The sequence below is a fragment of the Saccostrea echinata genome, unplaced genomic scaffold (assembly GCF_033153115.1).
Source record: "Saccostrea echinata isolate AGI-Se365-2 ecotype Australia unplaced genomic scaffold, CSIRO_AGI_Sech_v1 ptg000056l, whole genome shotgun sequence".
NCBI lineage: Eukaryota > Metazoa > Mollusca > Bivalvia > Ostreida > Ostreidae > Saccostrea > Saccostrea echinata.
In genome coordinates, this window is record NW_026889805.1 from 22174949 (window position 1) to 22319127 (window position 144179).

At 32.8% G+C, this 144179-nt stretch overlaps 2 protein-coding genes across 2 annotated transcripts; one reads left to right on the forward strand and one right to left on the reverse strand.

Annotated features, from left to right (window-relative positions):
- Positions 1-40748: 40748 nt before the first annotated feature.
- On the forward strand, positions 40749-42116 carry LOC133173960 (uncharacterized). Its single transcript, XM_061309021.1, has 2 exons — positions 40749-40793; positions 41164-42116. Exons 1-2 carry the CDS (start codon positions 40749-40751, stop codon positions 41959-41961), a joined length of 843 nt encoding a protein of 280 aa, XP_061165005.1. The 3' UTR covers positions 41962-42116.
- Positions 42117-43080: 964 nt separating this feature from the next.
- LOC133173961 (uncharacterized) lies at positions 43081-110328 on the reverse strand. The gene is made up of 9 exons (XM_061309022.1): positions 110325-110328; positions 109948-110055; positions 105505-105615; positions 100845-100934; positions 69627-69645; positions 69285-69341; positions 53836-53871; positions 48285-48323; positions 43081-43300 (listed from the first exon to the last, which is right to left on the reverse strand). Exons 1-9 carry the CDS (start codon positions 110326-110328, stop codon positions 43081-43083), a joined length of 684 nt encoding a protein of 227 aa, XP_061165006.1.
- Positions 110329-144179: the final 33851 nt, after the last annotated feature.

A 144179-nucleotide genomic window follows, 5' to 3' on the forward strand; every position in this document is an offset into this window, starting at 1 on the left:
AGATACAATTGCATAGGTATCTAGCTACATATACATTGTACCAACATGTTTTCCTCGTTTTGTCATATCACAATTGCATCTATGCACATTAATTAGTGCAAAATTCAACTGCAAACTTTTTATGAGGGAGTAAAAAGACACGCTGATATTGTGCCGTCAAACACCGCTGCTCTGACGTCGAACGACATAGCCCCCCCCCTTTAAAGATAAAATCTTATATTTGAGCCCCAAAAAGTGAGAAAAAATTCGGACATTCTTTGGATTGAATCCGGATCGCCCACGTGAAAATTCAACATGCTAACCATTACACTATCAAATATCATCGCTTAAAATTGAAAAATGATAAATATTTAGAGTATGGATTAATCAATTTTTAAACAAACTACATATCTAGCATTCTTGTAAGACTCTTTATTCAGCCTATCAACATCATAAAAAATAATGAAAAACAAAAAAGTTCAAAAAATTACCCTTTTTAAATCACTTCCTGTGACGACCGGAAGTGACGACGACACATGAAATGTTTCCATCACACATCTACAAACCAAGTTCTATCATACCTGAAAGTTTCAGACTCCTACCTTTAACAGTTTCTGAGAACATTCATGGACTAGATTTTTAGTGGAAAAAATGAAAAATCGTAATAATTCCCGACCGGAAGTAACTTTTTCCGAACTTTTTCAATATTTCAAAATGGCATGAGATAACACATCATTCCTGAAAATTTGAATGAAAATGAATGAGTAGTTTTTGAGATATCGCGATTTGAAAAGGTCAAAAAAAATAAAAATGAAAAATAATAATAATAATAATAACTAGATACTTATTGCCAAGGCAATAACAGGTCTTCCGTTTTCTTGACTTCTTTGAAAAAAAAAAAACAATCTTCTCAATAAGATTACTCTAAAATTAACAAAAGTTATCACAAGGTTTCCAAAGATATGTAAATACAGATAAAAACAAACGGAATTACTTTTCTGTTTTCTTTATGTACTTCGTCATGAACGAAAGTGCTCCAAACGAATAAAATGTTCATTCTACACCTAAATTATTCACAACTGATCATCCATAAAAGTTTCCATGAAAAACTACTCATGTTTGAGACAACTTCTTGTTTTTCGGTTGGCACTTCCGATGAAAATAATTTGCATGGTCATGATCTATCTAACATCTGCATTAGCAAAACATTTCTGTAAAAAGAAAAAAAACTTTAAAAATTCACTTTTTTTGCATCGCTTCCTTCACGACCGGAAATGACGGCAACGTACGATTTTTACATGATGTAGATAAACTGGTGACTGACTTTCAGTTCTGAAAGTTTTATACTTCAGTTATGTACTGTTTTTGAGCAATTAGGTGAACAAAATCTCAATTTGAGGACAGAAAAACACGTGACCGGAAGTGCATTTTGCTAAGATGGTTGACTTCACACTAGACAATTGCAGTCTCAAATAACATATGTAAAAATCATTTCAAAAACTTTATCAATAAGTGATATTATTGGGAAAGTTAAAAATACCAATTACATAGTTTCTCTCTTATAACCGGAAGTTGTCGTTTTTTGTTTCCAGTGAGACCAACACATATAGAAACTGAGAAAGAGACTCAATTATATGATGAAAGTTTTATTTCAAAAGAGACAAGTTTTATTTTTTGATTCCTTTGATCACTTCCTGTAACAACCGGAAGTGACGGCTGACGCTATTAACCCAAGGGTTTTGCCTACTCATTAAGTTCTATTACTCATATAAGTTTGATGTCTTAATCTCTTACCGTTTCTGAGATTTCACTTTGACAAGTTCTTATTTTGCGGACAGTAAAACACGCGACCAGAAGTGAATTTTACCAAGATATTTGACGTTACTCTAGACATTTGCAGTCTAAATAACATATCTAAAAATCATTTCAAAAACTTCATCTATAAGCGACATTCATGGGAAAGTAAAATACTCAAATTTTGTAGTTTTTCGCTTATAACCGGAAGTTGACGTTTCTGTTTCCGGTGGGACCAACATATTTCGAAACTCCGAAACAGATGCAACAATGTGATGCAAGATTTAATTAAAATAAGAAAAGTTGAAATTTTTGATTTTTTTTATCACTTCCTGTGACGACCGGAAGTGACGGCTGACAAATTGAAACATATTCTGCAAACGTACTTGTCATGATCTATAATCCCTGAAAGTTTGAGGTCTTAATCTTTTACCGTTTCTGAGATATCATCCGGACATGATCTCTTTTAAAAAAAACGGAAATCAGACATATCTAACGACCGGAAGTGAATTTTGCAAAATCCTTAAAAAAGTTTTTAGTTTATTTTATTTGTCATAATCCCTGAAAGTTTCAAGAAAATCCATTGAGCCATCACTGAGAAATCGCTTGGACAAAAAATGGGTAAAAAATAATAATAATAACTAGATACTTATTGCCTAGGCAATAACAGGTCTTCAGTTTTCTTGACTTCTTCGGAAAAAGAAAAAAAAAACACAATCTTGCCAATAAGATTACTCTAAATAATTAACAAAAATTATCTCAAGGCTTCCAAAGATATGTAAATACAAATAAAAACAAACGGAATTACTTTCCTGTTTTCTTTATGTACTTCGTCATGAACGAAAGTGCTCCAAACGAATAAAATGTCCATTCTACACCTTAATTATTCACAACTGATCCTCCCTAAAAGTTTCCATGAAAAACTACTCATGTTTGAGACAACTTCCGGTTTTTCGGTTTGCACTTCCGGTGATAATAAATTGCATGGTTATGGTCTATCTAACATCCGCATTAGCCAAACATTTCTGTAAAAAGAAAAAAAACTGTAACAATTCACTTTTCTGCATCGCTTCCTGTCACGACCGGAAATGACGGCAACGTACGATTTTTACATGATGTAGATAAACTGAGGACTGACTATCAGTTCTGAAAGTTTTAGACTTTAGCAATGTACTGTTTCTGAGCAATTTGGTGAACAAAATCTCAATTTGAGGACAGAAAAACACGCGACCGGAAGTGCATTTTCCTAAGATGATTAACGTCACACTAGACAATTGCAATCTCAATAACATATATAAAAATCATTTCAAAAAACTTTATCTATAAGCGATACTTTTGGGAAAGTTCAAAAATCCCAATTACATAGTTTTCTCTTATAACCGGAAGTTGTCGTTTTTTGTTTCCAATGAGACCAACACATATAGAAACTGTGAAAGAGATTAATTATATGATTGAAGTTTTATTTCAAAAGAGAAAAGTTGAAATTTTTTATTTTTTTGATCACTTCCTGTGACGACCGGAAGTGACGGCTGACGCTATTAACCCAAATGGTTTTACCTACTCTTTAAGTTCTATTACTCCTATAAGTTTGGTGTCTTAATCTCTTACTGTTTTTGAGATCTCACTTGCACAAATTCTTATTTTGCGGACAGTAAAACACGCGACCGGAAGTGAATTTTACCAAGATATTTGATGTAACTCTAGATATTTGCAGTCTAAATAACATATTAAAAAACTATTTCAAATACTTAATCTATAAGCGATATTTATGGGAAAGTAAAATGCTCTAATTATGTAGTTTTTCGCTTATAACCGGAAGTTGACGTTTTTCTTTCCGGTGGGATCAACATATTTCGAAACTGCAAAACAGATACAATAATGTGATGCAAGACTTAATTAAAATAAGAAAAGTTGAAATTTTCGATTTCTTTGATCACTTCCTGTGACGACCGGAAGTAACAACTGACGGATCTAAACCAATTCTGCAAACCTACTTGTCATGATCTATCACTCGTGAAAGTTTGGTATTTTAAGCTTTTACCGTTTCTGAGATCTCGTCCGGACATGATCTCTTTTGAAAAAACGGAAATCGGACATATCTGACGACCGGAACTGTATTTTGCAAAATCCTTCAAAATGTTTTAAGTTTATTATATTTGTCATAAACTCTGAAAGTTTCAAGAAAATCCACCAAGCCATCTCTGAGAAATTGCTTGGACAAAAAACGGGGAAAAAAAAATAATAATAATAAACAGTAGAATCACTATAAGGTCTTCCGTCTGAAACGGAAGACCTTAATAAACAGTAGAATCACTATAAGGTCTTCCGACTGAAACGGAAGACCTTAATAAACAGTACAATCACTATAAGGTCTTCCGACTGAAACGGAAGACCTTAACTAGATACTTATTGCCTAGGCAATAACAGGTCTTCCGTTTTCTTGATTCTTTTGTCAATTGGTTTGAAAAAAAAGCTGAAAATGAAAAAAAGAAAAAAAAAAAAAAAAAAAAAAAAAGAAATGTTCTCCCAGCAGGGATCGAACTCAAAACCTTTGGTTTGTAAGGCAGGCGCGCTAACTACTAGACCAAGTATACCGATGAAAATGGAGGTAGTAAATTAGTTGTTTAGGAATAAATAGGAATAAAAGCACGTGTTCTTTTGTTTGTTATGGAATGTAGTAATCAGTATTGAATAGATAGAGAAACATGATTGGTGTATAATGCAAATGCAGATTTTCTGTTTTAAAAAAATATTTGAGTTTGTCTATATTTGGAATGCATTGAGTTAATCATTCAGAGCATATGATGCATTAGAACTGCAGTGTCTAGACTTTGTTTACATATATGAAAATGTCGGATCGGGTTCGGATGGACTGAATATCCTGAAATAATAGGTAAGATTAAAATAAGCATCTCTGTGTGGAATGAATTAAATGTAAGTAGCATAAATTAAAATTTCAGATATGCATTTTAGGAAGAAAAAGGTGTCAATGAGAGCGTGAAAATTTATTTGCTAGGAAAAATCGCTGTTTTCGAAATTCATTCGATGAATATTAATTCTAAATAAAATTGAAATAAATTCCACGTACTAGAGAAATCAAGAATGCTTGGTATTAAAATATCATATTATATCAAGAAAATCGACTGCTATTCATAACAACTGAAGAAGTATCCGAGAAAAGCTTAATTAATTTTTATGTTCATCGGCACCTAAATTTCAGATACGAAATAAATGTAGTGTTTGCCGTTAAGATTCTATAATTTCAATATACTTTGGAGATTCACCGTCAAACTTTCAGGAAACTTTCTTTTAGGTCTCTTCTATAGCTAACCGAAATTTTATGTCGATCTAAGATGCTGTATGAGTATAAGAGACATATTCAAGGTTGATATTGGTTTGATTTTTTTTTATTTGAGAAGAGGAGGAAATTAATTATTCTGACCTCTTGGTCATAGGTCAAGGTCATCAAAGTTCAAGGTCATCAAAGTTGAAGGTCAAGGTCATGACCCCCCGATATAACTCTGCCTTCTATGTGTTTTTCTTTACTTCATCATGACCGAAATTACTCCAAACAAATAAAATGTTCATTCTACACCTAAATTATTCACAACTGATCATCCCTTAAAGTTTCCATGAAAAACTACTCATGTTTGAGACAACTTCCGGTTTTTCGGTTTGCACTTCCGGTGATAATAAATTGCATGGTTACAGACTATCTAACATCTGCAGTTAGCCAAACATTTCTGTAAAAAGAAAAAAAGAAACGTGGAAAATTCTTTTTTTTTTTTATTTTTTGCATCGCTTCCTGTCACGACCGAAAGTGAAGCAACGTACGATTTTCACATGATGTAGAAAAACTGGTGACTGACTATCAGTCCTAAAAGTTTTAGACTTCAGTCGTTTACTGGTGCTGAGCAATTATGTGAACAAAATCTCATTTTGAGGACAGGAAAATACGCGACCGGAAGTGAATTTAACTGAGATGCTTGACGTCACTCTAGACATCTGCAGTCTCAATAACATATATATATATATATATATATTATTTAAAGAATTTTATCTATAAGCGATATTTATGGGGAAGTAATAAAAAACCTCTATTACGTAGTTTTTCTCTTATAACCGGAAGTTGTCATTTTTAGTTTCGGGGGGGGGGGGGTCAACACATATCGAAACTGTGAAAAAGATACAATTATATGATGCAAGTGTCATTTCAAAAGAGAAAAGTTTAAATTTTCGATTTTTTGATCACTTCCTGTGACGACCGGAAGTGACGGCTGACGCTCTTAACCCAAATGGTTTTGTCTACTCCTCAAGGTCTAATACTCCTGTAAGTTTTGTGTTTTAATCTCTTACCGTTTTTGAGATCTCACTCGGACAAGTTCTCATTTTGCGGACATTAAAACACGCGACCCGAAGTGAATTTTACAAAGATAATTGACATTACTATAGACATTTGTAGTCTCAATAACATATTCAAAAATCATTTAAACTTCATCTATAAAATATATTTATGGGAAAGTAAAATACTCAAATTATGTAGTTTTCCTCTTATAACCGGAAGTTGTAGTTTTTGTTTCCGGTGGGACTAACATATTTCGAAACTACAAAAGAAATGCAATAATGTGATGCAAGTTTGAATTAAAATAAGAAAAGTTGAAAATTTCGATTTCTTTGATCACTTCCTGTGACAACCGGAAGTGACGGATGACACTCTTAACCCAAATGGTTTTGCCTACTCCTCAAGTTCTATTACTCTTGTAAGTTTGGTATCTTAATCTCTTACCGTTTTTGAGATATGACTGGGACAAAATATTTTTAAAAAAGACGGAAATCGGACATATCTGACGACCGGAAGTAAATTTTGAAAAAAAGAAAAAAAACATCTGGGCGTATTTTCATTTTCTATCATCCCTGAAAATTTCAAGAAAATCCGTCCAGCCATCTCTGAGAAATCAAGGGGGACAAGAAAAGGGGGAAAAAATAATAATAAACAGTACAATCACTATAAGGTCTTCCGTCTGAAACGGAAGACCTTAATAAAAAGAAAAAGAAGAAACAGTAGAATCACTATAAGGTCTTCCGTCTGAAACGGAAGACCTTAATAAACCGTACAATCACTATAAGGTCTTCCGACTGAAACGGAAGACCTTAAATATAACAGAATGGCGTGTAAGGTTCACGTCAAAACATGGCTGACGCAAAACAATTCCTGAATTTTCCCCTTCAGTTCGAGCATTTCTGTATTGGATAGGGTGATGTTTGTTTATGAGACGATAAACTATGTGTAAACTTTCTTAGTTTAGCGGAATCATGAACATTTTCGGCGTGATGAATAATTTGTTTACAGTAGTGATGAGGCTTTCGCGCACCTGCAGGAGCGGATCCAAGGATTTACGAATTTAATAAAAACGATGGAAATGAAGTTTTAATACTTATATATGTTATTTAATGAAATTATTAATATGCAAGTAATAGATATACAAGAAAATGCTAAGGAATGCAGTTGACAATCGCTACTTTCTAAAAGATAAATTAATTCTAAATAAAATAATTATAAATTCTTTAGACGAAACAGAAGAAGAATGAATGGTAGCAAAATATCAAATCACATCAGGGGAACTGAATTTTATTAATGAACCTCTTAAGAAGTTCCTTATAAGTTGTATATTTTATATAAGCCTATTCCACCTGGCTGCTTCGAGTGGGGGGGGGGGGGGGTCTAGAACATAAACATGTAAATTACAATTATTTTGTAGAAAGAATTAAGCCTTATCATTTTGAAAACTTCAAGAAGAGTTGCTTGTGATATGAAGGTCAAGGTCATTTTATTTATAATCCAAAACATAAAAGCGACATTTGCATTCATTACAATAAAAGAGAAGGGGGGGGGGGTCTGTAAAGATGACAATGTCTTCTACAGTTGACAAAATAAAAGTGGGGTGAATAAAATGTGCACACATGATATATATCATATTGAACCATTTTTATTTAATATAAACTTGTTTCCATGGCAACAGGAAGATTTTTCTGGCCCATCTCAATCACCAGAGAAGTGTTACCTCTACACTTCATCCTAAGCGAATGAGCCCTGAGCAGTCCCCGTAAACTATATATACGACAAAAAAATCAATATTTTGTAGTGTTTAAGAAACGTTGGTCCTACGTTTTCAGAAATTCTAAGATATTTCAAGATATTAAATTCCTTCTTAATCAAATCAAGAAACTGGCAATACGTGAAATCTTCAAAGAGGGGCCTTTACATACCCTGTGAATATTACAGAAAAAAGAAGTTAGAAAGACGAAGAAATTGAAAAAATCGACTTTTAAATCCACTTTTTGTGACGACCGGAAGTATTGACGACGGAAAAAATGTTCATGGTGACATCTACAAGTCATTATCTATGATATTTGACAGAGTTAACTTTCATATCTTAAGCTGTTCTGGAGAAATGGAGCGGACAAAGTTCTTTACAAAATTTCGTCTATACAATAATATTAAGAATACTAGATACTTATTGCCGAGGCAATAACAGGTCTTCCGTTTTCTTGACTTCTTTGAAAACCAAACACAATTTTCTCAATAAGATTACTCTAAATAATTAACAAAAGTTATCTCAAGGCTCTCAAAGATATGTAGATACAGATAAAAACAAACAGAATTACTTTTCTGTTTTCTTTATGTACTTCGTCATGAACGAAAGTGTTCCAAACGAATAAAATGTTCATTCTACACCTAAATTATTCACAACTGATCATCCCTAAATGTTTCCATGAAAAACTACTCATGTTTGAGACAACTTCTGGTTTTTTGGTTGGCACTTCCGATTTAAATAATTTGCATGGTCATGGTCTATCTAACATCTGCATTAGCCAAACATTTCTGTAAAAAGAAAAGACTTTAAAAATTCACTTATTTGCATCGCTTCCTGGCACGACCGGAAGTGACGGCAACGTACGTTCTTTACATGATGTAAGTAAACTGGTGACTGGCTATCAGTTCTGAAAGTTTTAGACTTCGGTGATATACCGTTTTTGAGCTATAAGGTGAACAAAATCTCAATTTGAGGACAGAAAAACACGCGACCGGAAGTGCATTTTCCTAAGATGGTTGACATCACACTAGACAATTGCAGTCTCAAATAACATTTTGTGAAAATCATTTCAAAAACTTTATCAATAAGTGATATTTTTGTGACAGTTAAAAATTCCAATTACATAGTTTCTCTCTTATAACCGGAAGTTGTTGTTTTTTGTTTCCAGTGAGACCAACACATATAGAAATTGTGAAAGAGATTCAATTATATGATGCAAGTTTTATTTTAAAAGAGAAAAGTTTAAACTTTTGATTTCTTTGATCACTTCCTGTAACGACCGGAAGTGACGACTGACGCTATTAACCCAACGGTTTTTGCCTACTCATTAAGTTCTATTACTCATATCAGTTTGATGTCTTAATCTCTTACCGTTTCTGAGATTTCACTTTGACAAGTTCTCATTTTGCGGACAATAAAACACGCGACCGGAAGTGAATTTTACCAAGATATTTGACGTTACTCTAGACATTTGCAGTCTAAATAACATATCTAAAAATCATTTCAAATACTTTATCCATAAGCGATATTTATGGGAAAGTAAAATACTCCAATTATGTAGTTTTTCGCTTGTAACCGGAAGTTGACGTTTCTGTTTCCGGTGGGACTAATATATTTCGAAACTGCGAAACAGATGCAATAAAGTGATGCAAGATTTAATTAAAATAAGAAAAGTTGAAATTTTTGATTTTTTTTATCACTTCCTGTGACGACCGGAAGTGACGGCTGACAAATTGAAACATATTCTGCAAACGTACTTGTCATGATCTATAATCCCTGAAAGTTTGAGGTCTTAATCTTTTACCGTTTCTGAGATATCATCCGGACATGATCTCTTTTAAAAAAAAACGGAAATCAGACATATCTAACGACCGGAAGTGAATTTTGCAAAATCCTTCAAAAAGCTTTTAGTTTATTTTATTTGTCATAATCCCTGAAAGTTTCAAGAAAATCCATTGAGCCATCACTGAGAAATCGCTTGGACAAAAAATGGGGAAAAAAAATAATAAAAAGAAAAATAAACAGTACAATCACTATAAGGTCTTCCGACTGAAACGGAAGACCTTAATAAACAGTAGAATCACTATAAGGTCTTCCGTCTGAAACGGAAGACCTTAATAAACAGTAGAATCACTATAAGATCTTCCGTCTGAAACGGAAGACCTTAATAAGAAACAGTAGAATCACTATAGGTCTTCCGTTGAAAACGGAAGACCTAACTAGATGCGTTTCTTGTTGCTAGGGCAACAAGTGGTCTTCCGACCGAACTTTTCTCCAGAACGCTATGCTATCTCAGTTCATTTAATACTTTATTGAAGGTATTTTTCGTTTGCGTTTACGTAACACAGTCTTTCAACATAGATCATAATTATTAAAGGATTTCTGTAGAATCTCTGTAAACAAAGCTTTAAAAAATAAGCAAAAACTTTCATACATGTGTTCACGGAGAAAAATATTATTTTCAACTGAAAAAAGAGAGAAACAATCTCCCGCCCCAGACAGGATCCGAACGCGCAACATACGAGGAAGTTTGGATCGGTCATATCTTTGCAATAAATGCATCAATCAAAATGATGAAAACATACATAGAACTCTTAAAAGACTCTCTATTAACCCTGTAAATTTCAAAGAAAAATATTGAAAAACAAAAAAGTTGCAAATTTAACATTTTTGAATTCACTTCCGTTCGCGACCGGAAGTACGAACGACGAAAAATAAAGGTCGATCACCATATCTCCATTTAATGTTCTATCACGTCCGTGAGTTTCAATTTCATATCTTTAGCCGTTCTCGAGAAAATTAACGGACAAAATTCCATTTAAAAAATACAATTTTCCCCAAAAATCGCGAACGGAAGTGAATTCAAAAAGTGAGGGACACCCCTGGAGATAAATTCATGATGCATCTTCCCTGAAAAAATCTTTTAAATTGAACTACGCATAGCTGAGATATGGCCTGTACTATGAAAAAAAGAATAATAATAATAACTAGAAACTCATTGCGAGCAATGAGAGGTCTTCCGTCCGATTTTGAAAGTAAAAACGTATAAATTCAAGCTGAAAAGGTGATAAAAGAAATTCAGACACTCTGGAGATTTAACCCTGGTTGTCAGCGTGAAAATTCAACGTGCTAATCATTAACCATTCACTTTTTTGCATCACTTCCTGTCACGACCGGAAGTAATGGCGATACAAGATTTCCTCGCGATTCAAATAAACTGATGACTGATTATCAGTTCTGAAAGTTTTAGACTTCAGTCGTTTACTGTTGCCGAGCAATGTTGTGAGAACAAATTCTAATTCTGAGGACGGGTAAACACGCGACCGGAAGTGAACTTTATAAAAAATCTCTGACGTTTCTCTGTACATTTGCAGTATCTACAAAATGCATAAAAACATTTCAAGTACTTTATCGATGAGCAATATTTATGAGAAGGTTAAATATCGAAATAACGTAGTTTATCACCTAAAACCGGAAGTTGACGTTTTTGTTTTCAGTGCAATCTAACATGTTTCAAAACAGCGAAAGAGATGCAATAAAGTGATGCAAACTTTAATTTAAAAAAGAAAAATTAAAATTTTTGATTTCTTTGATCACTTCCTGTGACGACCGGAAGTTACGACGGACGCGTTTAACCAAAATGGTTTTGCCTACTCCTCAAGGTCTGCTACTCATAAGAATTTGGTGTTTTAATCTTTAACCTGTTTTTGAGATCTCGCTCAGACAATTTTTCATTTTGAGGACAGAAAAACACGCGACCGGAAGTGAATTTTTGAAAGATATTTAAGGTTACTCTAGACCTTTGCAGTCTGAATAACATATTTAAAATTCATTTCAAATACGTTATCTATAAAGAATATTTATAGGAAAGTAAAATACTCAAATTTTGTAGTTTTTCTCTTATAACCGGAAGTTGTCGTTTTTGTTTCCGGTGGGACCAACATCGTTCGAATCTGCGAAAAAGATGCAATAAAGTGATGCAATTTTAAATAAAAAAAGAAAAGTTGAAATTTTCGATTTCTTTGATCACTTCCTGTGACTACCGGAAGTGACGGCTGACGCTCTGAACCCAAGTGGTTTTTGCTACATCTTAAGGTCTGTTGTTCATATAAGTTTGGTGTCTTAATCTCTTACCGTTTCCGAGATCTTGATCAGACAACTTCTCATTTTTAGGACAGAAAAACACGCGACCGGAAGTGAATTTTTGAAAGATATTTGAGGTTACTCTAGACATTTGCTGTCTGAATAACATATTTAAAATTCATTTCAAATACTTTATCTACAAAAGATATTAATGGGAAAGAAAAATACTCAAATTATGTAGTTTTTCTCTTATAACCGGAAGTTGACGTATTTGTTTCCGGTGGGACCAACATATTTCAAAACTACAAAAGAGATGCAATAAAGTGATGTAAGAATTGATTTAAAAAAGGAAAGTTGAAATTTAACGATTTCTTTGATCACTTCCGTAAGCGACCGGAAGTGCCGACGACAGACGAAAAGGTGCCCTCTCCAATCTAAAAATCATGTTCTATCATCTCTAACAAGTCTCCAGTTAATATCTTGAGCCATTCTTGAGAACACTCGCGGACAAAATTGCATTTTAAAATCAGAAAATTGTCCATAACTTGGCACTGGAACCGAGTTTACCAAAAAACGGAATTTTATATAAAATTCATATAAGGACCTTTTATCCCTGAAAATTTTAAAAAAATTCATTGAATAGTTTTCGAGAAATCGCGTGCACAAAATTTTGTCTAAAAAAAAAAGAATAATAATAATAACTAGACCTTTTTTGTCGTTCAACAAAAACGGAGGGCTTTTCGACCCCTAAAAAATTTGGGAGCTTTAAGAGAAATCAATCTTTCATTATAAAAAATGTATAGGGTTCATAAACCAAAAGGTAGTTTGGGATCCCTACTGAACTGGAAACATATCAAGTATAAATGTCCATCAAGGGCTATTCAAAGAGACATAACTCTGTCATGGCTATTTAAAAATTAAAAAAAAAGTACGATACTTCAATCCACTAAAACTCCTATAAGGGGTACAAAAGTGACCCCACAGACCATGATTTTTACATAGTACCCTTAATACTAAACTCAAAACCGAAAACGGTTTAAAAATTGGTTAGGAAATAAAAAATAACAGAGGAAAATGTGTTTTCAGGCCCCTTGAAATCCCTTATTTTCCCGAATTTCAATTTCAAAACTTAATCAGTTTGGAACAATGTCACCGTCATTCTATATTCTGAATTTCACAAGGATACCTTGTTTACTTTTAGAGAAAACGTGAAATGCGTGATTTCAAATTTAACATAGAAACTCCCATAGACAATTTTCAAAGACTAATAGAAACCGGAAGTACTTCTTGTATGTGCACCAAAATTGAAACTTGTACAGTACATAAGCGTACTAAGAACCATGCAAAGAGAGATAACTCTTACTTTATATTTATTTTAACAAATACAAATTACGTTTTTTCAGTCCTCAGAAACTCCTATAAGGGGTACAAAAGTTACCTTACGGACCATAATTTTTACGTTGTACTCTTAATGCTGAAGCCAAAACCGAAAACGGTTTAAAAATTGGTTAAGAAATAAAAAAGTTACAGGGAAAAGTCTGTTTTCAGGTTTGGCCCCTTGAAATCCCTTATCTTCCCGAATTTCAATTTCAAAACTTAATCAGGTCGGAACAATGTCACAGTCATTCTATATTCTGAATTTCACAAGGATATCTTGTTTACTTTTAAAGAAAACATGAAATGCGTGATTTCAAATTTAACATAGAAACTCCCATAGACAATTTTCAAAGACTAATAAAACCGGAAGTACTTTTTGTATGTTAACCGAAATCGAAACCTGTACAGTACATAAGCGTACTAACAACCATGCAAAGAGAGATAACTCTTACTTTATATTTATTTTAACAAATACAAATTACGTTTTTTCAGTCCTCAGAAACTCCTATAAGGGGTACAAAAGTGACCCTACGGACCATAATTTTTACGTTGTACTCTTAATGCTGAAGCCAAAACCGAAAACGGTTTAAAAATTGGTTAAGAAATAAAAAAGTAACAGGGAAAAGTCTGTTTTCAGGTTTGGCCCCTTGAAATCCCTTATTTTCCCGAATTTCAATTTCAAAACTTAATCAGATCGGAACAATGTCACAGTCATTCTATATTCTGAATTTCACAAGTATATCTTGTTTACTTTTAGAGAAAACGTGAAATGCGTGATTTCGAATTTAACATAGAAACTCCCATAGACAATTTCAAAGACTCATAAAACCGGAAGTACTGATCTGATTGACATGAAACTTACAGTGTAACTTGTATTTATCATGCTTAACAATCTGCAATGCTCAGTATATCTTTTCGACCATTATTTATCACTTTTGGAATTTTCATCCCCCCTTCTTCAATGTTTGGAGTCTTATAGCTCGAAAAGTATCTGTGGTCAAAAATCACTGCCGCTGACTTTTTTGTAGGAAATAGTATCGTGAATCTATTCCTTAAATTTTAAAGAAATTATCTGTAAATTAACAAAGATATTGGCTCCTATTGAAAAGAAAGGTTTTGACTTCCAAAGACCGGAAGTGACGTAACCGGAAGTCCAAAACCTTACATTCCAGAGACATGTAGATGGTCTATTAGTTGTTTATCAAATAATAAATATATCTCTTAAAGATTTCTTTAAATCCTTGACATAAAAAGTGTCAGAATAATAATAATAATAATAATAAAACAAGACGAAAACAATAGGGCTTTTCGCCTGAAAGCGAAAAGCCCTAATAATAATAATAACTAGAAACTCATTGCGAGCAATGAGAGGTCTTCCGTCCGATTTTGAAAATAAAAACGTAAATTCAAGCTGAAAAGATGATAAAAGAAATTCAGACACTCTGGAGATTTAACCCTGGTCGTCAGCGTGAAAATCCAACGCGCTAACCATTAACCATCTATCAGTCCTGAAAGTTTTAGACTTCAGTCGTTTACTGTTGCTGAGCAATATTGTGAGAACAAATTCTAATTTTGAGGACAGGTAAACACGCCACAGGAAGTGAATGTTATTAAAAAAGAAAAAATCTCTGACGTTTCTCTAGACATTTGCAGTATCTACAAAATGCATAAAAACATTTCAAGAACTTTATCGATAAGCAATATTTATGAGGAAGTTAAATATCGAAATAATGTACTTTATCACCTAAAACCGGAAGTTTCTGTTTTTCTTTCCGGTGGAATCTAACATATTTAAAAACAGCGAAAGAGATGCAATAAAGTGATGCAAATTTTAATTTAAGAAAGAAAAGTTAAAATTTTTGATTTCTTTGATCACTTCCTATGACGACCGGAAGTGAAGACTGACGCGTTTAACCAAAATGACTTTGCCTACTAATCAAGGTCTGTTACTCATAAAAATTTGGTGTTTTAATCTTTAACCTGTTTTTGAGATCTCGCTCAGACAATTACTCATTTTGAGGACAGAAAAACACGCAACCGGAAGTGAATTTTTGAAAGATATTTGAGGTTACTCTAGAGATTTGCAGTCTGAATAACATATTTAAAATTCATTTCAAATACTTTATCTACAAAAGATATTGAAGGGAAAGAAAAATACTCAAATTAGGTAGTTTTTCTCTTATAACCGGAAGTTGTCGTTTTTGTTTCCGGTGGGACTGACATATTTCAAAACTACGAATGAAATGCAATAACGTGATGCAAAAAAAGATTCAAAAATGAAAAGTTGAAATTTTTATATTTCTATTATCACTTCCTTTGACGACCGGAAGTGACGGCTGACGCTCTTAACCCAAATGGTTTTGCGTACTCCTCACGATCTATTAACCACAAAAGCTTGGTGTCTTAATCTCTTACCGTTTCAGAGATCTTACTCGGGAAAGTTCTCATTTTAGGGACATGATAACGCGCGACCGGAAGTGAATTTTACAAAGATATTTGAGGTTACTCCAGACATTTGCAGTCTGAATAACATACTCAAAAATCATTTCAAATACTTTATCTATAAAAGATATTTAGGGGAAGTAAAATACTCAAATTATGTAGTTTTTCTCTTATAACCGGAAGTTGTCGTTTTTGCAATTATGTGATGCAAGAAAAACTTCAAAAAAGAAAAGTTGAAAATTTCGATTTCTATGATCACTTCCTTGAGCGACCGGAAGTGCCGACGACGAACGAAAAGTAGCGACCAAGCTAGTATCTATCACGATCTATAATCCCTGAAAGTTTGACATTGAAATATTCAGCCGTTCTTGAGATTATCTGTGGACAAAATCTCATTTTGAAATCAGAAATTCGTCCGAAACTAGGAACCGGAAAGTGAGTTTTCCAATTTCCTCCCGCATAAAATAACTTCAGATTACAACACACTGTTCCTGTGAATTTCATTCAAATCCACCAAATAGTCTTCGAGAAATCGCGTGCACAAAATTTTGGGCGGAAAAATAATAATAATAATAACTAGAAACTCATTGCGAGCAATGAGAGGTCTTCCGTCCGATTTTGAAAATAAAAACGAAAATTCAAGCTGAAAAAGAGATAAAAGAAATTCAGACACTCTGGAGATTTAACTCTAGTCGTCAGCGTGAAAATCCAACGTGCTAACCATTTACCATTCACTTTTTTACATCACTTCCGGTCACGACCGGAAATACCGAAAGTAACGGCGATACAAGATTTTCTCACGATTCAAATAAACTGATGACTGACCATCAGTCCAGAAAGTTTTAGACCTTAGTCGTTTACTGTCGTTGCCGAGCAATATTGTGAGATCAAATTCTAATTTTGAGGACAGGTAAACACGAGACCGGAAGTGAATTTTATAAAAAATCTCTGACTTTTCTCTAGACATTTGCAGTATATACAACATACATAAAGTCATTTCAAGTACTTTATCGATGAGCAATATTTATGAGAAAGTTAAATATCAAAATAAAGTAGTTTATCTCCTAGAACCGGAAGTTGACGTTTTTATTTCCGGTGGAATCTAACATATTTCAAAACAGCGAAAGAGATGCAATAAAGTGATGCAAGCATTAATTTAAAAAAGAAAAGTTAGTTTTTTTTAGATTTCTTTGATCACTTACTGTGACAAGCGGAAGTGACGACTGACGCGTTTAACCCAAATGGTTTTGCCTACTCCTCAAGGTCTATTACTCATAAAAGATTGGTGTTTTATTCTTTTACCTGGTTTTGAGATCTCGCTCAGACAACTTCACATTTTGAGGACAGGAAGACATGCGACCGGAAGTGAATTTTTGAAAGATATTTAAGGTTACTCTAGACATTTGCAGTCTGAATAACATATTTAAAATTCATTTCAAATACTTTATCTAGAAAAAATATTGATGGGAAAGTAAAATACTCAAATTATGTAGTTTTTCTCTTATAACCGGAAGTTGTCATTTTTGTTTCCGGTGGGACCAACATCTTTCGAATCTGTGAAAAAGATGCAATGAAGTGATGCAATTTTTACTTAAAAAAAGAAAAATTGAAATTTTCGATTTCTTGGATCACTTCCTGTGACGACCGGAAGTGACGGCCGACGCTCTGAACCCAATTGGTTTTGCCTACATCTTAAGGTCTGATGCTCATATAAGTTTGGTGTCCTAATCTCTCACCGTTTCCGAGATCTTGCTCAGACAACTTCTCATTTTGAGGACAGGAAAACACGCGACCGGAAGTGAATTTTACAAAGATAATTAATGTTACTCTAGATATTTGCAGTCTAAATAACATATGTAAAATTCATTTCAAATACCTTATCTACAAAGGATATTAATGGGAAAGAAAAATACTCAAATTACGTAGTTTTTCTCTTATAACCGGAAGTTGACGTTTTTGTTTCCGGTGGGACCAACATATTTCGAAGCTACGAAAGAGATGCAATAATGTTGTGTAGGATTTGATTTGAAAATGCAAAGTTGAAATTTTACGATTTCTTTGATCACTTCCGTAAGCGACCGGAAGTGCCGACGACGAACGAAAAGGTGATTCTGTTCACCTATAAGTCATGCCCTATACTCTCTTACAAGTCTCCAGTTCATATCTTTTACCATTTTTGCAAAAAAGGGGCGACAAAATTTCATTTTAAAATCAGGAAATTGTCCATAACTTGGCACCGGAAGCGAATTTTCTAAATTCCTCCAAGATGTATCAAGTTCCTATAAATGCGCATTATTCCTGAAAATTTCATAGAAAACCACTGAATAGTTGCTGAGAAATCACGTGCACAAAATTTAGGAAAAAAAATAAGAATAATAATAATAATAATAATAATAAGAAACAGTAGAATAACTATAAGGTCTTCCGTGAAGACGGAAGACCTTAACTAGAAACTCGTTGCCTCTCTGTCATCAGACGTCATAGGAAAATTCATTCCTCACTTATAACACACCATGTATTACCTTTGTGCAATCCTTTACAGTCCTTCGTATAAAAAATAAACACACTGAAAAATTGTTATGAAATTCAAGTAATTCAACCTCAACTTCACTGAAACAACAGAACGAGTTCTGATATAGTTTTCGCTTTATAATTCTACTTTAAAGACTCCCATGCTCTTGGTCAGGAGTGTAACAAATATGTTAGAATTATTGCTGATCAAATATGAATAAATGTAAAGAAAAAATTGATGAATATACATTAAAATTTAAAAAAAGTGTAAAAAATATCCAAAATTCAAACAGCAATAAATACCAGACAACACTTTAAAGATAAAGTCGTAAATTTAAGCTAAAGAAAAGTGATGAAAAATTTCAGACATTCTTGAGATTGAACCCGACTCGCCCGCGTGAGAGGCACGACGTTAATCACTATGCTATTGGGGACGCACGCTTTGAGAGGAAAAGTAGTTTATTTCTAGAATAAGGATTTATTAAAATAAAGTATATATTTAGCATTCAGGTAAGACTTTCTATAATCCCTACTTAAATCATTAAAGAATATTGAAAAGAAAAAAATTGAAAATTGATTCTCGAAATTCGCTTCAGATGGCGACCGGAAGCATCGGCGACGCATTAAAAATTAACTAAACATTTATAAGTCATCGTCTAAGATCTCTGATATGTCTTACATTCACATCTTTAGCCGTTCTGGATGAGTTTGGAAGACAAAAATCCATTTTAAAATCAGGAAATTGTCCATAACTTGGAACAGGAAGTAAATTTTCCAATATTTCTTTGTGGTAAACAAAGTTATCATTGTCCATTATCTATGAAAATTTCACTGAAATCCACTTTTCGAGAAATTCCCTGCACAAATTTGTGGGAATAAAAAGAATAATAAAGAGATATATTGATTTTAAATCAAATTTTTTTTTTCTCAAATGAAAGTCTATTATCAATACTAATATCATAAAAAAAAATGGAAAAAACAAAAAGTTTGAAAAAAAAAATGCTTTTTGAAGTTTGCTTCCGGCGGCGACCGGAAGAAATGGTGACGCCAAAAAAAAAAAAGACTTTGAACATCTACAACTCATGCTCTATAATCTTTGACATGTCTCAAGTTCATATCTTTAGACATTTTGGAGGAGTTGTGAAAACAAAAATCCATTTTAAAATCAGGAAATTGGCCATAACCTGGAACCGGAAGGGAATTTTCCAAATTTTCTTTGTGATGAACAAATTTCATATCATTGCCCATTACCTCTTAAAATTTCATTTAAATCCAAAAAATACTGTTTGAGAAATCGCCTGCATGAAATTGGGGGGGGGGGGGGTTAATACCTGGAATATGGATAAATTAAGTTTAAACCAAATCATATATTTAGATTTCAAATGAAAGTCTCTATTATTCCTACTAATATCATTAAAAGAATTGGAAAAACAAAAAAGTTGGAAAAATTGACTTTTTAAATTCGCTTCCGGTGGCGACCGGAAGTTAGACGATCCCAAGAAAAAAAGACTTTGAAATCTACATGTCATGCTCTATCATCTTTGACATATCTTCAGTTCATATCTTTAGCTATTCTGGAGGAGTTGTGAAAACAAAAATCCATTTTAAAATCAGGAAATTGGCCATAACATGGAACCGGAAGGGAATTTTCCAAATTTTCTTTGTGATCAACAAAGATCATTCCATTGCCCATTACCTCTTAAAGTTACATTTAAATCCAATAAACACTGCTTGAGAAATCGCCTGTATAATTTTTTTTTGGGGGGGGGGAGGTAATAACTGGAATATGGATAGATTAATTTTAAACCAAATGATATATTTAGCTTTCAAATGAAAGTCTCTATTATCCTTTCTAATATCATAAAAAAATGGAAAAACAAAAAAAGTTGGAAAAATTGACTTTTGAAATTCGCTTGCGGTGGCGACCGGAAGTAATGACGACACCAAATAAAATAACGTTGAAGATCTTCTACTCATGCTCTATCATCTTTGACATGTCTCCAGTTCATATCTTTAGCCGTTCTGGAGGACAACAATTCATTTTAAAATCAGGAAATTGGCCATTTCATGGAACCGGAAGGGAATTTTCAAAATTTTTTTTGTGATGAACAAAGTTCACATCATTGTCCATTACCTCTGAAAGATTCACTGAAATCCAATAAATACTGTTTGAGAAATCGCCTGCACAAATTTGGGGGGAGTCGAATATAATAAATGAAATATGGATAAATTAATTTCAAACCAAATTATATATCTAGTTTTTAAATGAAAATCTCTAATATCCCTACTAATATCATTTAGAAAATTGGAAAAACAAAAAAGTTGGAAAAATTGACTTTTCAAATTCGCTTCCGATGGCGACCGGAAGTAATGACGACGCCAAAAAAAATAACGTTGCAGATCTACAACTCATGCTCTATCATCTTTGACATGTCTCCAGTTTATATCTTTAGCCGTTCATGAGGAGATGCGAAGACAAAAATCCATTTTAAAATCAGGAAATTGGCCATAACTTGGAACCGGAAGGGAATTTTCCAAATTTTCTTTGTGATGAACAAAGTTCATATCATTGTCCATTATCTCTGAAAGTTTCACTGAAATCCAGTGAATAGTGTTTGAGAAATCGCGTGCACAAATTTTTGGAAAAAAAAAAAGAATAATAACTAGACTCTTGTTGCCATGGCAACAAAAAAGTCTTCCGTTCTTCTAAATCTGTAAGAATTTGCTTTTTTCTGTGTAAAAACCATACATATCATATTTACTGTGAAAGAAAAAAATAACTGGAAAAAAGTCCTTTCAGTACTTAAGGTACTTTGATTTTCATTATCAATCTTGTATAATACATTTGGCACCTATGAGAGATATACGTATATCATTAGCAATTTAAAAAAAAAAATGTTTGCAATTATTTCTAAGACAAACAAACAGACGAACGAACACCGTACTATCATAAACTTCACTGTGTGTATGTTTTGGCATAATTGTGATGGTGTTATAAAAAAATATAATGAATTAAGTTAGTATCACATTAAACGTAAAGTCACTGAGTTTTGTAAAGTTAGAATATCAAGATTTGACAACATACCTATAAGACAGATTATTCAATTACAGTAATTCTTCAGCAATCGATTGATTGATTGATTGATTATACGTATGTTGTTTAACGTCCCTCTCCAGAATTTTTCACTCACATGGAGACGCCACCACTCGCCGGTGGAGACTGTAAATTTTTGTCCTATACTTTGGCATTTATCGCAATTGAGCAGTGGGGAATCTTTTTTTTGCCAGCATCTTCTGCGACAAGGGACCTCGATTTATACGATCTCATCCAAAGGACCGGTCTCCACGTCCCACAGTCGAAGTTCATAATACCGAAATATTTTATTTTTTATTTTATTCTATTTTTTTCACAAGTTTGTTGCAGCAGATTTACTTAAAGATCATACTTCAAGATCATTTCGAACTCAGGCTACTTAATTGCAGTGCATACAGCGTCAAGTGGTTTTGATTGACAGGTCAACACAGGTGCACTTCGTGTGATACTTTTTAAGCTGAAAAATATACAGGATGTGACCATGACTGACTATGAAATCAGAAAACATCTAATAAAGAATGGGTGTGACCGATAAAGAACTAATTTTTGGTCTGGATCGGGATTAAGAGGGAATCTCTCCTCTCTCTCTCTCTCTCTCTCAGACATGTAAATTGAACATTTCATAATTATAAAATATGAAATTCTGTATACATGTAAATGGTAATGTTATTCACATGTTCCAGATTTAAATCTAAAACGAATATATAATTCAAATTCAAGACGGGGGGGGGGGGGGGCTTCAAAGGAATTAGATAATTTTATGAATTACAAGGAAAAGTACGGACGTCAGTTGCATGTACATGATTATATATCATTGCATAAAATTGTGTTCATTCAGATATACTTATCCCACATATCAACAGACTTGTACAATTTTTTTATCATGTTTTTTTTTTTCAAAAGAAACATATAGCGTACCATTATTTCACACACTCTTCAACTCTTTGAGTATTTCACAAAAATCCAAGAGTCGCCTTTTCACATCTTTTATAATTCCTTGGGTATATAGAGTATAGATCATGTGTCATAAATAATTTAACCTTTTATCAAATATATATGTAATAACCAAATCTAATCTATAGATTGATTTTCTTTCTTTTCAGTGACAGATATCAATTTATTTATAAAGGCTTTAAAACAGTACTGTATTACAATTTTCTATCGCTTAATTCCTTTTTTGAGTGTATGTAATATTTTTTAATATCGAAAGTAAAACTCGGAAATCGGGATAATTTCGCATTCAGATCATAGAGAATAATAAATCGTCTGCATTATAGAAGGCTTATAACTATCGTATTCTGAACTTAATATACGAAATAGATAAAACTGCATGCCTGTCCATCACTATAAATGTATATTCAGTGCTTATAATATATTTACTTGAATTAGCTACCTAGCATATATATATTAATTTTTTTTTTAGATATTCATGTGTAAATTAACTAACTGTCAATACAGACTTACACTACACTGGCAACTTCAAACTTTACATGCACTGGAAGCGGTAACCAACGTCCTCTTAAATTTTGAAGAGTGAATATAGAACGTCTAAATATTTTGATATGGAGAGTGTATATGTCTCTAACGTCATCGATACTATTTCCGCCTTTATCTCGAAAGTTCTATTCTCACTTACAAGTCAGAGTTATCTTTCTTTGCCCATTGTCTACACACTAGATAAATAGGGAAAATGAGGGTACCGAAAATCTGCAAAATATGGAATCTGATTTCAAAACAAATTATATATTTAGTATTTGTAGAATAACCTCTGTTATACATAATAATATCTTGAAAAAATATTAAAAAACAAAAAACTTGAAAATTGACCAAACACAAGTTCACTTCCGGTTCGGACAGGAAGTACCGGAAACACACGAAAACAACTTCGAAACAAAGAGAATGTCATGATCTAATACCCCTGTAAATCTCACATCTTTACCTCAAACCGTTTCCGAGAAAAATTCCGGACAAAAGTCCATTTAAAAATTGGAAATTCGGCCGTAACTTCGGACCGGAAGTGAATTTTTCAAAAAACGGAATTTTATATAAACTTCATATATCAGCCTACTATCATGTGAAAAATTGTGAAAATCTATCCAACCATCTCTGAGTAATCGCGCTCACAAAATTTGGGAGGAATAATAATAATAATAATAATAATAACTAGACTCTTGTTGCCATGGCAACAAAAAAGTCTTCCGTTCTACTAAATCTGTAAGAATTTGCTCTTTTTTTGTGTAAAAAACATACATATCATATTTTCTGTGAAAGAAATAAATAACTGGAGGAAATTCCTTTCAGTACTTAAGGTACTTTGATTTTCATGATCAATGTTGTATAATGCATTTGGCACCTATGAGAGATTTACGTATATCATAGAGCAAGGATAATTAGCATTTTAAAAAATGTTTGCAATCATTTCTAAGACGAACGAACACCGTACTATCATAAAATTTACTGTGTATATTTTCTTGCATACTTGTGATGGTGTTATGAAAAAAATATAATGAATTAAGTTAGTATCAAATTAAACGTAAAGTCACTGAGTTTTGAATATAATATAATATTAAGATTTGACAGCATACCTATAAGAAAGATTATTCAATTACAGTAATTATTCAGCAATCGATTGATTGATTGATTGATTGATTGACTATTCATCTTCTTCTCTTAGAATCATTTGGCCCATTTATCACACTGGTCAAATCCTCACATTATATGACAAAAAAAACATTTAGCGTATTAGATAATCAAACGCTCTCGTGTTATGATGAATCCATTCTATTCATGTAAATGATATGTAGAATTCAAACGTATGCTGGAGATGCCCGTTTTCATACTTGTATTAAATGTTTAGTCAGTAACACGTCTTCCCAATGATGGAAAATTCACAGCTAATTAATTACCTATTTAAAATTCTAATATAAGCCTCGTATTGCACCACCGAAACACTAAATCTGTGTCAGAGTCAAGTGATTTTAGTGCGTTACTGTTGGGACCCACTTTCTTTGAAACAGGTCAAAGTGTTAACAATGAGTAGGCTGTTTGCTTAGTTCATTAAAATTTCTAATTAAATTTTTCTTGGTCATCCTTCCAAAGTTTAAATAAAAGTGATGCACCAACTACGGGTGTATATATGATAAATTCTCAAATTTGCTTTTTGTTTGTTTGTTTGTTCTTTAACGTCCCTCTCGGGAATTTATCACTCACATGGAGACGCCAGCACTCGCCGGTGGAGACTGCAGATTTTTGTCCTATACTTTGGCACTTATCGCGTGAGGGATCTTTTTTGTGCCAGCACCTTCTGCGACGCGGGACCTCGATCCAAAGGACCGGTCTCCACGTCCCACAATCGAAGTTTATAATACCGAGATATTTTATTTTTTTTTTTATTTTATTTTATTTTTTCACGTTTGTTGCATTGGATTTACTTAAAGATCATCATTTCGAACTCAGGCTATTTTATTGCAGTGCATACAGCGTCGGGTGATTTTGATTGACAGGTTAACACACGTGCACTTCGTGTGATACTTTTTAAGCAGAAAAATATACAGGATGTGACCATGACTGACTATGAAATCAGAAAACATTTAATAAAGAATGGGTGTGACCGATACAGAACTAATTTTTGGTCTATGTAAATGGATAGGAGGATCGGGATTAAGAGGGAATCTCTCTCCCCCCCCCCCTCTCTCTCTCTCAGACATGTAAATTGAACATTTCATAATGACAAATCTACCATTATAGAATATGAAATTCTGTATACATGTAAATGGTAATTATATTCATATGTTCCAGATTTAAATCTAAAACGAATATATAATTCAAATGCCTAGCTGCACGAACGTCTCCAAATATTAATCAAGACGGGGGGGGGGGGAGGCTTCAAAGGAATTAGATAGTTTTATGTTTTATGAATTATATAGCGTACCATTATTTCACACAGAATTTTCACATATTTTTTTTTAACTCTTTGAGTATTTCACAAGAATCCAAGAATCGTCTTTTCACATCTTTTATAATTCTTTGGGTATATAGAGTATAGATCATGTGTCATAAATAATTTAATTTTTTATCAAATATACATGTAATAACCAAATCTAATCTATAGATTGATTTTCTTTCTTTTAAGTGGCAGATATCAATTTATTTATAAAGGCTTTAAAACAGTATTGTATCACAATTTTCTATCGCTCAATTCCTGTTTGAGTGTATGTAATATTTTTTAATATCGAAAATAAAACTCGGAAATCGGGATAATTTGGCATTCAAATCATAGAGAATAATAAATCGTCTGGAAAGGTGTAGAAAGGTATAGAAAGCTTATAACTATCGTATTCTGAACTTACTATACGAGATAGATAAAATTGCATGCCTGTCCTTCACTATAAATGTATATTCAGTGCTTATAATATATTTACTTGAATTAGGTACCTAGCATATATATTAATTTTTTTTTTAGATATATTCATTTGTAAATCAATTAACTGTCAATACAGACTTACACTACACTGGCAACTTTAAACTATACATGCACTGGAAGCGGTAACCAACGTACTCTTACATTTAGGAGAGTGAATATGGAACGTCTAAATATTTTGATATGGAGAGTGTATATGTCTCTGACGTCATCGATACTATTTCCGTCTTTATCTCGAAAGTTCTATTCTCACTTACAAGTCAGAGTTATCTTTCTTTGCCCATTGTTTACACACTAGGTAAATAGGAAAATGACGGTACCGAAAATCTGCAAAATGTGGAATCTGATTTCAAAACAAATTATATATTTAGTATTTGTAGAATAACCTCTGTTATACATAATAATATCTTGAAAAAATATTAAAAAACAAAAAACTTGAAAATTGACCAAACACAAGTTCACTTCCGGTTCGGACAGGAAGTACCGGAAACACACGAAAACAACTTCGAAACAAAGAGAATGTCATGATCTAATACCCCTGTAAATTTCACATCTTTACCTCAAACCGTTTCCGAGAAAAACACCGTACAAAAGTCCATTTAAAAATTGGAAACTCGGCCGTAACTTCGGACCGGAAGTGAATTTTTCAAAAAACGGAATTTTATATAAACTTCATATATCAGCCTACTATCATGTGAAAAATTGTGAAAATCTATCCAACCATCTCTGAGTAATCGCGCTCACAAAATTTGGGAGGAATAATAATAATAATAATAATAATAAAAAGAAACAATACAATCACTATAAGTCTTCCGTTGTGAACGGAAGACTTAAAAAGAAACAATACAATCACTATAAGTCTTCCGTTGTGAACGGAAGACTTAATAATAATAAGAAACAATAGAATCACTATAAGGTCTTCCGTGAAGACGGAAGACCTTAATAAGAAACAATAGAATCACTATAAGGTCTTCCGTGGAGACGGAAGACCTTAATAATAATAATAGAAAACAGACGGAAAACAATAAGGTCTTCCGAAGGAAGTCGGAACACCTTAATAATAATAATAATAAGAAACAGAGTAAAAACAATATGTTCCCAAACTTCGTTTGGAGAACATAATTAGTGTGCATGAAAGAAAACTATGTTAGCTTTGGAACAAAGACTTAAATTTTCTCGCAATTTCTAACGTTTGTATCTCATATCCTGTAGTTAATAATTAATTGAAAAAGTACTTCATAAAGGACAAGGTATGGTAACGGCCGAATCTGGCCCTTTATTTGATGTAAAAATCAGAACACAGTTAAAATTATGATGGTTTCTAATTAAAAACTTAAAATGATGCTTGTTTTAAAACCAGCACTAATTTTGATTCAAAGCTTACACGGAGGCCATAAGGGGGTGCAGAAGTAGGACATTTTCCCGAATTTCCTCAATTCCTCTGGAATTTCGTCAAATTTGAGATACATTTTACTTCGGGAAACATAGAGCAAAAGCTTGCCTATCTGAGATTTTTATATATAAGATGCATCTGATACTAGTGTATAAAATATATAAATTTGGTAGATAGGCAAGCTTGTGCTCTAGGTTTTCTGAAACAAAATATGCTGTAAAATCGATGAAAATTTGCATAAAAATGAGAAAATTCGGAAATTGACATATTTTCTGACCTTCCTGTGACTTCTGTGTTTCCCATAACTTAGAACCAATATTCATTTTGTGGCAGGGGTAACAAAAGGTTTCTATTGATAAACTGTTGCATCATTCTGAAGGACACCCAAAACCAGGGGCCAAAAAGGGGCCTTAGCCTATCTTGTCCTTTTCAACTGGTTATGAACTTACATGAAAATTTTTAAAATTAAAAGACGAAAACATTTTTTTATACTGTCATATGCGTTTGTAAACACGGGCACGAGCTCTGTATTGTTTATGTTTGGCTGTGTTTCATTTCCATTTTTAGTCCCCTACCGGTGAAACCGGAGGGGACTATAGGTTTCCTCTGAGTCTGTCCGTCCGTCTGTCCGTCCGTCTGTCTGTCTGTCTGTCCGTCTGTCTGTCTGTCAGTCCCTCTGTCTGTCTGTCAGTCTGTCCCACTTGGTTTTCCGCACTTTTTTCCTAAACGCTTGCAGATATTGAGCTGATTTTTGGTATGTGAGTGTATCTTGATGAGTTACAGATCAAGTTTGCATTTCGTTCCGCTTCATTGATTTTTGACGGAATTACGGCCTTTTCAATTTTTATGGGTTTTCCGCAATTTTCTTCTAAATGCTTGTAGATATTGAGCTGATTTTTGGTATGTGGCTTTACCTTGATTAGTTATAGATCAAGTTTGCATTTCGTCCCGTTTCATTAATTTTTGACGGAATTATGGCATTTTCAATTCTTACGGGAACCAGATTACACTTGCCGGTAGGGGACTAGTATTGCTAATGCAATACTCTCAGAATGCTTGTTTTTTCTAATTTTCATTATTTCATTTCCGATTTTTTTTTTATTATTTCATTTCCGACATCTCTTAGTTTTCGTTACCGACATTTTAAAATTTTCATCTATGAGGCGACATTCCTCATAAAGTACTTTTACGCCAATGAAAACAGAACTGAAGACTTCTCTTATTGAAAAAAAGAATAAATCAAGAAAAAATATTGATATCCAATATAAATTCGGAACAGCCACTGTCATGCAGTGGAAATTAAATTTAGTGAACAGAAATTGCATGCTCATTTAACTTTTACAAAAACTTCAAATCTGTGTCTCCAGACTCCTTTAACTAAGCATGTTTAATGATGATTACAGTTGTTAATAATTCTACAAAAAGTCAAAAGCCAAACCTATACTTTTGCTAAGTAAAGATGTTAACGGGTTATTGTAATACAAGTTCTAGTTTCATTCCTCAGTAAATTTTAGAAGCGTGAAGGGCGACCATGTATATATATATATATATATATATATATATATATATATATATATATATATATATATATATATATATATATATATATATATATATATATATATATATATATATATATATATATATATGTGTGTGTGTGTGTGTGTGTGTGTGTGTGTGTGTGTGTGTGTATGTGTGTTTGTGTGTGTGTTTATTTATTGTTACAATGTTTGGTATATTCATCATGTATAGAAGCGCCATACCAAGCAGATTTGTTCTACATGTATAGAAGCGCCATATCACACCATTCTGATTTTTCTGTGTATATTGTAAGGAAATTGTGATAAAACGTATGTATTAAGCAAATAAAGAATAATACAGATCTGATGACAGACGTGTCAAAAATATTGAATATCATACCCCCTGTAACTTTTTGCATGGGGTATAATAATTGGTCAGAAAAGTACCATAACTGACATTTTTCATTAATCCAGTGTTAGTCATAGGATATGAGAGACATATACTTGAATAAATTTTTGTAGATCTATACCACAAAAAATTGTGACGCCGGTTGGAAATAAACCTTGAGCTAATGTGATTTAATGGTTTTCATGGCTGCGACTTTTAACTTTGAGTCTTTAAAAATTATGTTGAATATTTTAACTAAATTTATCTTTCAAAAAATTAGATATGTATTAATGGTATATTATGATTGTGATTGAAGGCTGACAAGGTAATTTCCATATAGGTATAACCTTTTTATGTGTATATTTATTGTAAACAACAAACCAGCTGGTTCTGGGGATGCGACCTCCATATTTATAAGATTATTATATGCACATGTAAATGCCATTGCTCTCACATTGGAGTCTGTTTATTATTTTAACTGAATTACTTAACTAATTAATACGACGTATCTATGTTACGAATGTTAAGTCTATAGGAATAATTTTATTGATCAATATACATAGACTTTTTTATAATGATTAATCCAACAATTAGGCATAGTCAAAACAAAAAAGAAAGATTAACTTTTAAAGAAATAATCTGTCAATGATAACACAAAAGTAAATTGATAAGTTGATCTGAAAACTAAAAAAAGATGTCAAAATAATTTTGTAGACTTTTCCAATGGACGTTGTAATTTCTAATACAAACACTGACAAATTTATGCAGAGACAGTTTTCACATTTACATTGCGTCTTCACTTCCCGCCATTTTTTCACTTGTTACTCCAGATAAACTGAGGAGTATACTCGTGTAACACGGGTTGGTCACCCGTGACGAAGATGTCTTATTTTATTTACAACTCTTGTAACTCGTGTCACTAAATCGAATACACCAAAGATTAAAAATCTAATGCAATTATTTTGTTTTTGTGGCATAGTGGTTCACTAGAAGAATTGGAATACATGAACTACACATTTTCCTTTGGATTTTACTTCCGTTAAAAAGTGTTGTCTTACAAAATGTTACAGAACATATCATTTAATGTTAAAGATATAACTTGTTTTTTAAGTTGATTTTATTTCATCAGATCTAAACACATATCCAATTCCTTTCCTTGTTCTCCAGCCATTGGTGAGGCTGTCATTGTATAGGGTCTATGTATATATATATATATATATATATATATATATATATATATATATATATATATATATATATATATATATATATATATATATATATATATATATATACATATATATATATATATATATATATATATATATATATATATATATATATATATATATATATATATATATATTAGGGATGTCAACGAGTACCCGGTTAACCGGGTACTCGATCGAACGTCCGAGTATCGAATACTAAAAATGGTACTCGGTTACTCGGATGTGTATTTTTTCTTATTTCAAAGTACATATTTTTATCAAAAACTTTTCAAAAAATAACTTAAATATGCACACGGTAATTAGTCGTCATCTACACCTGTAAAACACCCATTATCGCCTGTGGCTGTGTTTATACAGTAACAAGCTTATCTTTTAAAAAGATTGGTGAGCTAGCGCTGTAGCATAATAAAATACAGAAGAAGATATCTAAACCATTTGTTAAATTTGCTAAATCGATTAATTATTAATAGGAAGGCAGATTGGTGCACTGGGGGTTGAGTTTGTGGGGGGTGGGGGTGTTACAATTCAGGATGGTGAATCTAAGAGTGTGCTTCACGTCGGCAATGGCATAACTCCTATCTGTGCTTTAAGCATTCTGTATTTAAATGTAATTTCAATTTCGAGGTGAAAAATAAAAGGTCAGTAGAACCAATGAGCACCTTCGGGCCTTTCCGGCAAGCTCGGAAAACATATCCGAGGTTGCCGCGGTTTTCCGAGCTTGCTGGAAAGATCCATGAAGGTAGATTAGAAAAGCTATGTATTCATTACAGCTTTAGAAATAACAGTCTTGGTTTTATAAGACCCGAGTTACTGTTACTTTTTGTTCATTTACGTGCAGGTTAGACAACAAAACACGAAACTTCAGATCATATGTATTTTCAGATGATAAACAATAAATTGACATGTCTTTCCGACATACTCTGAAAAAAGATTTTTGTTGTTATTGTTTTTTCCGAGCTTGTCGGAATTATCCACTAAGGTGGTAAAACTGTAAGGGAAGCTAGATGTCTAGAATCTTGGCATTATATATGGCCAAATTTTTTCTTGTACTTTTATGTGTAGGTTAGACAATAAATTAAAAAAAAAAATTCAGAATCCGGATCTAGACTGGTATTGACTGTCTCTAACCTATGAAATGTATATCGCGCATATCAGACAGGAAAGGCCAGTGTAAATTCGGATCATTTCTATTTTTGTATGACAAAACGAAATTGTTATCGTACAGTCTATGTACAGTTTTCCCAGAATCCCCGACCGTGAAGTCGAGCATGCGTATTTCAGAAATATAGACTAACGTAGTTGCTAGCGCTCGAGAGCGCTAGCAATTAGTGACCAATAATTTGGTACACAGCTGTTCTCACCTATTGTGGCCCTTAATTTTTGGATGGCTTCAATGATTGTTTTCAGTGAACATCGTTTAAGTATGATCTATTATCCTCAAATAATTTTTAAATTATTTAATTAATATACGACAGCGAAATCGGACATGCATTAACCCACTTCAAAAGTTAATAAATAACTAAAGATTAAAAAAAAAAAAAAAAAATTAAATCAGTTTGCGTAGTAAGTTAAGTGTATGGGGAGGGGGGAAACAACAAATGAAATAATATTATACTAGCGATCCCAACAACGTCCGTTTCTTCTCTTTCGCTAGTCTAATAATCACAATGCAAACCTGCGTAACAGATTGTCCTAGCTCCTTTTGCGTTGATGAAATAGATCCTAAACAAGAACTGTAAAGCATTTGTAATTTTTTGTCTATTAATTGTGTCTTTCGTGTTTATTTGATAAATAAAGAAAGGGGTGTACAAGGCGAGGAAGGTCCCCCGCTCTGGGACAATATATTTCTCATTTATCAAAGTTCATGGAAAAGTTATATTTTTCTAAAATAATGTTTCAGTAATGTCATCTTCAACACATTTAATTCAATTATTTTATTGAATGACTTTTTGATTGATTATTTGTTTTTTAAGTTGACAGAAAAGCATATTTAGTGGAAAGTGGGTTTATTAGAGACATAAAAAATGATTTTTGAATACGAATGGTTCAAGTTTCTATTTATAAACTTGATAAAAACAGCTTTGGGGTTAAACAGAGCTTAACGGGGCTCAAGAAAATTAACACACTTGTATTTACATTTTTACCGGGTACGGAAAAACGTCCGAGTAACCGATTATCAAAAATTGACCGATTTGACATCCCTAATATATATATATATATATATATATATATATATATATATATATATATATATATATATATATATATATATATATATATATATATATATATATAAGATAGGACATACGAAGAATGAACCACAACTTTTTTTCATTTTATAACTTAAAAGCTAAATGCAAAAAATTCGAAATTACAAAGCTCGGAAGAGTTTTGGACACTCAGTAATTGAACTAGTTTGAATGCGGATGATTTTTTCCAGTAATAACATTTTAATATATTTACTTCTCAATTCTTTGTATAGGGGACAAATCAAAACAAAATGAAATTCATCTTCTATGTTGGTTTTACAAAATTCACAAAATCTTCGTTCCGTTACAATATTTCTATGACGCCCATTTTTAATTGCAAGGTTATGTGAAGACATTTTTATTCTACTTTTTTGTTTTTTATAAATAGAAGGTATTGACTTTCTTAAATAATATTGCAAGGTAAAATAATCTACAATATGCCTATAAAAAATACATTTTGTTGGTCAATTAATTTCAGCCATGAGGTTTTGTATGAAATTATCTGTTATTCTTTGTTTGATACTCCAGTAATTAAAAATTGTTTATTAGTCATTTGTTTGTCTTGTTCAAACCAGATAAATCCAAGTCCATTTTCAAAAAAAATTTCTATGATTTTTACAACCCAGTTGTCAGAGTGTCTGCTGGAATATACACATTTTCAGGATATAATTGTCGGTTTTTGATCCGTTTTTATACACCCGCTGATATACTGTTTTACCCGCCATATCTAAATAAACACTGTACAACACGAGATGTTTTATTTTGATTTCTAGAGTTCAACTAGTAAGCATGCGCATATTGAACACTAGTTGGACACGGGTTGTCTTAATCAGGTCGGGTGCACTACCTTTTGTGGAAGACAATTTTAAACACATGACGATGTTTTCGTCAAACCTATTCTCCAATCAATTGAATGAGTCGAAAGCATGACGGTCGATTCAACAGCGACACGTGGATTTCGTAGGTTTTTTGCATTATATTTACATGGTCAACGGCTTGGCCAAGATCAGGTGCCCATTCCCAACTAAATGATGTTATATAGATGTAACTCTTTATAGTTACATCTAATCTAAATGTCTTTTGTTGCATTGCAAAGATCTGAATGAGAGCTTTCCATTGGTATATAATATCATATATATAGTATAGGCATTTTTGAAAAAAACAACAGAATAAAGTCAAAGATTCATAATTTTTGAAGCGTTATGCTGTTGCACTTGAATTTTTACGTTTTAAATAATGGTTAATTAAAATTATTTTGAATGAAACATTCCAAAATAAATGTACTTCATTATAGAGGAATCATTCTGGTTAAGTTTATTTTTTACAGAAAAGAAAAAGGATAAAAATTGTGGAAATTATGAATAAATATGTGCAGATATACCTTTGTTATATAATTTAAGATTTATCAATGTTTGAATAAATGCATAATTTCTATCAAAAAAGAGCAAATATAATATGTTTAATTTTTTTTTATTTAACTTAAGAAAAAAGGTACTATGAGAAAAATATAGTGGTTATATTGTAAAATGTGTGCGCATTTTGTATTTTATCTTCCTTACTGGTCTAATATTTTGTATAGTCCGTAGCCCCATATTTCATTATAGTTTGTGTTCAACAAAAGACTGTAGAATTATTCAAGCTCTCCTTTGATATTTTCACAATTACCAGTAAAGTAAAAAAAACAGTAATGAATAGCTTTTGCGCTAACACCAAAAGAAGTTATAGAAGAATGATTGGTGTCCTTAGCCCTGTACAGTCCGTAGCCCCAATATAATAACTTCCAGAAAAAGTCATATACATTATTGATACAATAACTACAATACAAAAATATGTTTATTCGAACAAATGCAATGTTTTAAATACAAATACCACTGTAATAAAAAATAAAATATCTGAAAATTAACATTTTTCAACTAAAGGCTTGCTTTTGTAGTCTGTCCTGTTACGTTTGTGGTCACAACATACTTCTAAATATACATGACAAAGTTTTCCTTCTTGTGATACATACTATCAATCCATTTACAATGATTAGCATTGGGATATTTTTAAAAGAATATTTAGCCACACAAATCCTACTTACAAAAGGGCTATGGACTCTACAAATAAATTTAGCAAATTTACAGACCATATAACCGTATTAGCAAAAGATTTTTTCCCTACTTGTATCTACTGCAAAATAGGGATTCAATGGTTTATTAGTTCTCATCAACCAGTCTTAACATCCCATCGCGGGATTTGATCCCAAAACATAAGGATCAACTCCTTACTTTGCAATTTAGTACAAAGTGAGGCCTTCACTCTTATAATTGCGCCACCCAATCTACTTGTCACTGAATTGTTAATTAAAAAAAAAGCATTGATTCTCTATGGGTAAATATTGTACTAATATGTTTTTTACTTCAAATGGTCAATCATGTTTTGCAATTATTTTTTTTTTTGAATTACACCATATGATTATGGTCAATTATTTACCGATACACCTTTTGAATGACAATCTTGTGTTTTGCATTACATTAAATCAAAAAAAAAAAAAAAATGAAGCAATATAGTCCACAACCCCCCTCCCCCTCCCCCCCCCCCCCCCACACACACACACACATACAAATCATGCCTTGATTTAATTTCAGCTCCTGTTGCTTTTATTCATTATCGTTTGAACACCAACTATGCTTTAATTAGTTGAACTGGAATTTCATTTGGCATTGCAAGTACATAGTACATTAGACAATTGATTTTTAAGTATGGTGTTATAAATACTCAAACTAAGTGGTGTGAACTGTTATAGAAAACTAATTAATAAAAAAATTGTCCAAAATTTAATTAAACAATTATATTTTCTTTAAGTTGATTGTCCACAATAGAGATGTTTAACGGTATAGTCCGTAGCCCCTGTGCTCACATGAAATTCATCCTTCTTAGATGCTAAATTAAAGCTCATTCTTCGTCTTTAGATGGTTTTAAACAATATTTTATTATCAAAACACCAATTACATGTAATTTTGACATGTATTATTTTGTTCTGACTATTTATATTTTACTCTTATTTTGAAGTTTTATAAAGTTTTTGTTTTATTTTGTTAAATTGCACAGGATTTTGTATAAATTGATTTAATATCCAAATGAAAGGATTTATTAAACACTTGTGAATTCCAAGATGATAATTTTAACAAATATTTACTGAAAAAAGCAACTATTTTTCTATGGTCTCTCATTAAATGAAAAAAAGTATATGTATAGTCCGTAGCCCAAAGTCTAAAAATAGTCAATCAAAATATATCTGACACAGCTTTTCTCTGAGTATTACCAGATAAGTTTGAAATTTTCATCCCCATATACAGTATCTTTAGAAAAATTGAAAGTACTTTATTGTATTTTTATTTCAGATGTCCAAATATTAAGAGTAGAAAAACTCTCAAAGATTAACAAATTTACCCATGTCCTTTATATATGGTAACATTTAAATGGAAATGAATTATGTGATTTTTTTGCTCAGACAATATTTTGTGAAGAGTTTGTACTTGAATTATTCTTTTTTTGTTAAGTTGAATATGATAAAGATAAATGTTATGCCTGGATATGTATAGTCCGTAGCCCACTTGGGTCTCTGCTATAGTAAGAGTGAAATCTTTTTAACCGCTTGACAGAAACGGACAGAAATTTCAGACAATCTGCCAAAAGGATGTAGTGTTACATAGAACATACTTGTAACACATTTCATTTCACTTCATTTTTTTTGTTAATCTGCAACCAACATGGGCACCTGATCTTGGCCAAGCCGCAAGGAAAAACTGTACAACTTCTTTTTTACTTTAGTAGGGTGAAATTGAAAGATTATATTCCAAAGACACTGTTCTATGCTCACATTTAATATTGGAGTTGTTTTAGAAGAATAATACCGTACAAACGCTTTGACTTTGCCTGCACATAAAACATTTTGATGATACTGAGGAGTTAAATAATAATTGCGCACCTTGTACTGCTGTCTAAAATTATGTACATGCATGTATATCACGTGAAAAAACAAACTCAGTGGTTTATCGACACAATAGCACTTAGTCTCTTCGAACAATAGTTTACGCCGATGTATTGCAAGTTGAAATAAGGCTTCATAAAGCAAATTTTGTAAATGTGAGCATAGAAATGAAAGATTATACATCACTTTCAATATTTCTTTCATCAATATAAAAAAGAATTGCAAATGAGTTTCCAGGGGACAATTAAAGTTGCTCCTCATTTTCAACACAACCGAGTTCGTATTAGTACTTGTAGTAGCCCACAATGCATTGCGACTCATTCAACAGTCGGTAAAGTAAAAAGATAGCTAATTTACATGCAAATTTATGCTGACGTCAGAAAATCTAGTGGTCTCGACCTGTTAATCGAATACACTCTAAATGTCCTTCTTGATATATAGGGAATAATCGTGAGTTTCTGCAACACCCTCTTTGGTCTCATACGAAAGTCATATTCTATTATCTCTTTCAGTATCTTCTCATCTTCCACTTTCGATTGGTAATTTACCATTTAAAGATCTATATTTAGCTAAAATTTGTATTTATGATTCCTTAAAGTACAATCTATATGATATTAATACAAAAAGCAAAAGGTTTATGCAGCTTTTATCGATCTCCGTAAAGCATTTGACACTATATGGAGGGTTGGACTTTATTATAAACTTTTGAAATCCAATATACACACCAATATGTTCAATATCATATTTTCTATGTATGAGAATACAAAAACCAAGATAAAGTTTGCTAATGGTCTCAGTAAATCATTCACATCTGAATGTGGTGTTAAGCAAGGTGATATCTTAAGCCCATCTCTCTTCAACATTTTTATTAATGGTATTGTTGATGAACTTAAAACAGGCAATTGTGATCCTGTTCAAATTGGTGAAATCTCTGTAAATTGTCTATTATATGCTGATGATATTGTTTTATTATCTGAAAGTAAAACTGGGTTACAGAATTGTTTGAACATTCTTGAAACATATTGTTCTAATTGGAAACTACTGGTCGATGTTGAGAAGTCTAAAGTCCTTATTTTTAACTCAAATGGTAAATTTTGCATCAATGAGTTTACATATAATGGAAGTGTTCTTCAAACAGTATCAAAATTTTGTTATCTTGGATTAACCTTGAAATGTAATGGAAATCTGAACTTAGCTATGTCAGTACTTATGGAAAAGGCCAGAAAAGCCTATTTTAAGATTAAGAAAACCATTGGTTTGGATAATCCATGTAAACTTTTGGAAAAACTCTTTGACTCAATTATAACACCAGTTCTTCTTTATTGCTGTGAGATCTGGGGTATTTATAATAACAGGCTATTGGTACTTTGCGGAACGAAACGGAACGGAACGAAACCAGTTGTGGGGTACCTTGTGGGGGAAATAAAAATGAATGTAAAACTAAAAAAAATAAATAATGTTATTTAATTAACATAAATTACTCCACAGTGTCAAGTAGCGAGCTGTAAAATAAAATGCCTGTAAGCTAGTTAAAGCATTAATTTTTGCTGACATCTCTACTTACTATGTAAACAGTATTGAATGATTGATATTCATCTATTAATGATGCATTCCTATCCAAATTTACCGTCAAGAACTTCGGTACATCGTTTATTTTGTTTACTGACAAGTCTGTATAGTAAAGAGAGTCGTCGAATTATACCGCAGCATGACATGATTCTCTGGTTCCGTTCCGTTCCGCTAAATACCAATATCCGTGTGGATATTAGTATTTAGCGGAACGGAACAAAACACAGCGAAATTGAATACTTGTAATGTTACGCACGCAAGCACTCTGTTATTTTTTTAATTAAATTATAAAAAAAAAATTAAACCCTGTATTTTAAATTTTGAAAAGCAATATGAAAAAGACAAGGACAGTTAGAATCAATATGCCTGATTTTTAATTAGATTTTTGACTTTTCAGAAAGACTATAAAATCGCACATGTACGCACATCATTATCATTTTATAATTTATTATTATATATTTATATATTGCGGTCCTTGATGCTGATAATAAAACTCAAATACCATTTCTCAATCAATTGAAACATTTATAGACTAGTTTCAATAGTATTGTGTAACGTTATATGTGTAATGTGTTATGGGCCGACAGAAATGTTAGCTAATTCAGTGTTTATTGATACATTCATGAGGTTCAGATTTACACTCTTTATAATGGACATTATATATCTGGTTCCTTTCCGTTCCGCAAAATACCCAAATCCGTGCATGTGGATATTAGTATTTAGCGGAACGAAACGAAACACAGCGAAGTTGAAATCTAATGATGTATATGCAAGCACTCTAGCTGTTGTTAGACAATTAATCTAATTCTTTTTAATTATGAAAAGTGGAATTCCGTCTATTCAATTTAGATAATCAATACTAAAGAGACAAGAAAAAATTTTCCCCGGATTTTTTTCCCAGATTGTCGCAAAGGAAAGTTGCTGTTATCTCTTTTAGAGTGTGTACATGCAGGAAGGTTGAAAATATATTGATCTTGATGTCTTGAGGGAATCTGACAGGGTATTATTAAGAATTGTGTTTTTTTTAAATTATGTACGACCAGGTCATGAAATTATGGCTGATAGAGGATTTAAGATTAGAGATTTGTTGTTAATTAGAAAGTCATTCAAAGCTTGTAATTCTACCTTTTACCAAGAAATTTTATTCAAGTGTCTTTGAATTAAAATCATTTCAAACAATCAAAAACATTTCTATACTTACAGTGTTGACATTTGGGATACTTTTGCACATTATTAACGATGTCACTTTTAATTATTTGAATGCAGGAGCTTTTTCTCAGATTACCATGTTATTAGATATAAAGTCATCTAAAAATAAAATAATAAGATTTACCGATAAGGAATAGCAGACTGAAACTCATAAAATACTCGTACATTTATAAATATGATTCAAGGGTAACTTGGTTCCGTTCCGTTTCGCTAAATACTAATATCCACATGGATATTGGTATTTAGCGGAACGGAACGGAACCAAAGAATGGTCAATGTTGGCAAAGCGAGAAAACTCTCTTTACTTTGGACGTGTTTATAAACAAAACGATATTTCTTTAGCACTGTACCCAAGCATTTGGATCAAGTCATTTTACATCAATAATTAATACATATCAATCACTCAATACAGTTTACATAGCAACGACAGATGTCACACCAGATGAAAAACTCACACGACAAAATAATGTATATGCTGAACATTTTACTGTCCTAAAGGTTGTTGTAACGCTAAGTACTTCATTCATCCAATATATTATGCATATAATAACATTTACATAATACCAAATATGGTATATAAAATGCTGAGCAATTGAGGAAAAGATATTTGCGTTTTTATTTTTAACATCATCTAAATCCATATTTATCACACTTTTTTCACAATCAAACAATATCAAACCACACATTGAAAAAATTGTGTCTGCTGTCGTACTTTTTTTAAATTTAATTTTATCTTTCTCTTCAATAGGAAACCTATGGTTTCGTTTCGTTTCGTTCCGCAAAATACCAATACCCGTGTGGGTATTGGTAATTTGCGGAACGGAACGGAACAATATTAATTGTATGCAAAATTATTGCTGTCACAAACATTATATAACACAACAATCCTGGTTAATTCGGAATATTCCAAATGACTGTATTACGCAAATTAGTTTACCTCATAGTATATTTTATTTTTTAATGAAAAATATGACATTCATGTAACAACTTATTTCTTCATATATTTCATATCATTGTGTTTCGTTTCGTTCCGCTAAATACTAATATCCACACAGATACTGGTATTTAGCGGAACGGAAAGGAACGTATTTGAGTTTTCTTATCAACATAAAGACCAGTGCCGTAAATACATTATTATAATGACAAATAATCAAGCTTTATGAAAAGTCAAAAATCTAATAAACATTCTTTCTTGACCCGATTTTTTCCTCTTCGAAGATGGTTTCTAATCTTTCGTGTCTTTGTTATGTACATGTATTTTCTTTTAATGCGGAATTTCCTTTGAATAATAACAGGGTGCTTGCATATGTATCATATTGACATTTCAATTTCACTGCGTTTCGTTCCGTTTCGCTAAATACTAATATCCACATAGATACTGGTATTTAGCGGAACGGAACGGAACCAGAGAATTTCGTTAATGCTGGCAAAGCGGGACAACTCTATTTTCTATACTGACGTGTTGGTAAAAAATAAAATAGATAAATGATGTATCCAAGTTCTTGACGGAAAATTTGGATAGTTTTACTTTTCTTTTTTTAAACATAAATAATAAATCAATAATAAATGCATATCAATCATTCAATACAGTTTACCTAGTAACTACAGATGACGCAGCATCTGAAAAACCAACACGACAAAATAATTATAAACTAGCTCTTACATGCATTTTATTTTACAATTCTTTAATTGATACTGTGGAGAAATTTATGTTTAGCTATTAAAAACATAATGTACCATAATAAAGTAGCATTTTATTTTCATTTCTAATCCCCCACAAGGTACCCCACAACTGGTTCCGTTCCGTTTCGTTTCGTTCCGCAAAGTAGCAATAGCCTAATAACATTGGTGAAAATTCTATAATTGAAAAATTTCACATGAAGTTTATTAAGGAAATTTTAGGAGTACATTGTAAAACTACTAATGCTCCCTGCAGAGCAGATTTAGGTAGACATCCCCTGTGGACAAGAATACATTTTTCCAGTATAAAATTTTGGAACCATCTTATTACTTCCAAGAATACTTTAGTATTTAAAATCTATAAAGCAACAGTCAAAACAAACTCATGGACTAAAAATATTTTTTCAATTTTCAATAAGTTAGGATTTTCATTCATTACCAAAAAAGAAAATTCAATAAAATCACTTCTGAGAAACATAAAACTAAGAATATCAGATCAATGCTTACAAGAGGAATATGCAAAGATTCATAATTCATCAAAACTAAAATTTTATCAAGTTGTTTTTAATAATTTCAAACGCTGTGGATACACTGATATATTAAAAAAGAAAACAGAGAGGTCAATTATTAGCAGGTTGAGACTTAGTGCACATAACCTTGCCATAGAAAAAGGGAGACATTTGTCTATACCCACAGATAAAAGATTTTGTAATATTTGCAACACAGGGGAGATTGAAGATGAATTTCATTTTCTATTCAGCTGCCATAAATACAATAATTATAGGTTAACTTTTGAAAGGAACTTGATGAATTTTTTTCAAGGAAAAATATCAAATATGTCTTATACTCAAAAAGTTAAGCTTTGCTTTAATAGCCATTGTCCAGAAATACTGAAAATAACACACTCATTTATTAAAAAATGTCTTGCATCTAGAAATGATTGCATTACATAATTATTATACAAATGATGTGTGATTTATAATTATGTATAGCCTCACATTCTATACTAAAATATTGTGTATTTATGTATGAACAATCGATTTTTCTTATAATGTGTTGTGCCTTTGCCAATTATTGTAATTGTGTTTGTGCCAATAAATATTTGTATTTGTATTTGTATCCAAAATTTAACTTCGTGAATAGATTATATGTCACAGCTTTTAAAGAATCATTGCAATTTGATTCCCAATTTTATTGAAACGGATCAACTAATTTTTTTTTCACTTTAAGCTATTAATAAAAATACATGTACTAATGAGTAATTTATTCTGATTCCATATATTACTTTATCCACAATCGTCAACACTATATAAAATTGATTTTAAACACTTACAGCTTTTAGCACTGTATACACAAGAATCAAAGACTGTAATGCCAAAGTGAATCCAAAATCATTCAAAAGTCACAATCAACAGAATTTTCAAGAATTTATTTTAAAAAGGACGGTAATAATACAATGAAATAAGCGATTAATCTTGTTTGTTTCATGTAAGAAGGCTTGATGCTATTTCTGGTAAAATGTTTTGGTTATCGGCTAACAAGAATTTCATAGGTATTAATTTTTATTAACATCAAACCTCCTTGAAGTCAGAACTGTTTTCAATCAATAAATACATCAGAACAAAGAATTATGTACATCTTGTGATAATAATAAAAACTAAACTAGAATTAGTTAAACTATTAGATTATATATCAAACTGAGGAAACACAGAGTAAGAACGCGGACCAAGGCAAGTTCATGCTGTAGATCAAATTATTCAAGGACTAGAGATACTTGAAGACCTAGGAAAAGAATTTAGATACAGTGTTTTCTATTTAAAACGCATTTAGTAAGAAATAAGTATGCAATAACAAGTAAAAATATTTGTCTTGCACAATCATTCAAATGAAAATAAATAAAAATCAAACAGTCAATTATATGGCACAATTTTCAAACACTCGTATGGCATTAAAATAAAAAAAAAACTCTCTAACATATACAAAAAAGAACAATGCTTCATTTGAATAAAATATCACTCGGATTTCTGTTACTTCATAATCATAGATTTTCACTTGTTCTCTACTCTTGCATCTTAAAACTGGAGTTCCTCAGAGGCCTCCTTCTTCTCCTTCTTTTCTTTCTTTTTCTTTTTCTTCTTTTTCTCTCTTGCAGAATTATCCACTTCTACACTGATGGGTTCCAGCTGATTTTTACGACCATTTGGTGTTTCAGGCAAAGGATGTCCAACTGGTTTGGTGTTTAAAGAGCTCACCTCAGTGCCTTTTTCAGTTGGCTTATTTAGAGATTTTTTCCTAATGTAACAACAATAAAGCAACATCCTGTTTATATAAAAAGCTTTAAAGACAATACAATCATCCCTCAATACAAATTACTGAAAAAGTACATGTACGTCATTTATTTTGGTAAAATCTCTTGAATATAAGTATTAAAATTTTATATGTTTTAATAATATAACTGGTATACAGACTTTTCTTTTGAATACAAAGTAATTATAACTCCACATGTGATAAAAATATCCCCATTTTTCCAAAGATTAATGACATGCCAGTATTTTATCAGAACACTAGTGAAAGAAAAATTGGATTAATTTACTGGTTTTGCTAAATATCTATCTGAGGATGGCCACAGCAGATGGCAAGCTCTCCCTTAGTTACATTTTCCACAATATTAAATTCACATATCTGAAGTCTGGCTTTGGTAATTTGGTATCCTTCCTTTAGAAATCTGGAACCCCCCCAGCCCCCCCCCCCCCACCTTGTAATCCCAATGCTGCATTGGCAATGATATACTAGGTCTTTTTTGCTTTAAAAAAATGCTCAGTCCATTCCCCCTTTCAAAATCACTCATCATTAATTTATTTTATTTTTTTCTTGCTTGTCAGAATTTTTTTTTTTTATTAAAAAAAAGCTTTTTTTCCTCTCCCTTATGAAAACTTCCCAGACCTTCATACATTATGCTTTTTGATTTAATTTTGATTTGACCTCCTTGATTTCTGATGATGTTCACAGAAGCTTATTAAAACCTTTGTCCTAATTGTGTGAGACAAAAATTCATTAGTCTTAAGATCTTTCCGAATCCTTTCCATTTACAAAATTTCCCCCAAACGTGTTTACAACATGTACTGAATTAGCAGATTTGATCTAGCTGAGCTACATTTGTCATCAACAATGTATATGACTTACAAACATCCTGCTTATATATATATTTATCAGAATCTGAATTCACCAGTTATAAATAATGGATTAATAAAAAAAACCAACATCATAAATTGCTCAAAACACATCAACCACGTGCAAAAAAGAGCTCTTATTATTTAGTAACAGAGACACTCAATCCTAAAAGATTAATGATCGACTAAGAATATGTGATGTTAGTACTAAAATCACCACAGAAGCAGTGTACATAATGAAGAAAAATGGCTATATATATCTAGTCATTTAAACTACAATTAATATAGTAGAAAAAAAGACTAAAATCTAAAGAGTTCTGTAATTTAAAATGTCTTTTTAGAATATTATTTTCAATTTCAATCTTCACATGAATGGTGGCAAATCCTTTTGTGCTTGTTACTATGTATTTGGAAAGCTACTTTCATTTTCCCTATTAATTCTCTCTGAAATTATAGGATAGAGTAAAACAATGGCTTTAATAGGTAACACAAACATTAATTAAAATAAAATATGAATCAAATTATATTTCACATACAGATTGACTTTTAATCAAATTCTAAAAATCACTGATTGATTTTTAATGCAATAAATACTGGTAAACAATACATGTACTTGGCAATACGATAAGTAAAAGGTAAGCAAAACATACGTTCTTAGTATACATAGCGTCTCGAACTCCAAAGAAAATTTAATGCCATGAGATACAGTGATTTTAGAAAACCATGCATTGCAAACAAGCCAGAACTATGGACTTTTTGTTGTGAACTTTTGCAGGCAGATACATTAATAATCAAGGAATTTCTAAGTTTTCCTCACATCAACTTACATTTCTTTCAACCTTGACCTTACATGTATATTTAAAGGGATTGAACCAATGGAACATAAGACTGAGGCTTTTTTTTGGTAAAGCATATATCAACAAAAAAAAAAAATCATTCATATGTTCATAATGGAATGAATAGGAATCCTCTATACAATCCACACTTCAGAGTTTAAATTCGATAGTATAATTATGGGGTTAGAGTGATCTGTCTTAAGATCTAAAATAATATTGTTTATTATTCAATCTGTAAGCAATTCAATAATTCTTTACATTTTATTACGCCAAGATAAATGAATTCAAACTTTTTATGGATGTAATTCTCATTGAAGAAAACAAGATCAAGTGATTTCTGTTCAACAATACTTTGTTGCATTTGAACATTTTCCCTCATGAATAAATGCATATGGCTAATGAAAATGAAAAGAATAAACTCAATTATACTTATTTATATAACTTTCTTAATGTCCAAGGAAATATTCACTTGGGTATAGAGGGTCCTGCACTAGACTCTAAATTAAGGGAAGATGAAGCAATTTTAGCTCTCTTAGCTCTATTATCTCTGATATAAGTAGAAATGCATTTACAATTTTTGATCAATTTGTCCCCTCCTAAGGCCCCAAGATTTTGGGACCATATTTCACTATTTGCAGAGAGGAATTTTATATATATATATATATATATATATATATATATATATATATATATATATATATATATATATATATATATATATATATATATATTACCCTGAGGTAGTGATGTGAACAAACCAGAATCTAAACTACTTCAGGATGCTTTTATATAAATATTACTGATCATGACTTTGCTGTTTTTGAGGCAATTTTTCCTAAATATATGTACCCATGTAAAACTTAGACCATCCTACCCCTTGGGGTCCTGCTTTGAAAAAAAAATCTACACTATGTCAGGAAGCTTTCAAAAGGCTTTTCTTGCCCAGACAATACATGTTTCTTTTTTCAATGACCTCAGAGCATTTTTACTTTTTCTTAAATATCTCTACAGGGAAAAGGGTGTAGTCCTTCATTTGAAGAAACTTGAATGCCCTACACCCAAGAATACTGTATGTGCCAAGATTGGTTGAAATTTGCCCAGTGGTTCTCAAGAAGAAGACAAATTGTAAAAAGTTAACAATGCCAACAATGACGTTGACAGGCAATGTATAAAATTTCATCAGAAAAGCTCGAGCTTTGACTCAGTTGAGCTTATAACATATTGCTTGCTTATTGTAACTGAAGAAAGAAAATTTGCTTGCTTATTGTAATTGAATAAAGAAAATTCTTAAAGGAGAAAGGTATTTTCAATCAATGACCAAGCAGGCCCACCAAAGTTGAGTTTCACACAGAGGGAGCTACATTGAAGTGCTGATCATAATATAATCATGCAAACAGTTTGCTCACTAGATGTGTGAAAATAGAGATAAAACTTTTTGAAGATAACATGTTTTGGCCCTATGCTTAACTCCCAACGTCCCAAGAATGGTATGTCCTTCATTCATGTATGTTACATTAAGCAGAGAAATAACTAAAATGTTCAAAAGCTTAAATATGAAAGGCAGACAAGGCATGGTAATAAAAAGGGACCCATAGCAATTGGTAACCTGTAAAAAAGGCCCTAATAGAGAAGTTTCACAAACCAACATATACAAGTCGTAGGGACCACTTCCCCCAAAAATCTGTGCATTGTCATCACTTTGGCTAAAACTCTACATGTATCTATGAACACTGTATGTGTTGACCAATGAGTACTCATAGGTTCAAATTTATGTTATATTTTCTTTTTTGCTGTTTATTTCAAAGTGTAAGTCTAAAACCTGAAACTACTGATATAAGGAACTTTGTTTTCATGGTAAAATATTATTTTATGAAGAATTGAATAGATTAATCTTGACTTTCAAAACATTGATGTAATGTATCACTGTTATAAGAACTCATTTTAAAACTTATTTTTTTATAAATATTTATTTATATTCAATTGATTTAGTGATGTTACATTATAAATATATAAGCAGATAATCTTGACAGTTAATTAAACCTTTAAAAGTTCATGTACAAATTATAATTGCTAAACAAACAAAAAAAACCAAAACAAAACAAAAAACAAAAACAAAAACAAAAAAAAAGGTAATCAGAGATTACAGAGCTCACCTCAATGAATGTTGTCAATAAGTAAGGCAAAGTCCCACACTAAACTAATAATCTAGGAGTGTGCATCCCTAGCTAGATGTAACATTTATGCAATTTTGGTTGGATAGGGCTTGCAGTTACTTGGGAATGAAGTTATCTAAAAACTTTAATCTAGACACTCATTCGGAAAATATAGGTCAGATCCAGCATCCAAAGCAAATCTGGTGGTGTGCATCCACAGATGTAATAGCCATGCAAGTTTGGTCAATATAGGGCTTAAAGTTACTTGGAAATGAGAACTGTTCCAAAAACTTTAACCTGGTCACTCATTCGGAAAATGTAGGTCAGATCCAGCATCCAAAGCAGGTCCAGAAGTGTGCATCCTCAGATGTATCATCAATGCAAGTTTGGTCAACATAAGACTTACAGTTACATGGAAATGAGATCTGCTCCAAAAACTTTAACCTGGTCACTTATCCAGAAAATGTAGGTCAGATCCAGCATCCGAAGCAAGCCTGGTAGTGTGCATCCTTTATTAGGTGAATCATCCCAGCAGGTTTAGTCAACATAGGACAAATAAATACTTGGAAATGAGGTCTGTTCCAAAAACTTGAACCTGCTCAAAAAACATTAACCTGGTCATTCTTTAGATGAAACTGCAGCACCTGAAACCTTGACTGGTACAATAAAACACATTGGAAGCATCCTCCATGTACCTCTGATTGATATAGGGCATAGATGTACTTGAATAGAAATCTGCTCCAAAAACTTTAACCTGGGACACTGACGCCGAGGGTATTACATACTAGTAAGCTCCCCCTACTTCGTTGAGGTGAGCTAAAAATGTAAATGCGCACCTGTATTTTTAAATTGTATTTTACACATACATGTTGGTCTGCAAAACCTTCTCTAATGTATCTAATAATTCTTCATTAAAGTGCAGTAGCTCAACCAAAGAGAAATAAAAAAGTTTTAACATTAAAGATTAAGCATTTAAGACATCTGCATGCATAATTTGAAGTATGTTTAGTTAAGTCTACGGATTAAAAGCAAGTAGAAATTACAAACAGTTTTATAGAAACACTGATAGTTTAACTTTAAAAGTGTAAGGGGAAAATTTCAAACAGTGTTTACATACTTTGCTTCCATGGTAACTCCAGATGCTGATGTAGGGGTCCTAAAATTAAGAAAATGGGCCCTATTTCAAATTCAAATTCAAAGGATACATGTATATTACACATGTACTACAATGAAATGACATATTCTTGTTAGCTTTGGTGATCAAAGGATCAGAGAACAGATTAGAGAGTATACAATGGTAAAATTGGTTGTCCTTCTGTCTCTTCCTCCTCTGTAAACATTTTTCACAACACTTCTGCGACTACAGTTTGGTTCAATTTCCATATAGCTTGGTACTTATGTGAAAAAGATGAATATAACATACAATTATCAACAAGAGGCCCATGGGCCAGATCGCTCTCACCTGAGCACTTTAGGAAAAAAGCAGAAATTAGTTCAGTATTAAAAAGTATAAATGCATAAGTGGCTCAGACCAACCCCTTAAAAAAGGAGGGGGTATGATTTGAACAAACTTGAATCTACACAAAGGACGCTTACACATTTCTTTGCCAAATTGTGGCTTTTTTCCTATTAGTTTGAACTTTCATTGTGACCCAACCCTACCCCCAGGGGTCATGAATTGAAGAAATCTGAATCTACACTACTTGAGGATCTTCCATATAAATATGACCAATTATGGCTTTGCTGTTCTTGAGAAGATTTCTTAAAAATTGTATATATTCCTATGTAAAACTTTGATCTTCTATTGTGACCCAACGCTAGGCCTGGAGGTCATTAATATAATTATCTCCCCTTGAAAGAGGGTGTGGCCCTTCATTTGAACAAACTTGAATTCCCTTCACCCAAGGATACTTTGTGCCAATTTGGTTGAAACTGGCCCAGTGGTTCTGGAGAAGAAGATGAAATTGTGAAAAGTTTACAACGACAACAACAATAATAACAGACAACGAACAAATTTTGATCAGAAAAGCTTACTTGAGCCTTCGGCTCAGCTGAGCTAGAAAAATCTACAAACAATACAAATCTACAAAAGGGCATAAAACACAGTCTCCCAGAAATTCCAGAGGTGGGAATAGGTGCCTAGGAGTAGTATCATCGATCAGTCACACCTACCACAAGCCCCATATTTTTATCAAGCAGTGAAAATTCTGTAATCAGTATACTATTTTACATAATTCTTTAAACATGTATCAGATTTTGATTTTTACAAATGGTTTGCCCAATATTTACTAAACATGACTATTTTTTTTTTGGTGACATTCTTTAAAAAATGCTACTCATACAGTTTAAGTCCAATATGAAAGATTTCCTCCCCTTTATTTGCATGAAAAGATATGACCCCGTATTGTGGCCAACTCTATCCCCAAAGGGAGACAACATAGAACTTGTATATACTCATGATGCCTCAGGATGCTTCAATACCAATATGATCAACACGAGCTTGCTGTTTTGGAGAAGAATTACATTTAAAAGGTTCTCTTTTCTGTATACACACCTTATCTATATAAAAACTCATCCCTAGCTGGAATTCATAATTTGAAAAAAACCCCAAAAATCATGAATCCACTCCACAAAACTTGAATGTTTGAATATTCATATGTTTACTGTACATGTGGCCCTAAGCTGCTACTCTTGAAAAGATTTTTAAAAATTTCATAGATCATTAAAACTCAATTGTGGCCCCTCTCTACCCTCCCCAAGAGGGGTGCTTTGAGCAAACTTGAATCTGCACAATCTGAAGATGCTAGCTTATTAATGTGACTCATCATGGCCTTGCTGGGTGCAGTGGTTGTGTTTGCACTAGAGCAATGGAGTATAAAGTTGATCCTTATATTGTGGGTTCAAATCCCTTCGTGTGATGCAGAAACCAATCCTTCATATGAGACCACATACACCAAGGTCTTGTGTTGCAGGAAACGCTGGCATGAAAAAGATTCCTCACTGCTCAAAGGCTGTAAGTGCTGAAAACAGGTCTTAATTTGCAACCCTCTACTGGCAAGAAGTGGCATCTCAATATGAATGAAAAATTCTCAAAGGGACTTTTAACATTTAACAAACAAATAGCCTTGCTGCTCTTGAAAAGAAGATTCTGAAAGAATTTTCCTATATATTCATGTAAAACTCTGGTAAATTCTCCAAGCCACAATTTTAACAAACTGAAATCTGCACAGCCACTATTATATCTAAAGGAGCCTTTCAAATTAATGTGACTAATAATGGCTCTTCTAATCCTGAGAATATTTTAAATTTTTTTCTATATATATTCATATATAAAATTTGTTCTGGCCTGGTGGTTCTTGAGAAGGATTTTAAATGACCTCAATCTATTTGTGCCCTTTCTTGATTTCCCCTTTGGAAAGGGACAGTCTCATTTGAACAAACTTTAATTCCCTTTAACCAAAAATACTTTGTGCAAACTTTGATTGAAATTGGCCCATTGGTTCTAGAGATGACTAAAACTGTCCAAAATGGATGCCCCCTTCTTTAATGCTTCTGCCCAATTCCAAAGATATACATGACACTTGCTTGATCAGAGATGCTGAACAGATATAATTAGGACAACCTTCCTACATTATACTCATTATTTAATCTTTAACTTGATGCATGTTCACTCATTACTCCCCAGGGACAAATGGATTTACACTATCTGCTGTGTATGAAATCTGGATACGGCCTGATGTAGTTCACTATCCTATCATCGACTGAAGGGTTGATGGCGCAATAATATGATGGCGATGAAGAGATGGTGTGATAACATTATGACAATGATCTGACAATGCGATGACAATGGTGAGATAGCACGATAGAAGGATAGTGAACATAACTTCATCATCATCATACCATCCTAATCGCACCATCGTGTCATCTCTATCACACCATCACATGACGGTCATCACATTGTCTTGCCACTGCATTATCATCAAAGTGCTATTGCACCATTGCTTCATTGTCATCACTTAAATCTTCATATCTTTATCGAGTCATTCCACTATCGACCCAAACCTTAATGGTGTTATGAAGCAAAAGTGAAATACATGGCCCTATCCAGATTCCACATCTGTTTGATAAATTGCATATTATATCACTACAGGTATTAGAAAATTGGTTTTGTGGAATTACAATGTTTGTGAATTTTGAAAAAAAAAAAAAGTTTTATTTCAGTACTTTCAGTGAAGAATCAAATATGAGTGCACCTCTCAATCCAAAAAAGGAAACATATTCTGTAAGATTGGGATACATTTCTTTCATTATATACTTGGACATTTTAGATCAGAGGTTAATGAACTCTATAAGAAATATGAAAAAAAGCTTAAAAGTTTGGCAGTTTTTATAGAATTTTCAGAATATGGGAAAAATGACGACATTCATGATGTCAAAATACATTGACCAACCAGAAAATTTTGTCATTTTTGATAGATATGCAGTCACTAATGGTCTGAATGATATTTAGTGCATTGTCAATTAAAACTATTCCAAGGCAATCCATGCAGTAGTCTCCAAGTACCTGTCCAGACAGAATCACGTCTACAGACAGATGGACACGCTGACATTTTAATATTAACCCCTAAACTCTGTTTACACCTGGGGTATAAAAATGAGAAACCTATATATGTCACCTATGTCAACATACAAAGGTAAATTTTCAATCAGAAAAGCTCATTTCAGCCTTTGACTCAGGTGAGGTAATAAAAGTAAGTACACAAGAGGGCTACATTATAATACATAATTTTGTATATCAGATCTAAATTTCAACAAATGGTGTTTCTATGGTTACTAAAATATAGGATTCCCTAAAAATTTCTTTCAAAACCTATTCCTTAACCAGTTTTTGGTCTGATTTCAATAAAACTTGGAACACATACTGAGTAGACAATACCAAGATATATGTACACAGTATGGTGTATATAGAGGCTAATTTCAATGTTTTGTAGATGAATATGGAATTTATCTCATGAGTGGGACAGGATTTTTTTTTAATATTTTCAAGAGTGTGAAGCACGATTGAAAATATTAAAAAATCCTATGTCACAAGTGAAGTAAATTCCATATTCATCTACAAAACATTGAATTTTCTGTTCATTACATTTTCTTTGATTTTCTCTTTGACTCTGTCTTGAAGGAAAATCAAGAATTTTGCCACATTTCTGATATTTTCACACTGTGAGAATACCGTTTTGATACTCTTTCACACTGTGTCAGAATATCACTTTTATTCAATAAATAAATTGCAGTATTTCACTGCTGAAAATGTAACAAACTGATTTTCAAATTTTGATAAACAATGCCAAAAATATTTGAAACTCTTGCAAAAACTACGCGAAGCGTCGAGTTTGACCTTATGATCCACACCTGTCAACAAGATGTGATACGGCTCTTCGGATCAAGTTACTGTTATAATGATAAACTTATTATATACCCCTTTACAACTAGAAAAATATACTAAAAGGAAACTTTTTTGATCAATTATATAACTTTTATCCCTTAAACAAACCATTTTGTCAAGGAACTTTTTGATGTGCGAGAATAAAAATGTCATTTATCTGTGTACATGTACTACATCATCATTTTCAGAGAGAGGTGATATGGATTCAGAAAACCACAGTGTGGTGATCCAGAACATTGGATCACACTGTCACATGATTGCATAAATTCAACAGTAAAACTGAGTGAAAAACAGTTGGGTACATAATAAAATTCTATATCAATACTAAATATCCATAATATTATATATTTTTTTTTTATTAAAATATGAGATAGTTGGACTACTATTGGCTTGTCACACCTTGCCTGGAACACACATGAACTTTTTATTAATAATACTCATCCTAATATTGTTAAAAAAAATTTTCTCAAAGTAAATTTTCAGGTTAACTTTGTAAACTTGTGACCACCTCCTTTCCCTTCCAATCTGTATTGAATAATTTTAATACACAAATTATCAATATGCACATGGAAAACATGCAAAAAGTACTTGAAACATTGATGTTCTTTAGAAAATATGATAGAAACTGGCTCAAGGGTTCACAATATATATTTATTTTATAATTACTTTCCAAAATGTTTGGGCCTACTGCACAAATGGCTATGGCATATTGAGGCCCATTCTGCTTAAATATGCATGCAGTATATTGATTTTGTTTAATAAAAATTATATGAGTTATTTGCAAGCAAAAAGAAATATGTGTTTCCTACATGTAACAAAGTTTTGTAATTTTAGTGCCCCCCCCCCCCCCCCCCCCTGCATAAATACATGTTGTGTTTTAAATGTAATAAAAAATGGAAAGAAAATTCTTTCAGAATGTAAGAAGCATTTAATTTTGAGAAATATACAGTACAACAATCATTTGTTGATATTATTTAAATCTACTGTGACTTGTGAAGTACTCAGTATCTTAGACAATACTTGCAGTTCTATTTTTGTGTTTTGATATGCTCCTTTTCTACTACAATAAAAGCTACCCCAAATTTTATTTTTATTATCTATATGAGGAATGGATTTAAAAATATATATATCCAAAAAAAAAAAAAAATTGCCAGTTTGTTTTCATAAATTCCAACTAGAATGGGTCTTGTTAAGCTATTTCAGCAGAAGACACTACATAACATACCTTGCTCTATCCCCATTTGATCTGTCTGAGGTCACCCTGTGATGAAGAAACCAGATGTAGTAACAAAAAACAAAATTAAATTTTCAATTTAAAAATTCTCCTATGACATTTGAGATGAACAAGACATTTTCAGACCACTTCCCTTGTTTGAACAATTCACTGTGATAATTAAAGTTGAACACAGTTTCACATAATTAGGCATATGCCATATCACTTTTCCTATCTCCAATATCAGCACTTGGGTAAATCCTTCACATTCTTACAAATGAATGCTTTATTGCATAAGGGACACATCAATAGAAGATAAACAAGTACATAAATAAAACAATTACACCTAGTAATGATACTCCTCTGTGAATCTCATTCACGTTATAAATATCCATAGCAAGTGCATGCAATAGTTTTTTTTATGCCCCCGGATCGAAAGATCCCGGGGGTATATTGTTTTTGTCCTGTCTGTCTGTTTGTCCATTTGTCTGTTTGTCCGTTTGTCTGTCTGTCTGTTGTCAACTTTACCCTTGCCATAACTTTTGATTGGTTGGAGCTATGACTTTCATATTTCACATGTGTATTCCTTGTGACAAGACCTTTCTTTGGGTACCATCATATTTGACCTTTTGACCTTGACCTTGGAGTTTGACCCACTTTTGAAAAATTTTATGAGACTTTAACCTTGGCCATAACTTCTGAACAGTTGGTGCTTGGGGTTTCAAACTTCACATGTCTATTCTTTGTGACAAGGCCTTCCTTTGGATACCAACAACTTTGATCTTTTGACCTTGACCTTGGAGTTTGACCCACTTTTGAAAAACTTTAACCTTGGCCATAACTTTTGAACAGTTGGTGCTTAGGGTTTCAAACTTCACATGTGTATTCCTTGTGACAAACTTCCTCTGGATATCAACCACATTGACCCTTTGACCTTGACCTAGGAGTTTGACCTACTTTTGAAAAAACTTTAACCTTGGCCATAACTTTTGAATGGTTGGAGCTAGGGCTTTCATACTTCACATATGTAATCCTTGCGACAAGACCTTCCTTTGGATACCAACCACCATTTTGACCTTTTGACCTTGACCTAGGAGTTTGACCTACTTTTGAAAAACTTTAACCTTGGCCATAACTTTTGAATGGTTGATGCTAGGGCTTTCATACTTCACATATGTAATCCTTGTGACAAGACCTTCCTTTGGATACCAACCACTTTGACCCTTTGACCTTGACCTAGGAGTTTGACCTACTTTTGAAAAACTTTAACCTTGGCCATAACTTTTGAATGGTTGGTGCTAGGGCTTTCATACTTCACATATGTAATTCTTGTGACAAGATCTTCCTTTGGATACCAACCACTTTGACCTTGACCTTAACGTTTGACTTTTATTTAAAAAACTTTAACCTTCGCCATAACTTTTGAACAGTTGTATCTAGGTCTTTCAAATTTCACAGGTGTATTCCTCGAGACAAGACCTTTCTTTGGGTATCAACATTTTTTATCTTTTGGCCTGGATTTTGAATTGCATTTGAAGAAACTTTAACCTTCACCATAACCTGCCATATGGGGGCATCAGTGTTTCATAAACACATCTTGTTCTTTCTTGCAGCATATTTCACAATGACAATAATCATCCATGTGACATGTCAGTGGTTAAAACATTTGCTCTAGAGTTACAGAGTGAGAAGTTGATCTTTACATCACAGGTTTGAATCCCACTGCGGGATGTGGAGATCAGTTATTTGGATAAACTCATGTCCCGTCGCAATAGGTCCCAGCACAAAAAAGATCCCTCACTGTTTAAAAACAGTAAGTGCCAAGAACACGTCTAAATTTGCAGCCCTCAGCCAGCAAGTGGTGGTGTTTCAATATGAATGAAAAATTCTCAAAGGGACATTAAACAAACAAACAAAATGACAAGGGTAACTAGGATATGTCCACAAAGGTAAAAGGCAAAATGCATTAAACCATTCCCAAGAAAAAGCTCTAGAACATTGTGTAGTAATATGGCAAATTAAATGGAAATGATGATATGGTGGACAAAATTGAATCTTTCATTTACAACAAAAATGAATCTTTCATTAACAAGTCATGTTCAGCTTTAAGACTTGTGAAGGGGACTTTGGAAAGAACCTCAGCTAGGCGTGTTACAAGGAAAATATACAATTAACTGCAAATGACAAATAACTCATTTCAAATAACAATGCCATTATTTTCAGTTAAATCAGTAAAATCTTACTGAAAACTTTTCATCTTACACATTGATAAATGATAATTTTTCATCTGACATGGTACTGTGTTTCTGCAGTCATGTCTATAAAGCATTGAATTCATATTTTTTGGATGTTGTCGGTCCTAAACCGGCTCCTGGTTGTGCCAACAAATTGAAAACCATGCCTAAGCATGGTATGACAATTTGTCGGCAAGGACAGGTGATGTTATAGGACCGACGACATCCAAATATAAGAATTCAATGCTTTTATTTACATTCTCTAATTTTCTCTCTTGATTATTGTTAATTTTGTTTTTATTATGATTTTAGAACCTTTCAGAACCAATGTGCTTAATGTGTAATAGATGTAATTTTTAATTAGTATCCTACTTATGCTCTTATTTACACAAAATTTCGGGCAAAAGAAAAAAATTTGAAAAAAGCTACTATATACAGTAAAATGCTTAAAGTGAAGAGCCTAGGACAAAAACTTTATTTATTATAATGTTACATGTAATTAATGATATCTGTTAAGTTAGCAAGACCTTTTAAATCATAGGGAATGAAATCACTTTGGTTTAAGCATGAATTCATTAAAACATGTTCCCTATAACTGTGTTTTACTGTATACAGTTTCATTAGGGTCTGCTAAAAGAAAATATTGCTTTAAATATATTTCACTTTTGACAACAACTGCATGAATATGTATGAGATTAACATAGTCTACCAACTGTCTTTCAATACAACAAAATTTGCTGAAAGAAAAAAAAGCATTCTGGTAATGGCAGAAACACATACCTGAGGAATAATGTTGTGAAAAAAATTAAGGATATATTTTTTTTAAATTTGACTCTAGTCTACAATTGCTCTCAGTTCTTTTCAAAGCAGAGAAGGACTGCAAAAAGTGTAGTTGAAGAAAGCAAGCCCTTGATGTTATTTATTTTTTAAGCAGCATCAGCAACACTGTTCATTGACATTTTAAATTAAGGAACATAATATGTTTGTATACATTGATAATACATGTATCACTTTTTATCCAATAAACAATAATTTGAACAGTACAAGTGATTTTTCATTTCAAAAATAAATATAATATTAAAAAAAAATTATACAAATAATAAATGTCCATCGGCCTGCAAACTAGAAATATGACATGCAGGACCCCGTTTCATTAATGTACAAGGAAATTCTTGATCAGAATGTAACATCTGATTCTGTAGCCTTATCCCTCAGGCACCAAGAGGGATGGGAACCATAAAATTAAAAGAATTTCAACCTCTTTATCCATATCTTCTACATACCAAATGAGCTGAAATTGCAACCAACTAAAATACAAAACAGATGAAGATCTGATAGCAATTCATAGTCCAATATTTTTACTCATGAGACCTAAATACAACTAGAGTGTTCCAAAGAACACATGTGTTGTCTGCTTTATATAGCATCATTAAAGATGTAAAGATGTAAAAAAAAAAATCTAAGAGTCACGTCAGCTTTTATTTGCTCCTAGCTTTTGCTTGCAAATAAAAAAAATAACCATGGACAGAAAGATTTTGATAGAATAGCAATAATATCACATAAAATTCCTTACTGAAAATTAATGTCATGTCAAATTAAGATCCAATTTGTTTGTTTGATTGTTTAACATCCCTTCTAGAATTTTCATTCATATTGAGACGACACCACCTGCTGGTGGAAGGCTACATATTTTAGACCTATACTGGGCACTTAGGGCCATAGAGCAGTGAGGAATCTTTTTTCATGCCAGCACCAACTCTGACACTGGATTTGATCTATATGGTCTCATCTGAAGAACCAGTCTTTGTATCATACAGTGGATTCAAACCTGTGATGCAAGGACCAACTCCTCACTCCGCAATTTTAGAGGAAATCCTCTAACCACTGTGCCACGCTGGTGATAATATCCAATTTAAAATCGCTGGTATATTAATAAATTGCATTGAAAAATTATTTTAAAATGATGCTGTTGGGTCTCTGTTTGACAGTAATTATGACACAAGAAGTTTGACCAAAAGTCTCTGAAAAGACTGTACATGTAGTTTGTACTTATAATAGGTTGTGCCTTGTGCATTGCAACAACATTTTATTAAACCTTGCAACACCAAAGTAAATATCTTTATGTTTTAGTACATGTATCATAAGCAACATTAATATCAACTCAAACTGTAGGTGGAGAAGCATTTCAAGATTATTTTACACGTATTCTTTTTTTTAGTCATAGAATCATTGTATAATAAAATCTTAAACAACTACACACACACATCAAGTCTTTATTTAGCTTACTTATATTTTATTTATTTTGGTATAGTTTACTTTGTCTGATTGAAACATGTAAAAAAAAACTTGAAGACAAATGGGTTTTCAGACTAATCAGGAGAATAGCATTTTGAAAGAATTTCACAAAAACTTTGTTTTATTAACCTGGCAATAATGTTCACTGAAATCAAACATAGGTTATAAGAGATTACAGAGCTCACCTCAATGAATGTTGTCTTTAAGTAAGGCAAAGTCCCATACTAAACTGTAGTAGTATACATCCCAAGATGCAACATTTATGCAATTTTGATCTGATGGGGCTTGCAGTTACTTGGGAATGAACTTATCTAAAAACTTCAAACTTGTAACTCATCCAGAAAATGTAATTCAAATCAAGCATGTGAAGCAAGTTTAAGAGTGTTCATCCCCTGATCATCCATGCAAGTTTGGTTCAGATAGGCCTTATAATTTCCTGGTAATGGACCTGTGCCAAAAACTTACACCTGGTCACTCATCTGGAAAATGTAGGTCAAATCCAGCATTCAAAGCAAGTCAAGTAAGTGTGCATCCTTAGATGTGTCATCCATGCAAGTTTGGACAAGGTACAACAAATAGTTACTTTAAAATGAACCTGCTCCAACCTGGTCACTCATCCGAAAAATGTAGGTCAAATCCAGGATCCGAGGCAAGTCCAGAAGTGTGCATCCTTAGATGTATCATCTCTGGAAGTTTGTTCACATAGGCCTTATGGTTACTTTTAGAAAGAAGTTGCTCCAAAAACTTTAAGCTGGTCATTCATCCAGAAAATGTAGATCAGATCCAGCATCTGAAGCAAGTCTAGTAATGTGCATCCTTAGATTTATCATCCATGCAAGTTTGTTCAACATAGGGCCTATAGTTACTTTAGAAAGAAGCTGCTCCAAAAACTTCAAGTTGGTCATTCATCCAGAAAATGTAGATCAGATCCAGCATCTAAAGCAAGCCCAGTAGTGTGCATCCTTAGATTTATCATCCATGCAAGTTTGTTCAACATAGGGCCTATAGTTACTTTAGAATGAACCTGCTCCAAAAACTTTAAGCTGGTCACTCATCCGTAAAATGTAGGTCAGATCTAGCATCCAAAACAAGTCCTGTAGTGTGCATTCTGTGATGTATCATCCATGCAAGTTTGGTCAATATAGGTCTTATAGTTACTTGGAAATGAGATCTGCTCCAAAAACTTTAACCTGGTCACTAATCTGGAAAATGTAGGTCAGATCTAGCATCAGAAGCAAGCCTGGTAGTGTGCATCCTTAGATGTAACATCCATGCAAGTTTGGTCAACATGGAAATGAGACTTGTTCTTAAAACTTTACCTTAACCTGCTCTAAAAACATTAACCTGGTCATTCCTTAGCTGAAACTGAAGCATCTCAAACCTTGACTGGTACAATGAAACACACTAGAAGCATCTTCCATGCATCTCTGATAGGGCAAAGAAGTACTTAAAAAGTAAAGAGGCTCATGGGCCAGATTGCTCACCTGAGCACATTGGCTAGGGAAAAGCAGAAATCAGTTCAGTATTGAAAAAATTACAAGGGGGGGGGGGGGGGGTGGAGAGGGGCTTCAATTTTAAACTACTTGATGATGCTTTCATTTCTATATAACAAATGGCTTTGTTGTACTTGAGAAGATTTAAAAAAAAAAATCCTATATATTTCTTAGTTAAAATTTGATCCCCATTGTGGCTCCTCCCTATCCCAGGGGTCATCATTTGAACTAACTTTAATCTACACTACCTGAGGATGCCTCCATATCAATATGACTAAACATAACTTTTCTGTTCTTGAGAAGAAATTTTTTTACCTATATATTCCTATGTAAATTTTTTACCCACCATTGTGGCCCGACCCTATCCCCGGGGATCATCATTTTAACAAATTTGAATCTACACTACCTGAGGATGCTTCCATATCAAAATGACTAATCATGGCTTTGCAGTTCTGGAGAAGAGGATATTTTCCTATATATTCCTACGTAAGACTTTGATCCCCCATTGTGGCACCACCCTATCCCCTGGGATCATCATTTGAACAAACTTGAATCTACACTACCTGAGGATGCTTCCATATAAATATGACCAATCAAGGCTTTGCTGTTCTTGAGAAGATTTTGAAATATTTTTCCTATATACTCCTATGTAAAGTTTTGATGTCCATTGTGGCCCCACCCTCCCCGGGGATCATGATTTTAATAAACTTGAATCTTCACTACCTGAGGATGCTTCAATATAGGGCTTTGCTGTTCCAGAGAAGATTTTTAAAGATTTTTCCTATATATTTCTATGTAAAACTTTGATCCTTCATTGTGGTCCCACTTTGTTGAGGTGACCTAAAAACCAATACAAGAACTAATGGTCTGAAATCCTTGTGCATCAATATTTGAAAGCAGACCACAACTGAACTAAGAGTATCATTTTAAAGATTTCTATTTTTTAGTCACCAAGGCAACAAAATTGTACTGAAATTGGACTAAAACTAAAGAGTAGCATTTTGAAAAAAATCAAAGATTTTTTTTTATTTTCAGTGACCATGGCAATGATATTCATCAAAATCAAAAGTCAATCAGAAATCTTTATCTTGTTGTTGTATATCATAATTGATTCAAATTTTACTGAAATCGGTCCTGAACCATTGGATAGTAGCATTTTGAAAACATGTTTACAGACAACACCTTAACAAACAGATGGATGACAGACACCTTACAATTGCATACTGGGTAGGTTTCTCTAGCTGGTTTTTGACTAGTAGAGGTACTGTAAGCACTGAGTTCACAAAATGATCCCCCTACTCCCTTAAACTACAATGGTAAGGTCTTTTTTTGATATGGGAAAACCAAAAATATCTGTCTGATCAAAATATAAAACATGGCTTGGGATTGGGCCACAACACCCATCTTAGTAAATAGTCTAATTCTTCTTCATATACCTATATTTTGATCCCCTATTGTACCCCCTGGGGTAATAATTTGAATAAACTTGAAACTACACTATATGGGAATGCTTCCATACCAGTATGACTAATCATGGCTTTGTTGTTCTTGAAAAGAATATTTTTAAATATTTTTCCTATATATTCCTAAGTAGAACTTTGACCCTTGGCCCACTGTGACCTCATTCTACCTCCTAGGGGTCACAGTTTGAACAAATTTGAATCTTCACTACCTAAGAATACTTCCATTTCAATATGACTAGTCATGGCTTTGTTTCTTGAGTAGATTAAAAAAAATCTAAATATTTCAATACATAACTTTGATCCCCCATTGTAGCCCAACCTTACATCCAAGGGGTCATGATTTGGGAAAAAAATAATCGCACTGCCCCTGGATGCTACCATATCAATATGACTAATCATGGCTTTGTTGTTCTTGAGAAGAAGATTTTAACAAGAGGCCCAAGGCCCAAGGGCCTTGAATCACTCTTCTGATAAATTGTATAACCTATCACTTCTATTTGAATCCTCTAAGTATCCTGTATATTTAGAGCCTTGAAATTCCAAAAATAAGTCATAGGACCTACATTTTAGTTAAAACACACTGAAACATCAAGATGCATCAACTGAAAAAGTTTGATTCCAAGCCCCTTATTATCTTAAATATTCAGATATAGCCATGTGAATCCAAAAGTAGGTCACGGTGACCTACATTTTGGTAAACATACTCCCGAGACCCAATTGCTTCAATTGACAAAGTTTGATGATTCAAAACCAATAATTATCTCAAATATTTAAACATAGCCATAAAATTTCAAAAGTAGGTCAAGGTGACGAACTTTTAAGTTGATGTACTTTGAGGACCAAAGATGCATCAACTGACAAAGTTTGATAATTCTAAGCCAATTAGTATCTGAAAATATTAAAATATCATTGTGAGGACCCAAGATGCATCAACTGATAAAATTTGATGATTCTAAGCCAATTATTACCTGATATATTTAAATAAAGCCATAAAATATCAAAAGTAGGTCACAGTGACCTATTTTTTAGTTGACAAACTCCAAAGACCCAAGATACATCAAATGACAAAGTTTGATGTTTCGAAGCCAATTAGTACCTGAAAATATTGAAATAAAGCCATGCAATTTCAAAAGTAGGTCAAGGTGACCTACTTTTCAGTTGACATGCTCCGAAGACCCAAGGTATATCAACTGACAATGTTTGATTATTCTAAGCAAATTAGTACCTGAAATATTGAAATAAAGCCATAAAATTTCAAAAGTAGGTCACAGTGACCTATTTTTAGTTGACCTACTCTGAGGACCCAAGATGCATCAACTGACAAAGTTTGATGACCCAAGATACATCAACTGACAAAGTTTTAGTATAAATGAGAGCCCTTGGGCCAAGGATACTCTGGGACAAATTTGACAAAAATTGGACAAGGGGTTCTTAAGATATGGTCCATTTTCTAAAAAGTTAACACACACCACACAAATGGCCATAGCACTAGCTCTTTGAAACTTTGGCTCAGAAGAGTTAAAAAAAACCCCCACTTAATATCCCTATATAAAAGTTTGATTCCCCAATGTAGCCCAACCCTACCCCTGACTCCGGGGCCATAAAACTTAGATGAGCTCATTTTTGATCTCAGTCTCACTTTTCCACTATAAATTCTTATTGTAAAAGTGAGACTGAGATCAAAAGTGAGCTTGTCTAAGCTTTATGGCCCCGGAGCCTGGAGATCATGATTTAAGGACAGATGCAACTTACATGTACACAAACTCTACAACTTTCCCACTGATAATTTTCTAAGATATTCTCAATTTAAAATCATAGTACCATAAGATGTTGCACAAAAAATCAGCATACATCACCAGGAGTTTAAACCAGATATAAAATAATAAAATATCCTTGTATTTTTTGAAGAAAAAATTATTATAAATATAGTTTTAGCTGGTATTATAAATATAGTTTTAGCTGGTATTTCTCATAAATTTGATTTGGAGGAAGTGTACAGCATTGCCAGGCAGCATAAAATTGCAAAAAGGTCCTTCAATAATTAGAAATTTTAAATTATACAGGGAACAAGAAATTAAAAATAGTTCAAAACTATGTTGTGTATGTCCTTAAACAACTTTGAACTACACTTTGTAAGGCCATTCCAAGTTTTTTCTCTGTTTAACGTCTGCCCATCTTTCAAAAAACCTACCTACCTATTTGCAAAAAAAATCAAAGGCCTGAGAGGCGCATCGCATTGAAGATAGAAAATTTTCTCAGTAAGATTCAACTTACATGTTGAGGGAAAATTAGGAATAAAAATAAAATGTAAAATATCTTTTCTTTGAGGTTAAAAAACCTTTTGAGTCTTGGCATTTTTAGCCAGTCGGTCGGGAGAGTTCAAACAAACATTTTTTTTTAAAGATAGTCTGATATATCATTTATAATTCATTGATATTTAATTGATGTTTTTAATAATATATTTTTTTTTTTATTTTTATTCTTTCATTATTATCATAGTAGGAAGAAGAAATAATGAATGAGAATTTAGAAAGGAATGATTATTGAATAATTCTATATAATATCATATCTGATTTTTTTTTTAGTTTCTTTCATTATGTGCACTTTTTTAATATCAATACTTTGTCTTAGACTAGTTTTCTAAATCAAAATGGCATAATACGTAAACCATAGTGGGATACACGAAATGTTCATATAAATACATGTACATGTAATACGGGACTAAAAAAAAAACAATTGGGCGTGGTATACCGTATATTATGAAACCCGTCAATGGCGGCCGATTTCCTCTGATATTTTCAATAAAATTGGCTCTATAAAACCTTGGCAGTAGGGATTGAACTCAAAAAGTCTATGTTAATAAGGTATTGGTAATCCTATAAATTGAAATCCACAGTCATTGCAGTTTTTTATATGTCATTAAATCATTATTCAACCGACATTTTACCAAAAACCGATCATTTCACCATTTCATGTCACCCTCGTGGATTTTTCCCCCGAAAGGTGGTGCTAGTTGCAAACATTTATTCAGTTGGACATCTTACTATTCGTTTCATCGAGTGAAAAAATAATAGTATCCCTTCTATTTCTATAAAAAAAAAAAAACAACCGTCTTGTTCCTATTGTTAGTGATGTTTTGAAAAATAAAATTATTGTATATTTTTCTCAAATATTTGTACAAGCAATGTCGCTTTACAAGGCCTAATGATTTAAAGTACGAGCTGTTGTGATGCAAATAGATCTTACTCTGCGTAGCGCACGTTTGTTTGTTGTTGTTTTCTCCCTTTTTGGGGGTTTATTTCTTTTTTGTTTTCTCTCTTGCTTTCAACGTATAAAAAAACATAATCCTCGGTATATGTGAGAGTTTATGTCATTTGATATTTAAAAAAGACAATGTATATCACCAACTCGTCAATATACATTTGCACTATTTTCAGTTGCGTATTTAGAATCAATATTGTGGAGTCCTTTGTCACCGCATAATTGAAAGAATTGGGGGTCGACAGCAATGAGGCTACAATGCTGATAGCGATGCGCATCAAAAACCACACAAGCCAATAATTAAAATACAGACTTTATAGTCATAAAAATGATGACATTCAAAGGATTTGATTTCATTGATCTATTTTTCTCGTAGAAAGGTCTCTTCTTTCGCAAAATAAAGGTATAAAATGCTTAAAATATTCTTAACATGGTATATTGTAAATAAATACTAGAGAAATTGACAGAATTCAAAGATTTCAACCAGAATAACCAATATTAGGACTACTGATTTTTTGTTTTTTCTGATATGGGGGGTTTAAAAAACAAAGTGCACGCAGATGCAAAACATAGAAAAATCTTGGAATGGCCTTATGAAGGATTCAAGTAAGTTTCAACTTTTCAGGCCCATTGGTTCATGCGCAGGAGAGTTTTAAAATTTCCAATTACAAAATTTCAGTTATTCTTAATTATCTCCCCTAAAAACAGGATGGGGCCCTTAATTGAAATAAATTTAATTCCCTTTTATCCAAAGATGCTTTATGGTAAGCTTGGTTGAAATTGGCCCATTGGTTCTTAAGAAGAAGTCAACAATGTTACAGATGGATGGATGTACACTTGACAGACAAAGGAGAAAAAGTGATCAGACTTTCATGAGTTGGGATTAAAGCAAAAAAAAAAAAAAGAAAAAGAAAAAGAGTGCACAATGGCACTTTGTTATAATAAGAAGTACAATGAGCGAGCTGATGAAAATATACCATCACTTCCTTTATTTTTTTTAAAAACTGCCCACATACAATTTTCCAGGTGTAATCTTGACCTTGCTAAAATGACCTTGATTAAACATCCTATTATTACAAGTAATCTTTGAGTGAGTTATGGACCTCCAATGTTTCTCCATCAGGAAGTATATGGACCTAACATATACGAGGGGCATTTGAAAAGTTCTGAGAACTATTTGATAAAATGTTAACCATTTAACGGATATATTACTGAATTTGATATCATTGGACAGAACACAAAAATATAGGCACATTTTGAAGTCACTTTGTAATTTTTATTACGTAATAACTCCGAAAATGACGTCAGAATCTCGAATGTCTAGCATACTGACCATAAAAATGACGTAACAAGAGACACAATTTTAGTAAAGTAGAATTTTAAAGTCAACTTTTGTTCATTACTCGGATGCAAGCTAACAGACACAACTACCAGTTGGAAAAATGTTTACATAGACTACAGTCTATTATATGAAGTTATCTTCAGGAGCTCCTATAGTTCTGAGATGGTTTAAGAGTGTATCAAACATAGCATGTTATTATTGAATCTTGCGCAAAATATTGGGTGAAAAAGACATTGCTGTGAGAAAATCACAAAGTTGACAATCACAGGAGAATAGTGGACGGTGTTACGGAGTTTGCTGGCATTAATTCGTCAAGTGTTTTAACCAATTTTGCGATAACGATTAAAACTCAAAAGAGGTTAAACGAAAGGTGTCCTATATTTTCTTGTAAAAACCAAAATGGCACTGGTGTAGTTCTGACCCCACCGTAACTCGATATGTTCGAAAATTTTAAATTAAGGAAAATAAATAAGATTGTACATGGCAATGAAACTCAGATTTAATTTTTTGAATTGAAAGTCAAAAGCAATAGTGAATTTTGGATCACCGAAGTTGAAATAATATGAAAATATACGCCCAGAAACAAGTCCGGGGGAAGACTTTTGTACGTCTTATTCGTAAATGGTAAGAGTCCTGATACTCAAGATACATTTGTGAAAAACTGCATTGTTACACTTCAGTTTTATAGAGAATATCTTTTATTTAATATAGTGGAGAGCTATATAATAGACCGAAAATCCAGCTATATCATATAAATAAAAATCTTTATGAACGCCTAAGATAACATTACTGTGCTTATTAACCAAGCAAAAAAATAAAATATGGAATTGCTGATTTGCTGTACCATGTTTACAGTCTTACTCTACCTTCATGAAAATTTTCTTTGAAATATCTTTTCAAAGAAGACTTTGACAGCACTTTTTCGATGTTCTCATGTGGACAAAAAACGCAACTTTTTAGTATGCTAAACATTTGAGATTCTGACGTCATTTTTGGAGTTATTACGTCATAAATGTAAGACAATGACATTAATATAAGTGCAAATTTTCCAGCTCTTTTCAATGGTATCAAACTTATTAACTTCCGTGAAATGGTTAATATTTTAGCAAGCAGTTCTCAGAACTTTTCAAATGCCCCTCGTATATTACCCATTTTTTCAGTGACATTGAATTTGTTATAATGACCTTGGGTCAACATTTTGACATACCTTCAGTTAAAAAATAATCTCTGTTTTACACTTAAACTACCAATACTTATCTGTAAGGGAATTATGAACTGGACATATATTTTCTGGGGCCAGTTACCTTGAACTTGTCAGTATGACTTCACCATGACACACTTTCAGGACACAAGTAATATTTTTGTAAATTATGATCTTCAAACATTTTCGGCTAAAATGTTAAAGACTGAATATGAATATTTCTTCCAGTGATTTGAACTTGCAAAAATGACCTTACGTCAGATCATGACTCAATTTACATATAAGCAATTTTTATGTTAAGCATTAACTTGCAATAACACTCCATTTGAGAGTTGTAGATTAAAAGTTTTTCTGTTAGTGACTTTCAACTTTCTGAAATGAGCTTCGGTCAAGGTCAAAGCACACCCTCTGGCCTTAAACAATTCTTGTACCAAGTGTGCACTTCCAAAGATTCTCCATAACAGAGTAATAGCCAAAAACATGAATAATGCACTTTTTCTGCCAGTTGCCTCAAACTTGCTGAAATGACTTTGAGTTAAGGTCAATACATATTCTTAAGTCACAGGTAATATTTCTGATATCAGCCTCTAATGTTCCCCATTGCAGGATATGGTCAGGAACAGAATTTAACATTATTCTCATTATTCTAAAAGTGACTTTGAACTTGATCAAATGAACTTGGGTAAAGATCAGAGCAAACCAGCACAAGCAATCTCTATTTGAAGAATGACCCTCCAATGTTTCTCCAAGAGAAAGCTATAGACAGGACACAAAATTTGCACTTTTTCTCCCCTTGAACTTGCCAGAATGACATTGGGTCAAGGTCATGACACATTCTTTGTACTTAGTATGAACTTCCTAAAATTCTCCGTAACAAAGTTAAAGCCTGTACAAGATTGCTTAAATAGACACTTAGACAGACAGACAAGGTGATATCCCCCTTTAATTATATTGCTTCTGGGGGGTATAAAGAATCTGAAAGTATATCAAATTTATTCAGTGACATCAGAGAGGAGTTGCAGATAAGAGATAGATACCAGGTATCCCTCTCTCCAAATAATGTCATAGAATGAATTGCAGTGTCTTATTTTTTTGTCTATGGAAACCCTCACATCTGTCTGATCAAAACAAAATACTGGAGGTACACAATGGCATTATATAATAAAGATTCTTTGAACATCTTAATAATTATTATTTTATTCAATGATATAAGCAGATAACAGATTTTTACATCAAATGATATACAAAGAATGTCAGTGTTCTTGTTTTGCAATTCCAAATATCTGTCTCCCATCAAAATGTAACATTAAGGTGCAGAATGGCACTAAGTAATGAAGATTCTTGTAAGAGACATTGCAGATAAGAGATGGGTATCCCCAATTTTATAGAAATAGAATGACAGTGTCTTGAGTTTTTGCTGTGTGAAACCAAAACATCTATTCGATCAAAACAAAAAGGTGTCCAAGAATAAAGTGGAAGATATTGAAACCATTTGCATTAATTTTGATGGTTTTAGTCCCTCCCCTCAATCCCAAAGGAGGCAATTAGGACCATAAATTCAAAATTTCTGTTTCCCTTCACCCATTGATATTACATGTCAAAATTGGATGAAATTTCCAGAGGAAACAATGAAAAAGTTCACATTAATGCACAAAGAAAACAGATAGCAATAGGCCATCTGAGTTACTCAGGTGACCATACAATGGTATATGAGTCTGTAAAGCAGAGCAACCCTTTGCAAGAGGGCACATTCAATTCACTTACAAACCAGCAAATGACAATGTTCAGTAACACTCACACTCACAAGCATATTACAATATCCCCTCTACTTGGTTGCAAGGGGATAAAAAAGACTGAAGAAATCCTAACTCATGTCATGGATATTGAAAAAAAAATCATTATAACAGTTGAGAAGTATTGTTAAGAAATATGTAGATATAAAATGTTAAAGTATGGAATTATTACTGAACTATTTAAATTAAACCTTGTAATAAGCTAAATGCAAAAACCATAGCAGAATGATTTGGAAATGAAAAAATAAATAGGTTTCACTTAATTTGTTCAAATTGAAAAGCAGAAAAACTAGTTATTATTGTATTTTGTATATGTATCTCAAAAGGAATGATAAAAATATATTAATAAATTTCTACAGAATGACTACCATTCACTTACTTTTTATCAACATCAGGTTTGACTCTGCATTTTCTAAAGCAATTATCCAAACTAAATCTGCATGAAAAATTTGGGTATATATTAAACCTTGAATTCTTTGTTTCAAAGAACAGTGTTGCATAAAGCTGTCTTCTGGTATTTTGCAGATCAAGGCTCAGCTGAGTTAAAGCATTGTAAAAGGGAACTGCATTTTCATCAACATTTTTCATCTTTCAACAAATAATAAAAAAATAAAGGCAACAGCAATGGCAATTTCTAATGATAAAAATGAAAGGCAAACTGTATATATATAATTGTAAAAAAGATTTATTGTTAAGTTTAAAACAAAAAGAAAAATCTTACCCCTTGGAATCTTTACATCCTAAATAGAAAACATAGAAGAGAACATTTTAGATAGAAAACAAGAAAAAAGATTCAACACAAATAATTTAGGGTAAATGCTTATTTTACTCCAAATCTGCAATCCAATATGTGACATGGAAATTAAAAAAAAAAAATTATTCACTAGAAAACTGACCAGTCAGCAGGGACCCAGCAGTGGGATATACATCTAAGGATGCAATAATAATACTAACATTTAGGATTAGGAAAACAGAAAATTTGTGAATGAACAGATGGACAGACAGACAGTGTTTAAAATAGAGCACTCACAAATCCTTAAGCTTGTCGAGTCCTAATAAGAACCTTATAGCATAATTTTAACTACAGTTGAACTTCCGTATCTCGAACACAGATATCTCGAATACCTCAGATATGTCGATATCATATTGAAGTCCCATCTGCTTATTCCTTAAGTATTTTACCCTGGATATCTTGAATCCTTGGTTATCGCGAAGTATTTTCTCGGTCCCTTCGAGTTCGAGATAACGAAGTTTGACTGTATATTTTAAATGTAAATTGTAGAGAAAAGTAGAGCTAAAAAAAAAAAAATTAAATTTGCATCTCACCCTAAAGGATTCATACATAACTTACCTGGAATTATGTGAACATAGCAGTTAAATTTGAACTAAATATCAAAGATGTTAAATTTCCATTAAAAAAAGAATTTTAATTGACACTATACCACACAATTTTTTTTTTAAATATCTCTGTCTTTGAAGATGATACAAACCTTCATTGAAACATTTGTTAACAGATTACTTAAAAAAGTCTTAAGTTTATTATTGTCCTGAAGTGTCAGGTTCTGGAGAATATTGGGAAATTAACTTGAGAGATAAAAAAAAAAGAAAAGAAAAACCAAAAAAGGCCGGCTTATTTCAATTTTTATTTATGTCTAAATATGACTATTTAAACTTCACAGTAATAATAATCACTGAACTGTGCATGTGACATTGCCATGGAAACAGATGGTCAGTTAGGGATGATATATGCTATATGCTTGCAATAGCAGTGTTTCTAGTAATTAAAATTTGGGTAAACAAAGTAATAGGTGTTGCAATTTTGCATATTTAGATTATCTTGTGTTGGGAGAATAAATGATAAATTACACCATCCCATCCTTTCTTTCATTAAGGAAGAAAATAAGAATTCAAAACTGAATTCATTTACCTTATTACAATATAACTTTATGATGCCAACATTAATTCAATAGTAAATAAGTGTACATTACCTTCTTGTAAATATTGCTCAGTCCAATCTCAATTCCTCTAATTTTAGACCAATTTATTGCAATGAAAAGCTTTAATTAAGCATCCACAACTTTAAGGTTTACAAAACTATGGTAGATATGGAGACACATGCATTGAATGGTAAGAAGTTGTCTTATATTGTTAAACAAGTCAGCTAGTGCAATCATATTTTGAATATTCTCTGACATTGAAAGTTAGTTCTGTTTTCAGATTACAATGCATATGCCATTCTGTAAACTTGAAAATGCAGACAACAATTTTTAAAGCATATACACATATATCAGTCTGTTCCATCAATCAATAGACATCAGACCTTTTATACTGGACAAACAACAAATATGTTGCATGCATGCATGTATGCAGATGATAAAGAGGCCCATGCAAAGTCAAAACATGTACCATCAAAACCACAATCAATTTGGAAGCCAACTTTTAAAATATAAAAGTCATCAATCTGTTATCCTTAAAAAGCATAACAAAGAAACTGAGGTGATCAACATTTCTTAAGAAAAATCATCCAAAATAATCCGACAGTGTACAACCTCATCAGAAATGTCAGCCAACTCGATCTGGTTAAATTTTTCACTCATGATTTCATACATTTTTCAGTTTATCCGAGATATATATCTATGATACGTACGTAAGTATGGATGTAAACTTGATGAAAGTTAATGTTGACAACACGCATTGAGGAAAATAAAATGATAAATCATCCTCAAGTTTTGCAGTATGATTATCATAAAAAAATTCAAGATCCACATGCAGTAACCGAAAGATGGTATTAAACTTCTGATGATTCCTTGGAAAAAAGTTTTCAAACATAAGTCACAGGATTATAAAATACCAATAAATATGAATCGACTAGCTCTTGCAGTGGTATGAGTAAGTGTGGATATAAAAGATGAAGATAATTTGTCTATGACTCTTATTAATTCAGGCACTGTTGTTGATGCAGGCACAATGAAATTAGTAATGATGACAAGGGAATTATTCCTATTCTGCTATGGCAAATTTTTTAATATCCTATATAGAGAAGCTAGATTTGTAGCCTTGTAATGATAAAAAGGATACAGATTGGTTCTCATCTTCCCGTAACCATGGTGTCCTAAGGAGGCAATAAGTCAACAATATATGTCTAGCTGTGTCAGTATGAAATAAAAGGTATAAATTCTTGGACAATCAGACTTCCCTGTCCAATGAAAAAGATGACAGCTGCAGATGATGCCAGTGTTGATTGAACAGTGGCAGATATATATGCTAGTCAAATAAAGGTTTGCCAAACAAGTTTACAGATGAATGGATAGATTTGAATCTCAGTTATGGTGAAAACCATTGCATGTAATTTTTCATAATTTTAAACCATGCATTCAGTTAGATCAGATAGCCTGATACATGTACATGTTTGGATAGAAGAGAATTCAATTTTGCAGTAATGTTGTTACCTGGTAATCGAGTTTATCAATCCACATGTAACTCAATGCTCTAACCTGAACTTAAAGGTGCTTGGACACAGATTTAAAGTTCATATTTTCTCAAATTTTCTGTATAATTTCATGACTTATATGTTGCTATAGCATTTCATACTTAAATATGATAAAAATCTTATTTCATCTTGAAGTTATTAAAACTTCGAATTTCTAGACGTGTTGGATTGACACATCCTTGCGCTTTCACATATTTTAATTTTATTCCTAAACTTAAGAAAAGTGGCAATTTTGTGTATTAATGAAAAATATTAAAACTATAACCCAGAAAATTCAGAGTAGAAATGTTCGAAAGCAAAACCCACTCACAGTATTGTAAGTCCGTGCTCATTGGTGTGTGCAGAGTTTAACAATTGAACACACCCGGTGAATCGTAAACATTAACAATAACAGAGCTCGCGCCCTGTTTACAAAAACAGTTTACGTTTCACGGGTGTGTTCAATTTGTTAAACTCTGTACACATCACAGAGCACGGACTGACAATACTGGTGAGTTGGTTTTGCTTTCAAACATTTCTACTCTGAATTTTCTGTATTATAGATGTAATATTTTTCATTAATACATAACAAAATCACTTCTTTTCTTAAATATTAAGGATAAAGTTAAAGTTTGTGTAAGTGTGAAGATGTGTTAATCAAACGCATCCCTGAATTCGTAGTTCCAATAATTTCCAGAAAAAATAAGTTTTTAATATTATTTTTGTGTGAAATGCTATTGCAATATATAAGTCGTGATATTATACAAAAAATTTGAGAAAATATCAAGTTCAAATATGTGTCTAAGCACCTTTAAAAAAGACTATTGAGAACATTTATTGACTTCATGTGGTACATTTTGTACAATCTATTTACTAGATACACATGCTATATGGTATGTCATATCTTGATGTGCACTAGTAAGTTGTTGCATTATTGTATGACAAAATCATCCTAAATCCTAGTAAGTTGAAAACAGCCCAAATTGACTAGGGGATGCATTTTTAGGTAGTTTTGAAGGGGTTTTGAGGATAATGAAAGCCTAGAAGGGATTTTTCATTATATAAATGTTAACAGTTATGATAGGATAGCAAGGGGCTAATTTTGTTTATAAAATAACTTAAAAATAAGGAATTTTTTCAAAACTGTATATCTTACTGTCAATGTGGGTATTTTAATGCAATTTCATTTTAGGAAAGCATTTTCATGGGGGCTATTTTTGCAAAAGTTCAAACATTGTAAAGTGTGATGCTTTGTTGTTCAGTGTGGTGTCTCTTTTTGAAACTTTGTTTTTTGTTGATATTTTTTTTTTCAAACTCCACCCATTCAATTTAAGCATTTTCATGTTTACAGTAATATGGAATTATGTTTAAACATATATTCCAGTTTTGCAAATCTATTATGGCATGAAAGTTTCATCATCAAATTTATTTTTTCAGTATTAAACAGGTTAATTTTGAATTTGTTTAGCATAACTTCATGCTTTGTTATGTGCTGTTGGATCAATGTTTCAGTTTGAGACATCCTTTGAGGCTTGACATTCAACTACTACCGGGTATTCACATGACATTGCTCGAGTATGTTCCATGTGCAATGGATTTCTAAAATTAGACAGCCTACTGACAACTAAGTTTATGATACAAGGATATCAACAATGTTGTTTTTTTAATTCAACATTCTGCAAATTCTCTGATCAATACCTTTCCTGCTAATACAATATATCTTAAGGTGAAATATCCCTCTGCTCCAAATTTCACCAATTTTTTAAAAAAATTCCCAAAATTGATTTTCATCAACATCAGCAGTAGATTCAAATGGAAAATAGTTTGAAGTTTGAAGTGTTGCTTACTTTTTCAGAAATGAATATGTCTGATCATGATATGAAGAAAATTTGACATGGTAAATAGAAAGATCAATTATTTTTTTTATCTCACAATAAAATTAAAAATATGAGGTATATATGAAAATAATATTTACTATCATACCTATCTAATTCACATCAGAAAACATAATAAAGCATTGCTTTTTAAATCAGAATATCACATTGTTTTCTGTGCTTGTAGAATAAAGTGCATGCATCCATCTACAAGAGTTGTCTTTCCATTTTCTTCAAAATATTTTTTAGTGAAAAAAATATTAATAGATTATAAAAATTCTGCATCTGAAATTTCTGTAACAATTAAAAGATTTATATGTTAAGAGAATATTTACAATTCAAAGGAACTGAGTATAAATGTTTTAGGTAAACTTTTATAAGTAATTAATAAAAATATTGGTAATAGAAAATAGAAATCAATATTTGTACAACAGAACAGAGTTGAATGAGTTGACTATAAAATGGTTCTCATTATTAAACTCCAGCAAGACAATACTTCTAATTGCTTGGAATAATTTCCTCGGAAAATTATCTCTCTTATCAGAGGGTATTACACCTAAAAGTCAGAGATTGACTGATATCTTTCATACAATTTTTTGGACCATTATTTTCACAATTAATTGTGTATGGATTTTTCTGTTTACTTTATCATGATATGGGGCACATGGTGGATGTGATTGGTGAACAGGGGTTGCTCCCTCCTTCATGGCACCTGATCCCACCTCTTTTTTCAGAGGTCTTTGTTTGCTCTGCTTACATTATTGTTTACATTGACCTTTTGAGGATGATTGCTGCTGGTTATCTTCACATTTGGTATCCAATGGTGGTGCTTCACCAAATGACAAAACTATTCCATGTCAAACAATGAGAATTATAAAAAATATTTAAGTCCACTTTGATCAAACAAGTTTGCCTTTTGAACATTCACTGAAAACATAATTATATAATGGAATAAATACTAAGACTGCTATGATAATGTAACCATGAGTTTAAATTTCTTTATTATGGGATGTGGATACTGATGCCATCGCCAAGGGTTACACAGCTGTATACAAGTTCACTTGAGGTTTCGGAATTAAACATTGAACTAAATAACAATTGCTGAATATAAAATGCATGCATATATTCAACTATTATGAATATTCTATTGCAGCAAAAATGTTTTGAATACTGTTTTCAGAATTTCAGCTCAATAAGCATTTGTTGTTCTGGATTGGTCACCATATGATTTGATTGTAAGATGCCAGTATTTTTTTTTTATAATAAATGTTCTTATTGTTTTCAAAATATTAAATCAACATTTTATGTAGAAAGCCTCTAATATTTTTCTGCATACCTCTCTAAGAGGTCAATTATTATAATGTAGTTCAATTAATTCCAACTTTCAAATGTTTTAAAAATTGATATAAAACTTATAAAAGTTTGGGAGCAGGATACCATCTACTGGTTTTCTATGCGTGTGTGTTAAGGAGGTTGGATCCTGCCATCAAAAGTAATGAGAATTTTTTATCAAGTATATTTTTAGAATTTTTACACATAGCTTTATTAAAAATCAAAACAAAAAATGGGGGTCAATGTGCTTCTTTTGGTGCTACAGAGCATTTAGTTTGACCTTTTTGCACTGTAAATACGTCTTACACATAAATCCATTTTTAAAGTTTTTCCTTCAATATTTTTTGTTCAAATAAATTGGTGAACAAACAAAGTCTTATTTCATCTTAAATAGACACATTAAAATTTGTAACAACAAAGAAATTTCGAATTACTCCGCATGTTCAATTATTTGACCTTTTTGCACTCAAACATTTTCATTTTTCTGGCATTAAAATTTAACAAGCAAAAAAATCATTTGAAAGTAATGACACTTTACTGAATTTAAGAAGAATGGTTAAAAGTATTGTATATATTCAGAAAAGAAAATTAAAAGTGGGGGTCTGTGATGTTAATTTTTAGATATTACTAAAATAGTGCTAATTTTAAGCTTAAATTAGGGCTATTTTTTTCTTCATTTCCACAATATATTTGCTATATTTATCAAATATGATGATAGAATTCATGACAGTTTATTTAATAGATAATTTAGGACCAGTATAAAACAGTCCACTGCACAAAATAACTATGTGTGCAGACTGCATGTAAAAATAGGAATCCAAACTTAACATACTTTAAATACTTCAAAAGAGAAAAAATGATCATTTTCTTCTAAAAAACCTTCCGCCACAAAATATAGTTCCTCACTTAATGCTTTTGGTATGGAATTTAATCATGGAGTTTTAACTGAATATAGTTAAATTGGCATTGTAGAATCCAAATTTATTGTAAGAATTAAAACATTATGCAGAATTTTTGAAATATAGGTTAAGATAAGAATCTGCTCAAAAGCTCACGAGCGAACCGCGTTAAAAAATTGTAAAAAATGACAAAGATAATCATTTTAAAAGATTTACTTTATTCACAAAGAAAGCAATACCAAAACATTAATGTCTAACATATTAAATGGATACATTCCCCCTCTCAAAATACATTGTTTCTTGTTTTGTGTGTAGGGGCCATTCTCTCTCAAGTTAGAACTTAAATATGGGACAATATATTTGTTATCAAGTTTCTGCTACTAGCTCTACTGGTTTGAGCATGAGTATTAATTTAAAGTTTTCATGAACAAATTCTAATCATATTTTACACTGAAAATAATTATATACCTAATATCTTGGTATTTTCCCACAAGTTTACCAAAAGTATAGGAGGATTATATAGTTGAAAGAATCGAACAATTTAAAGCACTTCATTTTAGGAATTCAAGCAAGAAAAAAAAACAAGAGTCCCATGGGCTACAGCACTCACCTGAGATACCATAGGCCTATATATATGTTTTAGTATACTACTGGTTCAAGCTTGGAAGTTGGACCAAAATGGTTGTGAAAGTATAGCATTTGAAAGAATTTTATATATTCTAATTTCGATTTTTTGCAACTATGGTGACTCTTCTGCAAAACCAAAAACCAAAACACAGAGTTTGATTTATACATGCATCTTCGTATAGTCCACTTGTAAGATGCATCTTATTGAAATCAAACAAAAAATGTAGGACTGTGAGAGTAGTGTTTTAGGTGATTTTTCAGAGTTCTATTTTTAAATACAATTTTTTTTTTGTAAATAAGGCTAAAATTTAGGACCAGTATATAAAAGAATTATTTACAGACGAACAAACAGACATTTTGCAATTGCATATGCTAGCTCTTCCAGTCAGGACAATAGCAATGAAAGAGAAACCTAGTGTTTTTCTTCCTAATTAATAGAGGTGCTTAATTAATACTCTGGATAAAATTGAACAATGTTCTGATTAAACACACTGTTAAAAAAAAATATTGAGAAGAACAAATCCAGCCAAAAAAAAAAAAAAAAAAAAAATGCATGAATATATTACACAACAAGTAATAGCACAACTACATCCTTTACATGTTTAGCTATCAATTCATAAAAACTGGTACAGGTACAACTGAAGCTTAACAAACCAAGAAAACTTGAGAAAACATTAAGACCCAAATACATTAGGACCTGCAATCTTCTTTCTCACTAAGACAAATAATTTAAAGTTGACAGATGTACACAAGTATACATTACGATATCAAAAAATCAGTCTGACAATTTTTCATTGGTAAAGCACATGCAGATCAATCAACTGTACATAGAGCACTATGACAAAAGTATTTGTGATTCTTACACAATGGCAACATTTTCCAAGCAAATCTAGTTTAAGACAACTTTCAGAGCAAATGTACTTATCCTCTGAAACTTTCACAATATTATCTTAGAAAGTGATGTAATTATACAAAGTATGCATTCTAATGGAATCAAAAACTTAATGGGCAGAAAATCCAAAGAATGATTACTGCATAAATTACTTCTCCTATATTAAAACATGTTCACTGGGTAATCAAAGATTACATAGCTTTTTTCAATGTAAGGCAAATCCCACACTTTATTCAGGTAGTGGTATCCCTACATACAACTTTTATGCAAGTTCGGTCTAGGTAGAATTTTTACGTGGGAATGGACTTTCTCAAAATTTTTTTTGTTTCATTCATCTAAATAATATGTTTTGTGTAAACTGACTCCCCTGTGTGGCAGCACATGTCCAAGGTTAATGTTTTATAAAGTAGGTCAAACTCTAAGGTCAAGGTCAAAAGTTCATAAATGTTGGTACCCTCTCTTTGATCAATGTAGGACATAGAAGCTATAACTTGAAAATTAATCTGCTCAGAAACTTTAACCTGGACACTGATGCTGACAATGTTACCCTGACAACACTGACACTTGAGGGTATTACATTAGCCCCCCCCCCCCCCCCCTTCTACTGAGGTGAGGAAAAAATGCAAATACTTTTGTCATGGCTTTGTAGGCAGGGTATCTGCTAGTATGAGAACTAAAAATACCTCCATAATATGTACCTCCTACCTACAAAACTAGAATGTAAAATGTTAAATAAATAAAATAATAATTGTGTTTAAAAATTGGTTAATGTTTTCAATTAACTACATCATCTATGAAAAGTTTCAAATTAAGAAATATGGCACATTTCACAAATTAGTTCTCCAATATCAAACCATAACAAGTAGCATACAAGTACATGGAAGGTGTATGGAAATCACATGTTGTCATCAGAAGTACATATAATTGTTTTATAAATATTTGAAAGATGGACATTTAACTTTTGAGAGAAGAGCATTTAACTTTTTCCCCTTGTACAGTGTTGACAATTTCCCCCTAAAATTTGGGTCTTTAATTACTAAAATATTTGAAATTTAGTCCAGAAATGGTTGTATTGAACAGGGTTGACAATTTTTAATTAATAGCTATAAAGAAGCATGTAAAAAAAAAACAAAAAAAAAAACCCACCATTAATTGCTATAAGAAAAACTGCACTCTAACGCCAATCTGCATTTTCATAAATCTTCCAAATACATCACAAAAAAATATTTCCCTTCTGATATGCCCTCACATAGTTAAACTTTAACTTAAGTAAAATCACATGTATATGCAAAAAAAAGTCATATTTACAGAGCACATTGGCAAACCTTATGATATTCATGTACAAGTAAGAGCTCTAAAATATCTCATTTTTTACCATCAACAAATATAAATTCCTTTTCCAGTGCACAGGTAGTGCACCCCCCCTCCCCCCAAAAAGAAAAAAAAAATCTCATAACTCAAGGTCTGAAGAAAAAATACTCTTATTTACTCTCTGCAATGATGTAATAAAATAATCATTAAAAAATTACAAATTTTAAAAGCATGAATTTATATACTGTTGATATATATAATAGGCAAAGTTGACAGTTTTAATAAAAATGCAGCACAATACAACTCAGTCAGGCATAGCTATACTTTAAGGAACTGGAGGATGGGGGAGCTATACTTTTTGCTCATACCCCCTCAATAATGCCTGATGGCATTTTTAGGGGGTCAAGGAATTTTTGTTTGGAAGTGCCCCTAAAATGAAAATGTTTGGTTGTGCCTCCCCTTCCCTCCCCCTTGAAATTCTTTCCTGCAGGCCTGTCATACATATTTAAAAAAAGGCAGCAACATAATTCATGAATATGAAAAAACCTTCCTTAAAATCCTCAGTAATATTGCTTTATAAGAGAGACTAACTTATAACATCTAGATCTAAGAATTTAACTATAATTTACAAATTATGCATTTTGAAAAAAAAAATCAAAGGGTTCCTAGGAAAGATGAAAAACTATTTCATAAACCCATGTGATAAAATCTTAAAAAAGAAAAAAAAAAGACGTATTTGACATGTTCTACTGAAGATAAATTTAAGGAAAGTTGTTTTAATTTTAAAGTTTTACAATATTGGTACATGTAATATACTGGTGAAGATCATACACACATATATACAGCAGATTAGGAAATGTCTAGAGACATGCAGTACTATATCAGACAATTTTATGCACTTTTCAAAAAGCTTCTTGAACAACATAGTCACAATTTTTGTAGACAGACAAGTAAACCTTAAAGTTACAAGTTTGGGAAAAAATTTTGAATGTAGGTAATCAAAGATTACAAAGCTCACTTCGATGAATGTTATCTGAAAGTAAGGCAAATTTCACATCAATATTTTTTTTAGCTATGTACATCCCAGATCAATATCCATGCAAGTTTGGTTTAAGTAGGACTTATAGTTATTTGGAAATAGACCTGCTCAAAAAACTTTTAACCTGTTTACTAATCAAGAAAATTTTGGTCCATTCCAACATCCAAAGCAAGTCTGAAAGTTTTCATCTTTAGATGCACCATCTATGCAAGTTTAATCATAACAGGCCATAATTTAATATAGCTACTCCAAAAAAATTACAGTACCCTGGTCACTCATCTGGAAATTGTAGGTCAGATTCAGAATCCAAAGCAAAGTATCCCTAGATACACCATTCATGCTTATTTGGTTAAAATATGGCTAAAATTCACTCATGTGGAAAATCTTGGTGGGATCCAGCATCCGAAGCAGGTTGGTTAGTGTACATTCCTAGATGCATCATCAATGTAAGTTTGGTCCAGGAAGGGCTTATAGTTACTTGAGAATGGACCTGCTCCTAAATCTTAACCTGGTCACTCATCTGGAAAATCTAGGTCAGATCCAGCATCTGAAGCAAGTGTGGTAGTGTCCATCCCTAGATGCAACATCCATGCAAGTTTAGTCCAGGTAGGGCTTGTACTTATTTGGGAATGGACCTGCTCCAAAAACTTTAACCTGGTCACTCATCTGGAAAATCTAGCTCAGATCCAGCATGTGAAGCAAGTGTGGTAGTGTCCATCCCTAGATGCAACATCCATGCAAGTTTGGTCCAGGTAGGGCTTGTACTTATTTGGGAATGGACCTGCTCCAAAACCTTTAATCTGGTCACTCATCTGGAAAATCTAGCTCAGATCCAGCATCTGAAGCAAGTGTGGTAGTGTCCATCCCTAGATGCATCATCCATGCAAGTTTGGTCCAGGTAGGGCTTATAGTTACTGGGAATGGACTTGCTCTTAAAACTTCAACCGGGATAACGACGCTAATGCCAACACTGACGCCGAGGGTATAGCATAAGCTCATTTTGACTTTGTCATGGTGAGCTACAAATTGTAAGGATTGCATATGGCCAACATTTCAGCAAATATATAGGATAATAAAAACTCTATCTTCATTTTTTCATCAATTAATATTTTTAAGGTGTCTGGAAACACTACTGGCTAAAAACATAGGTAATCAAAGATTACTAAGCTCACCTCGACGAATGTTATCTATAAGTAAGGTAAATCTCACATCATATTTTTTTCCTAGTTAGTGTACATTCCAAGATTAAAATCCATCAATATTAGATTCAGAATCCAAAGTAAGTCTGGAACTGTCCATCTCTAGATACATCATCATTCATGCTAATTTGGTTAAAATATGGCTAAAATTCACTCATGTGGAAAATCTAGGTCAGATCCAGAATCCAAAGCAGGTTAGTTAGTGTACATCCCTAGATGCATCATCCATGCAAGTTTGGTCCAGGTAGGGCTTATATTTACTTGGGAATGGACCTGCTCCAAAAAAACTTTAACCTGATCAATCATCTGGAAAATCTAGGTCAGATCCAGCATCTGAAGCAAATATGGTAGTGTCTATCCCTAGATGTATCATCCATGCAAATTTGGTCCAGGTAGGGCTTTTAGTTACTTGGGAATGGACCTGTTCCAAAAACTTTAACCTGGTCACTCATCTGGAAAATCTAGGTCAGATCCAGCATCCCAAGCAAGTGTGGTAGCGTCCATCCCTAGATGCATTATCCACGAAAGTTTGGTCAAGGTAAGGCTTAAATAATCACTTGGGAATAGACCTGCTCCCAAACCTTTAATCTAGTCACTCATCTGGAAAATGTAGGTCAGATCCAGCATCTGAAGCAAGTATGGTAGAGTCCTTCCTTTGATGCATCATCCATGCAGGTTTGGTCCAGGTAGGGCTTATAATTGGGTACCTGCTCCAAAAACTTTAACCTAGTCACTCATCTGGAAAATCTAGGTCAGATCCAGCATCTGAAGCAAGTGTGGTAGTGTCCATCCCCAGATGCATCATCCATGCAAGTTTGGTCAAGGTAGGGCTAATAGTTTCTTGGGAATGGACCTGCTCCAAAAACTTTAACCTAGTGACCCATCTGGAAAATCTAGGTCAGATCCAGCATCCAAAGCAAGTGTGGTAGTGTCCATCCCTATATGCATCCTCCATGCAAGTTTGATTCAGGTAGGGCTTATAATTACTTGGGAATTGACCTGCTCCAAAAACTTTAACCTGGTCACTCATCTGGAAAATCTAGGTCAGATCCAGCATCCGAAGCAAGTGTGGTAGTGTTCATCCCTAGATGCATCATCCATGCAAGATTGGTCAAGGTAGGGCTAATAGTTACTTGGGAATGGACCTGCTCCAAAAACTTTAACCTACTGGCCCATCTGGAAAATCTAGGTCATATCCAGCATCCAAAGCAAGTGTGGTAGTGTCCATTCCTAAATGCATCCTCCATGCAAGTTTGATCCAGGTAGGGCTTATAGTTACTTGGGAATGGACCTGCTCCAAAAACTTTAACCTGGTCACTCATCTGGAAAATCTAGGTCAGATCCAGCATCCGAAGCAAGTGTGGTAGTGTCCATCCCTAGATGCATCAACCATGCAAGTTTGGTCCAGGTAGGGTTTATAATTCCTTGGGAATGGACCTGCTCCAAAAACTTTAACCTGGTCACTCATCTGGAAAATCTAGGTCAGATCCAGCATCCGAAGCAAGTGTGGTAGTGTCCATCCCTAGATGCATCATCCATGCAAGTTTGGTCCAGGTAAGGCTTATAGTTACTTGGGAATGGACCTGCTCCAAAAACTTTAACCTGGTCACTCATCTGGAAAATCTAGGTCAGATCCAGCATCCGAAGCAAGTGTGGTAGTGTCCATCCCTAGATGCATCATCCATGCAAGTTTGGTCCAGGTAAGGCTTATAGTTACTTGGGAATTGACCTGCTCCAAAAACTTTAACCTGGTCACTCATCTGGAAAATCTAGGTCAGATCCAGCATCCGAAGCAAGTGTTGTAGTGTCCATCCCTAGATGCATCATCCATGCAAGTTTGGTCCAGGTAGGGCTTATAATTCCTTGGGAATGGACCTGCTCCAAAAACTTTAACCTGGTCAATCATCTGGAAAATCTAGGTCATATCCAGCATCCGAAGCAAGTGTGGTAGTGTCCATCCCTAGATGCATCATCCATGCAAGTTTGGTCAAGGTAGGGCTTATAGTTACTTGGGAATGGGACTTGCTCCTAAAACTTTAACCGGGACGCCGACGCTAACGCCGACGCCAACGCCGGGGGTATAGCATAAGCTCATCTCGACTTCGTCGAGGTGAGCTAAAAAACTAAAATATCAGATTGTAGAATTTTGATCTTGGAATACATAACAGGTCACTGATTAAGCAGTATCATTCTTGGAAAATAAATGAAGCATATTGATATATAGTTTTCAAAATACCAATATTAGAGCCTACAATTTAATTTACATTAATTATTGAAGCAGAAAAACTTTATAAATGAATGACCAGAATAAGTAAGCTTGCAGCATCCGAAGCCTTACATGTAGGTGCTCTGAGGGTTGTATCATTAAGTCTGAACTCACTGATTAAAGAATCAAAATTCTGCTACAAAATATATTTGTATATGTGTACTAATATAATTATTCAAGAAGCCCAGCTCTGAGATTATACAGATGCATGAAGTAATAGTAAGCATTTACATTATGATTGCAGATAATTTTTACATGCATTTTTAAAACTAGCTTACTGGTTTGAAATTGAAGAAAATGAAAGATTCAATAAAGAAAAGCTGCTTCTTTTCATGATTTTGTGTTGATCTTGGTCATGAAAAACATGGGTGAGGATCAAAATCTATATCAAAATCTTAAGAATTCATGTACTTTTAACAACTTTTAAGGATCGAGACCAGCATTTCTATTTGACAATGAGCAGCCAAACTATTGACACTTATACTATTTTTGTCCACATCAGCATATTTTACATCATACTGTTACTTAGTATTTCATACACATTTCCACTGTAAGCATTCTGGATGGCAGTTTCTCATGCAGCCCTTTCAGTACTGTCCTGATTGGTGAATTCAACATCGACAAAGAATATAAGACCCCGCTTTTGAATTCTCTAAGCTCCCTATAACCAATTGGACACCTTTTAATTAATGGGATAAACAACTCTACTGAAAAATTATGTATAAATACAGCAAGAAAATTGGGTTCTTTAAAAAAATTTAACATTTAAAAAATAATAAATAGATAGATTAATAAATAAAATTATTATACTTCTGTTAAAATGTTTCCTATATAAAGTTAAGAAGGTAAAATAACTATCTTTTATAGTCTGAAAATTTCCACGCATAGCAAAGCTATACCCCGGGGTATAGTTTGTGCTATCCACCCCTCAGAAAATTTTCATGCAATTTTTGCCGCCAATTTTGATTTCCTATAATCAGTCTATAGACTGATGATGTCGTCCTGACTTCAGTAGCATTGTGACGTCATCAAGATTTCAGCTCATTCTAGCAGTGTTACCTTATTCCAAATACTTGTCCAAAGCTATTATAATAATTCTTTTCATGTTTTGCCTATGAAACTGTAGTATCAGGTAAAACAAACCCTCAGAAATAATGATATACATTGATCAGTATAATAAAACGCTTATCCACTGGCTGTGAGTGGGATAGCTCTTTTATCAAACCAGCGACGGGAACTATTCCCCTCGGGCAAGCCCCTCGGAGAATAGTTCCCATCGCTGGTTTGATAAAAGAACTATCCCACTCTCAACCAGTGGATAAGTGTATATTATTTTTTTTAATTAAACATGTCATTCTTACATATTGCTGATTAAATATTTCATATAAGTGTAAATATACATAATTTGTTCTTTTTCAAATTTATAAAAAAAGGGCATCACTCAATTCTAAAAAGGAAATAATTATCCTATACTCTGTAGTAATTATTAGAGAGCTACCAAGAAATCTGAATGTTTTGGCAATTTTAAAACGTTTAGATCTCCCAACTTATGGGATACTCAAAAGCAAGCTCCAAGGATGATCAGCTCTTATACTCAGGCAGGCTAATGACAGATAAGTTGATATTTTAGGAATTTCAACAACTTCATTTAAAGTCAGCATATTGTAAATTCTATGGTCCTTATAATGACCTTGTTAGCAAATACTATATACACTGGGTCGTATTTTGCTGACTTGTTTCCTACCAATTTTTAGGCCTTTGTTTTTATACTGAACTTGGAATATGTATCGTCTACTTGGTCAATACATAGTGCTCACGGTGTGTGTGACCAGTTGACAGGAATGTTTACTCCACCTAGGCATATGATCCTACCTCTGGAATTTCAAGGGGTCCGTGTTTATGCCCTCTTCACAGTTTTCTATTATTGATCAATGTTTGCTATCTTCACCTTTTTCAGTCATACTTTGACGGTTTTTACATCCTAATTACCCAGTACATGTAAAACGTCTCCACTTTCTTAAGGAATACATATAGTCACAGTTTTAATGAACAATTGTAAATTATTTAGAGGTCAATATTACAGGTAATTATGTTAAAAGACTGTCTCTGTTGGTCAATGCAGCAACTCAGATTTTAAGTCTTAGTAAGCAGCAGTTCTTCTACTGTTTTCTTCCACAGTTTTATATTGAAGTTTGGATTTTTTAAAAAATTACTATATAATGTGAATTTTTAAGATTTTAATATAGAAAGATCATTAATCCAATACTTTCCACCTGAGTAGTAAATCTTCTACAAATTAGGGTGAATTCACCATGCATCGGACACCCTCGCACTTCAGCAAGTTCTAGCGATATCGCTACTGACCGAATGTTATCAAAATGGAACTTAACATATAGTATGTGGTTAAAATATAAATTTTTGACACAATCGTGTGCTATTTATTAAGATAATATCACTAAAAACCGATTTTTTCGAAATAAGTCAGAATAAACCATGGATCAAACAATATTCACCATGCATCGGACAGACGGTATTTAAACCAGAAAAATATCATACCTTGATCTCGGTGCTTTAAAATTAGTGATATCGAAACATTTTTGTCTTTTATTAATAAATTAAACTTCTAGTTAGATTTGAATGACTATTTCGATCCACAAATGTGAACAGATTTTAGTTGCATCACATCGCCTTAGAAAGGCTTTAGAATGCTAGTAATATCCCATATCGAAAATGAATACAAAAATAATACAAGAAAAAAATACTAAAATAATACAAAAAAAGTATATTTTTAATGACCAAATTTGGAACCCTCTAAATCTTGGTTCCAATTTAGGTCAAAAATAATAGACTTTTTAAAAGCCAAACACAGAAAAATATATTTTTAATATACTTTATTTTTTCGAAATAATACAGAAATGATACACACGACCTGTAAAAACGTATTGTTTTTGTACTTTTGTATTATTTCTCTATTTTCCTCTCCAAAGTATAAAAATAATACAGTCCATAGAAAAGTATAGAAAAAATACAGAATGTATTTATTTTGTATTAGCATATATTATTTTTGTATTTTTTCACCTTTAAGAATTAAAATACAAAAAAAATATAGAATATATTAATTTTGTATCACATATATTATTTTTGTATTTTTTCATGTGGAACAATTAAAAGTACAAAAAAGATATAAAATATGAAAATAATACAGTACACAAAAAAGTATGAAAAAAGTATAGAATGTATTAATTTTGTATTAATATGTATTGTTTTTGTATTTTTATCAGCATGAAGGATTGTACTTCAAAAATATCAAAAAAGTACAAGAATGATAGACAAAAAATACATTTAAATGCTTAAAATAATACAAAACAGAGTTTTAAAAACTACAAAAATGATCATGGGCAAAAATTGTTATTTGAAGAAAAGGGGCTGGAGATTGAGGTTCTTAATAGCATCTATTGATTGTTATTCAAAAATCTTTTATTTATTTGAAATATTTGTTAAATAACAATTTTAGTAACTCAGTCAGATTACCTTAAATGTACAAATAGCTAATTAAAAAGTAATTAATGTGGCCAGGCTACTGATTCAGCTACCAATTGTAGTCTTGATCTTTCTTTTTACATATAATCTGCTCTTCAATAGTCTTGATATTTTTCACAAGTTTAACTAATCCTGTTTTCTTTGTACTTTTACCAAATGTTTCGATCTTCCCTCTGCTTTGCTGTTTCTTTTGTATGGAAAAGGTAGAGGAGTGTTTACTTTGTTGCAGAAGTCCATCTTCAAATCACACAACCTGTCATCTCATCTGACTTCATCACTGTGAAATATAGAACAGAATGATATAATAATAAAATTTAATGAACCATTACCTCAACAAAACACACATTTTCACATCCAAAATAATTCTATATAGATTTTGTTTAGCTCACACACCTGCAATACTTTCTTGAGAGGGATCTTCTTCCTCCATGTCTAATCAGCTTTTCTTCAATGTTCTGCTGACTAAAATTAACAATAATTATAAATTGAAATTCCAAAAGATCCAGCGGAGTTCACCAAATTCCATACAATTGTACAATTGAAATTACTTTTCTTTAATCTGGGGTTTCTTAGGGGACAACCATTTGATTTGACAATCTGGAGAAGAAAAAGGGGGGGGGGGCTGATTTATAAAATATTTTTAAAAAAATATTTGTAATAAACAATCTGTCCTTGAAAATGTTGAAAGAGTAAACAAAATGTGTGCCCCAATGTTATTCAAATAAACTGCCCCCCCCCCCAACCCAACCTACCCCCCCCCCCTCGAAAAAATTTGAGTTTATACAAATTACAGAATTGTTTTTGAAGGGAAAATAAATAATTCGTCTCTGGTAAACTTGAAAAAATTGGAATGAATTAGAACTAGGAAGCCAAAGCCTTGACAATTATCCCCATCTTCCACCCCTCCCTCCCCAATCAGAATTTATCACAAAAACCCTTGTTCCCCACATGGCCAATAACCGTACTATTTTATCTTTCTACAATACTACAAAATGGGTAAAAAGGCATTCTTTGTTCCTCTATCTTTGTACTAAGTTATTATTTAAAAAATTGAAACTTTAATGTGCTAAAATATACATAATCTTACCGCAACTAGTGTTGTTTACACCAGAAAAGTCCGGATATGATGCCTAAAAAACGTCAGTCTCCTTATGTATTTGCTTTCCTTGGTTCATATATATGATCCTGTGTACCATGATTATGCTGAACTTCTGTTTTTCGATCCATTTTACTAGCGAGCAAATGAGAGTTTATTCAAAATCACCCCCAGCTTTCTCAACACGTCCCGGGAAGAATTTTCAAAATGGCGTGGGTGAAATATTGTTGACCAATCAGAGAACAGTACGGAAGAGTTTTAAAATCTGACCAATCATATTGTGTCATATATACGAAAATTACCGATGTTGAGATCGGAACAGTTAGAGAAAACATATTTACATGGTTTTAAATATCTTGAATCAATTGAACAAACCTAAAATTATGTTAGAAAAAAACGATGTTCAATTTAATCATCAGAATCATTTTTTTATTCCTTACGGAATTTACCGATTACGAAACATCGTTATTTCCGGTCATCATTTCCGCTGCGAGCAGCCATTTTTATATTCAAGTTGACCTGTGAAGTAGACCATAAAGTTCAAATATAATGATCAAAACGAGCGGGAGATCCATAATATATAGCCTTTTTGACGGACAACTTAACTCATACATACGGTACCAGAGATTGAAATAATGTTTAACATCTATCCTTTACACCAATTTCACAACATTTTCTATATTATTTTATGATATTCTTTCGTAATAATTTCTTATTTAATTTTTTTTTTTAAAAGCGGATAATTAAATAGTTCTATTCCATGTCATTGTAATACGTACTGAATTAAATATAATGTATACTAAATTGAGTTGTATAGTCAAGAAAACATCGTAGGTACTGTAATTAGTGCACAGTGGAACTCTCCATGTTGTTTGTTTTTGTTTTTTGTTTTGGTTGGGATGTGTTTTCACAGGTAAATCATGTTATTTCTTTGAGTAGTATAACATGTACTCATCTATTGTTAACCTGCAGGTGGCCACCTGTGCTGTTGGCGATAGTTGTAAACACTCGGTTGTAAACACGCTGTAAAATTTTCAACACAAAAAGAAAGTCTGAAACTCTGAAACTTCAAAATTTACGGCGTGTTTACAAGTATCATGTACAGCACATGTGTCCCCTTAGACGTATCTATCTCTTTCCAAATGACAATTTCACACCTAGTAAAGACATGTTTTAAAAATGAAATTGTTTAGTTAACAAATTTAAACTACTGAAGTTTTCTGTTCTAAATAGCAATTAAATGTAAATAGTATAAAAGCAACCTTTATAGCAGTGGTCTTAATTAATAAAATCTGAGAAAAAATATTAATTCCAACAGACTTATTGCAAGGACATTCTGTAAATTTTCCTATGTTCAAAGAAATACAAATTTCAGTAAAAGAAAACACTAAGTCCAAAATAAATATAAAAAAAATACATGCTGACTGTATAGTATTTTTTGAAAAATTATTAAGTCCAAATTTAATACAAAAATAATACAGACTAACTGTATGTAATTTTCTGTAAAATTACTAAGTTCAATTTTAATACAAAAATAATACAGATTAACTGTATGTAATTTTCTGTAAAATTACTAAGTTCAATTTTAATACAGAAAAAATACACTTGAAAAAAACTAAGTCCACAAAAATACAAAAATGATATACTGAAAATAATCTAAGTCCCAAAAAATACAAAAATAATACCCTGTAAAAAATCAAAGTCAGATTTTAATACAAAAATAATCTACCTATTTGTTGGTGATACAAAAATAATATATTTTTTCTGTATTAATTTTAAACAATACAAAAATGATTGTATTAAAAATATATTAAAAATATACTTTTATGTATTATTTTTTGATATGGGATGGCAACTCGCGCCTTTGTCTCGTGGGTTATCATCATCTAGTTGAAAAAAATAAATTGAATCTACTTCTAGTCGTCATATATCGATAACTTGTATTTTAACTGAAAATTTAGAGTTTTTATTTTCTATTTCCGGGAAAAACAGCTGTCATTGGGGTTTTATATGAAAATGGAAGTGATTACCCATGCATCGAAAAGTGTCCGATGCATGGTGAATTTGTGTCCGATGTACGGTGAAATACACATCATAGTAAAAAACAACTCTAAAAAATATTATACAAACATTTTAGTAAAATTTTTGAAAAATTTCTTTAAAATATATCACTCATTGACAAACTTTACCTATTTCTGACTCGTTTCATTGAAGTCTATTTAAAAGAACGACAACTCTAAAAATTGCAAAATAGTAAAATTTTGGTTACTCCCCTTTGATGATGCAAAATATGACGTAATTTCAAGGCCATTCTTGTGGTATTTTTATCACAACATGAAAATAAAAATCGGCATCATTAAACAGTTTAATTCTTCACCTTTAAGACAGAAACAAGTGAAAACATGGTGCGACCCGGGTTCAATGAAAGTTTATTGCTAAAAGTTGTCCGAAGCAAAGTATGTGTCCGATGCATGGTTAACTCACCCTATAGAATTTTTAAAAATGTAAAATGTCTTCACTTGGATAAGACTCCATGGAATGATAAAATTATTGAAACTAAATTATCATTCTTCTGTTTCCAAACAAATGTGAAACCATATTGATTTACCATACTAAATCACAGTTTTCAAATACGATTCAGAAAGATGATATACCTTAAAGCAGGCTTAGATGAATGGGATACGATTATGATAGTGTTCTTCTTTGATGTTTGCTACGTACATAGCAGTGAAGTCAATGCCGATGTCAATGAAGATGAAGGTACAAAAAAAAGAGAAACTAAATCAAAACAATAGTAAGGAACCATGTACAGCATGCATGCAATCATAAACCTGTGCATATTGATCCATGTAACAAAACACGGCCAAAGTCTTTTAGTTGCCTGGATAACTTCCCAGAAGCTGACTATGATTAAGATGCACTTAAAGGAGAAAATACTGCATGCGATTACAATTATTTAAAAAAAGCAGGACACTTACAGGTGAAATCAAATTTGAAGGTATAAACAAATTTGCATCATCATACAAGCTGTCGATCTATATGGTATTTCATTACAACTTACAGTGTGTTAATTGATAAAACTTCTGTATAATGATTGTTAACATGCACTTGAAGGTTCTTCAATAAATACTTACTGTGTTAATAAATAATATCAATGAACAGATATATAGTTATAAGCCTATTCTAGGAAAAAATGTTGAATGCACATGAAAAAGGATTTAAATAACACTGAGTTACATCTTGGTGCATTACTTTTGCAATTTTTTTTAATTCTATGATTTAAATATCAACCATTAAAGAACTCGATTAGCATATTGTTATACATATCATGTTGAACAATATACTTTCATCAATTCTAATGATGAACATATCAAAGACATAAATAATTGACACAATTTTGATCTCATACTCTTTAATTAGTTTGTCTTAAGAACTAAGATAATTCATCTAATGACTATAGCTATAACACATAAACAACTGTACGTGTTACAGGCCTGAAGTTTGAGATAATTCTTAATTCGACATGAGTTCAGTACTGTATGAAGAGTTATCAAAAAGTTTGTGGACTAGCGTCATAAAATAAACACATTTAGTTACTGCCATCATCTTTTCTATCCAAAGAATTCAATATAAATCAAAAGTTTTATTTTTTATAATTTTTTAAATTTTTTTAAGCAATGTATGGTATGATCCAGTGACACAACATGATCTCTGAGTTAAGCAAATCATATTCCATAACAATTGTTTACATCGTGATGCCATTTGATGCTTATGTGATGTCAGTTATTAGGCTCCCTGCATATTCAAATGTAAACAACACATTGAATATGATCTGGACAGTATGGCACATGGAGGAGGCATATTGATTTAATATGGGGTTGGTAGCTAGGTCACATGGAGGGGGCATATTAACGATATAATGTGGGTAGGCAGTATAATATGGTTTAATACAGTATTCTTCCAGACAAATGAAATTTCAAGATTTTTATCAGAGGCAGGATTAAAGCATTTCTCCTCCTATAATCATGTTAATTCACTTGTGTAGTATGACACATACTGCTCCATAAAAATAACAATTTTTACCTCATTCTGTAGGTTCTATGAAATCATATCAATTTATATACAGAGTGCCCCAAACAATTAAGGCGTTAAAAACAAGATACAGAAAAATAAAATGCATCCGGAGTACCTGTTTTTAAATGCTGAAAAATATTCAGCGAGAGCACAAATGGACATTTTATGTCAATTTGTAGTCAGCGGGTAAGTCAGTCACATCAAATAGTGATGCTGCCCATTTGTGCAAGACTTTAAACGACGACAACTAAACTTTTTGATTAGGAGCCAATTGGTGCCTAAATTTTAAGAGGTCATTTAGAAGCCTGCAGGTTTCAGTCTTTACTTACAATATAACTTGATCCAAAGAATTTCATCAAGAAAAGTATATTTGATCAAGGCAAAAGGAGCATTAACAACAATTAATAACAATTTCATAGGGTGTCATGAAACTCAATGGTAACAGTGCCTGCTGATCATATTGTCTTTTATATTTAATGATAATTTGGCACATTAACAACAAATCAAGCTGAAATTTTCAACATTTTATCAAATTCTGTTGTTTAATTTTTTTTCATAAATAATATATCATCTGTTCAGCGATAAAGTATCAATTTCATTGCATCAGTCCACAAACTTTAAGAACCCTTGAAGATAACCTAATTTTCGCAACAACTCATTTTTACAAGATGGTTATTTCCTCTTTAAAAGCAAGACGAAGTTTTCAGAAATTTTGATTATTGCATATTATATGATCCAATACAAATATACACAAGAATAAAATTTTTGTGAGCAGACCATCTCGTGTAATTATTGGAAAATAAGAGTTCTCATAAATAAAAAAATGATATACAGTACCAATTAATATTCAAAAATTGATAAGAGATAAATAGTAAATATAAAACTAATTTAAAAAATTCACAATTTGTTGAAGTAGCTTAAAATAAAAACTTACTAAAAATTAAATAACAACTTAAACCATAAGGTCTACTGATCATTGAAAGGAGAAATGTTCGTGTTTATCAGTTTATCATCTCTTATACATGTACACATCCTTTACCACTACATGTATCTTTGTCCTGACTTCATTATTTAAAACCTAAACACAAAATATGATATTTCTGTAATTATTTATAATATGGCTTTATTTATAGACCCCTACAGGAGGGGACTATAGCCTTCCTCCTCATTTGTCCATCTGTCAGTTCACCTATCTGTCCCTCTGTTTGTCAGTCTGTTCCATTAGTTTTCCATACTTTTTACCTAAATGCTTGCAGATATTGAGCTGATTTTTGGCTTGTAATTACAATGTATATGTTGATAAGTTACAGAATTAATTAGTATTTTGCTCGACTTTGTTGATTTTTGACAGAGATACAACCTTTTTAAATTTTAAGGGGAACCAGACATTTGAATTGTCTACTCATGACTACACAGCCCTGGTCAGGGTTTCACCCCTGTGAGATGATATTCATGACTTAAAGAACTTTTATGAGTTGTTCATCATTGTTCATGAATGCTCATAAAAGATTCATAATAGTTTCATAAAAGTAGTTCATGAATTTAATTCATGAACACATTCATACTGAAAAAAATTTATACTTCATGAACAATGATGAACTTTTATGAAATTCGAAAATCTTCAACATTACACAGCAACAAGTTTCATGATTATTCATGATTATTCATGACTCAATACAATTTAAATTCTATAATGATTCAAATTTATTGATATTGAATTTTAAGTACAATTTTAATTAACTGAGTGTTCTCCATTGGTGATTGCTTAACAATACATGTATTACAATACTGTTCAATGTTGAAATGGAAAGACTAAATAGACAGAAAAGCTTGTTGGATTTTTTTTAACATCATTATAGACTATCAGTAATAAGTTGCAAATCAGGGAATTTACGTAAATTTACGTCTTAAAATGCAAAAGATGTATACAATTGTGGTACATACACATTAACATGAATTGTATTTTCTCATGTCCATTTAAGAAATACATGAATCATCAATGTTTTCAAGTAATGATAACCATCACTCACAGTCCAGTATGTTACAAAAAAAATACTATTTGATCCCTAAAACTTATAATTTATTATTTAAAAAAAGCCTCCATGCCTATTGCAACATTTTTGTTCATGGGCATAAATGGTTCTAAAATTTACAACATATATATTTATTTTTTTATAAGGTAACATCTTAAAGTAGAAAATAAAAATTGTGAGGTTAATAAACATGTTGCCGATCATCTGAAAAGATATAATATTAGTCTTGTCTATGATGTCAGTTTCAAATTGTGTGCTTGCATGCGAAGATCCAAAACAACTTGGTTCCATAAGAATCATACTCCTGTCAATTCTCCTTCACTGATAAACATAGCTGATTCTTGCCGCTGATTCTTCAGTCTTTTGGGATATTTCAGTTCTAGTTGTTTCTTTGTTAGACCTGTAAAAATTGTACGCTCTTAATGAAAGTTATATTTTAAATGAATAGACATTGACAAAAAACAAAACAAAAACAAACAAAACATTCAGCAACTATCTGCATAGTTTCAAAGTAGGTAATCTATACGTCTAGTATGCCTGTGATGACTTAAGTTTCAATTTATGTGAATAATTTTGATGTACAAATAGAAACACAATCGTTTTCCCTGAATTCAATAAGCTAGATAATTAAAAAAAATATTAAGTTTAAATACTTTATAAAAATATTTCCACATAATATCGGTACTTTTTGCCTACTAAGTAATCTGTGAGGACACGGATTGTGTCAAACTCTGTCAACAAACAACACTGCATACATAATTTTAAATCGTATTTTATCTCCCTCCTGTTTCATTCTTGAGAAAAAAGCAAATGCCTTGCCAATCTCATTTTGAAATTCGAACAAACCAAACAATAAATAGGGCCATAAAAATATAATTAATTTAAGAACATATGAAACAACAACCTTGCAGCTTGCAGGTTGTGCACACGATATCCATCCCCCGATTGTAACATGTATAAAACAGATGAAAACTTACTCATGTTGTGAGCTGATGAATGCAGGCGGAACAGTGCTGGTCTTTCTGTGGATGTTGTTTGGATGGTGTGCATTTAAAATATAACCTCCAATGCAGTCTATATTGTAAATTCTCAAGTTTACAAACTTCTATCGCCCACCGAAAAACAAAAAGGCCGCCATCTTTTTAGCGGGTGGCGAGGCAATTCGTATCAATAATTTTTCACACCCTTTTTATTCTAAGATTTTTTTAAAGTTTGTAGAAACGTTGGCATAAATATAATTAAAAAAGTAAAACTTTATTTAATAGTACCAGTCCACGATTAACTAGGCCCATTTATTTACCATTTTTTATCAAGGTACCCCAAACAAGAAATACATTGGCGGCCAATTAATATTACGGGTATGATTTGAATCGCAACCTCAATCGTTTTTAGAAAACGTCGTTTGATTGGACGCTTCTGGTAGCTGATTTATAACATCATTACTGATTAGTTAAGCAGTTACGCGAGCGCCAAATTTTCAATAGATTGAAAGGAAGGAAGATGTGTATTGCATTGTCAGAAGATTGTCGATAGATCTAGATTCTGTCAACATTTTTTTAATGGAGTGTTAACTATTATATTCATCGAAAGGAAGGACTGCAATGGGAAGTTTCTAGTATGCCGGTCCCCGGAATCACGCGATTGCGCATGAGCAGTTATTTCCCTTGCCGTTGCGATGCAGAATGTAAACAAACCGCCATTTTCCCCTTGCTTCAACAAAACGCATTCGATCGAGTGATTAGGGTTAGGGTATTTTGTCTTAAGATTGGAACTGTTTTATAAATCCACTCTTAAATCTTCCTGACTTAGGGCTAATTCATGTAATTTTTGCTTACAAAAGGCACTGCCAAGTGCCTTTTGTGACCAAAAACTTGCATGAATCAGCCTTATGTCGAACTGCACTGTGCCGATATACCATCTTATAGGAGTAAAACATGAAACATGCAAAACTTAAACAAACTGTTAATTAAATATGGCATTGTATGCGATCTACGGATTAGGGTTAGAGTATATATAGCTCGGATATTGTAACTGTTTTATATTCACCCATGTTCGCATCTTATATCCGACTTTGGGCTTATTCATGCAATTTTTGCTTACAAAGAACCGGAAGAACAGGAAAGTTTTGCGAAACTTGGATGAATTAGCCTTGGTCTAATGTTGAAACATACGCGATATTGTGCGGTAAGTTTTGGCAAGTAATTGGTAAAAGCGACTTACCGTTTACTTAAGCTCGATATCCTAACCTCCTAATGTCCATATTCAGAATATTTTTTCTTTCAAATCAATGGTGATGCACAATTCAATCAACCAATTACTAGTAATTAGTTATCACTTGTTAAATCCCTGCATTTCTCACAAAAATCTCGCAATTTTAGTAGCATTTCACTTTGAGTCTTCATAAGTCTTCATTACGTCAAAACACAAGTGACGCACGTCATGAATATTTATGAGATTACGTCAAAAACTGATCATGTGACTACATTCCTAAACAACGCAAAATGGAGTTTTATCTACTAAACAAGTACGTTATTTTACGAAACCTTTTAATTCTCATTTAAAAAACTGTGTTTAAAAACCAGTTTTTTAAACCCAATTTTTCACAAGGAACACGATTTTTGGCTCAATTTTGCGATTTGTGGCCTTTTTTATCGATTTTGTCGATCGCTCACGCGATCGTATTATATTGTACACCGCCTTCGGCGGCATCTATTTTAGCGCCATATTTATAGGGACCGGTATACTAGAAGTGTTCCACTGCAATACAGAGAGCATGTGGTAAGAACATAATTCTTTAATTATTTTGGTTCCAAATTTGATTAGCACACTTGTTGCACGCATGCCAAACAAACGTGATTTAAAAAAAAAGATAACTCGGAGAGAAATATAATTTCAGTTATTGTTAAATAAAATGAATTTTAATGAAATATCTTTTAAAAAATTTATTTTAAAAAACGTGTGTGTTTTGGTCTCAGAATATTTTTTTTATATATTTTACAATAAAAAATGGAAGGGGGGGCATAACCCCCCCCCCCCCCCCCCCCCCCCGTGTGCCCATGGACTAGCTCAAATTGAAGAAAAAAAAGGAAACTTGATTCTAAATTGAAACTAAAATCATTTTTAAATTTTCTTTAATGATTAGAACAAATTTACTTTGACTGGTCTCTGAGGATTCCTGACTCTTTATAAATTAAAGACCAAGTATTCTGTATAAAAGACAGGTAATTCCTATATTTTTTTTCTGGACTCCAGTTGCAGCATCACCACAATTCCCATATTATTTAAAAGTATCCTGTTCCCTGTAATATTTATTTCTATTTGGCATATCATTTATATACATGTATATGTAATTTCAGGGAGAGTGAAATGAAAAACAAGGCCTATTGTAAGAGCTAGAAAAAAAACCACGTCATGATTTAAAGGATGGATTTCAATTTTGGATGAATTAGTGAGTGATCCAGCAGACACCCATAGAGAAAAAATCATTTTTGGAATGTCAAGAAGCAAAGTTGACAGGGATAACAAATGCAACACAGACATCTGACTTACTTGAACGTGCCATAAGAAGAACACAAGCGTTGTTTAAGATTCTGAAACTGATCCAGGCTGTACATGTAATTGTTTAAGAGTGTGTTGGCTAAAAGCTGTATACATTTATAAATTCAATGAATTAATTTAATACATAGCATTTAGTTTAGAATATTGTAGTCATTATTTATATATTATCAAATTTTTAAATAGAATGTTTATGTACATGTATTTTGAGGGTACTCACAGTGGTTTTGCCAATTTGGCCTTCTGTCAAATTACGTAATTCAAGAATAATATTCTTAAAAAGTTCCTGAAATGTTCATGAAAGATCTAATGAAGCTAAAATTCACAGGACACTATGATTTCATGAATTCTATAAGGAAGTTCATGAATTTTCAAGAGTAGTAAGTAATTCATGAACAACCCACTATTCTTGAATATTCTTGAACTTGGTTTTCATGAATAAAATTCATGAAATCATGAGTGTCCAATTTTAACTTCATAGGATCTTCATGAATATTTCATGAGCAGATTCAAGAATATATTTCATGAACTTTTCTTAAAAGTTCAAGAATTATTCTTGATACTCTCGCAGGGGCAGCTTCGGTCAAGCAATACCTGACCAGGTACACATAGTCATAAGTAGACCTCATCAGAAGTCATAATTGTATAATAGCAATTTTAAATATTGATTCTATTTGAAAACAATGCATGTATTCATATGTAACGGTAGAGATCTTGGTACAAAAAACAAAAGACTATATTTTGTAATGACCAAAGTCTGCCTCCAAAATCAAACTTTGATTGAGAAATCTAAACAAGGTGGATCATCTGCAAACTTGAAAGCATTATAGCCTATTTTCACCAGCCATGAAAACAGACATGTTTGTTAATAGATCTATATGAAGAAAATATTGTATCTAACATCATTATTTTGGTTATCAAGCAGAAGTTTGCCCTAGCTTGATCTTTTGATGTAATGTGTAGAATTATAATATAATTAAAACATGAATATTGTTCTGGGGGCAAGCTTATACTAAGTAAATTCTATACTCAAAAAATGAAGAAATTTTGTTATTTGTGAAAATAATGTAAAAATCCATACAGTTTGTGATTTCACAGGAATGAGAATTGCCAATAATAAACTTCCAAAATATTATAATTTTTGTTTTTTACATGTGCATGGGGCCCCCCCCCCTCCCCCAACCTCACCCAAACCCTTAGGTAGGGATGATAAAGTTTGTTAGGAATTAGTATGCATATATAGCTAAATAGCTGTATTGCATGTAGTTTTTTTGTATTCACAAAAAGGGATTTAAGAGTATATTATTGGAAACAATATTTAAGTAAAATTTACTTTAATCCTATGAGAATTTACTTAAGGTTACTTTTTATTTACATCATTTCTGAAAAAAATCTTAAGATTTTTTTCTGAACTGAGAACCCCCCCCCCCCCCCCCCCCCCCAATGGTGGTTTGATGCAGTTTAAGAAAAATCTCAAAATTGAGAAACAAGAGGCCCATGGGCCATAATGCTCACCTAAGTCATCTTGGCCCTGTTATCAAATTAATGAAAATATTTTCTTAGCAAAAGTAATTCCTACCCCCTGGGATTATGATTTGAACAAACTTGAATCTACACTTTGTCAGGAAGCTTTCTTTTAAGATTATTTTTTTCTGACCCACTGTTTCTTAAAAAGAAGATATTTAAGCATTTTTTCCTATATATTTCCATGCAAAACTTTCATCCCTTATTGTGGCCTCACCCTACCCCCAGGGACCATAATTTGAACATACTTTAATTAATAAGGTATCAGGATGCTTTCACAAGTTTCATAAATTCTGGTCCAGTGCTTCTTGAGAAAACCCCCCATTAATTTCTGTATCTTCCGAAGTCCCCCAGGGGTCCAGGATTTGAAGAAAATTGAATCTGCACTTTATTAGGAAACTTTCAAACAAATTTCATCTTTTCTGGCCCAGTGTTTCTTCACCAGAAGATATTTTAAAGCAGTTTTTACGTTTATATTTTGATCCTTCTTTGATCTTTAACTTTAACTTTGATCCCTGAATGTGACCAGCAGGGGCCAGAACATTAACAAATTTGAATATGCACTATGTCAAGTACCTTTTGTTTAAATCAAATCTTTTCTGGCTCAGTGGTTTTTGAATGACCATATCTTAAGTACAGGTATTCTTAATTATCTTCCCCTGAAGAGGGAATGACCCTCAAACAAACTTGAATCTCATTTACTTGGGGATTCTTTGTGGCAAGTTTGTTTGAAATTGGTCCAGTTGTTCTGAAGAAGAAGTAAAAAATGTGAAAAGTCTACAGATGATGGACAACACAAAGATAAACAGACAATGGACATTCTTCAATCAGAAAGTTTTCTTAGGACTTCAGCTCAGGTGAGCTAAAAACTAAACAACAAGGTGGTATTTGTCGATAAATATATTTGGTGGCACATTTTGTTGAGAAAAGGTAAAATTTCTGAGAAAACTTTGGATTTGAGAAAATTTCAGCATTAGTAGCCCTTATACCAGGAGTCATTTAAGATTTTTTTAAAAAAAATTATGCAATGTCACAATTAAAATGTGCATGCATATTTTTCATTGATATCAAAGTTAAACAATAATTTTTGTGAAACTTCAGTTATCATTTCATCAAACAAGTATCAAAACTTGTCTTAAATCTCTAGTAAGCTATATATCTGCTCTAAGAAAAAGTAAAATAAATAGTAAAAATTGTGATTTTACTTACCTTTCTCATTATTGCAGTTGAAGATAATGGCAAATTGCATAACTGATAGAGCTACTCCAAGTGAAATGCTAATACCAACAGTAGCTCCACCTAAGGCAAAGAAAAATAATTTTTATTAAAATTTCATTCTTTTGGTTGTGTACAGTGGAACAAGAGGCCCAAGGGCCTTGAATCGCTCATCTGATTAATTGTACAACCTAAAAAAAAAGCTTAAAGAAAATAAAACAAAAATTCTTGAGGAAGAAATAATGAAATTAGAAAGTGATCATAACGATAGTAGCTACTCTTCAGACACTTTTGAAAAATTAAAACAAGCACAAACTATGCTAGAAGAAATTAGAAAAGAATATATTAAAGGTTTATTTGCTAGAACTAAACTTAAATGGATAGAGTATGGAGAGAAGCCTACCAAATATTTTCTAAGTCTAGAGAAAAGAAATTACATGTATATTAATAAAACTGTGAACAAGCTTGTTACTGATAATAATATTGTCACCGGCCAGTCAGATATTCTATCTGAAATAGAAATATTTTATAAGGCATTATATTCATGTGGGGACAATAATTTATATGATGTGGAGTTGGAAAGCATCATTAATACTGAACATATTAATGTATTGGATAGCAATGGCAGATTCATAGGAGAAAATAGTCGTGTAATTTATGATGCTATCCATAGCACTCTTGAAAAACAGATCCCAGGTATCATATTACTTATTGACTTTGAAAAGGCATTTGATTCAATTTCATGGAAATTTATGTATAGGACCTTAAAGTTGTTCAAATTTGGCCCGGATATAATAAAATGGGTATCAGTTTTATATAACAAAGCTAAGCTGTGTGTATTACAAAATGGCATTTTTTCTGATTTCTTTTTAATTGGACGAGGTTGCCGCCAAGGAGATCCTGTATCCCCTTATCTATTTAATCTCTGTGTTGAAATTATGGGAATTATGATTAGACAAAACAAAAATATTAAAGGAATAAATATAGGTAAGGAAAAGTTTGTTTACTCCAATATGCAGATGATATAGTGTTGTTCTTAGATGGCTCAGAAAAAAGTTTAAAAAGTGCACTTGACTTACTTTTTCAATTCTCTAAATTTTCTGGTATAAAGCTTAATATTAGTAAAACTAAAGCTATTTGGATTGGCTCAAAACTTGGTTCAAATGAAACACTGTGTGATTGTACAGATCTGAACTGGACTAATCAACCATTTACAATATTGGGTATTACATACACTGCAAATCTTAAGGAAAATGGAACAGCTGAATTTTGACAGCAGATTAGTTGGGATTCAAAAAGAAATAACACAGTGGTCCAAAAGACATATTTCCCCATTAGGCAAAATAACAGTAGTTAAAAGTATTTTACTATCCAAACTTACTCATCTGTTTAGTGTTTTGCCTACGCCAAGTGCACAGTGGATAAAAAAACTAGAAAAATTACTGTTTAAATATATTTGGGGTAATAAACCTGATAAAATTAGCCAAAAAACATTACAGTCAGATTTTAAAAAGGGTGGATGCAGAATGACTAATGTTGAAGTATTCATAAAATCTCTTAAACTTACTTGGTTTAGGAGATTACTTTCAACCAAGTCCACACAGTGGACAGTGTTGCTTACAGAAATTACAGGTTGTAATGTCACACAGATGTGTCAATTTGGATCAGATTACATTAAACAAAAATCTAAGTTAATTTTGAATTCTTTCTGGAAAGAAACACTTTCATATCTTGTAGATTTTATAAGTATTTCTACATCTATAATGCAGGACAACACACTGTTAGAGCTTTTATGGTACAATGAAAAAATTAAGATACAAAAAACAGAGTGTTTTTTATAAATCTTTTTTAAAGGATTCCATATAGTTTCTGACTTGCTTATTAGTCAGGGCACTTTAATCACTTATGAAAGAATAAAAAAATACTTTAATGTAAAAATGCCCTTTACTTATATGAAGGTCTTAAGCATGCTATTCTATGTGCAATGCCAGAAGTAAAATGTCTGGATCCTTCTTCACTAACAAGACCAGTCCAGCCTGAGTTTATAACAATTTTGTGTAAGGATAAAAAGGGATCTAGAAGAATATATGTTTTGCTTATGTCTCAAGGACAACATAAACCTTTGTGCGAAAAGAAATGGACTAATGATTTATCACTACAAGAAGATTTTAATTGGAAACAAGTTTATATTAATCTTAAAAATCTAACAAAAGATACACCATTGTTTTGGTTTCAATACAGAATTTTACATAGAATACTTGGTGTGAGTAAATATTTGTATTTTTCAAAAATTATTGATAATAAACAATGTGCACTGTGCTCACAGGAACCTGAGACACTTAGACATTTATTTTTTGAATGTGAAGTAGTTAAGATAATCTGGTCATCTTTAGAAGATTGGATTCGACAAAAATCTGGTAGAATAGTAGAGTTTAATATACAAAATGTAATACAATGTATTCTGTACTGTAGATATTGATGTGGGTTTGAATATGATTATTGTATTAGTAAAGAAATATATTTTTCAAACATCACGAAAAAAGAGTATCATTATATTTAATGAATTATTATTGTACCTCAATAATTATTTTATTATAGAGAAAAAATTATATGGTGAGGAATTATTAGAAAAAAGATGGTCAAATTGGAAATGTCTTTTTCAAGTATGTTTAGCAAAGGAGTTTTATTTTACTAATGCTATAAAATTATCGTAAACTTACGTAATACTGATATTTGTTTCATCCCTCTTCCACGTGTATTTGTCTGTACGTGAGTGTGTGTCTGTATGTGAGTTTGTGTCTGTATGTGTATTTAAGTATTTGCTTCTGAATATAAATGTAACTTGTTTGTTTCTGTAAATAAATTAAAAACAAAACAAAACAAAACAAAACTGTACAACCTATCACTTCTATTTGAAGCCTCTAAGTATCCTGTATATTTAGATAAACCCTTGAAATTCCAAAGGTAGGTCATCATGACCTACATTTTAGATGAAACACTCTGAGAACCCAAGATGATTCTAAGCCAATTAGTACCTGAGAGTTGGTCATGGTGACCTACTTATCACTTGTTATTCTCCGAGGACCCAAGATGCATCAACTAAGTTTGATGATTCTAAGCCTATTAATACCTAAAATATTTTTAAAATTATAACCATAAAATTTCAAAAGTAGGTCACAGTGACCTACTTTTCAGATGAAATAGTTTGAGGACCCAAGATGCATCAACTGACAAAGTTTGATGATTCTAAGCCAATTAGTTCCTGAAATACTTAATTAAAGCCATAAATTTTCAAAAGTAGGTCACAGTGACCTACTTTTCAGTCGAACTACTCCGAAGACCCAAGATGCATCAACTTACAAAGTCTGATGATTCTTAGCCAATTAGTACCCAAAGTATTTAATTATAGTCATATAAATTGAAAAGTAGGTCACGGTAACCTACTTTTCAGTCAACCTACTAAGGGGACCCAAGATATATCAACTGACAAATTTTGATGATTCTAAGCCTAATAGTACCCAAAAATATTAAATACAGCCATAAAATTTCAAAAGTAGGTCAGGGTGACCTACTTTTCAGTTGTACTCCAAGGACCCATGATGCATCAACTGACAAAGTCTGATGATTCTAAGCAAATTAGTTCCTGAAATATTTAATTAAAGCCATAAATTTTCAAAAGTAGGTGACGGTGACCTACTTTTCAGTCGACCTACTCCAAAGACCCAAGATGCATCAACTGATAAAGTTTGATAATTCTAAGCCAATTAGTACCTGAAATATTTAATTACAGTCATATAAACTGAAAAATAAGGTCAAGGTGACCTACTTTTCAGTAGACATTTATTGAGGACCCAAGATGCATCAACTTACAGTTTTAAGTTTTATGATCATAGGCCTTAATATGTCCAAATTATGCCTCTAAAATGCTTCGAAATTGAATGCCTGTTAAGTTCAAAAAGTAGGTCACTGTGACTTACTTTTTAATAATTGTTTTATGGCCCCAAGATGCATCATCTTACAAGATTTAATGATTCTAAACCTCTCTGTATTCGAATTTATGACCTTAATTGTTTTGAAAAAGATTGTTTGTTTGTTGTTTAACATCCCACTAGTGAATTTTTCTCTTATATGGAGATGCTATTACTTGCCTTAGAAGTGCTGCAAATTTAGACCTATATTCAGCACTCAGAGCCATAGAGCAGTTAGGGATCTTTTTCATGCCAGCACCTACTGTGACACAGGACATCGGTTTATAAGTCTCATCCCAAAGACAAATCTCCATGTCACGCAGTGGGATTTGAACAAACGACCTAAGGATTAACTCCTTACTTCGCGACTCAAGAGCAAAAGTTCTAACCACTTTGCCATGCAGGAGACGTCTCTAAGAAGAAATTTTAAATTTTGAGATCATAATTTAACAATTTCTTAATTATTTTGCCTTTAAAGAGGGTAAAGCCCTTTATTTGAACAAAATCAATCTCCTTGACACAAGAATACTATGTGAAAAATTTGAATTATAATAGCTTAAAGTACCTATAAAGATTTTTTTGATAACAGATGTTGTATAGACAATTACATATACAGGTATTGTAACAGACAGACTACCAATGCAGTAAGTCTTCTGCTCTTTAACAGACACATTTTAAATACGTACAATTTAAGCAATTTTCTTCTCCTTCTCGTAAGCCAAGTCCTAAACCAAGTCCAATTCCTATTGCCACCACACTGAAGATTACAATAATTACAATCTTCACAGTAGAAAAACCTAAAAATGAGAAGAAATACATATATAATCACTGATTTTCATGGGGTCAAATTTTTTGCAATTTGAAGAAAAAGGCCCATAAGCCACAATGCTCACCAGAGGCTACTTTGCCATCTTCTCACAAGATTTTTTGAGCTAGGTTTATGTCCATAGGACATGAATGCCCCATCCAAGGTTCATTAGTAATGCAACATGAAAATTTGTATATGAAGTTTGATGAAAATATCTTGAATAGTTTCTTTAAAACAGTATTTTATAGACAATAAATAATAAAGTCAAAGCTCATAGGGAGGATCAAGGTAAAAAAACAAGAGGCCCAAGGGCCTTAACGGTCACCTGAGTACAATACAACAATTTAGAGGATCCATAAACTGAAAAATGAAGCTTTGTTGCCCAAAAGCAAGAAAAATAGTATGATTAGCATCAACAAAATAATTGGTCTAGTATCTATCTGCCTATCTGACTTTCCAAGTCATTAAATCTATGAAAGTACTTTTTCATTATACAATAAATTATCTTGCATAATTCTCTTATTCTATTAAGCTTTCAAATACATTATTTGCATTGATTAATTATCAAAGGTGAATGGCAAAGGGGAATAACTTTGCTCAGCAGAATACAAGTTAATAGAGCCCTGGCCAGGACTAGAACACTTGACTAAATGGTCCAGGTGTTCAAAATTCTGGTAAAAATACCCTTGCATATTAAAACTTTTACTCTGTTTGCCTTGAACATCCCCAGAAGCATAGAAGATTTTCAAAGAAATGCATTTTCACCACATTACTAAATAAATAAAGCCCCATCCTTACCCAGAACATCTGACCCATTGGCCACGAACTCACAATTCTGAAAGAAGCACCCTTTCTCATTATAACTATACACTTGTTTCTTTACTTTATAACCAGTAGTAGAAAAAATATTTTGAAAGAAATTATGGATTTTCACTATATATAAATCAATAGAGCTCTTCCCCCCTCACCAGAACCCCTGACCCAGAGGCCATTAAATTCATAATTTCTGAGGCAGCCATGCTCATCATAACTATGTACTTAGTTTATTTAATATCCAGGAGCAGAGAAGATTTTCAAAGAATTAATGCAATTTTACTATATAATCAATGGAGCCCATCCCTAACACCAGAACCCCTGACCCAAGGGCCATGAAACAATTTCTGAAAAGGCAGTCATGCTCACCATAACTATGTTCTTAGTTAGTTTATTTAATACCCAGGAGCAGAGAAAAAGATTTTCAAAGAATTAATGCCTTTTCACTATATAATCAATAGAGCCCCGCCCTAACAGCAGAACCCCTGACCTTGGGGCCATGAAATTCATAATTTCAGAAGAGGCACTCTTGCTCATCATAACTATGTACTAACTTAGTTCATTTTAATATCCAGGAGCAGAGAAGAAGATTTTCAAAGAATTAATAACATTTTCACTATATAATCAATAGAGCCCCGCCCTAACACCAGAACCCCTGACCCTGGGGCCATGAAATTCATAATTTCAGAAGAGGCACTCTTGCTCATCATAACTATGTACTAACTTAGTTCATTTTAATATCCAGGAGCAGAGAAGAAGATTTTCAAAGAATTAATAACATTTTCACTATATAATCAATAGAGCCCCGCCCTAACACCAGAACCCCTGATCCTGGGGCCATGAAATTCACAATTTTGGAAGAGGCACTCTTGCTCATCATAACTATGTACTAAGTTACTTTATTTAATACCCAGGAGCAGAGAAGAAGATTTTCAAAGAATTAATGCATCTTCACTATATAATCAATAGAGCCCCGCCCTAACACCAGAACCCCTGATCCTGGGGTCATGAAATTCACAATTTTGGAAGAGGCACTCTTGCTCATCATAACTAAGTACTAAATTAGTTCATTTAATAACCAGGAGCAGATAAGAAGATTTTCAAAGAATTAATGCATTTTAACAATATAATCAATAGAGCCCCACCCTAACACCAGAACCCCTGACCCTGGGGCCATGAAATTCACAATTTTGGAAGAGGCACTCTTGCTCATCATAACTAAGTACTAAGTTACTTTATTTAATACCCAGGAGCAGAGAAGAAGATTTTCAAAGAATTAATACATTTTCACTATATAATCAATAGAGCCATGCCATAACACCAGAACCCCTGACCCAGGGGCCATGAAATTCACAATTTTAAAAGAGGCACTCTTGCTCATCATAACTACATACTTAGTTAATTTATTTAATACCCAGGAGCAGAGAAGAAGATTTTCAAATAATTAATGCATTTTCTCCATATAATCAATAGAGCCCCGCCCTAACACCAGAACCCCTGACCCTGGGGCCATGAATTTCACAATTTTGAAAGAGGCACTCTTGTTCTTTATAACTATGTACTTAGTTACTTTAATACCCAGGAGCAGAGAAGAAGATTTTCAAAGAAATAATGCACTTTCACTATATGATCTATATAGCCCCACCCCAGCACCAGAATCCCTGACCCTGGGACCATGAAATTCACAAATTTGGAAGAGGCACTCTTGCTCATCATAACTATGTACTAAATTAGTTCATTTAATACCCAGGAGCAGATAAGAAGATTTTCAAAGAATTAATGCATTTTAACTATATAATCAATAAAGCCCTGCCGTAACACCAGAACCCCTGACCCTGGGGCCATGAAATTCACAATTTTGGAAGAGGCACTCTTGCTCATCATAACTATGTACTAAGTTACTTTATTTAATACCCAGGAGCAGAGAAAAAGATTTTCAAAGAATTAATACATTTTCACTATATAATCAATAGAGCCCCGCCCTAACACCAGAACCCCTGACCCAGGGGCCATGAAATTCACAATTTTGAAAGAGGCACTCTTGCTCATCATAACTATATACTTAGTTAATTTATTTAATACCCAGGAGCAGAGAAGAAGATTTTCAAAGAATTAATGCATTTTCTCTATATAATCAATAGAGCCCCGCCCTAACACCAGAACCCCTGACCCTGGGGCCATGAATTTCACAATTTTGAAAGAGGCACTCTTGTTCTTCATAACTATGTACTTAGTTACTTTATTTAATACCCAGGAGCAGAGAAAAAGATTTTCAAAGAAATAATGTACTTTCACTATATGATCTATATAGCCCCACCCTAGCACCAGAACCCCTGACCCTGGGGCCATGAATTTCACAATTTTGGTAGAGGACTCAATGCTTATTACAATGATGCCAACAGTTTGACTGCTTGATGTCCAGGAGTAAAGAAGAAGATTTTTAAAGATTGCATTATTTTTGGTGGTTTTAGCTCCACCCCTCAGGCCCCAGGGGGGCAGGGACCATGGAATTCAAAATTTTTGTTCCCCTTCACCCATAGATGCTATATGCCAAATTTGGTTGAAATTGGTTAAGTGGTTTTAGAGAAGAAGCTAAAAATGTTCAAATGTTAACACACGACGCACACCGCACGACGCACGCCGACGGACGAGAACGGATAGCAATAGGTCACCTGAGTGACTCTGGTGACCTAAAAATGGAAATAGTTAATAAATTATGTATCAGTTTAAATATAAATATCTAGAATAGTTTCTCTGAAAATGGGCAAAATACAAATTTAAATGCAAGGTCAAGGTCAAAGGAAAGTTCAGGGTCAAATGCTTTTGATGCAGTCAGTGTAACTGCTCTCACTTATATAAATTTAAGTATGATAAAGATATCTTGTAATTAATAGTTTCTTTGAAACTGACCAAAACGCAAAGTGTGACAGAAGGATAGAAAGTCGGAAAACAGACAAGACAAACATTATATGTCTTGGCCATATTTATGGTGGAGTATAAAATTTCATTTTTATTCACATATAGCTTTACTTTATTCTAGTGAGGCAAAACCTTAGTTAGGGGTAAGGGGAGGAGGGGGGAGCCCAGGTGGGAGTTTAAAATGGGGAGCAGAGTGTTTAAAAAATTGAAGTTACAGAATTGTTGGGACATTTTTTTTTTACAACAGTATACCTCTACCATGCCATGACTATGCATTAAAAATAATAACTGTTACATGTATTTTCAAACAGTTTAAAGGACAAATATGAAATTATTTATAAACTCTTTTCATTCTTTCTTAAAACTTACAAATTGTTATAGAAGTAGAACAAATGAAAACTTATGATTTACAATTTAAAAATTAAAGTTTACATGTATATGTACATTGTAAGAATTACAGAGTAGGGCTTTGAACCTGTTCGCTCACCACATATAGAAACACACATACTAGATGCTGATAAATATACAACTTTATTTAAATTGAGCTCAACACACAGTCCACTTCCTGAGTCAAGTGTTTTTACCTTACCTCCAATTCTTTTGGGGACTTCCTTCCACATGAGGATGCAGATGATAACAGATGAAACTACAACAATCAAAATGGGGCAAAAACCACACTCGAAGGCACCTGTACATGCTGAAAAGATAAAAATATTTTTGTACATATCATTACAGTGTTGAGTTAGCCAGCAACAGAAGGATGATCACTTATTACTTTTTCTTCAGTGAATGCAAACATCACCCAGGCTTGACAACATACATCACTTGCAGACAGATGTTGAATGACTGACAAATATTAGGGTCTTGGAATTTTGTAGCAGTTGGAACTGGAGGTGTTCTCTACCAACCATGACAATGATGGTTACAACCCCATGACAAGATTAGGTTATTCATCCTGCCATTTACCCATTCCAATAATCAATAATTCTATTTTTTTGTAATCTCACTTTCATGCTTCAAGCACTGCCTCAAAATCTGCTTGGCAATGTAGTGGCACCTGACCTTTTTCAATGTTGATATGAAATATTTTATATTATAAGGGTTGTTCGAAAAGTTCGTTGACATTATCAATCTTTGTTACATAATAATCAAGAAATTAAAAATCAGCACATTATCATATGTAAAAATATTTATTTTGTTGATGTGTGAAATTTTATTCCATTTGATTTAATGGAACTCATGTTTCTGGATTTTAAAATTAACGTTTTTGTTAAGTGACCAAGCACACTTAACAACAGCATTGTGATGTTTCTCAAAAATACTCACCCTATATATTTCACAGACAGTCTGATGTCATATTCAACTTTAAAAAAATGTCTATACCACTTGAAATTTACCTTACTAACAATTGTTTCAGTAGCTCCAGCCCTTTTCAGAGATTATTCTGGAGTTTTCTAGTGTGCAACACAAAATTGTATTACCTGTCCCTGCTCCGTGACATTCTACAATGTCATCCTCTAGTTTTTTTCCCTTTTTCAATGAGGACTACTTATCTTCTGAAATTGATTTCTTTTCAACAAAGCAAAATGTTAAGTCACAATTTGGAATATGAAATAATGTAACAATTCTTACTATGGATGTCTAGATTTTTTCCTTCGTTTTTTGCACCATTTTACAGAGATAATGACTATAGACATTATCTTGTGCATTGTTTGTAATAAAAATTTCAAATTCAAAACAAGCAAATATGTTGTTAAAACATGTCTAACAAATTTGAATATAATTTTTTATGCATCATTTTTAAGTAAAAAAGTAAAGACTCTTTCAAACAGCCCTCATATTAATGCAACATTTTTTTTTTTGGTAAAGGAAATAATTAAAATTAATACATGGAAAGTTGTATATTTTTTATTTTCACACTGAATATACAATAATATAATTATATACATACATGTAAGTTGTTAATTCATATAAAGATTTTCAGTTAAGGTACAAAATTAGTCTACAATATAATTGAATCAATTTATACCTTCAGGAAAATGACTTATAAGAATTTCTTATGAATACCTCTGTATATAATAATGCATTCTTATCAAAATAATTCTATCATAAGGTCTGATAAAAGCACCATTTATATAATTATTGATTAAAGATATAGGCATGATAGGAGTAAAACAACTGTGGATTGAGTTTTACACCATGCTGTAGGTCAGATGAGTCGTTTCACATGATAAATATTCAACTACTGTAACATACATCTGCTGATGACTGGGTAATTCATCAAAGTAGCTTCTTGATTGCAATTCAAGTATGCTAATGATTTATAGTGTTAGCTTTTAAATTAATACCGTAAGTCGTGTTAAAATTTCATGATTTCTCAAAAAGTACCATATTGCGATGGTTTAAATTTCACGCTGTGAGAAATTAATTTAAATTTCCTATAAGCATTTAAACGTTTTTAAAAACAATGATAGCATTCATGATGGATTTAATTTCGCGGAAAAACAAATCGCGAACATAGTGAAATTAAAACCATTGTGATTATTTGCCAATCTACAGTAATATGATTGCATGGGTAAGCAAAATTTGGTACCCAAAACAATGCATTTTTAGGTGGAAAATGATATGTTCACTTCGAATATCACAACCAAATTGCTATTTGTATGTTTTAATATTATTTTTGATATGTGTACTGGGTATTTCCTGTGTGGATCTGAGTATGTGTTTTTTTTTATATGTCACATAACATTGTCATATATAAGCAGTGCATGCAATAAAAGCCAACTCTACCTCTCTGCGATAATGTAGAATCTGTTCAGCTAACTCCTCATAGGCACCTGATCCCACCTCTGGAATCTCCAGGGTCCATGTTTTATGCCCTGTTCACAGATTTGTATTTGTAGTTTTTTTTTAGATTGATCTTCATTATCTTTACCTTTTTCATTCAGGAATGGAAACCATGAAGTACTAATACTGTGAGTTTGGATGTTCATTATTCTTATAAGGGGTAGACTTTATTTTACCAGTCCCCAGATCCGCAAGATCCGCGCGCTCATTCCACTATGACGTAAGACTTACGTCACTCAACTGATTAGGGTTGGTTTTGAACATTTTTTGACTGGTTAGGGTTAGTCTTGCACCCACCTGAAAGATTAAGGTTAGTCCTTCCATCAGTTTTCAACTGATTAGGGTTAGTCTCGCATCCATCCGAGAGATTAGGGTTAGTCCTCGCACATGGGTTAGTCTAGCATCCGCCTGGGAGATTTGGGTTAGTCCTCGCATACCATCCGAGAGATTAGGGTTAGTGTCTTGTTCTTTTAGATTAACTAAGAAATTCAGCTGCATCTGTATTTTTTGCAAGATCTTAATTCAGCTTCAACGACGTCTCGTTGGTTTGTTTACATGAAAAAAATGGCTAAGTACAAAAGAAATGGCACTAAGCATGCCCCGCACGTGCTCCGTTCACAATTATTTTGTGTTTCCTTTTCACTGAATAAACAATAGATATTACTTTCTTTCAGAGAACGAGGTTAAAAACTTCGTTTAAAAACAAAGTTTTAAACTAAACTTTTAACCGTAGAAGTCGATTTTGGGGTAAAAAAAGGCTTAAAACCTCATATTTTTAATTTTTTTGATGGCTCACGTGATCTCATATATATTGAAGTCGCCTACGGCGACACTATATTTTAACATGTTTTTCTGGGGACCGGTAAAGTAAAGTCGTTCCCTTATAAGTTTATATGAGAGAGATGAATTCAATTTCATTTGAGTAAATCAACAGAAAAACTACCCCACCCATCTGCATACAAAAAATCAAAAGTTAAAAGGTTAAACATATTACATGTATGTAGAGTCCCTGCAACATTCAAAATGTGGTATAAAAATACTTCCAAAACAATAAAGGACTTATCAGTATCAATAAAATTCTGAGTAACGGGTACATTTTTAATAATTTTTCAAAAATTACATCTACTTGTAGTAAGTGCTTCAAGTTTTTTTTTTTTTAAAGCTCAGTTTGATTTATAGCTCAGCTGTATAATTAATTATATAATTATATTAATTATATAATGCATAACTCAAAAGCAATAAGAATTGTACATTATTAATTTTACTCATGATATTAAATATGATCAAATTGCATTAGTAAATCGCATTATATTTGTAATGTGATTGATTAATTTCCTCTTGTAAACAGATAACACACAGTTTGGGCACAACCATGATTTAAATATGCAATGTTACAAGGTAAACATAAAAGTATCATCCTGATTGAAGATATTTTAAGAATACATCCAGATTTCATTAGATCATTGAATTTTCATTTTAAAACTTGTTCAAAATGTATAATAGTCCAGATTCATATATGAATATTACTACAATTATAGCTGTCAGAAAAGTGTATTAGTGACATGTATATATATTCTCAATTTTATGCACCAGAGGCATGCATGTAATTCTGTAGTATATTAGCAAATAAAGTATGAAACATGATACAGAAAAAAAGTCTATGTAATTCAAAGTAATGGTAATGGAATACAATTGTACTTAATGTTGGGGAAACTCAAACTTAATGACAAGAAGGTGCAACACTCACCTGAGTCAATTTGCTCTAAGAAAGAAAGCAGGAATGATTTGAATTCACAAAAGGTACAGATGTTTTAACTGTGTGTTCATGGACCCAGTCAAACTCATAATAACTGAACACTCTTATGATGATAGGTAATAAGACTAATGTCCTGCGTGAAAAAAGGACTTGTTTTGACACAAAGTCCATGGGCTTTATCAGTCACCTGATCTTCTCAACAATACTTTCACTTAGCCACAATGTTCCTTATACCTTCTTACTTAATTTGTAAAACTGGAGAGCCCCATTGTACAAATGTTAGTGACATGAACAAATCTGTCTCTACTTATTAGTTTGACTGTAGCACTGTCATTGTGTGGAAGGTCATTTTTAATTGTCATATTTCTTGTAAATTCTCAAGTGAGTGACTCCTACAGCGGTCCATCTATTTGTAGCAATCTACATGGTACACCTATTTCATTACGTAAACTAACCCCAAATCAAAGGTACTTTGGGGATGCTTGCATGGTGATTATGCGCATGCTGGTCATTAAATAATTTTTCTCAAAAAGATTTTCCCTTTACTAAGTTTTGATTTTCCCTTTATCTTCCCATGTAAACCTTGCCAACATACTGTTCCCCCTTATTAGCTGGCCTAATTTGGGCTATGAACTGAATCTGATACTTCAAGGAAAAGCTTGCATTTAAAATTTGTTTTTACTTGTGACCACAATTCCTAAGAAAAAGATTTTTTACCATATTTCTCTTAAACTTAGCTTTAATGTAAATCCTTATAAACCTCAGATTAAAACTCCAACCTAGCAATAGGAGTCAAGAGATGAAAAAAAGAAAATTCTATACAAGAAGGATTCCACATTTAAGTTCTTTTTCTTCCAATCTCAGAGCTATAATGTAAATCTGGAAAGTATTTTTAAATCACCCCAACTTTTCATATTTTCCATTGATTTTCCTTGAACAGGGAACACCCAACCCGTGCAGTCCATGTATATTTGAAAAATTCTAAAGGTAGAGAGACTTTGTATGCATTAAAAATAAATATCTCTTAGTTAATCTGATAAGGATATTCAACAAGTGTTGACCCGACCAGCTTCATTCCTGTTGTTTTGCTGGAGGTATACTGCTAAATGATTAATGATGTATTTGAAAATGGCCAAATGCTATGTAACATGTACTGTACAGTACCGACCAGACACAACCTAACAGAAATAGAAAGAAAAAAAAAATCATCCGCATTATTATTTAAATTTCATCAAGTTTATCATGTGAGTTTTCAGTTATTGATTTCTTGTTTTGTTTGTGTTCTTTCTTGCTTTTATTTATTTTTAAACATTTAGATTTAGAATTTTGTTTGTTAACATGCAGCTCCAGCATGTATATAGTTGGGGGGGGGGGGGGGGGGAGGGTCATAAACCAGCAAGGAACACAAACTTTTAAAATGATCATTTATTTGAAAAAAAAAAAAATTCTTATCAGGAGAACAATTTTTTTGGGGGGGGGGGGGGGGGATAAATTTTCCATTAAACTTGCCTTATAAAACAATGATTCATAACACGGAATTACACTATAAATGATCTGTAAAACGAAACTCAAGTTACACTGTGTGAGATTTTTAGTGATTATCTTGATCTACATGTAATGGACGACAACCTAGCTTAAATGTAAACAGCTAAAAATGAAAACTTAATAGCATTTTACGTGTACAGTATGTCTCAGTTATTTCTTAGATAGATAAGATCATTATTCAGTTGTTTGTCTTTCAAACATTTAAATTACGATTTAGCAATTGCAATTACAATTAGAAGTTACAACTGATTTTAAAACTATTCACACATGAATAATTTCAACAAATGAATTTGAAAGCTTTTTGTTAAGATACATGTACTCTTATCAATTTCACTCCATCAATACATCGAAAATAAATTCAACACCTATTTTTCTTTATTTTCGTGATATACTTGTAAGTTAAGAAAAATAAAAGTTTTAATTCTACATTGAATGTACGGTGGAATTCTGGAAATTTATCAATGTTCTCCATATTTTCACTTACATGTATATGTTTCTATTGCCACAAAAACAACAATGATCGATTTTACGACTGTATTTGGAATATACAAGGGGCGGGGCTTACTGGCGGCAAGATTAAAGCTGGGTCTGCTTCACCCATGACTGCGTAAAGCGAACCCAGAAAGTGAATGCAGGGTTCACTCTAGCAGACCCAGAGCAGACCCTGAGCTAACGCAGAGCGAACCCAAAGCGCACCCAAAATTTCTGAAAGCAGACCCCAAGCAAACCCAGAGAGCGAACCCAGGGTGCACTTTGGGTTCACTCTGGTGTTAGGTTGTGTCTGGTTGGTACTGTATAATGTGGTAATAAATAGGTCCAATGCTCTGGCTTGTTTGGGGGTTTAGCATGTTTCCATTAATCCCCATGCTCTCCATTTGATAATTAAGTTAGAATGGTTTCCAATATGAGTTATCACAAGAATTCTATTGATGACTTGACCAACAAGCCTTGGCTGAATCTAGTACTGTCTGATCCATGACGTCAGAAAATACAAGAGGCCCAAGGGCCTTAATGGTCACCTGAGTATAATACAATAATTTAGAGGATCCATAGAGTATAAAATGAACTGAAAGGTGAAGCTTTGTTGCCCAAAAGCAAGAAAAATGGGGTGATCAGGATCAACAAAATAATTAATCTAGTATATATTGACAGTTTATAAATTAGGTTCTAATCTGTTCCCTATTTATCACTATCATTATACAGTATATTAAAAAACTATCAGTGCTTCTGTACTATTTTAATTTCTTGCTGAAATCTCTTACATTGGCCTCCCTTGGTCTTTGATGAACATTTAATAAGACAAGTTATTTTTGTTCCATTTTTATTTACCTATAACTTACAAGTCTACCTGATCAGTAAAACTATGAAAATACTTTTTATATTATACAATAAAAATTCTTGCATAATTCTCTTATACGATTAATCTTTCAAGTACACTGTTTACAGTGATTAATTATCAAAAGTAAGCGGCAAAGGGGAATAACTCCTCTCAGTAAAATACAAATTAATAGAGCCCTGGCCAGGACCAGAACACATGACCAAATGGTCAAGATGTTCAAAAATCTGGTAAAAATACCCTTCCTTATTAAAACTTTTGATCTTTTTGCCTCTGATATGCCCAATTGCAGAGAAAATTTTTAAAGAAATAATGCATTTTTACTACAGATTCACTATATTATCAATAGAGCCTCCCCCCTCCCCACCGAGAAACACTAGAGTCTCTCACTCTGGGACCAGAAGTTTGCTCATCATAAGTAATCACTTTGTTTACCTGCTTAACACTAAGGAGCAGACAGGACTATTTAATAGAATTAATGCATTTTCACTATATTATCAAGAGATCCACCCTTACACCGGCATATCTGACCCAGGGTCATGCAATTCACTACTCTGGAAGAAGCACTCTTGCTCATCATAACTATATACTTAGCTTCTTTGCTTTTTAACCAGAAGCAGAAAAGAATATTTTCAAAGAAATTTTGCTTTTTCAATTTATAATCAATAGAGCCCCCCCCCTTCCAACTGTTTCACTAGAATCCTTTACCCTGGGGCCATGAAATTCACAATTTTGGAAGAAGCACCATTGCTTATTATAACAATGTACTTAGTTTGTTTCAAAAATACCCAGGAGCAGAGAAGAAGATTTTTAAAGCATTAATGCATTTTCACTATCTAATAAATAGAGCCCGAACCTAACATCGGAACCCCTGATCCAGGGGTCATGAAATTCACTATTTTGGAAGAGTCACCCTTGCTTATCATAACTATGTATTCAATTTGTTTCAATAATACCCAGGAGTAGAGAAGAAGATTTTCAAAGAAATAATGCACTTTCACTATATGATCTATATAGCCCCGCCCTAGTACCAGAACCCCTGACCCTGGGGCCATGAATTTCACAATTTTGGTAGAGTCACCCTTGCTCATCTTAACTATGTATTTAATTTGTTTCAATAATACCCAGGAGTAGAGAAGAAGATTTTCAAAGAAATAATGCACTTCACTATATGATCTATATAGCCCCGCCCTAGCACCAGAACCCCTGACTCTGGGGCCATGAATTTCACAATTTTGGTAGAGTCACCCTTGCTTATCATAACTATTATTCAATTTGTTTCAGTAATACCCAGGAGTAGAGAAGAAGATTTTCAAAGAAATAATGCACTTTCACTATATGATCTATATAGCCCCGCCCTAGTACCAGAACCCCTGACCCTGGGGCCATGAATTTCACAATTTTAGTAGAGTCACCCTTGCTCATCTTAACTATGTATTTAATTTGTTTCAATAACACCCAGGAGTAGAGAAGAAGATTTTCAAAGAAATAATGCACTTTCACTATATGATTTATATAGCCCCGCCCTAGTACCAGAACCCCTGACCCTGGGGCCATGAATTTCACAATTTTGGTAGAGTCACCCTTTTTCATCTTAACTATGTATTCAATTTGTTTCAATAATACCCAGGAGTAGAGAAGATGATTTTCAAAGAAATAATGCACTTTCACTATATGATCTATATAGCCCTGCCCTAGCACCAGAACCCCTGCCCCTGGGGCCATGAATTTCACAATTTTGGTAGAATCACCCTTGCTTATCATAACTATGTATTCAATTTGTTTCAATAATACCCAGGAGTAGAGAAGAAGATTTTCAAAGAAATAATGCACTTTCACTATATGATCTATATAGCCCCGCCCTAGTACCAGAACCCCTGACCCTGGGGCCATGAATTTCACAATTTTGGTAGAGTCACCCTTGCTCATCTTAACTATGTATTTAATTTGTTTCAATAATACCCAGGAGTAGAGAAGAAGATTTTCAAAGAAATAATGCACTTTCACTATATGATCTATATAGCCCCCCCCCCTAGCACCAGAACCCCTGACCCTGGGGCCATGAATTTCACAATTTTGGTAGAGTCACCCTTGCTTATCATAACTATGTATTCAATTTGTTTCAGTAATACCCAGGAGTAGAGAAGAAGATTTTCAAAGAAATAATGCACTTTCACTATATGATCTATATAGCCCCGCCCTAGTACCAGAACCCCTGACCCTGGGGCCATGAATTTCACAATTTTGGTAGAGTCACCCTTGCTCATCTTAACTATGTATTTAATTTGTTTCAATAACACCCAGGAGTAGAGAAAAAGATTTTCAAAGAAATAATGCACTTTCACTATATGATTTATATAGCCCCACCCTAGTACCAGAACCCCTGCCCCTGGGGCCATGAATTTCACAATTTTGGTAGAGTCACCCTTGCTCATCTTAACTATGTATTCAATTTGTTTCAATAATACCCAGGAGTAGAGAAGAAGATTTTCAAAGAAATAATGCACTTTCACTATATGATCTATATAGCCCCCCCCCCCCCCCCCAAGCACCAGAACCCCTAAACCTGGGGCTATGAATTTCACAATTTTGGAAGAGGCATCATTGCTTATCATACTTATGTATTTAATTTGTTTCAATAATAAACAGGAGTAGAGAAGATTTTCAAAGAAATAATGCACTTTCACTATATGATCTATATAGCCCTGCCCTAGCACCAGAACCCCTGACCCTGGGGCCATGAATTTCACAATTTTGGTAGAGGGCTCAATGCTTATTACAATCATGCCAACAGTTTGACTGCTTGATGTCCTGGAGTAAAGAAGAAGATTTTTAAAGATTGCATTAATTTTGGTGGTTTTAGCCCCACCCCTCAGGCCCCAGGGGGGCAGGGAAAATGATATTCACAAATTTTGTTCCCCTTCACACATAGATGCCATATGCTAAAATTGGCTGAAATTGGTTCAGCGGTTTCAGAGAAGAAGCTGAAAATGTTCAAATGTTAACACACGACGCACGACGGACGATGACGGACGAAGACAGATAGCAATAGGTCACCTGAGTTACTCAGGTGACCTAAAAATGAGACTCAACTTAATTAAAGATGTTTAAATGCTCAATGGCAAGTTTGCTTAAAATTGACACAGTATATTTTGAGGTGCTGAATCTGAAAATGGTAGATAAATGACTGAAAAGCTTTCCTCAGAGAAATATCTTTCACCATCTTTAGGAAAAACATATAGGAATTTGTGTCTATGATAATTCTTTTTTCTTTACCCAAGAATGTTTTAGTTTATTAAAACAGAAATAAACAAGATGTGTTTGTGAAACACTGATGCCCCCGTATGGCAACTTATAGCAAGGTTAAACTTTCTCAAATGCAAATCAAATATGATGGTACCGTACCCAAAGTGTACTTGTACTAAGGAATATACCTGTGTAATATGAAAGCCCTAGCAGCAACCATTGAAAAGATATGGAAAAGGTTAAAGTTTTTCAAAAGTAGGTCAAACTCCAAGGTCAATGTCAAAGGGTCATAGTTGTTGGTATCCAAAAGTAGGTCTTGTCACAAGGATTACACATGTGAAGTTTGAAAGCCCTAGCACCAACTGTTCAAAAGTTATAGCCAATGTTAAAGTTTTCAAAAGTAGGTCAAACTCCAAGGTCAAAGGGTCAAAGTTGTTGGTATCCAAAGGAATGTCTTGTCATAAGGATTACACATGCGAAGTATGAAAGCCCTAGCACCAACCATTCAAAATTTATAGCCAATGTTAAAGTTTTTCAAAAGTAGGTCAAACTCCAAGGTCAATGTAAAAGGGTCATAGTTGTTGGTATCCAAAGGAAGGTCTTGTCACAAGGATTACACATGTGAAGTTTGAAAGCCCTAGCACCAACTGTTCAAAAGTTATAGCCAATGTTAAGTTTTCAAAAGTAGGTCAAACTCCAAGGTCAAAGGGTCAAAGTTGTTGGTATCCAAAGGAATGTCTTGTCATAAGGATTACACATGCGAAGTATGAAAGCCCTAGCACCAACTGTTCAAAATTTATAGCCAATGTTAAAGTTTTTCAAAAGTAGGTCAAACTCCAAGGTCAATGTAAAAGGGTCATAGTTGTTGGTATCCAAAGGAAGGTCTTGTCACAAGGATTACACAAGTGAAGTATGAAAACCCTAGCATTAACCGTTCAAAAGTTATAGCCATGTTAAATTTTTTCAAAAGTAGGTCAAACTCCAAGGTCAATGTCAAAGGGTCATAGTTGTTGGTATCCAAAGGAAGGTCTTGTCACAAGGATTACACAAGTGAAGTATGAAAACCCTAGCATTAACCGTTCAAAAGTTATAGCCATGTTAAATTTTTTCAAAAGTAGGTCAAACTCCAAGGTCAATGTCAAAGGGTCAAAGTTGTTGGTATCCAAAAGAAGGTCTTGTCACAAGGATTACACATGTCAAGTTTGAAAGCCCTAGCACCAACCGTTCAAAAGTTATGGCCAAGGTTAAAGTGGGAAAATGTTTTGTAAAACTGAGTCAAACTCCAAGGTCAAGGTCAAAAGGTCAAATATGATGGACCCAAAGAAAGGTCTTGTCACAAGGAATATACATGTGAAATATGAAAACCATAGCTTCAACCAATCAAAAGTTATGAGCAATGTTAAATTTTTTGCGGGCAAACAGACAAACAGACAGACAGACGGACGGACAGGGCAAAAACTATATACCCCCGAATCTTCGATACGGGGGCATAAAAATGTATTTTTCTAAAAAGAAAGAAATACAGTTTATTGATGGCATAAGTATTGAGAAGAATCATTCACAGTTCACAGATACATTGCCTGATTTCACAAACATACACACTGTATATTACCTTTTCATAAATTAAAGATTTTAATTTCCATATAATGGCAGATTAGATATAAAAGCAAACAAGATTACGGTTTACATAGTATACATTTGGATGGTCAGATTTTTATAGGGTATTGCATGCTACATTTTCATGTCCTGTTTTCCTTGCATTTGTGAAACACTGTCATTTCTTAAAGTCTTTTTACCTCTGCGTTTTACTATAATTACGATGATGATAATTACAATTAGAATTACACAAACCCCAGAAACAATCAGAGCTATATAAAGATCATCAAATGTATGTCTAGCAGAGGTAGATGTTGTTTCAGTACAACACGTAGTGTCTATAAAGCTAGTAGTTGAATTGGTAGTTGTTTTAGTGGTGTAAACAGTCATAAATGTACCTGTTAGAAAAGAAATATGCCAACTTAGTTTTTCTAGTAAACATGCCTTATGTATAATAAACTTCTAAAGAAAAGATTTTCAAATTACCCCCCTTTTTAAAAGGAATATATCTAGTGGAAAGGAGTATGTTCCTTCAGCTAAATACTAAAGGACGCCTTGCTTGGTAGAAAATTACCATATTGTTCTAGAGGAGTAAAAAAAAAATTTGGACAAATTAAAATTATAAATAGAGATTTAGGTGAGATACATTATATATAGAGTAAAACCCTTGGATAAAATACTAATTGAGAGGCATACATTTTGTTGTTGGGGGAGGGGGGCTTTAAGCCTCCCCACAAAGATACACATAATATAGGCATTAATAGCCCCAAACATTTTTTTTTTTTGCTGGTTAAGCCCCCCTCCCTTTCAATTTGCTTCCAATGCCTACGAGAGGTTATCAAAACTATCAATACTGTTAGAAACATTACTGCATGTGTAAGAATGTCAAATAAGAAACTGAGTTAAATGTTCATATACTATTATATGGCCCAACTGTGTTCTAGGCATTTTAAGTCATAAGTACATTGAGGATATCCAATGTTTTGTAGTTGCATATGGAATTTATTTCACAAGTGAGACAGCTAGAACTTTTTTTAATATTTTCACAAGCGTGAAGCACATGGATTTCAACAATATATTTGGAGAAACTTTGGCAGTTTTAGTCTCTGTCAGGATTCTCCTAGGCACCTGATCCCACTTCTGGAATTTCCAGAGGTCCGTGTTTAGCCCTATTTACAAATTTGTATTGTTTGTAGTTTTTATGAAATCTAGCACTGGTTATTATCTTTACCCTTTTTCATAACTCTATCTTATAATAAGCCAGAAAGAATATTTTACAACAATCTTCATGAAACAAGGAAAATCTTGAGTTTTGTTGCATTTCTGATATTTATATCCCAGTCTGCTTTTCACATTGTGATAGATTATTATGCTTCCTGTCAGTTTGTCTCTATATAATCAATACCAAACTATTATCGCATAGTGTTCTAAGGATTTATATAGCATAAGCATACTATGCCGAAATAGTGCAAGGCTTCTTTTTCTGAAGAAAATTCGACATCGCCCACACCGAGGATCACACTCGCGACCCCTAGATTGTCAGTCCAATGCACTATTGATTACGCTACAGACACCGTTATCTAAAAACGCTGTAGTATAATACATATAAACTTAGTTTCAAATATTTTACACATAAAGAAAAAAAAAAATAAACAAAATAATTTTTCTAAAATAGTTTCTGCAATTTTTCCCCCTTCACTCAACTAAAATTCTCTGAAACTATCTTTACATTACCTAATGCATATAGTCATATACATATTATACCTAATGCATAAAACATTCAAAATTAAAAAAAAAAAGATTATGATGTACATGTAGCACAATGTGACGTCATAATAGGGGTGTAGTCACATTAATGTAAGAGGTGATGAAACATTGGAAATGGAGAAAATATTGTTGTTTATATACAACAGTCAGCATAATAATAACAATAGTGTTGTACTTTGCATGCACTATGCCTAAATAGTAGTCAGAGTTTGACACATGGTGCACGAGCCATAGTGCATGCAAAGTACAACACTATTATAAAGTATATCACTTTTATTCAATACATATATTACAATAGTTAACTGCTGAAAATGTAATAAATATACTTATGTTTATTACCCTAATGTGACATATCAGACATATGGACCATGCTTTTGTAAACCTATTTGTTCCACACAATATGAAAACAAATGCACCTTAACTTTACCAATGAAACCTTGTGCCATTCATATCTAGAAGAAATAAACATATTGTGATAACCAATGCACAAATTTTGATTAGAAAAACTCTGTTGAGGCTCTGGATAAAATATTTTTTTCTATCCTTATACATGTAGATATTTTCTCTATAGTCCACAATACTACAGATAAATTAAAGAAAACATTAATATATTCAGGGAATGGTCCAAGACAGTGGTGGATCCAGGAATCTTGAAAAGGGGGGGGGGGGGAGACCAGTTTGGAGTCAGGGTAAGGGCCCACGGCCACACAAAAAAAAAAAAAAAAAAAAAAAATTTATTAAATCTTATGTATATTTTGGACACAAAAGTGGGGGGGGGGGGGGGGGGAGCCCCTCTAAATCCACCAGTGCAAGAACTTTGATATTGGATAGGCTAGAAGATATGCAGATATACTTATCAAATATCAAAATTTCTGGATTGCGATTTTTATAACTTCTTAACAGTCATTACATTCTAACACGAGGACATACCCAAAATGAAAAGCTAACCTTTTCATTAAAACAATAGCATCCAAATTTATAGACTAACCAGCTATTTAAGGAATCAATTTAAAAGCTACCCAAGTTATACTGGTATATTTACATTTGCTGTGTTTGCGAAGCAGTTTATAAAAAACGTAAACTATTCCAACCCAGGTTATACCAGCTTAACTTGGGTAGCTATTAAATTCATTCCTTATAATTTAATTTAATTTCCATCATTAAGTGTAAAAGTAAGACAATTTTTCCTTCGAAAATGCCTTCAAATTAAACATATTTTTAATGTAATGTCAAGCGGATAGATACGTTTTTGACGTAAGTCATTGTGACATAGGCAACCCAGGTTATATGATTTATTCTTATTTTTTTTCCAATTAAATGACGCGTTACAACCAAAATTAAATAATTATATAGAGATAATTAGTACAATTTTATATTAGATATGGTTATTACATGTCTTTACAAAGTAATATCAAGAGCTAAATTGAGTCTCCGGAAAAGTGGAAATTTTAGCGAGATGTAAATTTAGCGATTTGTCCTGAAAAATCAATATATAAGTTTAGCGTAAAGTAATTTTAGTGATTTTATGAAAATTACAAATATAATAGTAATCTCCAGTGCAGTAGGAATTATTAGTAATATTCAATTTTAGTGGCCTTAAAACCCTCGCTAAAAATGCCAAAATTAAATCTCACTAAAATTTCTGCTTATACAGTACTATTTCATATTTGACATATATTTAGTATACATAAACCTTCATCAATATCAAGTAATGTGCAGTAATATAATAAAATATCTGTAACAAATAGGAATTCTTTTTACCATTTCGTTTCAAACATTGAAGCAAAAATAAAACAATCATTTTAAAAGTTCTTATCAGTCCATTATAATAATTATAATAATAAATGGTTTACATTCATCACATTTACAATGTTTTATTCTATAATCATGTACTTTTCTTTATAATAAAATAGATATTTATTGCAACCATGATAGTAAACAATCAACACCTTTTAACACAAAACCTGTATTTCCATTTAAGGTCAAGATCTAGTAAATGATTTTAGACTGCCTTTTTGATGCTAGATCCATTATGACGTCATAATCAAATTAAACTTTCTTTTTCCCGTACTTTACAGCTGTAAAAGAATTATGTAGAAAATAAAGTACTTTTCTGGAATTCAATTTGAAATCATGTGAAAAGTAATCCCGAAACCTATATTCAATTTAATATCATTTTAAAAAAGAGGCTAAGAACATACAAAATACCGTTTTCTGAGAGACTGTAGGCAATCTGGATACATTTAATTTGTCTGATATGGAAAAAACTCCCATATTCATGACTGATTTTCTTAATTTTTCATTGAAAATGAAAGTTTAAGATATGATTTTTCGTCTTGTTTAGCTACAAATTATGCCCCGAAACACCTTATTTGACCAAGCTATACTTATAAAGCTTCATTAAAGGAATTTATTTCTCAAATTTGAGAAATCTGTAGGCTCCTTTTATTTACTAGATCTTGACCTTAATAAAGCACTTCAATGTAGAAAGAATAGCTTTATATCATGTTTTATTTCAAACAATATCAATATCAACAAGAGAAAATTGACATTTACTTGTGATGTCATAGAAAAAATGATTATACATTATAATTGTTACATTAACAAGAGGCCCAAGGACCTTGAATCGCTCTTCTGATAAACTATAAACCTCTAAGTATCCTGAATATTTAGATAAACCCTTGAAATTCCAAAGGTAAGTCATCATGACCTACATTTTAGATGAAACACTCTGAGAACCCATGATGATTCTAAGTCAATTAGTACCTGAGAGTTGGTCATGGTGACCTACTTATCTCTTGTCATCCTCTGAGGACCCAAGATGCATCAACTAAGTTTGATGATTCTGAGCCAATTTTATACCTAAAATATTTTTAAAATTACAACCATAAAATTTCAAAAGTAGGTCACAGTGATCTACTTTTCAGATGACATACTTTGAGGACCAAGATGCATCAACTGACAAAGTTTGATGAATTTAAGCCAATTAGTACCCAAAATATTTAATTATAGTCAAAAATTTTCAAACGTAGGTCATCATGACCTACTTTTCAGTCGACTTACTCCGAAGACCTAAGATGCATCAACTGACAAAGATTGATGATTCTTAGCCAATAAGTACCCGAAATATTTAATTATAGTCATATAAATTGAAAAGTAGGTCACAGTGACCTACTTTTCAGTTGACCTACTCTGAGGATCCAAGATTCATCAACTGACAAATTTTGATGATTCTATGCTAAATAGTACCCTAAATATTTAAATATAGCCATAAAATTTCAAAAGTAGGTCACGATGACCTACTTTACAGTTGACGTTTTTTGAGGACCCAAGATGCATCAACTTACAAAGTTTTATGATCAGAGGCCTTAAAATGTCCAAATTATGCCTCTAAAATGCCTTGAAATCAAATGCCTGCAAAGTTCAAAAAGTAGGTCACTGTGACCTACTTTTTAATACATACGTTTTATGGCCCTAAGATGCATCATCTTACAAGATTTAATGATTCTAAACCTCTCAGTATTCGAATTAATGACCTTAATTTTTTTTTAAAAAAGATTAGCCATAAAATTAAACAAGAGGCCCATGGGCCACATTGCTCACCTGAGCACACTGGCTAGGCAAAAGCACAAATCAGTTCAGTATTGAAAAGATTACTGCGGGTAGCTTGAATTTTAAACTACCTGATGATGCTTCCATGTCAATGCAACAAACGGCTTTGTCGTACTTGAAAAGATTTTAAAAAATTTTTCCCATATATTATTTTGTAAAAATTTGATCCCCCATTGTGGCTCCTCCCTACCCCAGGGGTCATGATTAGAACAAACTTGAATCGACACTACCTGAGGATGCTTCCACATCAATATGACTAAACATAGCTTTTCTGTTCTTGAGAAGAAATATTTTTTCTATATGTTCTTACGTAAAACTTTCTACCCCCCCTCCATTGGGCCCCACCCTACCCCAGGGGTCATTATTTGAACAAAATTGAATTTTCACTACCTGAGGATGCTATCATATCAAAATGACTAAACACAATTTTCAGTTCTTGAGAAGAAGATATTTTCCTATATGTTCCTACATGTGTATGTAAAATTTTCGACCCCCCATTGTGGCCCGACCCTATCCCCAGGGGTCATCATTTTAACAAACTTGATTCTACACTACCTGAGGATACTTCCAAATCAAAATGACTAATGGCTTTGCAGTTCTTCAGAAGTAGATATTTTCCTATATATTTCTATATAAGACTTTGATCCTCCATAGTGGCCCCACCCTACCCCCGGGGATCATGATTTGAATAAATTTGAATCTACACTACCTGAGGATGCTTCCATATAAATATGACTCATCATGGCTTTGCTGTTCTTGAGAAGAAGATTTTGAAAGATTTTTCCAATATATTTCTATGTAAAACTTTGATCCTCCATTGTGGCCCCGCCCTACCCCCGGGGTTCATAATTTGAACAAACTTGAATCTACACTACCTGAGGATGCTTCCACATAAATATAACTCATCACGGCTTTGCTTTTCTTGAGAAAAAGATTTTAAAAGATTTTTCCTATATATTTCTATGTAAAACTTAATTGATCCTCCATTCTGGCCCCGCCCTACCTCCGGGGGTCATGATTTGAACAAACTTGAATCTACACTGCCTTAGGATGCTTCCACATGAGTTTCATCTTTCCTGGCCCTGTGATTCTTGAGAAGAAGATTTTTAAAGGTGCTTGGACACAGATTTGAAGTTAATATTTTCTTAAATTTTCTGTATAATTTCATGACTTATATGTTGCTATAGCATTTCATACTTAAAATAAAATAAAAATCTTATTTTATCTCGAAGTTATTGAAACTTCAAATTTCTGGACGCGTTTGATTGACACATCCTTGCACTTTCACAAATTTTGATTTTATTCTTAATACTTAAGAAAAGTGGCAATTTTGTTGTGTATTAATGAAAAATATTAGAACTATAATCCAGAAAATTCAGAGTATAAATGTTCGAAAGCAAAACCCACTCACAGTATTGTCAGTCCGTGCTCAGTGGTGTGTGCAGACTTTAACAATTGAACACACCCGATGAATCGTATACATTAACAATAACAGAGCTCGTGCCCTGTGTACAAAAACAGTTTACGTTTCACGGGTGTATTCAATTTGTTAAACTCTGTACACAACACTGAGCACGGGCTAACGATACTAGTGAGAGGGTTTGCTTTCGCACAGTTCTACTCTGAATTTTCTGAATTATAGATGTAATGTTTTTCATTAATACACAACAAAATCGCTTCTTTTCTTTAATATTAAGGATAAAGATAAAATTTGTGAAAGTGCAATGATGTGTTAATCAAACGCGTCTAGGAATTCGTAGTTCCAATAATTTCTAGATAACATAAGTTTTTAATTATATTTTCATGCGAAATGCTATTGCAATATATAAGTCGTGATATTATACAGAAAATTTGAGAAAACATTAACTTCAAATCTGTGTCTAAGCACCTTTAAAAGATGCTATTAATTTTTCACTAATTCTTTATTATCTCCCTTTGAAAGAAGGCGTGGCCCTTCATTTGAACAAACTTGAATCCCCTTACCCCAAGGATACTCTGTGCCAAGTTTGGTTGAAATTGGCCCAGTAGTTCTAGAGAAGAAGACGAAAATGTGAAAAGTTTACGACGACAACAACAGCAAGAACGCCAACAACGACAGACAACGGACAAATTTCGATCAGAAAAGCTCTCTTGAGCCAGGTGAGCTAAAAAGTTGGTCAAGGTGACCTACTTTTTAGTCGACGTACTCCATCGAACTGACAAAGTTTGATGATCATAGACCTTAAATTGTTCAAAATATGCCTTAAAATCATTTTGAAAAAGAATGGCCGCAAAATTCAAAAAGTAGGTCATCATGACCTACTTTTTAGTCAGAGTGATTTGAGGTCCTTAGATGCATCAACTGACAAGATTTGATGATCCTAGTCCTTATAGTCAGCAAAATATCAACATTTTAATAAAACATAATTTTTGGTCATCTTTGAAGTGATCTTTGAGACCACGCCCTTTGCCCCAGGGTGATGCCTTGAACAATTTTTAATCTACAACATATCCTCATCCTTTTGTGTAAGTTTGGTGATAATCTGCCCAATGGTTCTTGAGAAGAAGATTTTTTAGCAATCAGTACTTTTGTTTCTATTTTCCTAATTATCTCCCCTAGTTTAAGGGTCACAACCCTAGTTTTTGTGTAAACGGGAGCCCTTGGGCCAAGGATACCCTGTGACAAATTTGACAATAATTGGCCAAGGGGTTCTTTAGTTATGGCCCATATTCTAAAAAGGTTACGCATACCGCACAAATGGCAATAGCATTAGCTCTTTGAGCCTTTGGCTCAGAAGAGCTAATAAAACATCCTAATGAAATGTCCATAATATCATCAAAATAATTAATATCAAAGCAAGTAAAAGTGTTGCATAACATATAAAAAAAGTATTAAAAAATTATAATAATTTGACTCCAAATACCTTATAACAAAATTATATTGTCTGATAAAATTACCATTTTCACTTCACAATCATCCTAAGCGAATTATAAAATAAGTAACACAAATATGGATATCCCCTACTTTCTTCAAACTTCAGATATAAATTATTCTGTTCTTAAGGTGTGTGGCTTTTTTCAACTTAGAAATTGTTAAAAATTTTCAATTACTTTATTCATATGTTATCAGACTTTGGATTAATGATATCTTAATAACTTTGATTATTAAGCTTCAATATTATGTATTTGACCTTCAGTTATATCTTTGTCCTTCAAGAAAAGCTCTTTTTCTTACATTGGTCAACTCTTTCATCCTTTCTAAAAAGCAGTAGTACTTATTACTGAGTATCATCCCAGTAGCTCTCATACTCTCCTCCTTCATGTCCAATCCTACTCTCCAGTCCATCATCAGTGTATCTATCCTGTCTGGCATATGACTTTGGGTAAAACTGCTGCACCCTATATGGACCTGCTCTACTGTATCCTGACATATCCTCATTGTATCCACTTCCTGGATATCTCTGATAGTACATCACATTCCATGGATCTGTGTATGGAAGGTAATATGCACTATTTTGGTTTATATAATTGTACTGATTTCTACGAAAGTAGTTCTGTTGCTGATAGTTTTGGAATCTTGGAAATTCAGTGGACATCCTACCTCCACACCAAATATCATTCTGTGGATATTTTTTATGTAAGTTAGTACTTCCTTGTATTTTCTTTCTTGAATGAGCAGAATGTTTAATTTTTTGTGACTGTTTATAGTTTGAATTCAGATCTTTATTGTTCCCATTTTTAATATGTAACTTGCTATGTTTGTTCCCATGTTTTTCACTCTCTGCAGTGCCAGTCCTTTGTTTGCAGCAAAACACAACAATCACAATAATCACTATCAGCAAGATTCCTCCAACTATAGACACAGTACTAATAATGATGATCATTTCCTCAGACAATCCGGAAGGTGAAGTAGTTACTGGGGCTGTTGAGGTTTCTGATTTTGTACCATTTGATTCTGTACTTCTTGACAGAGTGTTTTTTTCTAGTGTAGATTTATAAGTTAGAGTAACTGTACCTTGTGTATGGGATAATGACTCTGTGGACATTTTACTATAAGTTTCTGACATAGCAGTTGTTATTAATGGTCTATCTGTTGATGACTGTAATGTTGATTCTGTTGTTGCTGAACCTAAAACGGAGATGTGAGGGACAAATGTATGTGAAAAATGACACTAACACATACAGTAGATTATAATTTTATTATACTATTATTCCAAAATCTCTGATTGGCTTAAATTTGATCACATGATTATAGGTATATAACAGCATACAGACTTGTGTTACTATTTAAAGATTCTGTAACAAATATCAGTTTGAGGTCTCAAAAAATACAAATAATCTGTAAAACAACAAGAGGCCCATTGACCACAACACTCACCTGAGTAACTTTGGACCTGCTGTTCTTCACCAGTTCTTTTTCCCCTCATCAATCTTATTGTGGTCCCATCCAACCCCCAGGGGTTATGATTTGAACAATTTAGAATCTACACTACCCTAGGATGCTTCCACATAAGTTTCAGTTTTTCTGGCTCAGTGGTTCTTGAGAAGAAGGTAGGACTGTCACGGTTACCCAAAATAACCAAAAACTGCAGTCCAAGTTGTTTGGTTCAGTTTCGGTTCCATTTTTTCGGATTTTGGTTCGGTTCTGGTTTATATAACAGAATCTGTTTTATACAAAAAATGGTGTCAAAATCAAAAGAATGATGATGATAACAGTGATAAATAAACATCACAACTTAAATCTACTTCATCCATGACAAAACACTTGTCACAAAAGGATGGGATAATTAAAATTAATCAAAATGAGGAAGAGTGGTTTTGCTGTAGATAATAGTCGGCCTAGTACCCTAAACACAGATATATCAAGGCGTTTACATGTATAAGACTTGTTTTGAAAGTGAATTTAATGTAACAAACAACGATTAATCAAGTTTAATTCATGAAAATAGGGTCTAAAATAGATGTAAATAATCGAACTGAAAAACCTGAAATTGAACTGAAAATTTTCAAAACCGACCGGACCCGAAAAATTTTGGAACCGTGACAGCCTTACAAAAAGGTTTTTAAAGATTTTTCATATGAATATATATGGAGATAACAAACAGTATTCAAACTCAAAAGTCCATTAAACATTACAAAATAGGTGCAGAGCAAACACAGACCTCCAAAACATCAGAGGTGGGATCATGTGCCATGGAGGAGTGAGCATCCCCTGCCGACCGGTCACACCCACCGTGTGCTCCTTGTCATGATCAGGAAATAACGGAAAAATCCGTCAACTCAGTGTGTAAATAATGGCCTAACAATTAGTATGAAAAACGTCAGTCAGCATTTGACTCAATGATAAAATGTATTTGCTGACAAGGTCATTGTATCGACCATAGAACTATATATATATATATATATATATATATATATATATATATATATATATATATATATATATACATACATTTGCCGTAATTTCTCAGGACGTCATTAAGGGTGGACGTGCAATCAAAACTCAATCATTGAGTTTGAAAAATAAAACACTTCACACGTTAAAGATTATAATCAGGCATATATAAAATATAAATAAGTCACAAATGTAAATATAAGTAATAAGGTATCATTTTTAAACATCTATTGGGATATAAATACGGGTTGGTACAAGATCAAATTTACCATAAAGCCCTTTGGGCTTTATGGAATTTGATCTCGTGACCAACCCGTATTTATATCCCGATAGATGTTTAAATATGATACCTTATTTCTTAAATATATTTATTATACCTCTATTAAGATACTCAAATTTGATTGGCTTGTTAGAAGGCTTTTAAACTCAATAATGACTCCAAAAAGTACCGTTTACAGTAATAATGACCTAGGAATCATTGCACATGGGGTATAATGATCCGGTCATTATAAATAATGACCGCTAAAAATGACCTGTTAATCTAAATTCCATTCTCAATATTAAAAATTAATGCATACAGTAATGACTGTTCATTACAAAAAATGCCGTTATAAAAATATGTATAGTCTTTTTATGATACGGAATACGATTGTCCTTTAGATGCGTCATAAAATTTATCATTTTCATTGAAACTTTCATTACACTGCCAAATTTAACGAATGCAGACTTAAATTGGCTCTTTTGTACAGTAAAAGTCTGCACGAGATTGTCATTGTACTCAGATATGGTATTTGTGAATTTATAAAAATGCATGTTACTGACAATCACAGAGTGTTTTAATAAATCGGCCGTGCAAAAACTTACAAGACTTGCAGGCGAAAAGTAAACAACTTCACTACCAAATCCCGTTCCTGATGAAACACTGATAATAACAATTCGTAGGTCTAATTAGGGCTGTGTATTGAGCAAAAAAATTCGATACGATACAATATTTTACAATGCGATATCCGATATATTGGATACTTTAACAAGTCTATCAAAAAGTCTCATAAATCATTTAATGCATGAACTTTATAAAAAAAAAACTAATTGTTTTATACCTTATTTTGAAGTTCTTGCTTCACTGTCATTACAAATTACACTTGAAATTCAAACTTTTAACGACTGTAAAATCAACATGTTAAAATAAAGTTGCCTATGTATTTCGTAATATTTATCTTAGATGTGCTATCTCTTTAATGATGATATCATTATTGATCAATTTAATTCATAACAGTGAAAATATAACCTTTGGTGATTGAAATTCCCAACTTTTTCACAGAGTTAAAAGAAAATCTGCCAATCCAATACGTATTGGAAGTTATTTTATTTACGCGGTCAGGTCAGGTCAGGTCACCTCGTGGGCCAGGTCTCGGGTCACCATGTTGACCTCATAAGGGGTAATTAATTGTATAATATAACATATAACTATATATAGAACTATATATTTCAATGTAAAACTTTGATTCAATATTGTGGCCCCACCCACTCCCCCGGGCCATGATTTGAACAATTTAGTATCTACTCTACCTCAGGAATTAAAAGCTTCCACATAAGATACAGCTTTCCTCGCTAAGGGATCCTTGAGAAGAAGATTTTTTAATGACCCTTCCTTATTTTTGTCTTTTCTTGATTATCTCCCCTTCTAATGGGGATTGCCCCCCCCTTTTTTTTAACAATTTAAACTCCCCTTCACCCAAAGATGCTTTGTACTACCAATTTTGATTAAAATTGGCCTGCTAGTGGCTCTTGAGAAGTTGAAAATGTGAAAAGTTTACAGACAGACGGATGGACAGAGGGATGGAGAACGGGTGATCAGAAAAGCTCACTTGAGCTTTTAGCTCAGGTGAGCTAACAATAGTGCTGCCTTCACAGTGGCTAATACAGTGTAAGTCTTGTTCTTTCTGGAAAAAAATATACTTCAAGGCTGTAATTGATACTAGGTAAGATGTAACAATGCCTTGAAGAAGGATCTATGTTATAATAAAATGTCTTAGATATGTTTTTCATAAATCAATACAAAACATAGTAAAATAATGTATCCTTTTAAATAAGTAAATTCCCTAAATTATTCTATCATAATAAAGGAAACACAGTTGCATTAATCATGTGTTAAAAAAGACAAGAAAGAAAAGCTCTGGCTTAATTAATTAATTAACTCTTTAACTGCCACAGACAAAAATTTTGTCCTAATTTTAGCTGCTCTTATCCTCAGAGAGGTATATTTACGTCTACAGATAACCACAATGCTGTATCCTCGAAGACACATATATGTGATATATCGACCGCCCTGTTTGTATACTTGAAGCCATAGATTTGCATCTCATTTCCAATGTTAAAGAAATGATGACTGGCTGAAAATCTTGTCATATGACCAAAAATACCAATGAATTCAAAATGACAGAGACAAATACTGACTTCACCTATTTATATCAATTATTAAATGCCAAATTTAGTATGGGGAGTACCCAAAACAAATGCTTGAATCTCGTTGATATTTTGAGGAAACATGATGTTGTAAAGATGGCAGGATGAAAGTAGCGGAATCTTCCAAGTTCTCTTTTAGGTACGGGTAAACTTCGGTATCTCGAACACCGATATGTCGAATACCACGGATATCTCGAAGTGAATCAATGGTCCCGGCTGTTTTTACTATATGTATGATTTTAAAAAAACCCGGTATCTCGAACACGGAAATCTCGAATACCTCACTTATCTCGAAGTAGATTTACGGTCCCATGTGCTATAAACACATGCGTTATCTCGAAGTCCAATTAATTTCTCGCTCCACAGAATTTCACACCTTAGTACACAATGATCCCATTATGCTAATTTTACGGTCTGTTGATCGTTTACATTAGGACTAGCACAGGCTTCATTGGACCATTGCTGATAATCACACCTTATTAGCCCCAAGCTGTTGTTTTTGGTAGTTAAATTTAAGTACGCAGGTCAGGTGATTTGGAGGTGTTAATAAACTGCACACTCAAACATAGGATGACACGATAATGAAACAGTGGCTTGGGGACGATTACTGTAATAAGAATTTACATTTATCGAAAATACACTGAACACATCAAAGTGATATTGAAATCAAGAAATTAAATAATTAATGACATTATTTTGAGTAAAAAAGTCAGTACCAAAAATCTAAATCTTCAGTACACATCATGTCTGATAAGCAATCTAACGAAGGACTCGGTAGCCAACCCGGGGGATAGTTAGATTATCTGACAGTGGCGTAAAAAGAAAACAACTTCATACAATTGAAACAAAGTTTCAGGCTATTACAGAAGTCGAAAAAGGTACAGAATTATAAACACGCTTTTATCTGTTGATAAATATTATAAATTATAGTGCTTTGTTTATGCTTATTGGCAATTTCAATAAATTATTGTAGAACGATAATTCCTGTTTCCGTCTTAATCCTTATTACAGTGATCGGTTTATCATTTACAAAGTGTAACACATATCCGGGTATCAGAAATCCTGAAAACAAGCATGATTATCGCTATGAAAGCAATCGAAATTTGTAAAATGTAAGTGTTGCAGTATTAAATAAAATAATATATGCATTATAAGTGTATATGCAAATGTATTTTTAAAAAGATAATTACTAAGTACGAACTGAAACCTTTACCACTTACACTATGCACGTGGGGGATGGGGGGGGGGCAATTCCCTGTTAATAGAACATGAAACATTGCAATATTGGTACCAAATTCATCTTCGATATCTCGAACGCTGGGATATCTTGAAGTTTTTCTTCAGTCCCGCCAAGTTCGAGATATCGAAGTTTACCTGTATTTTAAGAATGTGAATGCCTGCAGATAATGATGTTTTTGAGAATGGAAATTATAATTCTGTTTCTTCTGTATCAACTCCTGAGGTTTTACCAATATATACCCATTCCTAATCGAACAGCAATGACAATTAAGAACTAAGTGTGGATGGCAGTTTTGTGCAAACCAGTTATTAACCAAGTATTCACAGAGCCTGTGGATGTCGTGTTTGCATTAGAAAAGGAGAAAATCGAACTTGATTTCATCATGAAATGTTTGTTCTCTAATATGTCATGTTAAAAACACATGAAATCTGTGAAAATTGTGAAATAAATAGGGAAAATTCTCAACAGAATTCTAATTTTCTTGTAAAAATTTCAAAATCATTATTCAAAACGGTTGATTTTTGCATAATTCATGTATTAATACAAAATATATGAAATGTAAGATAAAGATGTAAAAAATATTTTTTGTTCTATTTGTTTTTATCAAATTTCTACAGATAATGAGAAAATCAGCAATAATTATGCAAACAATTGCATTGTATCCTCATTCTGCCATAGCAGGAATTTATCTCTGGTAGTGAGCTAGTAAACTAATGCTGATAGGCACCCTGAGAGCTTATCAGTAGCAGGATATCTATAGAGAATCTCTGGCATTTAAAAAGTTCCCAATATTTTTAAATTTTATTTTGTCAGTCTCTTTAAAAAATAATATAACAAATCTAGCCCTTTCATTCAGTCAATCCATAGATATATCAACTTCAAAAGCATATTGACCTCACACTTTGTGCTTGGTCAATTTACTTTTCTGTGAAGTCTATATATCTATGGATCAACCTCAAGAAAGGGTTATATTTGTAAAATAAATATCTATCTTAAACAGTATATCATTCTAAACTATTTGAACAATACACCTCTCAATTGCACAAGTGTTCAATGTAAAGCATGATAACTCTTAACTGGAAATTGTTTCCAGCAGGGGAAAGATAACTTATTGTAAAGTAAGTTAATCTCACTTTTGGTTTTTACATAATGTACATTACTTTTAATAGATGTACATTTCAAACTTCTGTCATAATTGTAATTCATCATGAATATAAAACTTCTCCTTTATTAACTGTAGGGAATTTCCATTTGATTGAAAGGAGGGGGGAGGGGGAGAGAGCGAGGAGTCTGGCAAAATTTTTGGGGTGTCAGATTATTATTTTTTTTTTACATGCCAGTGAAGGACAAACTAGAAAACTGACCAATCAGCAAGGGTCCTGCAGAGGGGTAGAAATATAAGGGTGCAGCTTATGGAATGAGAATTTTACTTGATTACAAAAATTAAACAAGAGGTCCATGGGCCATAACACTCACCTGAGTAACTTTGGCCCTACTGTTCTTCACCAGATTTCCCCCTTGTAATACCTATTGTGGCTCCCTCCTACCCCTGGGGGTAAATAGAATCTACACTACCTCAGAAAGCTTCCAAAAAGTTTCAGCTTTTCTGGCCAAGTGGTTCTTGAGAAGACTTTTAAAGATTTTTTCCAATATGTTTCAATGAAAAACTTGGACTTCCTGATGTGGTCACACCCTACCCTCAGGGGTCATGATTTGAACAATTTAGAATCTACACTACTCTAGGATGCTTCCACATAAATTTCAGCTTTTCTGGCTCAGAGGTTCTTGAAAAAGATTTTTTAATGACCCCATCCTATTTTTGTCTTTTCTTGATTATCTCCCCTTGTAAGGGGGCTAAGCCCTTCATTTTAATAATTTAAACTCCCCTTCACCCAAGGATGCTTTGTACCAACTTTGGTTAAACTTGGCCCGGTGGTTCTTGAGAAGTTGAAAATGTGAAAAGTTTACAGACGGTCGGACAGACAGACGGATGGACGGACAATGGACAACAGGTGATCAGATAAGCTCACTTGAACTTTCAGCTCAGGTAAGCTAAAAATATACTGTAAAATGAGAAAATATGGTGCACTACTAATTTAAGCACCTTTGGCACAAGCGCTCCTGAATGTTAAGATTAATTGTGCTAACGGAATTTCTAAATATAAAACTTTTTTGTGTTCAAAGCAATCACTTAAGTACATGTAAACCGAAATGTGCGATTACCTACATGCAGTGTCATAGGGTTACAATGGAAGTGATGTTATATCTTAGTTTTTCTATCTTCTGCAGTCTTGAATTTTATGTAAACAAACTGGAATTACGATGGGTTGGAAATTGACAAAAATATAAAACAATGACAAAAAAATAATCATGCACATGAAAATGGAGGGGCAAAAAAAAAAATCAGTAACTATAGTGAATTTATTACAAATACCTGAGTCAACCATAAGATCTATTTGGAAAAAATATTTATCAACTGGTGAAATCAGAACTTTGAAAACAAAATGATGCCCTCGGAAGCTGTAAAAACAGGAACAGAACTGGATAATTAGACATACAAAAACTAACAGGGGAAGGGATTTATAAGACATTACTAATAAATTTAATGAAAGAAGGGATGCTAATGACTCTGTTCACCCTAGGACAGTCCAAAGATTTTTTCGTGATTACAATTTTAAGTGACTACCGGTTATTTGTTAGAAAATAAGGTTGTTTCTGAGATAATGGAAAAAGGCCTGTTGCCTGGTGTTTAGAGAAATGAAAACTCACAGTGAATAATTATTGGAACTCTTTTTTTTTATATTCTTATCCTTACGCCCCACCCTACCCCCAAGGGTCATGATTTGAATCAACTTGATTCTTCACCTGAGTATGCTTCCATATCATAATGACTAATAATGGCTTTATTGTTCTTGAGAAGAAGATTTTTAAAGTTTTTTCCTATGTAAAACTCTGATCCCCCTCTTTGGCCCCACCCTACCTGCAGGGGTCTTGATTTTAATAAACTTAAATCTACACTACCTGATGATGCTTTCATATCAATATGACTGATCACAGCTTTGTTATTCTTGAAAAATTTTCCTATTTTTATTCCTAAGTAAAATCTGGATCCTATTGTTGCCCCACCCTACCCCTGGGGGTCATGATTTGAACAAACTTGAATCTACACTATGTAATGAAGTTTTCACACAACTTTTCTGGCCTAATGGTTCTTGAGAAGAAGATTTTTGAAAGATGACACTAAATTTTTACTAATTCTTAATTATCTCCTTTGAAAGAGGGTGTGGCCCTTTATTTGAACAAATTTGAATCCCCTTCACCCAAGGATGCTTTGTGGCAACTTTGGTCAAAATTAGCCAAGAGTTTCTTGAAAAGAAGTCAAAAATGTGAAAATTTACAGACGGACAGACAGACAGACAGCTAGACAGACAAATGGACGCCAGACAAAATGTGATCAGAAAAGCTCACTTGAGCTTTCAGCTCATGTCAGCTACAAAATGAAAAAACACCTGTAAAATGCATAAAAATTATTCAATCAAGATGAAAATATCAGGTGCAAACCTTCATATGGTGAATAACAAGTGTACAAATTTACAAACAATTCCATGAAATAGTCTCAGAACAGGTCCGGACAATATCTCGTCTACAGACAGACATGCTGATAACAATAAACCAATTAAACTTTGTTTGCCAGGGATATAATGATGGCAAGAAGCCCATGGGTCACATCACTCACCTGAACACTTTGGTTAGGAAAAAGTAGAAATATTTTAATCAGTTCAGTTTAGAAAAGTGTAAATATAAAAGTAGTGGGCATGATTTGAACTATTTTGAATCTACACTACCTGATGATTGATTGATTGATTGTATATTGTTTTACGTCCCATTCAAGATTTTTTCACTCATATAGAGACGTCACCATATACCGGTGAAGGGCTTCAAATTGTGACCTTTACTCAGCACTCTAAGCCATTGAGCAGTGAGGGATCTTTATTGTGCCAATGTCTGCCATGACACAGGGCCTCGGTTTTTAAGGTCTCATCTGAAGGACCCACAACTTTCACTTCAAGTGCCGAGCGCATGGCGAAGGAACAGTTGCTACCCATTTTTTATCGACTTGGGTCTGTCGCGGCCGAGATTTGAACTCATGATCTCCTGATCACGGAGCGAGCATTCTACCGACTGAGCTACCATGAACGGTTCACTACCTGATGATGCTTCCATATAAATATGACAAACCAAGGCTTCGCTGTTCTTGAAAAGAAGATTTTGAAAGATTTTTTCCTATATATTTCTTTGCAAAAACTATGATCGCCTATTGTGGCCCCTGCCTACCCCAGGGGGCCATGATTTGAACAAATTTGAATCTGCACTACCTGAGGATACTTCCATATAAATTTCACTTATCATGGCTTTGCTATACTTGAAAACATTTTTTTCTACTATTTCCTTTGTAAAACTTAGCAAAGCTTTGCCGTTTCTTCAGAAAAGATTTAAAAGATTTTTTCAAATGTATTCTTTGATTGTCCATTGATTTGAACAAACTTTAATCTACATTATGTAACAAAGGTTTCACACAAGATTCAATTTTTCTGGGGCAATGGTTCTTGAGAAAACTTTTATGACACCAAATATAGATGGACAGACAGATGCCACACAAAAAGTGATCAGAAAAGCTCACTTGAGCCTTTGGCTCAAGTGAGCCACAGCAAATTACAGAATACAGGTAAAGTTTTCAATAGCTTGCTGGATAGCTCAATAGGGTATACAATTTGGTCTAAGAAGTATCACACTAGGTTTGAATCTAGGTCACAAAGTTACTCAGGTGTATCATTAGATTTTACAGGTAAATGTGAGTTAATTTCAATGTTGAATGAAGCCACATGTATGTGCCAAGGTGTTCTGCTGTAAATAAATGCATTATTTTTCTTTAATTGCAATTTTTTCAGTAAAATTGTATGCTAGCTCTTTCAGTAATGCATAAATCTTCCTCATACTATTCTTTCTAATTGCTCTAAAGTCTTGTCACTTCCGAAATTAAAACCTATTATAATCTATTTTCATGACCTACAAGCATTTTCAAATTAGAAGGTAAAATTTTTCTTTTGGACAAAAGTTTCATTATTATCAATAAACAATAGCAACAGCACTCAATATTTGAAAACTAATTAAAAACAAGAGAAAATATGGGGGAGGTTTGAGGATGGAGGGATTAAAGGCCGAGATTTTTAACCGTACAGTTTTCTCAGGTAAGGGGAGGGACTTAATTTTACATGCTTGGTACCCCGAGTCGTGCAGAGGGCTAATCCCTATATGCAAACAGTATACACAGGAAGTCCATGAGTATTACCTGTACAGCTTGTTTGGCTTACATTTCATCGGGAAATAAAATTATTAGATCTCTACACCGATAGAAAATATCATTAGTATGTTTGATAACTAATATTTGTAAAATTCCATAATTTCATACTTATAATTAATGTCTAGCATATGAAATCCCATAGATTTTTGTAAAAACCTTTGTACCTTAATCATTGTAGCAATGAGTTGAGTTCATAGTTAAAATTAACGAATACAGGTATATTTTTTGAGATAAGATATTCATCCTTCTTGTCCATTTCAAATTTTTAAAAAGGGTCTAAAATTAGACTAGATAAATAACAATGACATGTTTGAAATAAGGAACATGATCACTCTTTCCCATCTCCCTCTCCATTCTATATGGCACAAATACACTACTGGCAAAGGTTTCAAAGCTAAATTAACAATATGAGCACGTCCATGTAATTAAAGCAGATTTTATATCAATGCCAGATGACTTAACGTGTTCGAACACAATGTCCTAGTTAGCACAAAACATGCTACCTTACAAGTCACGTGACGGAATTTAGCATTCACAGAGTTACCTGAGGTAAGAAATTACGTGGTGAATTATAATATTCAACATGTCACAACCCTTGGTTACAACACAGAGAGCGAATGTAAGAAGAAGCAGTTTTTTCTCTTTTTAACCATCATCATCAGAGCGCATGTTTGTCTATTAATCTCCTTTTGACACATTATTTTTTATGCAAATATACAACTACTGTTAAACGTAGAACAATAGACAAACATGCGCTGACTATGTATGAAGTCAGTAAAAAAGTGGGCGTCCTCATTATCGAACGGAGATTCAAGAAATTGTGATGACCCCTGCCTTTGAAAACAGATTCGAACTTCGTAAATACACACTTTTATTAAATGTAATTACATAAAGTTGTAGATTGGATGTTGACCATTCTTGCAATGAAAAGTAAAATGCTTGTTTTGAAAGTTTATTTTGTCGCAAATTTCGCATGTCCTTAAGTGCAGTCATCCTTTCAATATATTAAATTGTATCTCATGCAGTATAAATTCATTTAAGAAATAATATTAAAATACATGTAATTAACTTTATTTATTTATTTTTCGCAATAATACATATAATTATGTAACTTGTAAGCCAGTTAACACATTCCAGAGGCGTATATAGGATTTCAAGGGGGGGGGGGGGGGAGGAGATATTAATAACAACATAAACTCAGAATACTTGTAGTAAAAATGAATATAGAAGAGCAAAGGTTTTCTCAAGATTCAGGTTTTCTCTATTGAATATCAAGAACATAATAATAAGTTTTCTAAAATTTTTCTTTCTTTTCATCCTCTTACTTTTTTCTTCATTTTTCTTGTGGGGGGGGGGGGGGGAGGGGCACCTCTTTCACACATATATCTGCCACTGTCCTTTAGACTGCTTAAAATTACCAACTTTTTTTAAATAGACAAACTTTATACTTTTATTCATAACATGAAGTTCAAGGATCTGCTAAGCTTTTATCAAAAGAATTAATACAAATGCATTGAAGCATCCTATAAAGATTTTCGCATTACACATATATTATTTAAGATACAACATTAAATTTCCATGTAATTTCTCACACACGTTCTGTTACATGCATTTTGGACAACTTTGGTATCACGATCCCGATGTTTAACCTATTTTTAAAGCACCATATAGTGAAGTATCATTATATAATGTTGAAGTATCAGTATAATGTTGAAGTATCAGCATATAATGTTAAAGTATCAGCATATAATGTTGAAGTATCAGCATATAATGACAAACTATCATAAAATAATGACAAAGTATCAGCATATAATATCAAAGTATCAGTATATAATGAATGTTCTCCACATAAGGCAGCTAAGGCGTTCCATACATTACCAACATCTACCATGAAAGGTGTTAATTGCATTGAAGTGTCTCAGGTTATATTGTGTGGTAGGATTAGAGGAAATAATTACCATTAATTATGAGCAGCTCGGACCAGTATGTTTGTTCTGATTACAGAATAGACAGTATCCGGACTACACAGAATTTTTTGTAATACATTTGTTAAGGAATTGCATGGGACTAAAATTTAAAGCCGAAATGGACGAAATTCCGGAGTACTCAGAATCCGGATTAGACAAATTATACTCAGTCTGTATTTCAATGTTAAAGTTTGATCTATTGTGTTCACATCCTACTGGGGGCAATGATTTGAACAACTAAGAATCTTTACTACCTCAGAAAGCTTTTGAAAAAGTTTTAACCCTTCTTGCCCTATGGTTCTTGAGAAGATTTTTTTTTTTTTATGAATATAATTTCAATGAAAAAAAAGACCTTCTATTGTGGCCCCAGCATACCCCGGAGGCCATGATGTGTACAATTAAGAATTAATAGTACTTCCGGAAGCTTGCATTTAAGTTTCACCTTTTCTGGTCCAGTTATTCAATCTTTAAGAATTTTCCCTACATATTTCAACATAAAAATTTAATCTCCCATTGGCCCCCCCTATTCCCCCTGGGCCATGATTTGAACAATTAAGAATCTACTCAATCTCATAAATAAAGCTTTCTCACAAGTTTTTATCTCTCCTGACCCTGTGGTTCTTGGAAAGATTTTTTTAAAGATTTTTTCTAAATATTTCAGTGTAAATCCCCTGTTATGGCCCCAACCTACTCCTGGGGGCCAATAT

Bases quoted from the DNA above. Each gene is read 5' to 3' on its own strand.
- LOC133173961 (XM_061309022.1), bottom strand. The intron at 105,616-109,947 runs GTAAGGTAAAAA...TCTCATTTTTAG, and splicing joins AGTCCCCAAAAGAATTGGAG to GTTTTTCTACTGTGAAGATT. The intron at 53,872-69,284 runs GTAAGTGAATGG...TCTTCATCACAG, and splicing joins AAACCTGATGTTGATAAAAA to GGTGACCTCAGACAGATCAA.
- LOC133173960 (XM_061309021.1), top strand. From the start codon at position 40,749: ATGCTGGCAAAGCGGGACAACTCTATTTTCTATACTGACGTGTTG. The intron at 40,794-41,163 runs GTAAAAAATAAA...AAGTAGCAATAG, and splicing joins TTTTCTATACTGACGTGTTG to CCTAATAACATTGGTGAAAA.